At 42.3% G+C, this 144,179-nt stretch overlaps 1 protein-coding gene across 2 annotated transcripts; it reads right to left on the bottom strand.

The window, feature by feature from the left end:
* Positions 1-62,725: 62,725 nt before the first annotated feature.
* On the bottom strand, positions 62,726-123,121 carry LOC143297246 (spermine oxidase-like). Of its 2 annotated transcripts, XM_076609496.1 has the most exons (5): positions 122,739-123,121; positions 105,539-106,441; positions 74,167-74,293; positions 67,177-67,294; positions 62,726-64,525 (listed from the first exon to the last, which is right to left on the bottom strand). In XM_076609496.1, exons 1-5 carry the CDS (start codon positions 122,914-122,916, stop codon positions 64,340-64,342), a joined length of 1,512 nt encoding a protein of 503 aa, XP_076465611.1. In that variant the 5' UTR covers positions 122,917-123,121; the 3' UTR covers positions 62,726-64,339. The 2 variants fall into 2 exon arrangements, with proteins under 2 accessions (XP_076465611.1, XP_076465604.1); XM_076609489.1 differs by lacking the exons at positions 62,726-64,525; positions 67,177-67,294; positions 74,167-74,293 and adding an exon at positions 82,547-83,213.
* Positions 123,122-144,179: the final 21,058 nt, after the last annotated feature.

Below are 144,179 nucleotides of genomic sequence, written 5' to 3'. Positions count from 1 at the left end.
TTAGTGAATGACAGAGGGGGCCTATAAGCGGTGCAGCACCGGCTGGGAGCGCGCGCAGACCGACCGTTGCAGTTGTGTAATACTTGGCGGACCCACCACGAGAGAAGTGTGTGTGGGCAGTATTTGAAATTGTGTATAGGGCCGAAACGGCGGTCAAGTGTTAAAACCACTGGGGCCAGTATGTATGTATGTGAAAGACAGCCTACAAGCGTCAAAGCAAAGATAAGTGATTTTTTCTGTGAAGTTGATTAATAATTTGTTATCGCGTTATTGTTTAATGCTTGAATTATTAGTAAATTAGTGAGAGGGATCAAAACTTGTCATCCCATCGTTGTTTAGGTGTTGAATTGTTAGTGAATGACAGAGGGGGCCTATAAGCGGTGCAGCACCGGCTGGGAGCGCGCGCAGACCGACCGTTGCAGTTGTGTAATACTTGGCGGACCCACCACGAGAGAAGTGTGTGTGGGCAGTATTTGAAATTGTGTATAGGGCCGAAACGGCGGTCAAGTGTTAAAACCACTGGGGCCAGTATGTATGTATGTGAAAGACAGCCTACAAGCGTCAAAGCAAAGATAAGTGATTTTTTCTGTGAAGTTGATTAATAATTTGTTATCGCGTTATTGTTTAATGCTTGAATTATTAGTAAATTAGTGAGAGGGATCAAAACTTGTCATCCCATCGTTGTTTAGGTGTTGAATTGTTAGTGAATGACAGAGGGGGCCTATAAGCGGTGCAGCACCGGCTGGGAGCGCGCGCAGACCGACCGTTGCAGTTGTGTAATACTTGGCGGACCCACCACGAGAGAAGTGTGTGTGGGCAGTATTTGAAATTGTGTATAGGGCCGAAACGGCGGTCAAGTGTTAAAACCACTGGGGCCAGTATGTATGTATGTGAAAGACAGCCTACAAGCGTCAAAGCAAAGATAAGTGATTTTTTCTGTGAAGTTGATTAATAATTTGTTATCGCGTTATTGTTTAATGCTTGAATTATTAGTAAATTAGTGAGAGGGATCAAAACTTGTCATCCCATCGTTGTTTAGGTGTTGAATTGTTAGTGAATGACAGAGGGGGCCTATAAGCGGTGCAGCACCGGCTGGGAGCGCGCGCAGACCGACCGTTGCAGTTGTGTAATACTTGGCGGACCCACCACGAGAGAAGTGTGTGTGGGCAGTATTTGAAATTGTGTATAGGGCCGAAACGGCGGTCAAGTGTTAAAACCACTGGGGCCAGTATGTATGTATGTGAAAGACAGCCTACAAGCGTCAAAGCAAAGATAAGTGATTTTTTCTGTGAAGTTGATTAATAATTTGTTATCGCGTTATTGTTTAATGCTTGAATTATTAGTAAATTAGTGAGAGGGATCAAAACTTGTCATCCCATCGTTGTTTAGGTGTTGAATTGTTAGTGAATGACAGAGGGGGCCTATAAGCGGTGCAGCACCGGCTGGGAGCGCGCGCAGACTGACCGTTGCAGTTGTGTAATACTTGGCGGACCCACCACGAGAGAAGTGTGTGTGGGCAGTATTTGAAATTGTGTATAGGGCCGAAACGGCGGTCAAGTGTTAAAACCACTGGGGCCAGTATGTATGTATGTGAAAGACAGCCTACAAGCGTCAAAGCAAAGATAAGTGATTTTTTCTGTGAAGTTGATTAATAATTTGTTATCGCGTTATTGTTTAATGCTTGAATTATTAGTAAATTAGTGAGAGGGATCAAAACTTGTCATCCCATCGTTGTTTAGGTGTTGAATTGTTAGTGAATGACAGAGGGGGCCTATAAGCGGTGCAGCACCGGCTGGGAGCGCGCGCAGACTGACCGTTGCAGTTGTGTAATACTTGGCGGACCCACCACGAGAGAAGTGTGTGTGGGCAGTATTTGAAATTGTGTATAGGGCCGAAACGGCGGTCAAGTGTTAAAACCACTGGGGCCAGTATGTATGTATGTGAAAGACAGCCTACAAGCGTCAAAGCAAAGATAAGTGATTTTTTCTGTGAAGTTGATTAATAATTTGTTATCGCGTTATTGTTTAATGCTTGAATTATTAGTAAATTAGTGAGAGGGATCAAAACTTGTCATCCCATCGTTGTTTAGGTGTTGAATTGTTAGTGAATGACAGAGGGGGCCTATAAGCGGTGCAGCACCGGCTGGGAGCGCGCGCAGACTGACCGTTGCAGTTGTGTAATACTTGGCGGACCCACCACGAGAGAAGTGTGTGTGGGCAGTATTTGAAATTGTGTATAGGGCCGAAACGGCGGTCAAGTGTTAAAACCACTGTGGCCAGTATGTATGTATGTGAAAGACAGCCTACAAGCGTCAAAGCAAAGATAAGTGATTTTTTCTGTGAAGTTGATTAATAATTTGTTATCGCGTTATTGTTTAATGCTTGAATTATTAGTAAATTAGTGAGAGGGATCAAAACTTGTCATCCCATCGTTGTTTAGGTGTTGAATTGTTAGTGAATGACAGAGGGGGCCTATAAGCGGTGCAGCACCGGCTGGGAGCGCGCGCAGACTGACCGTTGCAGTTGTGTAATACTTGGCGGACCCACCACGAGAGAAGTGTGTGTGGGCAGTATTTGAAATTGTGTATAGGGCCGAAACGGCGGTCAAGTGTTAAAACCACTGTGGCCAGTATGTATGTATGTGAAAGACAGCCTACAAGCGTCAAAGCAAAGATAAGTGATTTTTTCTGTGAAGTTGATTAATAATTTGTTATCGCGTTATTGTTTAATGCTTGAATTATTAGTAAATTAGTGAGAGGGATCAAAACTTGTCATCCCATCGTTGTTTAGGTGTTGAATTGTTAGTGAATGACAGAGGGGGCCTATAAGCGGTGCAGCACCGGCTGGGAGCGCGCGCAGACTGACCGTTGCAGTTGTGTAATACTTGGCGGACCCACCACGAGAGAAGTGTGTGTGGGCAGTATTTGAAATTGTGTATAGGGCCGAAACGGCGGTCAAGTGTTAAAACCACTGTGGCCAGTATGTATGTATGTGAAAGACAGCCTACAAGCGTCAAAGCAAAGATAAGTGATTTTTTCTGTGAAGTTGATTAATAATTTGTTATCGCGTTATTGTTTAATGCTTGAATTATTAGTAAATTAGTGAGAGGGATCAAAACTTGTCATCCCATCGTTGTTTAGGTGTTGAATTGTTAGTGAATGACAGAGGGGGCCTATAAGCGGTGCAGCACCGGCTGGGAGCGCGCGCAGACTGACCGTTGCAGTTGTGTAATACTTGGCGGACCCACCACGAGAGAAGTGTGTGTGGGCAGTATTTGAAATTGTGTATAGGGCCGAAACGGCGGTCAAGTGTTAAAACCACTGTGGCCAGTATGTATGTATGTGAAAGACAGCCTACAAGCGTCAAAGCAAAGATAAGTGATTTTTTCTGTGAAGTTGATTAATAATTTGTTATCGCGTTATTGTTTAATGCTTGAATTATTAGTAAATTAGTGAGAGGGATCAAAACTTGTCATCCCATCGTTGTTTAGGTGTTGAATTGTTAGTGAATGACAGAGGGGGCCTATAAGCGGTGCAGCACCGGCTGGGAGCGCGCGCAGACTGACCGTTGCAGTTGTGTAATACTTGGCGGACCCACCACGAGAGAAGTGTGTGTGGGCAGTATTTGAAATTGTGTATAGGGCCGAAACGGCGGTCAAGTGTTAAAACCACTGTGGCCAGTATGTATGTATGTGAAAGACAGCCTACAAGCGTCAAAGCAAAGATAAGTGATTTTTTCTGTGAAGTTGATTAATAATTTGTTATCGCGTTATTGTTTAATGCTTGAATTATTAGTAAATTAGTGAGAGGGATCAAAACTTGTCATCCCATCGTTGTTTAGGTGTTGAATTGTTAGTGAATGACAGAGGGGGCCTATAAGCGGTGCAGCACCGGCTGGGAGCGCGCGCAGACTGACCGTTGCAGTTGTGTAATACTTGGCGGACCCACCACGAGAGAAGTGTGTGTGGGCAGTATTTGAAATTGTGTATAGGGCCGAAACGGCGGTCAAGTGTTAAAACCACTGTGGCCAGTATGTATGTATGTGAAAGACAGCCTACAAGCGTCAAAGCAAAGATAAGTGATTTTTTCTGTGAAGTTGATTAATAATTTGTTATCGCGTTATTGTTTAATGCTTGAATTATTAGTAAATTAGTGAGAGGGATCAAAACTTGTCATCCCATCGTTGTTTAGGTGTTGAATTGTTAGTGAATGACAGAGGGGGCCTATAAGCGGTGCAGCACCGGCTGGGAGCGCGCGCAGACTGACCGTTGCAGTTGTGTAATACTTGGCGGACCCACCACGAGAGAAGTGTGTGTGGGCAGTATTTGAAATTGTGTATAGGGCCGAAACGGCGGTCAAGTGTTAAAACCACTGTGGCCAGTATGTATGTATGTGAAAGACAGCCTACAAGCGTCAAAGCAAAGATAAGTGATTTTTTCTGTGAAGTTGATTAATAATTTGTTATCGCGTTATTGTTTAATGCTTGAATTATTAGTAAATTAGTGAGAGGGATCAAAACTTGTCATCCCATCGTTGTTTAGGTGTTGAATTGTTAGTGAATGACAGAGGGGGCCTATAAGCGGTGCAGCACCGGCTGGGAGCGCGCGCAGACTGACCGTTGCAGTTGTGTAATACTTGGCGGACCCACCACGAGAGAAGTGTGTGTGGGCAGTATTTGAAATTGTGTATAGGGCCGAAACGGCGGTCAAGTGTTAAAACCACTGTGGCCAGTATGTATGTATGTGAAAGACAGCCTACAAGCGTCAAAGCAAAGATAAGTGATTTTTTCTGTGAAGTTGATTAATAATTTGTTATCGCGTTATTGTTTAATGCTTGAATTATTAGTAAATTAGTGAGAGGGATCAAAACTTGTCATCCCATCGTTGTTTAGGTGTTGAATTGTTAGTGAATGACAGAGGGGGCCTATAAGCGGTGCAGCACCGGCTGGGAGCGCGCGCAGACTGACCGTTGCAGTTGTGTAATACTTGGCGGACCCACCACGAGAGAAGTGTGTGTGGGCAGTATTTGAAATTGTGTATAGGGCCGAAACGGCGGTCAAGTGTTAAAACCACTGTGGCCAGTATGTATGTATGTGAAAGACAGCCTACAAGCGTCAAAGCAAAGATAAGTGATTTTTTCTGTGAAGTTGATTAATAATTTGTTATCGCGTTATTGTTTAATGCTTGAATTATTAGTAAATTAGTGAGAGGGATCAAAACTTGTCATCCCATCGTTGTTTAGGTGTTGAATTGTTAGTGAATGACAGAGGGGGCCTATAAGCGGTGCAGCACCGGCTGGGAGCGCGCGCAGACTGACCGTTGCAGTTGTGTAATACTTGGCGGACCCACCACGAGAGAAGTGTGTGTGGGCAGTATTTGAAATTGTGTATAGGGCCGAAACGGCGGTCAAGTGTTAAAACCACTGTGGCCAGTATGTATGTATGTGAAAGACAGCCTACAAGCGTCAAAGCAAAGATAAGTGATTTTTTCTGTGAAGTTGATTAATAATTTGTTATCGCGTTATTGTTTAATGCTTGAATTATTAGTAAATTAGTGAGAGGGATCAAAACTTGTCATCCCATCGTTGTTTAGGTGTTGAATTGTTAGTGAATGACAGAGGGGGCCTATAAGCGGTGCAGCACCGGCTGGGAGCGCGCGCAGACTGACCGTTGCAGTTGTGTAATACTTGGCGGACCCACCACGAGAGAAGTGTGTGTGGGCAGTATTTGAAATTGTGTATAGGGCCGAAACGGCGGTCAAGTGTTAAAACCACTGTGGCCAGTATGTATGTATGTGAAAGACAGCCTACAAGCGTCAAAGCAAAGATAAGTGATTTTTTCTGTGAAGTTGATTAATAATTTGTTATCGCGTTATTGTTTAATGCTTGAATTATTAGTAAATTAGTGAGAGGGATCAAAACTTGTCATCCCATCGTTGTTTAGGTGTTGAATTGTTAGTGAATGACAGAGGGGGCCTATAAGCGGTGCAGCACCGGCTGGGAGCGCGCGCAGACTGACCGTTGCAGTTGTGTAATACTTGGCGGACCCACCACGAGAGAAGTGTGTGTGGGCAGTATTTGAAATTGTGTATAGGGCCGAAACGGCGGTCAAGTGTTAAAACCACTGTGGCCAGTATGTATGTATGTGAAAGACAGCCTACAAGCGTCAAAGCAAAGATAAGTGATTTTTTCTGTGAAGTTGATTAATAATTTGTTATCGCGTTATTGTTTAATGCTTGAATTATTAGTAAATTAGTGAGAGGGATCAAAACTTGTCATCCCATCGTTGTTTAGGTGTTGAATTGTTAGTGAATGACAGAGGGGGCCTATAAGCGGTGCAGCACCGGCTGGGAGCGCGCGCAGACTGACCGTTGCAGTTGTGTAATACTTGGCGGACCCACCACGAGAGAAGTGTGTGTGGGCAGTATTTGAAATTGTGTATAGGGCCGAAACGGCGGTCAAGTGTTAAAACCACTGTGGCCAGTATGTATGTATGTGAAAGACAGCCTACAAGCGTCAAAGCAAAGATAAGTGATTTTTTCTGTGAAGTTGATTAATAATTTGTTATCGCGTTATTGTTTAATGCTTGAATTATTAGTAAATTAGTGAGAGGGATCAAAACTTGTCATCCCATCGTTGTTTAGGTGTTGAATTGTTAGTGAATGACAGAGGGGGCCTATAAGCGGTGCAGCACCGGCTGGGAGCGCGCGCAGACTGACCGTTGCAGTTGTGTAATACTTGGCGGACCCACCACGAGAGAAGTGTGTGTGGGCAGTATTTGAAATTGTGTATAGGGCCGAAACGGCGGTCAAGTGTTAAAACCACTGTGGCCAGTATGTATGTATGTGAAAGACAGCCTACAAGCGTCAAAGCAAAGATAAGTGATTTTTTCTGTGAAGTTGATTAATAATTTGTTATCGCGTTATTGTTTAATGCTTGAATTATTAGTAAATTAGTGAGAGGGATCAAAACTTGTCATCCCATCGTTGTTTAGGTGTTGAATTGTTAGTGAATGACAGAGGGGGCCTATAAGCGGTGCAGCACCGGCTGGGAGCGCGCGCAGACTGACCGTTGCAGTTGTGTAATACTTGGCGGACCCACCACGAGAGAAGTGTGTGTGGGCAGTATTTGAAATTGTGTATAGGGCCGAAACGGCGGTCAAGTGTTAAAACCACTGTGGCCAGTATGTATGTATGTGAAAGACAGCCTACAAGCGTCAAAGCAAAGATAAGTGATTTTTTCTGTGAAGTTGATTAATAATTTGTTATCGCGTTATTGTTTAATGCTTGAATTATTAGTAAATTAGTGAGAGGGATCAAAACTTGTCATCCCATCGTTGTTTAGGTGTTGAATTGTTAGTGAATGACAGAGGGGGCCTATAAGCGGTGCAGCACCGGCTGGGAGCGCGCGCAGACTGACCGTTGCAGTTGTGTAATACTTGGCGGACCCACCACGAGAGAAGTGTGTGTGGGCAGTATTTGAAATTGTGTATAGGGCCGAAACGGCGGTCAAGTGTTAAAACCACTGTGGCCAGTATGTATGTATGTGAAAGACAGCCTACAAGCGTCAAAGCAAAGATAAGTGATTTTTTCTGTGAAGTTGATTAATAATTTGTTATCGCGTTATTGTTTAATGCTTGAATTATTAGTAAATTAGTGAGAGGGATCAAAACTTGTCATCCCATCGTTGTTTAGGTGTTGAATTGTTAGTGAATGACAGAGGGGGCCTATAAGCGGTGCAGCACCGGCTGGGAGCGCGCGCAGACTGACCGTTGCAGTTGTGTAATACTTGGCGGACCCACCACGAGAGAAGTGTGTGTGGGCAGTATTTGAAATTGTGTATAGGGCCGAAACGGCGGTCAAGTGTTAAAACCACTGTGGCCAGTATGTATGTATGTGAAAGACAGCCTACAAGCGTCAAAGCAAAGATAAGTGATTTTTTCTGTGAAGTTGATTAATAATTTGTTATCGCGTTATTGTTTAATGCTTGAATTATTAGTAAATTAGTGAGAGGGATCAAAACTTGTCATCCCATCGTTGTTTAGGTGTTGAATTGTTAGTGAATGACAGAGGGGGCCTATAAGCGGTGCAGCACCGGCTGGGAGCGCGCGCAGACTGACCGTTGCAGTTGTGTAATACTTGGCGGACCCACCACGAGAGAAGTGTGTGTGGGCAGTATTTGAAATTGTGTATAGGGCCGAAACGGCGGTCAAGTGTTAAAACCACTGTGGCCAGTATGTATGTATGTGAAAGACAGCCTACAAGCGTCAAAGCAAAGATAAGTGATTTTTTCTGTGAAGTTGATTAATAATTTGTTATCGCGTTATTGTTTAATGCTTGAATTATTAGTAAATTAGTGAGAGGGATCAAAACTTGTCATCCCATCGTTGTTTAGGTGTTGAATTGTTAGTGAATGACAGAGGGGGCCTATAAGCGGTGCAGCACCGGCTGGGAGCGCGCGCAGACTGACCGTTGCAGTTGTGTAATACTTGGCGGACCCACCACGAGAGAAGTGTGTGTGGGCAGTATTTGAAATTGTGTATAGGGCCGAAACGGCGGTCAAGTGTTAAAACCACTGTGGCCAGTATGTATGTATGTGAAAGACAGCCTACAAGCGTCAAAGCAAAGATAAGTGATTTTTTCTGTGAAGTTGATTAATAATTTGTTATCGCGTTATTGTTTAATGCTTGAATTATTAGTAAATTAGTGAGAGGGATCAAAACTTGTCATCCCATCGTTGTTTAGGTGTTGAATTGTTAGTGAATGACAGAGGGGGCCTATAAGCGGTGCAGCACCGGCTGGGAGCGCGCGCAGACTGACCGTTGCAGTTGTGTAATACTTGGCGGACCCACCACGAGAGAAGTGTGTGTGGGCAGTATTTGAAATTGTGTATAGGGCCGAAACGGCGGTCAAGTGTTAAAACCACTGTGGCCAGTATGTATGTATGTGAAAGACAGCCTACAAGCGTCAAAGCAAAGATAAGTGATTTTTTCTGTGAAGTTGATTAATAATTTGTTATCGCGTTATTGTTTAATGCTTGAATTATTAGTAAATTAGTGAGAGGGATCAAAACTTGTCATCCCATCGTTGTTTAGGTGTTGAATTGTTAGTGAATGACAGAGGGGGCCTATAAGCGGTGCAGCACCGGCTGGGAGCGCGCGCAGACTGACCGTTGCAGTTGTGTAATACTTGGCGGACCCACCACGAGAGAAGTGTGTGTGGGCAGTATTTGAAATTGTGTATAGGGCCGAAACGGCGGTCAAGTGTTAAAACCACTGTGGCCAGTATGTATGTATGTGAAAGACAGCCTACAAGCGTCAAAGCAAAGATAAGTGATTTTTTCTGTGAAGTTGATTAATAATTTGTTATCGCGTTATTGTTTAATGCTTGAATTATTAGTAAATTAGTGAGAGGGATCAAAACTTGTCATCCCATCGTTGTTTAGGTGTTGAATTGTTAGTGAATGACAGAGGGGGCCTATAAGCGGTGCAGCACCGGCTGGGAGCGCGCGCAGACTGACCGTTGCAGTTGTGTAATACTTGGCGGACCCACCACGAGAGAAGTGTGTGTGGGCAGTATTTGAAATTGTGTATAGGGCCGAAACGGCGGTCAAGTGTTAAAACCACTGTGGCCAGTATGTATGTATGTGAAAGACAGCCTACAAGCGTCAAAGCAAAGATAAGTGATTTTTTCTGTGAAGTTGATTAATAATTTGTTATCGCGTTATTGTTTAATGCTTGAATTATTAGTAAATTAGTGAGAGGGATCAAAACTTGTCATCCCATCGTTGTTTAGGTGTTGAATTGTTAGTGAATGACAGAGGGGGCCTATAAGCGGTGCAGCACCGGCTGGGAGCGCGCGCAGACTGACCGTTGCAGTTGTGTAATACTTGGCGGACCCACCACGAGAGAAGTGTGTGTGGGCAGTATTTGAAATTGTGTATAGGGCCGAAACGGCGGTCAAGTGTTAAAACCACTGTGGCCAGTATGTATGTATGTGAAAGACAGCCTACAAGCGTCAAAGCAAAGATAAGTGATTTTTTCTGTGAAGTTGATTAATAATTTGTTATCGCGTTATTGTTTAATGCTTGAATTATTAGTAAATTAGTGAGAGGGATCAAAACTTGTCATCCCATCGTTGTTTAGGTGTTGAATTGTTAGTGAATGACAGAGGGGGCCTATAAGCGGTGCAGCACCGGCTGGGAGCGCGCGCAGACTGACCGTTGCAGTTGTGTAATACTTGGCGGACCCACCACGAGAGAAGTGTGTGTGGGCAGTATTTGAAATTGTGTATAGGGCCGAAACGGCGGTCAAGTGTTAAAACCACTGTGGCCAGTATGTATGTATGTGAAAGACAGCCTACAAGCGTCAAAGCAAAGATAAGTGATTTTTTCTGTGAAGTTGATTAATAATTTGTTATCGCGTTATTGTTTAATGCTTGAATTATTAGTAAATTAGTGAGAGGGATCAAAACTTGTCATCCCATCGTTGTTTAGGTGTTGAATTGTTAGTGAATGACAGAGGGGGCCTATAAGCGGTGCAGCACCGGCTGGGAGCGCGCGCAGACTGACCGTTGCAGTTGTGTAATACTTGGCGGACCCACCACGAGAGAAGTGTGTGTGGGCAGTATTTGAAATTGTGTATAGGGCCGAAACGGCGGTCAAGTGTTAAAACCACTGTGGCCAGTATGTATGTATGTGAAAGACAGCCTACAAGCGTCAAAGCAAAGATAAGTGATTTTTTCTGTGAAGTTGATTAATAATTTGTTATCGCGTTATTGTTTAATGCTTGAATTATTAGTAAATTAGTGAGAGGGATCAAAACTTGTCATCCCATCGTTGTTTAGGTGTTGAATTGTTAGTGAATGACAGAGGGGGCCTATAAGCGGTGCAGCACCGGCTGGGAGCGCGCGCAGACTGACCGTTGCAGTTGTGTAATACTTGGCGGACCCACCACGAGAGAAGTGTGTGTGGGCAGTATTTGAAATTGTGTATAGGGCCGAAACGGCGGTCAAGTGTTAAAACCACTGTGGCCAGTATGTATGTATGTGAAAGACAGCCTACAAGCGTCAAAGCAAAGATAAGTGATTTTTTCTGTGAAGTTGATTAATAATTTGTTATCGCGTTATTGTTTAATGCTTGAATTATTAGTAAATTAGTGAGAGGGATCAAAACTTGTCATCCCATCGTTGTTTAGGTGTTGAATTGTTAGTGAATGACAGAGGGGGCCTATAAGCGGTGCAGCACCGGCTGGGAGCGCGCGCAGACTGACCGTTGCAGTTGTGTAATACTTGGCGGACCCACCACGAGAGAAGTGTGTGTGGGCAGTATTTGAAATTGTGTATAGGGCCGAAACGGCGGTCAAGTGTTAAAACCACTGTGGCCAGTATGTATGTATGTGAAAGACAGCCTACAAGCGTCAAAGCAAAGATAAGTGATTTTTTCTGTGAAGTTGATTAATAATTTGTTATCGCGTTATTGTTTAATGCTTGAATTATTAGTAAATTAGTGAGAGGGATCAAAACTTGTCATCCCATCGTTGTTTAGGTGTTGAATTGTTAGTGAATGACAGAGGGGGCCTATAAGCGGTGCAGCACCGGCTGGGAGCGCGCGCAGACTGACCGTTGCAGTTGTGTAATACTTGGCGGACCCACCACGAGAGAAGTGTGTGTGGGCAGTATTTGAAATTGTGTATAGGGCCGAAACGGCGGTCAAGTGTTAAAACCACTGTGGCCAGTATGTATGTATGTGAAAGACAGCCTACAAGCGTCAAAGCAAAGATAAGTGATTTTTTCTGTGAAGTTGATTAATAATTTGTTATCGCGTTATTGTTTAATGCTTGAATTATTAGTAAATTAGTGAGAGGGATCAAAACTTGTCATCCCATCGTTGTTTAGGTGTTGAATTGTTAGTGAATGACAGAGGGGGCCTATAAGCGGTGCAGCACCGGCTGGGAGCGCGCGCAGACTGACCGTTGCAGTTGTGTAATACTTGGCGGACCCACCACGAGAGAAGTGTGTGTGGGCAGTATTTGAAATTGTGTATAGGGCCGAAACGGCGGTCAAGTGTTAAAACCACTGTGGCCAGTATGTATGTATGTGAAAGACAGCCTACAAGCGTCAAAGCAAAGATAAGTGATTTTTTCTGTGAAGTTGATTAATAATTTGTTATCGCGTTATTGTTTAATGCTTGAATTATTAGTAAATTAGTGAGAGGGATCAAAACTTGTCATCCCATCGTTGTTTAGGTGTTGAATTGTTAGTGAATGACAGAGGGGGCCTATAAGCGGTGCAGCACCGGCTGGGAGCGCGCGCAGACTGACCGTTGCAGTTGTGTAATACTTGGCGGACCCACCACGAGAGAAGTGTGTGTGGGCAGTATTTGAAATTGTGTATAGGGCCGAAACGGCGGTCAAGTGTTAAAACCACTGTGGCCAGTATGTATGTATGTGAAAGACAGCCTACAAGCGTCAAAGCAAAGATAAGTGATTTTTTCTGTGAAGTTGATTAATAATTTGTTATCGCGTTATTGTTTAATGCTTGAATTATTAGTAAATTAGTGAGAGGGATCAAAACTTGTCATCCCATCGTTGTTTAGGTGTTGAATTGTTAGTGAATGACAGAGGGGGCCTATAAGCGGTGCAGCACCGGCTGGGAGCGCGCGCAGACTGACCGTTGCAGTTGTGTAATACTTGGCGGACCCACCACGAGAGAAGTGTGTGTGGGCAGTATTTGAAATTGTGTATAGGGCCGAAACGGCGGTCAAGTGTTAAAACCACTGTGGCCAGTATGTATGTATGTGAAAGACAGCCTACAAGCGTCAAAGCAAAGATAAGTGATTTTTTCTGTGAAGTTGATTAATAATTTGTTATCGCGTTATTGTTTAATGCTTGAATTATTAGTAAATTAGTGAGAGGGATCAAAACTTGTCATCCCATCGTTGTTTAGGTGTTGAATTGTTAGTGAATGACAGAGGGGGCCTATAAGCGGTGCAGCACCGGCTGGGAGCGCGCGCAGACTGACCGTTGCAGTTGTGTAATACTTGGCGGACCCACCACGAGAGAAGTGTGTGTGGGCAGTATTTGAAATTGTGTATAGGGCCGAAACGGCGGTCAAGTGTTAAAACCACTGTGGCCAGTATGTATGTATGTGAAAGACAGCCTACAAGCGTCAAAGCAAAGATAAGTGATTTTTTCTGTGAAGTTGATTAATAATTTGTTATCGCGTTATTGTTTAATGCTTGAATTATTAGTAAATTAGTGAGAGGGATCAAAACTTGTCATCCCATCGTTGTTTAGGTGTTGAATTGTTAGTGAATGACAGAGGGGGCCTATAAGCGGTGCAGCACCGGCTGGGAGCGCGCGCAGACTGACCGTTGCAGTTGTGTAATACTTGGCGGACCCACCACGAGAGAAGTGTGTGTGGGCAGTATTTGAAATTGTGTATAGGGCCGAAACGGCGGTCAAGTGTTAAAACCACTGTGGCCAGTATGTATGTATGTGAAAGACAGCCTACAAGCGTCAAAGCAAAGATAAGTGATTTTTTCTGTGAAGTTGATTAATAATTTGTTATCGCGTTATTGTTTAATGCTTGAATTATTAGTAAATTAGTGAGAGGGATCAAAACTTGTCATCCCATCGTTGTTTAGGTGTTGAATTGTTAGTGAATGACAGAGGGGGCCTATAAGCGGTGCAGCACCGGCTGGGAGCGCGCGCAGACTGACCGTTGCAGTTGTGTAATACTTGGCGGACCCACCACGAGAGAAGTGTGTGTGGGCAGTATTTGAAATTGTGTATAGGGCCGAAACGGCGGTCAAGTGTTAAAACCACTGTGGCCAGTATGTATGTATGTGAAAGACAGCCTACAAGCGTCAAAGCAAAGATAAGTGATTTTTTCTGTGAAGTTGATTAATAATTTGTTATCGCGTTATTGTTTAATGCTTGAATTATTAGTAAATTAGTGAGAGGGATCAAAACTTGTCATCCCATCGTTGTTTAGGTGTTGAATTGTTAGTGAATGACAGAGGGGGCCTATAAGCGGTGCAGCACCGGCTGGGAGCGCGCGCAGACTGACCGTTGCAGTTGTGTAATACTTGGCGGACCCACCACGAGAGAAGTGTGTGTGGGCAGTATTTGAAATTGTGTATAGGGCCGAAACGGCGGTCAAGTGTTAAAACCACTGTGGCCAGTATGTATGTATGTGAAAGACAGCCTACAAGCGTCAAAGCAAAGATAAGTGATTTTTTCTGTGAAGTTGATTAATAATTTGTTATCGCGTTATTGTTTAATGCTTGAATTATTAGTAAATTAGTGAGAGGGATCAAAACTTGTCATCCCATCGTTGTTTAGGTGTTGAATTGTTAGTGAATGACAGAGGGGGCCTATAAGCGGTGCAGCACCGGCTGGGAGCGCGCGCAGACTGACCGTTGCAGTTGTGTAATACTTGGCGGACCCACCACGAGAGAAGTGTGTGTGGGCAGTATTTGAAATTGTGTATAGGGCCGAAACGGCGGTCAAGTGTTAAAACCACTGTGGCCAGTATGTATGTATGTGAAAGACAGCCTACAAGCGTCAAAGCAAAGATAAGTGATTTTTTCTGTGAAGTTGATTAATAATTTGTTATCGCGTTATTGTTTAATGCTTGAATTATTAGTAAATTAGTGAGAGGGATCAAAACTTGTCATCCCATCGTTGTTTAGGTGTTGAATTGTTAGTGAATGACAGAGGGGGCCTATAAGCGGTGCAGCACCGGCTGGGAGCGCGCGCAGACTGACCGTTGCAGTTGTGTAATACTTGGCGGACCCACCACGAGAGAAGTGTGTGTGGGCAGTATTTGAAATTGTGTATAGGGCCGAAACGGCGGTCAAGTGTTAAAACCACTGTGGCCAGTATGTATGTATGTGAAAGACAGCCTACAAGCGTCAAAGCAAAGATAAGTGATTTTTTCTGTGAAGTTGATTAATAATTTGTTATCGCGTTATTGTTTAATGCTTGAATTATTAGTAAATTAGTGAGAGGGATCAAAACTTGTCATCCCATCGTTGTTTAGGTGTTGAATTGTTAGTGAATGACAGAGGGGGCCTATAAGCGGTGCAGCACCGGCTGGGAGCGCGCGCAGACTGACCGTTGCAGTTGTGTAATACTTGGCGGACCCACCACGAGAGAAGTGTGTGTGGGCAGTATTTGAAATTGTGTATAGGGCCGAAACGGCGGTCAAGTGTTAAAACCACTGTGGCCAGTATGTATGTATGTGAAAGACAGCCTACAAGCGTCAAAGCAAAGATAAGTGATTTTTTCTGTGAAGTTGATTAATAATTTGTTATCGCGTTATTGTTTAATGCTTGAATTATTAGTAAATTAGTGAGAGGGATCAAAACTTGTCATCCCATCGTTGTTTAGGTGTTGAATTGTTAGTGAATGACAGAGGGGGCCTATAAGCGGTGCAGCACCGGCTGGGAGCGCGCGCAGACTGACCGTTGCAGTTGTGTAATACTTGGCGGACCCACCACGAGAGAAGTGTGTGTGGGCAGTATTTGAAATTGTGTATAGGGCCGAAACGGCGGTCAAGTGTTAAAACCACTGTGGCCAGTATGTATGTATGTGAAAGACAGCCTACAAGCGTCAAAGCAAAGATAAGTGATTTTTTCTGTGAAGTTGATTAATAATTTGTTATCGCGTTATTGTTTAATGCTTGAATTATTAGTAAATTAGTGAGAGGGATCAAAACTTGTCATCCCATCGTTGTTTAGGTGTTGAATTGTTAGTGAATGACAGAGGGGGCCTATAAGCGGTGCAGCACCGGCTGGGAGCGCGCGCAGACTGACCGTTGCAGTTGTGTAATACTTGGCGGACCCACCACGAGAGAAGTGTGTGTGGGCAGTATTTGAAATTGTGTATAGGGCCGAAACGGCGGTCAAGTGTTAAAACCACTGTGGCCAGTATGTATGTATGTGAAAGACAGCCTACAAGCGTCAAAGCAAAGATAAGTGATTTTTTCTGTGAAGTTGATTAATAATTTGTTATCGCGTTATTGTTTAATGCTTGAATTATTAGTAAATTAGTGAGAGGGATCAAAACTTGTCATCCCATCGTTGTTTAGGTGTTGAATTGTTAGTGAATGACAGAGGGGGCCTATAAGCGGTGCAGCACCGGCTGGGAGCGCGCGCAGACTGACCGTTGCAGTTGTGTAATACTTGGCGGACCCACCACGAGAGAAGTGTGTGTGGGCAGTATTTGAAATTGTGTATAGGGCCGAAACGGCGGTCAAGTGTTAAAACCACTGTGGCCAGTATGTATGTATGTGAAAGACAGCCTACAAGCGTCAAAGCAAAGATAAGTGATTTTTTCTGTGAAGTTGATTAATAATTTGTTATCGCGTTATTGTTTAATGCTTGAATTATTAGTAAATTAGTGAGAGGGATCAAAACTTGTCATCCCATCGTTGTTTAGGTGTTGAATTGTTAGTGAATGACAGAGGGGGCCTATAAGCGGTGCAGCACCGGCTGGGAGCGCGCGCAGACTGACCGTTGCAGTTGTGTAATACTTGGCGGACCCACCACGAGAGAAGTGTGTGTGGGCAGTATTTGAAATTGTGTATAGGGCCGAAACGGCGGTCAAGTGTTAAAACCACTGTGGCCAGTATGTATGTATGTGAAAGACAGCCTACAAGCGTCAAAGCAAAGATAAGTGATTTTTTCTGTGAAGTTGATTAATAATTTGTTATCGCGTTATTGTTTAATGCTTGAATTATTAGTAAATTAGTGAGAGGGATCAAAACTTGTCATCCCATCGTTGTTTAGGTGTTGAATTGTTAGTGAATGACAGAGGGGGCCTATAAGCGGTGCAGCACCGGCTGGGAGCGCGCGCAGACTGACCGTTGCAGTTGTGTAATACTTGGCGGACCCACCACGAGAGAAGTGTGTGTGGGCAGTATTTGAAATTGTGTATAGGACCGAAAGGCTGACGGACTCACAGATGGAAAACCATTGCCCTGCCTGATAAGAGGCTCTGTCAGGAGACAACCTATTTTCCCTCACCACATAGAATGGGACCCTTCTATGGGTACCAACACTAACCCTGTCTCGCGTTACCTCGGGGATCAGCTGAAAGCCCAAACATTGCAGTGCCCCTCAACAACAAAACCGCGAGCAAATCACCACCTTCGTGCTTATGGGATTCAAATGAAAAACTGAGCGCCTGCACCTAGGAATCACTTCGACAGGAGCTACCTTCAGAAAACAATGAAAACATGTTCAACAAATGAAAAAGGGCCTTTCAGTCTTAAAAGCAATGGCTCCAAAGGAATTGAACAACAGCCACCTCTTCCTGCTATAGAATCACTCTCCAAAGTGTGATCGACTACGGACTCATACTAACAACACCGGACAAAGCAACCACCTAAAATTAGAAAGAGTCCAAAATGAAGCTATGAGGCTGATCCTTGAACAAAAAAGACAGTTCACAAAACCATGCGAAATGCTTGACCTTCCTTCAGTGCAGGCCAGAAACAAGTTAGAACAGGTCAAGACCTACTTCAAAGCATTAGAAAACCCTCAAAACCCACTGCATGACGCAGTCAAAGAACCAAAAGGCAGCCGTCTAGGACGAGGAAGATCATGGATGGGGCAAGCAGAAGACACAATCCAGCTAGTATGCCGACTTCAAGACCTGAAAGAAACAAAAGAATGGGAGAAAAACCCCGAAAACCTCAACCATCTATTCAACACAGTCATTTCACCCACTCTAGGAAGACATTGTCGGGAATGGCCAGAGGGCAAAACTGATGCGGAAGTGAAGCTGCTTATAGAAGAAAACAGTAAAGAAGAGGACATCATCATATACACAGATGGCTCAGTCACCAAAGACCAGTCTGGCTGGGGATTCACTGCGAAACAAAATGGAAAAACAATTTGGGAAGAGAATGCTGCCTACAAAGTCACAACCTCCAGCCTAACGATGGAAGTTGAAGCTGTGACACATGCCCTCCAGTGGCTATCGTCCTTCCATACGCCCGGAAACCAACATGCCATGATTCTAACCGACTCAATGAACCTCATACAGAAAATTGAAAACGGAATGGGAAGCCCAGAGTGGCATAACGCAATGCGCAACTTTCAGATTAAAAAACTCACATGGTCATACTGCCCGGGACATGCAGGTGTTAAGGGAAATGTGCGAGCTGACAGACTTGCTGGTAACGCAACACCAACGAGCGGCCTACATCTAGGAAAATCGGAAATCCTCAGAAAAGTCAAAGAATACCAAAAAGAACAGGTACAAGGCCATCACACCATCGATCGCCTCAAAGAAATAGAAGCAGAGAGAGGGAGCGGCCGCAAATCTAACATGAAAGGTAGAGCACGATGCTTTGCAAATCAAACAAATATCGGCATCATTTCCAAACCAACATTGCGCAAATTTCTTCAAAACGGAACAGAGTCTCTGTGGGCCTTTCCAAACACAATAGACCGAGCAACACACTAGACGCCACGTTCTTGGCATCAGAGATCTTTTCCCATCCCTCTTGCGGCCAGTCAGTGGCGGCTGTGTGTGTTTGTGTGTATGTGTGCTTTTGAGTGCGTTTGTGAATGCGCGAGAGTGAAACTGTACACAAGTGTCAGGAGAGATATGTGTACGTGTGTGTGTGTGTGTGTGTGTGTGTGTGTGTGTGTGTGTGAGGGGAGGTGGGAGTGCAGGGGGAGGTGGGGTAGAGGATGAGGTATGTGAGTGTATGCATGCCTACACTGTGGGAGCAACAGGATATTGGAACGTGTATATATATATATATATATATATATATATATATATATATATATATATATATATATATATCTTTGTATGTACGTGTGTGGAGTTGGGGGTGGGAGATATGGGCGTATGTGTGTGTGCTTGTACAAGTAAGTGTTCATCTCTGTGAGTGTGTGTTTGCGTGTGTGTGTGTGTGCCGTGGAAGCTGCGATACGTAGACTAGAAATGAGTGTGTGGAGGAGGGGGTAGAGGAGGTGCAAGGTAATGTGTGTGTGTGTGTGTGTGTGTTGGAGCTCATGTACGTTTATATGTATTTGACTGTGCTTTCATATGTGCTTGTACAAGTAAGTGTTCATCTCTGTGAGTGTGTGTTTGTGTTTGTGTGTGTGTGTGTGCCGTGGAAGCTGCGATACTTAGACTAGAAATGAGTGTGTGGAGGAGGGGGGTAGAGGAGGTGCACGGTAATGCGTGTGTGTGTGTGTGTGTTGGAGCTCATGTACGTTTATATGTATTTGACTGTGCTTTCATATATGTGAAACTGCATGTCTGGTGCATTTCTGTTATGCATGTGTGGGTGTATGTGTGAATGTGTGTCTTCATTTTTTACATTTATTTGCTTATTTATCACCATTGTTGTCTTATTTATTTATTTATTTATGTTTTATTATTATCATTTTATTAGTATTACTAATATTATTACTACTACCTTTTTCTATATTATAATTATTATTTATTTATTTATTCATTTATTTATTTATGCAAGCTTATCTATTATTTATTCCCCCGGTTTTTTTGTTTTTTTTTGTGTGTGTGTGTGTGTGGTTGTGTGTGTTGTTGTTGTTTTTTTTTGGTTTTTTTTTTTTTTTTTTTTTTTTTTTCCAAGGCCTGACTAAGCGCGTTGGGTTACGCTGCTGGTCAGGCATCTGCTTGGCAGATGTGGTGTAGCGTATATGGTTTTGTCCGAACGCAGTGACGCCTCCTTGAGCTACTGAAACTGAAACTGTGTCTTTCAGCAGGCTGATGTTGTACTTCTGCCTCGTTGTTGTTGCTTCCATCCAGTTCTTCTTCAGCTTTAGCTTCAGCCTGGCTACCAAAAGGTGGTGGTCAGATGCAACGTCTGCTCCTCTTTTCACCCTTACATCCTGTAGAGATCTCCTGAATTTCTTGGCCATGCAGATATGGTCGATCTGGTTCTCAGTCACATGATTTGGAGATACCCAGGTGGCCTTGTGTACTCTTTTGTGGGGAAAAATGCTGCCACCGATTACCAGATTGTTGATAGCACAGAAGTCTGCAAATCTCTCGCCATTCTCGTTCATCTCTCCTAATCCGTGTCTTCCCATCACTTCCTCGCATCCGGTGTTGTCTTGTCCGATTTTGGCATTGAAGTCACCCATGAGGATGTTTATATCTTTTTCTGGGTACTTGGCGATGACGTTCAGCAGTCTGTCGTAGAATTGATCTTTGGCTTCTTCATCGCCGTCATTGGTTGGCGCATAACACTGGATGATGTTCATCTTGATCTTCTTCTTCTTAGTCCTAAAGGATGCTGCGATGATTTTTGATCCGTGTGCTTCCCATCCTATCAGGGCTCGCTGCGCAGGTCTTGACAACATGAGCGCTACGCCTTCTGTGTGTGGAGCGTTGTCTTCTTCGTGGCCAGAATAAAGCAACATCTCTCCAGTGAGCAGTCTCCTTTGTCCTGACTGTGTCCAACGGGTCTCACTGATTCCAAGCAGTGTGAGGTTGTAGCTTTTCATCTCTGCTGCTACTTGTGTTGTTTTTCCCGTCTCATACATGGTCCTCACATTCCATGTTCCGACGTTGATGGTCCTGGTCGATAAAAGGGGGGTCGGCCTTGTGGCTTCCGTAGACTCACGGCTTTCACCACACGGCGTCATACATCCTCTTGGTGAGGACCCTTCCTCTGCACAGGGCAGTAATCTTTTGGTCTGTTGTTGGCGTTTCTGTAGCAAGCTTTGTTTTTAACGGGGTGGGGTTGCTAGCCCCACGCCCAACCCTCCTCCTTTCTCATCCGGGCTTGGGACCGGCCATGGCGGAGTTAAAGTCAGCATGGAAAACAATTAAAACTTTACAGACAATGGGAGAACAGAACGAATGTAAACATCAATTAAATGTTTCAAAATGGATTTATCATTTAGAAAATTTAATTGGAAAAGACGTGGAAATAAATGACGAGCAAAAAACAAAAGTTCAAGATGAACTTGAAAACACTGAAATGTTAGATGATGGTAATACTTTAAGTTTCAATAAAGAAATTACTGAAGAAGAAATACGAAAGGCATGCCTAAGTCAAAAAAACAAAAAATCGCCAGGAAGGGACGTAATAACAAATGAGATGATCAAAAGCAGTCTTCCGGTTCTGTTACCTGTCATGCATAAGCTATATGATATAATATATACAACAGGTACATATCCAGACAATTGGAAAACTGGTATCAGTATCCCTTTATATAAAAGCGGCAACCCAATGAACCCAAATAACTATCGGGGGATTACACTGACTAATACATTAGGTAAAGTATTCTGTACAATCCTGAATACAAGAATGAATGAATATCTGGAGACTAACGACGTTTTGATCAAAGAACAAGCCGGATTTCGAAAAAAAATATAGAACCACTGATCAAATCTTTGTTTTAAAAAATCTAGTAGATGAGATAATAAAAATAAAAAAACAGTCGACTATATGGTTGTTTTGTAGATTTTCAAAAAGCGTTCGACAGTGTTTGGCATGATGCAATGATGCTGAAGCTACACCGGATAGGAATAAAAGGTAAATGTTTTAATATCATAAAAAATATGTATACGAACGCTAAAATCTACGCAAAATCACAAGATCATTTCAGCAGAGAATTTATTATTCGAAAAGGGGTACATCAGGGAAATACACTCAGCCCAACTCTATTCAATATTTTCATAAATGATATCACCACAGATATGACAGATATGAACTCCACAACAATTCACAACACTTCATCTACTAGAATCCCATGTCTTTTATATGCAGATGATTTAGTTATTTTATCATTATCTAAAGACGGCTTACAACAAAAGCTTAGCATTTTACACTCTTACTGCAGTCAATGGGGCTTACGTTTGAATAGAGAAAAGACAAAAGTAATCGTTTTTTCAAAAACGGTCCCTAAAATACCCCTACATTTTAAATGTGGAGAGGACATAATTGAAACAGCAGAAGAATATAAATATTTAGGGGTTATATTTCATAGAAATGGCAACTTAAGTCGAACACAAGGTCATCTTAAAAATCAAGCAAATAAGGCTCTACATGTGCTACTCAGAACATTTCGTAATACAAATATGAATATAGATATCATGTGTCAGTTATATGATACTTTGATAACGCCTATTTCAACATATGGAGCAGAAATTTGGTTCCCATATGATGTTACAGGAAATGTATCGTTTAATTCATTCGAATTATTCAGTAATTGTCTTTTCAACAAATTTCCACATGAAAGACTTCATGTCAAGTTTTGTAAGCAGTTACTTGGTGTACATAAAAGAGCAATGGTTCTCCCCGTTTTAGGAGAATTAGGAAGATTTCCTATTAGCCTAAAAATAATATGTCAAGTTATTGGCTATTGTATACACATATTAGAGCTTCCTCAAAATTCACTTGTATACACAACATATAACTGCATGTATCGTCAAACAAATGAAAATGTTCAGTGGCTACTTTTCATAAGAAATGTATTAACTAGCACTGGATTAGATCATGTTTGGAAAAATCAGTTCACTTTTAGTGTTAAAAGGTTAAAGCATACTGTATCCAAGAAGCTTGAAAATGAATATATAAAATTTTGGAAACAGAAACATGACAGTTCATCTAAATTAGCATTTTACAAGAACGCTGTGACAAGTTATAAAATTGAACCGTATTTAAAGAATACAGCAAATACACAACACAGGAAAGCACTGACCATGTTACGAATCAGCGCCCATGACTTACAAATCGAACAGGGAAGATATAAAAATACACCGAAAGAACAAAGACTGTGTGATACTTGTAACAGTTTAGAAGATGAGATTCACCTTTTAGACAATTGTGTAAAGTACAATACTTACAGACACAGATTCCTAATCGATATATGTCGTCCAAATGCAAAGCCTAGTGAATTGATCCTTCTAACAGAAATACAGCCAAGGCTGGCGAAATTTGTTCATGAATGTTTCTCTTCTTAATATGCTCATGTTTATGTTTCATTGTGTCTTATAAACTTTAAGGTTTTATGACAATGAAAAGTATTCTATTCTATTCTATTCTATTCACACACCGGCACACACACACATACACATCTCGTAAACGTAAATATACCACGAGAATGAGAGGGGATGGAAATCTTTTCCACTTTTTTGTGTGAAAATAATATTAATATGATAGGATGAATCTTCTAAGAAACTGATGCATCGACTTTATGAAATCGCGCCTAAAATCAACGGCGTTGCAATGTGTGCAGACTAATACACGACTCATTCGTGAATAGTCTAAAAATATCTTCGGTCTGTTTCATAATACTTGAGACAGAAATAATATTCAGTATACTTTCCTTTAAAAAAAACAAAAAAAACAAAAAAAACCAAAAAACAACAACAAGATACGCACGTTACTGAAAAGATGGAGAGACAAATTAGGGCTGAATGGGGTTATGAATGTGTTTTTTCAACCAATAATCAGTCTAGGTCACGAGGAGTAGCTATCTTGCCCAATAATAACTTTAAAGTAAAAAAACAAAAAACAAAAACAACAACAACAACAACAACAACAACAAAACAAAAACAAAAACAAACAAACAAAACAAAAAAAACAAACAAAAAAACCCAGACCAACCCCCTTCCAACAAAGCCATCTTGACTTCTTAATCTCAGATAACCTTTTGTTACTAATGTTAAAAACGCTGATCTTTTGTATGATTACAGAATTGACCATTCTCTATAGTCAAAGTTGACCTGGTATTTCTTCTTCTTCGTTCGTGGGCTGCAACTCCCACGTTCACTCGTATGTACACGAGTGGGGTTTTACGCGTATGACCGTTTTTACCCCGCCATATAGGCAGCCATACTCCGTTTGCGGGGATGTGCATGCTGGGCATGTTCTTGTTTCCATGACCCAACGATCGCTGACGTGGAATACAGGATCTTTAACGTGCGTATTTGATTTTCTGCTTGCGTATACACACGAAGGGGGTTCAGGCACAATCAGGTCTGTGCATATATGTTGACCTGGGAGATCGGAAAAATCAACGGACCATCTCTCTGCCACCAGGCGCCGTACCAAGATTCGAACCCGGGATCCTCAGTCCAACGCTTAACCACTGGGCTGTTGCGCCCGTCAACCTGGTATTTAATAAAGAACCCAAGAGAACAACTTTCTGGAAATTTAACTCATCATTACTTAGACTGTTAGAGACAGTGAATGTATCAAATTAGTGAAAGAAACAGTTGAGAAAATGAACAGTATACAGTATTACCTTACTCACGAAAAATCATAGGTAGTACGCTGAATGATGAAATTCAGTTGACAATAAAGAACCAGCTCTTTTTAGATGTGTTAATAATAGAGATAAGAGCAAAACCAATACCTTTTGGAGAAAAAAGAGAGGAAACGCTGGAAAAGGAAATACGACTTGAAAAGGAAGTTCATTCGTTTTATGTAACTGGGGAATTGCAGGAGAAAACAGAAGAGCTCGTAAAGTTAAGGAATTTGATAATGGATGGGATAGCTTTAAGATCTAAAGCAAAATGGGCATCTCAGGGTGAAAAAGTAAGCAAATATTTTTGTCATCTTGAAAAACGTCATCTTATCAGTAAACACGTGTTAAAATTAGTTAAAGATCAAGGTAAAATACTGACAGAAAGAGACGACATACTCGAGGTGAAAGACATTATTATGATGACCTATACAAAGTACAGAATGTAAAAGACATAGATATTAGTCATAATGTTAATAACTTTCCCAAACTTGATGGGACCGAATCAAAAGAGTAAGAAGAATCAATTACAAGGCAAGAAGCCACAGACGCTATTAGGAGAATGCAAAACGACATGTGTCCAAGTACAAACAGAATGACTGTATTTTTTTTTCTTCCAAATAATTATTTTTCTGGAAAGACATCATTGACTTTGTTGTGAGGTTATTGAATGAATGGTTTTATACGGGGAGAAATGTCAACGACACAGAAAGGAGATAAACCAAGAGAATACTAACAAAACTGAAGGCCTACGTCCTTGTTAAACGTTGTTTATAAGATAAGACGGGCGCAACAGCCGAGTGGTTTAAGCGTTTGACTGAGGATCCCGGGTTCGAATCACGGTAACGGCGCCTGGTGGGAAAAGGATGGAGATTTTTCCGACCTCCCAGGTCAACATATGTGCAGACCTGCTAGTGCCTGAACCCCCTTCGTGTGTATACGCACGCAGAAGATCAAATACGCACGTTAAAAATCCTGTAACCAATGTCAGTGTTCGGTGGGTTATGGAGACACGAAAATATCCAACATGCATGAACCACGACACGTCATCGGCAAGTCGATGTTGGTCGTGTAACGGAAAGAAGAGAAGATCAGCATGTATAGCAAGTAGAATTCTCAGTTCTGACTAAATTAACAAATGAAGATCAGACAGGTTTTATTCCAGGTAGATACATTGGTGATAACCTGATACTATATGATATTATGATATATAATGTGCCAAGAGATTTGCCCTGATGTGGCACCAAAACTAGCAGAATTTAAGGTCATGCGTCTGGGAAGAAAGCCTGAGAAAAATTCTGCCAGGAAGCCCAGACCAGTCAAAATAATTTTCCCTGGTGTTAGTTCCAAAGAGATGGTCCTTAACAAATCAAAACACCTCAGAAACCATGAGAAACAGTCTTTCCGCAAAATGGTTATTGTACCAGATAAGACCAAAAAACAAAAAGAAGGTGACAAAAAATTGTACATGGAGATGAAAAGGCAGAGGGCAGAGGAAGGACTGGATGACATCATCAGAAATGGTAAAATCATTCCCAGACCCAATCCCGGCCAGGATGAAAATGACAGAGTTGGTAACACTGGGGTGCCAAACTCAGAGCACTGACTCGAGTATACCAAAAGAAATGCTGTAAATAATGTAAGTGGTGTAAATAAAAAAAAATCTGAAAGTTACAAATAACAAGAGTAATGGTAATGTAAGGGGTAATAGTTACAGTCCTGAAGGTCTGAAGTTTTTACTATTAAACGCTGATAGTATTGGAAACAAAAAAACAAGAACTGAATGCTTTGGCTTGGGATTTAAATCCTGACATTATTGCAGTTACTGAACTGAAGCCAAAGACCCTGAGACCTGACTGTGTATGGGAACCTGAAACTGATGGATATGTTTTATATACTAATGAGGTGGGTGGGGGGTAGGCTTGTTTGCAAAGACGAATCTGAATATGGTGCGTAATACACAGCTGGAAGAAGTCTTCAGTCCCTCTGTCTTCTGCTCCATTGCACTTGATAATGAGGAATTAAAAGTTGGAGTTGCATATAGATCTCCCAGTGGTTCATTAGAAGAAAATAAGATATTTTAAAAAATGTGTGTCGCTGTTTTTTGAAAGCACACGTAACAAAGTGTTGATGGGTGATTTTAATTATTCAGATATCGATTGGGAACAAGAAGTGTGTACCAAACACATAGACCATCTTGCTTCAAAATTTCTGAAAGTATTGCAAGATAATTTTGTGGTACAGTTTGTTACGGAACCAACACATTTTCGTGGTAATCAAACAGCAAATATTTTGGATTTGGTTTTTGCAAACAGAGATGACTTGGTTTATAACGTTTTATATCATCCCGCTATAGGTAAAAATCACCATTCTAGTATTACCTTTGAAGTTGATCTTGGTCTTTCACTACCTGATAAGTCGAAAGGCAGACTTTTTTTTTTGTTTCTTTTTTTTTTTTTTGTTTTGTTGATAAAGGTGATTATGAGACAATGAGGCATGCACTGGATGACATAAATTGGAAAGAGGCTTTGGAATTCAAATCTGTGGATGAGTATTGGTCTTGCATTACTGATAAATTGAAGGAATTTACAAGATCAGTATGAGCCATCTGAAGAGTTTTGGACTGGAAGCAAAAGTTACAAAAAGACTGTCCCACCTTCTGTTTTGGAAAAAGATAAGATTGAAAAGAAAGACTTTCAGATGGTATCAGAAGTACAGGACGACTGAAAATTATAATGCATATATCACATGCTCGAAATCAGGTTAAGAGGGCATTACGAAAGGCTACTAAGGAAGAAGAGATGTCTATTGCAAAGAACATTAAAAGTTACCCAAAGAGATTTTTTAATTATATTGCATCACAAACTAAACCAAAGGAGATTATTCCGAACTTAAGCACACCTGGTGGAATTTTAACTAACAATGACAAAGAAAAGGCTGAGGTCCTAAATTTGTTTTTCTCTAGTGTTTTCACAGTGGAAGATGTCACCAATATTCCTTCTTTTGAAACAGAATGCAAGGCTTCAACAGATTATGTTGAAGTTTCAGAAAAGATGATTAGTGACAAACTTTCACAGTTAAAGATGAATAAAGCCATTGGTCCTGATGGTATACACCCTTATTTGCTAAAAGAATTGCATAGTAGTTTAGCTATTCCCTTAAAGATTCTGTTCGTTAAAACTGTATCCCATGGTAAGATCCCACAGGCATGGAAAGTAGCAATAGTAAAACCAATATTTAAGAAAGGTAACAAACAAGACCCTGAAAACTATCGACCAGTAAGTTTGACATCGGTTGTTTGTAAAGTTTTTGAAGGTTTCATACGTAACACTTTGAATAAACATTTGGTTGATAACGACTTATTGACTGATTATCAGTTTGGCTTTACCAGTGGTAGATCCTGTGTGACTCAGTTGATGAATACTTTACATGACTGGATGCAGTCACTTGAAAACAATAAGCCAATGGATGCAACTTATCTGGACTTACAGAAGGCGTTCGATAAAGTTCCACATAATAGGTTAATTGTTAAATTGCAAGGGTACGGTATTTGCTGTAAATTGTTGGAATGGATAAAAGACTTCTTATATGAGAGAACACAGTATGTATCAGTAGGGACTGAGTCATCGTGTCCTGTTAAAGTGAGTAGTGGTGTTCCTCAAGGCAGTGTCTTGGGGCCCACACTCTTTGTATATTATATAGATGACAAGCCTGATATACTAGACTGTTTTGTGAAAATCTTTGCAGATGATACAAAGATCTATGAGGAAGTAGATTCTGATGTTGGCAGATTGAAGTTACAAGTTAGTATTGATAATTTAGTACACTGGACTGATAGATGGCAAATTAAATCTAATAGCAATAAATGTAAAGTTTTTACACGTAGGCAGAAATAATCCACATCATAAGTATTATATGGATGGTACGGACTTCCAGGAGACTTCGTCGGAGAGAGATCTTGGAATCATTGTTGACTCTGGTCTCTCTTTTGATGTTCATGTTAATAAAACCATTAAAAAGCCAATAGATTGACTGGAATGTTAGTTGGGAATATACAGTGTAAAAGTAAAGACATTATATATGGTGCCATAATTTAAATCATTAGTCAGGCCAGTCTTAGAATATGGGAATGTTGTTTAGAGTACGGGCTTAGTGAAACATATAGACAGTATTGAAAATGTTCAACGAAGATTTACTAAAAGAATCATTGGCTTTGCTGATATGGACTATGAAAATAGGTTGCAAGCACTTCAGTTACCTAGTTTAGAATATAGAAGACTGCGTGGTGATTTGATAGAGATGTATAAATGACTCATGGATTATATGACAGCAGAACTATAAACTCTTTGTTTACATTGAATGCCAGCCTCTGTCTTTTCCCAGTGTGTCTCACAGCTTCTCTCCACAATCACCAATATTGTCAACTCATCCCTATTCACTGGAACGTTTCCATCCACTTTCAAAACTGCAATCGTCCGGCCTCTTCTGAAGAAATCCAACCTTGACGCAAACATTTTGAAAAAAACTACCAGTTTCTAATCTTCCATTCCTGTCCAAACTCCTTGAAAAAGCTGTCCTGAAGCAGCTCAGCAATCATTTTGTTTCAACAATCTCATCCACCCATTTCAGTCTGCCCATCGTGCTGACCACAGCACCGAAACCACTCTCTTCCACATCCTGAATAACCTACTGCTAGCGTCCGACTCAGGACAAATCTCCCTTCTCACTCTTCTCGATTTGTCAGCCGCCTTTGACACGATAGACCATTCAGCCCTTCTTTCCCGTCTTCATTGACTCACTTGTGTAAACAAAGTGAGTCTATGTTTTAACCCGGTGTTCGGTTGTCTGTGTGTGTGTGTGTGTGTGTGTGTGTGTGTGTGTGTGTGTGTGGTAAACTTTAACATTGACATTTTCTCTGCAAATACTTTGTCAGTTGACACCAAATTTGGCATAAAAATAGGAAAAATTCAGTTCTTTCCAGTCATCTTGTTTAAAATAATATTGCACCTCTGGGATGGGCACAAAAAATAAAAAAGAAGCCTAATTATATGCAAACTGCATTTACTTTTATATTTATATTTTTTGTATTCTCTAAACTTGGCACTTTGACCTCTTATTCTGACACAACAACAAGAGGAGTCATTATTATCATTTTTGTTCAAACAGGAACTTCTTTTGCTAAGCATGGAATTTTTATTTATTTTGCAAACATTTTGGTGCAGATAGTAAAAAAGGGAAATTACTCTGTAATTAATGCTAGGGGACTTAATTTATCACAAGTGAGTCTTGAAGGCCTTGCCTCTCTTGTTTTACATTTGGTATCAATGGTACTGTTCTAAACTTGTTCAAATCTTATCTCACTGATCGATTCCAGTCTGTCATTGTTGACAATTTCCAGTCTGAACCCGTTAAAATTGAACATGGAGTCCCACGGGGATCTGTTTTAGGCCCAGTGCTCTTCACACTGTACACTGCTCCTCTCGCTGAAATCATCAACTGTCATGATGTCAGTCATCATTCTTATGCTGATGACACTTAACTCCAGAAGAGCGACACCTCCGAAAAACTGTCGTCGCTTTTGCAAGAAACATCCAACTGCTTCCTGGACATTCAAAATTGGATGACTCTAAATAAGTTACAATTGAACGCGGACAAAACTGAAGCAATGATCATAGGAACTAAACAAAAACTCTCTTCCATAACAACTGACACAATCAAACTTGGCAGTACATCCATCCCTCTTTCGAGTTCAGTCAGGAACCTCGGCGTTGTCCTTGACAACACACTGTCCATGCAAAAATTTATCAGTCAGACATGTCAATCCTGCTACTGTCAATTGCGGCGCATCAGTTCAATCCGGAAATATCTGTCCATTGACGCAACATCTAGATTTGTCGTTTCTCTCATTCTCCTTCGCCTTGACTACTGTAACTCTCTGTTGTTTGGTTTGCCTGCTTCATCCATTCAGTCCCTTCAGCGCATACAAAACTCTGCTGCCCGACTCGTCCTCAGAAATAAAAGATCTGAGCACATCACTCCTCTTTTGCAACATCTCCACTGGCTCCCTGTCTCACACAGAATAAAGTACAAGATCAGCATTCTATGTTATAAATGTATTCACAAATCAGCCCCTTCCTATCACTGTGGCTGCCTTCACCTCTACACTCCACCTCGCTCACTACGATCAGCTTCGGATCCACTCTGTTTACGCATACCCAGATTCAAGCTCTCGATTGTTGGCCACCGTTCTTTCTCTGTCTCTGGACCTTGCAACTGGAATGAACTTCCTCTTTTGCTTCGTCAAGTCTCCACACTCAGCTCTTTCAAGTCTGGCCTTAAAACCCACCTCTTCCCAAAATAGCCTCCCTTCCCTGCCTCTTCCTTGTCTTCAGTTTCTCCAGTTTTAGAGTTATGCATGCGTGTGAATGACTGGTGCGAAAGCGCTTTGATTTGTCTCTGCACAAGATTCAGCGCTATATAAGTACCATTATTATTATTATTATTATAGAACAGTGCTACAAGAGGCCATTCCTACAAACTATTAAAAGTTTCAGTAAAAACTTCCAGATTCGCACATTTCTTTACTAACAGAGTAACAAATGTTTGGAATAATTTGTCACAAGACAAGTTTCCGCAGGAACAGTGAATACATTTAAAAATTATCTTGATATTCATTTACAAGATTTTAAATACAAGCTCATTTACATATTTATTGATTTTTCAAGCATTGCGCACTCAATGTTGAAAAATGCACCAGACATATGTGGGGACTCTCTTTTCCTTCCCCACTTCAAGTGGGCTAAAGGTCTTGTCAGGCCTGCACGCCTTGATATTGATATGATATTGATATGATATTAGACAAAGAAGACCTTTCCGACTTTGAAGGCATTTGATTCGGTAAACTGGGTATGTATGAACAAGGTTTTAAATGCTTTTGGCTTTGGAGAAGATATGTGTTACTGGGTATGTACTTTACATAGAAATATATATAATAGCATATGTTACAGTAAATGGTAAGGTATCCTGAAGTTTTAAAATACAAGGGGGTGCTCTGAAATTGTGGCATGCAAGCTTAGGAAAGATGAAAGTTTTAGAGGCATTAACACATTGAACACTGTTTAAAATCAAGTCAGTTTGCCGACGATGGCACATTTAGGTTAGATGGAGATAAAGAATGGTATGAGAAACTGTTCGAAATACTAAATAAATTTGAAGAATTCTCAGGTCTAAAGTTAAACCAATTTATGACAAAACGCTGCATGTCTGGCGAGGGTGTATGAAAAATTCGAATACGCAGTATCTCCCTGAATAAAATATGAAACAGAACCCCCGAAAATTTAAGATTTTACATAGCCTATATATTTTTTCGACAATCTCAGTTCAGTTCAGTTACTCAAGGATCGAGGCGTCACTGCGTTCGGACAAATCCATATGCGCTATACCACATCAGCCAAGTAGATGCCTGACCAGCAGCGTAACCCAACGCGCTTAGTCAGGCCTTGACAAAAAAAAGTGCATCGATGATCTGTCAAAAATAAGGCAAGTGAATACAATAAGGGACAACTGAATTAACAGAAGTGAATATTGAACCTTATTCAAGATTTGGTAAATGCGTATAGGCACACCCCTCAGTAGAATTGCTGCTCTTAAATCTCTCATACTTTCAAAGGTTATCTACTTATGGATTCTTCTTCCAAACGCTCCAGACAAACAAGTAACATAAATACAGAGATTATGCTATGAGTTCGTATGGGATAAGAAAAAAGATATATTCTCGATACATAATATTGCAAATGAAGGAATACCCCTTCTCCAAAATCCAGTGATTGGTAACTACAGGATGTAAACTACCCCTTTTCCCGCTTTATCCAATCTGATGATAATATCCCTTTTACCCCTTTCCACACATCCCCTTAATTCAATCCGTATTAACAATAGGATGCAGACTATCCCTTTTCTTCCATCAAAACAGTCCGTGCTAAAAAGTTCATTTTTTATTAACTGTTCAATTTTCACACATAACTAGTACTATGTTTGCCTGTATGATAGGATATAAAATGTGCTTTTCTCCACTTTATCCAGACCATAGTAACAATTGGATGTAAAATTTGCTCTCTTTAGTTCAGCCTTTTTTCTTCCTTCACTATTGTCTCCTTTTTCTGGCTTCCCAGTCAATCCCTCTTTCTTTTTTTGAGCAAGCCTTCAACTATTTTTCTCTTTTCCGCAGTCTATGATGTACTATCTGTGCTATTTTGCTCTGGCGATTAGGTAGTGAGATTGTAAACACTGGAATGGGCACTAGCTGTCAATTTTGTGGTGTTATTTGCCTATGTCAGTATATGGCCTTTTCATGTATTGGCTTTGAAGTATTGTTGTTGTTTTTCCTTTTTTACAATTTTTTGTTATCTGGGGATGATAAATCAAGCGGAATGGCTGACATCCTCAGCACTACATAATTTTATTTGCCCTAAGGAGCAAAATAGTTAAGATAATGTGTCATGAACTGTGTTTTGTAGGTTTATCTTAATGTTTTTTATAATTTGTAAATATATGCTACAGTTTTGTTTGACATGGTTGGTCATGTGTGTAGTGGGGCAGTCCTGATATGACCCTGTGTGGTTTGGCTGGACTATATGTAATAATAAAACTTTTAAGAAAGGGTCTGTCATGCATGTGCCGTGGAAGAAATAATCTATTTTGAACAATAATTTTCAGGTGGACAATAAAGAACTTGAATCTTGAAATGAAAAACTATCTTCACAACCATGGCTTCTGGAACAAGTTGCACTGGTATTTTTCATCTTTTTTTTCATTTATTTTGTTCAATTATTTTTTATTTTGTTGGGCACAAATACTCTCTCTCTCTCTCTCTCTCTCTCTCTCTCTGTGTGTGTGTGTGTGTGTGTGTGTGTGTGTGTGTGTGTGTGTGTTTTCACATGAAAGAATCTGAAACTGATTTCAAACATTACTAAAAGCAGTCAACAAACCCACACATCACAAAGATTACAATGCTTTTTAATGGACTACACAACACAGACAAGTTCATTTTCAACAAAATTTCCCCAGACAGAAAGCGCAGAAATACACAAAGAGAAAAATATTCCTGGTCAGCAAGTTTGGCCAGCAAACTGCACAAGAGAGCTTTTTTGAACAGAGTTAAGATTTTTTTTTTTAAGTACTAAAATAATGGAAAAGGTGGTGGACTTGAGATGAATCATAATATTATAAAGTTGAGTTTGAAGAGAGGTATCAAACTGGGGCAAGCCTCATTAAGATTTGACTTGGTTGTCTGTGTTAGTGACTGGCCTTTTCAGTTCTCCTTCCCACTTCTAAAGATTGCCTCCAAAGACACTGAAGTCAACAGGTTTCCCCTGATCGGTACCCCCATCCCCACCCTTAAATCACTGCTCCACAACCTATACTACCTTTTCCAAGATTTGTTTTTTTATGATCACAACTTTTCTATCATTTAAATATGGTGGCTTTACTTTACGCATCCACAGTTTACATGTGGACTGACCTGATATTTTTTCTTTGTATTTTGGTGGTTTTTACAATTTCTGTCAAAAATATACTTGTTTGTACGGTGCTGTTGATTAAAAAGCTGGAGTTTATACTTTGTAGCGTGTTTGTTGAGTGTTAATCAGACAGAGACAAATCTTATAGAAACCAATATGCCAGCATATCACAAGTCAAAAGCTAATACAAAAGAATGGAAAAGAAGATACATCTTTTATTTGATTAAAAACAAAAATACATCATGTCAGACATGGTTTCCAAAGAATCGTCCAAAACCACACTCACAAAAACACACACTGGTGCAAATACATGAGAAATAATCTGGAAATCTTACTTAATTAGTTAGCCAAACACCTGCACAGTGATGTAAGTCCTTGCATTGCTGCAGGAACCTGCTCAATGCATCACCAGAAGTAAACAGATAATTGGGTAAACTTAGTAACAATGTGGTAGTTGCATAGTTTCTATCAGAGGTGACAACATTTGATCTGTGTCATGATAGTGACAGGATCAGCCTATGGCATGAGACTGATCATTAGATTAGTTACTGCTTTAAAGCTTTTTGTAAGCATAACACCAACAAGTTACTTATGCAACAACCATAGTCATTTTATTTCCAGCACCTCCCCACTCCCATCCTGATTGTGGGTGTTCTCCCTGGGACAGAACAGTCATCAAACACACTTTCTTCTGCCTTGCCACGGGTCAAATGTGAGGGAAACCCTGCTAAAATTATATTCTTTTCTTCTCACATTCAATCTTGTATGCCTGCTTCTGACAGCACATGGATATCAACACAATTATCTACACATTTGGCAGACACAATATATGAATATATCCAACAGATACAATGAAAAGAAGTTGAGACCGTCTCTGTCACTTGATATACCAGTAAATTACTTTCATGTTTTAAAGAAAAATGAACCAATGGTTATCTAAGTGCATAGATATATATATATATATATATGTGTGTGTGTGTGTGTGTGTGTGTGTGTGTGCGCGCGCGCGCGCGTGTGTGTGCATGTGCATGGGAAAGTAAAAGCAAGGACGAGTGACATTTCCTCCCAACCTATGACTCTCATTCAAATACAGAGGAAGATCATTTATGTGACTGTAGATCTTATCCTTTGGATAAAAGATGAGCGTGGTATTAGGACAGGAGCTAAGGATTACTGCAAGAGATCTGTTCAGAAAACAATGCCTACTGCATACCAGAATCAATAGAAATGTAGCTTAGTCTGTTCTTAGCCCAAACAAAGAATGAGATCCATGTACAGAATGATTTTGAAAAATCAAGTGAAAAGCCCAGATACTCATTTGGCATGGGCTGGGAGTCTTCATGGTAAAAGCAATCAAACTTTTGAGTTCACATATTTGAAACTGTTAGGACCAATAAATATGTCATACCATGTGATCACTGACAATTTAGTGCACAGAGTACCGGTAGAGTCTGACGAGCTGGTAAACGAAGAATGGCCAGTATTTACCTCACTAAGTTATCAACTAATATTGCCTGGCATGGCTGTGTGGGACTGTTCAGTTCTGTTCAGTTGCTCAAGGAAGCGTCACTGCATTCAGAGTAATCCATATATGCTACACTACATCTCCTAAGCAGATGCCTGACAAGCAGCGTATCCCAATGAATGTGCATAGGCCTTGAGGGGAAAAAACAACAAAACCTGTAACATTTACACTTCTGACAATGGTACCAAGTACTCAATTCAAATGGCCACACAGTGTTATTACACAGTAAAGCTCAAAGTATTCAACTTAAATCATACATATTCAGTAGTACATTTACTGCTCAAGTTAATTGTCAGGCAACCCACGAACCATTCAAAGCATAAATACCATTCTGCAACTGTTCAATGTCTTCTAATTTTCTGACATACCTTACATCATTGAACATGACCCGTTTTATTTTTCTGCAGCCAGTCTGTTTTACAGACAACCTTAATGCTGTTCTACAGCCAAACTGACTAATCCAAACACCCACACACTGATGTATTAAAACTAAAAAGATAAACTATCATAAAGACTGTCAATGCTCAATCACAGATGGTAATACAGCACTTAATATGACAACTTGCTCAGTCTAAGAATTGGGACAGGAAAGTGAGCAGTAGAGCTCTGTGTGTGTGTGTGTGTGTGTGCGTGTGTGTGTGAAGATAACAGAGCTCCCACAGCTCCTTAAGAATGTTCAGTGTGAACTGTGTCACTTATAAAAAAGTTACAACTATCATTATTTCACACACTCACACACAAATCTGTGTGTCTGACTGGTATCAAGCCATGCAAAACCTGAGAGAAAATGACATTAAACTCTTCTTTTTTTTCAAGTATCTCAATGTGACCAAGCGCTATGCTTGCTCCAAAACTTGCCTCACGCACAAACTGTATTAGCTTGCCTCACGCACAAGCTGTATTAGCAGACGACAGTTTTCACAACTAACCCACGCGCACAATGTGTGAAGTCACTCCACTTACATCATTTTGTCCTCTTCACCAGACAACCTACTCACAGCTCGACCAGTGTCGCATCGCGGTACGTCATTGGCTGGGTGGAAACTTGTGTTTCTGTTCCACCATAATTAATTAATAACTCTTTTGTCAGATCAGTAAACTACAAGTATTATATACTGGCAGAATCATCGCAATTCCATCTTTAAGTCTATTCCATTTATGTTCGCCTATGTTAAACTGACTTAACGCAGTTTGTAATTTTCAGCGATGAGCTTGTTAAAACTGACCCTGTTCAGGTGACTTAAATTAAGATTATAAATTCATCTTAAATAACCAACACTTCATTTTATACTCATTAGAAAGTAGGTGTTGAGCTCTTTCTTTTGCAACTTATCCGACATAAATCGGTTCAGGAAGCATTTAGAAATCTGTCACTGAACACCTTGTAAGAAACACAGTTGTTGTCAGATTTGGCCAGATTAGTTCGATCTGCTCGCAGCACACGTGATTGTCTTTGTAGTTCGCTTAACCTGCATACATTGGCACAGTGAGTGATGAGTGGTCATTTCATACCTGGTCAGTCATCTGACCAGAGCTGCTCTCTCTCTCTCTCTCTTGCTGCGTTGCGGGCAGTGTATGTCGTGTGTGTTCTCACAACGGCTGACACCTCGCTACGTATCACTGTAAGTACTAGTGTGTAGAATGTGTTGATTTGTAAATTGTATTGTTCGACACAGTACTTGTGTTCATATGAGTATGTTCAGTTATTGCTTTGTACAGTTATTGCTTTGACATGTTAGTCACAGCTCGGTTATGATTAGAAAATCGCCATGTCGTCATATGCTCATAGCAGTGTTCCATTTGATTCTTCTTTTGTGCTGGAAATGTAATTATTAACAGCCAACATCAACTGGCATTTCATTGTTTTGTATGCATGTTTTTCTATACAGATTATCAAAGTTTCAATCTTTCTCTGTCTTTATCAAGACTTTCTAGCTTCAATTATAAATTGTAATAAAAATTCCAAAAGCAATTTTGGGCATTATTACTTGAAACAAGTCCAGTTCTTTTAACAAAACTATGATTGGCAGATCAGGTCTATTCTGTCACTCTGAACATTTCGATCATAATGGCATCTTCTCTGTGACTCAAGTCACTTACTAATATCCAAGCCTGTTCTAACCTCTCTTAGCACTGTATCTCCAGCATGAACACAAAAATAAAAGCTACTCATTGTCTGAATCTGTGCAAAAACTAATAATCTCCAAATGGTTACATGGCAGAATTTTTCAGGCATATGCAGCACTTTAACTTCCATACAAAACATAAGTTTCTACTTCATCAACGCATGATAAAATGACTGCTATTAATGTGTAAATATTCACATGAAATTGTTTTCATTTTGTGAACAAGAAATAAAAATATAGTATTAAAATGACTGTGGAAACAACTTTTGCTGTTTTATGATTTTAAGACAAATTTGTTGCAAACAAAGTATTTCCAGAGAAAAACAAATCTGTTAAAACTTACCATAGACACATGCACATATATTCACACAGACAGGAAACAAAACACAGAATTGTTATCCACTCACATTGTTTACACGCAAGCCAAAAATGATCATTATATCTGAATCAATTAAAATAAAAAAAAGAACAACAGGCAAAGCCTTCATGGCTCATGTATATTTTTAAAAAAAAATTGTTTCAGAGGAGTGAGATTGGTTTCAAAATGAGGAGTTTGTATTATACTCCCAGTTTGGTTAAATATACTTACCATGTCAAACTGATTCAAAGTTTGTATTGTACTCCCAGTTTGGTTAAATATACTTACCATGTCAAACTGATGTGAATCAGGCCTATCTGTTGGCTCTTTTCAGCCAAACATTTTCGCGGCAACTCAGTGATACCATATCTCGCCATTAGCCATCTGCTAGCCAATAAAATGCTGTGTCTGGCAAGAGGTAAACAATCATTCCAATCCAGCAAAGAAAGGTCCCATGTGAAGCGCAGCAAGAACCATGGGGACAGACAGGCGGGCATTTGAGTTTGACATGGTAAGTATATTTAACCAAACTGGGAGTATAATATAAACTCCTCATTTTCGTGTCATATACTGTACCATGTTAAACTGATGCAGAATTCAAAGCAAATGGAGGAGGGCATTGCCTTCTGGTTCACCTGGGGGGCCCTTGTAACTGTGACAGCTGAGTTAGCTGCGACAATGGAAACCCCTAAGAACCATATGCCGGGAGCATACAGACTTCCAGGAGGAGGAAATCAATGAAGGAAATCTCTGAATGGCAGAAGGCCACCAGCAAATCCTGGCAGAGAAGCACAGAGTGCTGAAAGGTGGCTGGAGTGGCAATAGTGCGAGCCTCCTGAGCTCTCAGAATCCAGCATAAACGAAACTGAAAATGCCTTAGGTTCCGATGTGTAGGCGTTCCGACCCGGCTTCCCAACTAGGGCGGGATCAGGAAGTAACGAAAAGCATAAGCGGTCAGCTCGCTCCAGTCCAAAGAAAAAACATTCACTGCCCAAGTTTCAGTGTCTGAAAACAGTGTGACAGAAATCAGGGGTCTTCAACAGACTTGTGGTAAAGAGAACCCCCTTCTGTGGAGACCATAACGCCACACTCCTTGCAGGGTGTCCTTGTGTAGGGTCCACCAAATGGAGGACGCTCTTGAACCTGCTGCGAGCACCTGCCTATGTTGGTACTACTCCTATGTGTCTTGCTGAAAGCTCATTGCCTTGTAGCACCAGCAAAGGAGAGCCTTGGACCACTATGTGAGGATATCCAAGCCCACCCCCCCTCCCTCCCCTTTTTTTTGTTTTTTTGTTTGTGTGCGTGTGTGTGTGTGTGTGTGTGTGTGTGTGTGTGTCCACATTCACAACAGTAGTGTTGTCTGTGAACATGTGAGTATTCTTGATGGTTTCCTCCCATGTGAAGTGGAGGCAAACCCAGCAAACTGCTGCAAGTTCTAGAAGAGTGAAGTCTCACTTGGCTCCCGTGATGACCAAATCATGACTGCAAGGAGTGACCCCCAGTGGGCTCCTCATTCCTTGTGAGGATGCATCATGAAGAGTGCCACTTGAAGTATGGGGGCCAATGGGACCCCCTGACCCAGAAAGGGGAGGGGGGTAGATGAGCTATTGCTGATGTATTTCCAGGAACCAATCTTCCAGATGTGCATAACCCTGAGCCAAGCCCTCTGAGACCAGCTTTGTGTCTGTGTACCATCAACTGAACACTGAAACCCCTGACCGACTGTTATGGACAGTATGGCAAATGTCGTCCCTAAGAAGTCGGAGGACTGACTTGGGGAGAGAGTGCAATTCCCCTTTTGCTGTGACAATCCCTGTTGTGTGCACAGCTCCAAAAATCTGGATGTGTGAATTGTACACAGGGCCTGTGACTGCCAAGTGGAGTCAGTTGAGCAGGTACATACATAGAGGAACTGAACTCTGAACTGAGCCAAATGGTCTCTCAAATGTGTGCCTGTGAGTCCATAAGAATGTGGCCCTGTTGAGGGGGACAAATCCAGGATTGGTTGCCACCCTCTTGGGACCTTTGGAATCAGAAGCAGGCTTCTTCAAAACCCAGGGCCCCAGTTTGTGGTTTGATGTCATGCCTTCAAGAAGCCGTGTGATATCCCCATCGTCCAAATGCTATTATGCTCCTCTAACTTGGGTACGTAAAAAAAAAAAAAAAGATAAAGGTGGGTCACAGAAGAGGGGGAATCTTCTGCCCGAAACAGCATGCACCCCGATTCTAGTCCAACATAACCCAGTCATCAAGTCCTACCTCGTACAACTGTTGTGCGTGGGAGAGAAGACCTACTTATCCGACAAAGACCAAAGAGGGAGTGCTGCTGGGTGGGAATTGACTGCGAGGCAGCCTGTTCTTTTCCTGGGTTGTTAGAGAGATAGGTTATGGCGCCCCTTTCGGCAAGCACGGAGTTCATGTACAGGCTGGTAGTAGTGTCTGCTTTAACTGTCAGACGCGCAGCCACTCTGTCACCCAAAGCTGTCAGTCATGGATGGCTGAAGAGTTAATGAGGTTCAGGAGAAGACAACTCTGAACCTAGTGGGAGCCCACGCTCATCCCACACGTGACTGGCCCTGTACAGGAAAATGGCAAAGGCATAACACCAACGAAACCTGTAGCAGGCACTGACATGTCTCTCTGTCCCCCTCAGCCAGCCGTCATGTAAGAAAGAATGGCCGAGGTAAGGGAGGGAAGGCGTTGTGGGACAAACCCCCTGTCCCACCCAAGAAGGCATCACACACCATAGAGGCTGTGTGAACAGGGGTGTTTTAAGATCCAACCATACCCCTGGAAGAGTCCTTTTCATTTGTCTTGTCTTCTCTGTCTACAGAGGTACTTCCCCTGGGGGAAGGCCCCAGGGACAGACAAGGACTCCCTACTGGGCAGGGTTAGAGAATAATTACCCCTGTCCATGAGGGCACCCCCGTACCGTCTGTGGGACCTTACGGCAAGAAGTGGTCGTGGGAGTGGCACTGTGGTGCAAAAGAAGGGTTAATTGTGACAGTGTGGTGTGAAGGGCAGATTCAGAAGGCTGATGGTGGAGTGACCCATGTGGGGAGGGTCAGCCCCAGTGCTGCCAGGAATGAACTGGGTTCAGCCTGATCATAAGGTGAACATAGACTTGACTTGTCACCCAGGACAGGGTAAGAAAAATCGTCTGTATTCTCCCACTCTTCAGAACATCGGTTCGAAATGGGCCTCCCGGACCATATTGGGCAGGGTCCCCTCATACCTGGACATACTCAAGGAGGTCTCCAGATATGGGTGTGCGGCCCAGTGGGAAAAAGAGTGGGCCAATGAAAGTCATGCCTGCTGCAGGGCTAAGGTCTATGAACTGCAGGTCCAGCAATGCCCACAATTACAAGGGTTGTGCCAATCTTGACACTGTACGCCTCCTGAGATGGTTAGGAAGGGACCCATGCATGCATAGAGGGCATGAACACCCATCAATCTCCCCAATGCAGGAGTGAGTGGTAAAAAGAAGTCGCAAGCTTCACCAACCTTGTCTGAGTGACCCAGAAGTGGTCAGTCCCTAGAGGGAGGAGGTAGAGACCCTGGACCCAATGTAAGGGGACCCCAAGGGAAAGGGTCCCTGAAGGGGGGTTGGGGTGCAGGTGACCATGGAGACTGCCCTGACCAAAGAGTGGGTGTTCACAGCCAAATCCTTTGGTGCACACCACCCAGTAAGAGGTGCATGGAAGAGTCCAGGAGGAAGAGGATGAGGGGTTCTACCCAGGCCATGTAGCAGCCAAGCATGCACCTTAGGTGCATCTGCATCAAGTTTTAAAAGGAGAAATCACCCGTGGAGGGCGACTGACCCCGTGAGACCCTCCCCAAGGGTCCCTGGCACTGGAACCTCCAGCGAGGGAGAAGGTGGCCTCGTAGGAGTGAGGTCCTGTCCAAAGTAGGTGTTGGTACCATGGGCCGACCAAGAAGTGGACAGGCCAGAGCCACCTGACGCAAATGTGTGCTGTCACCCAACATACAGGCAAGGGTCCCGCCTGCAATATTCCCTCCCATGGTGGTACAGGTGCCTACATGGGAGGTGCTGGTAGCTGTAGTGGTAGCCCCAACGCAAAGTACCTCCATGCTGGGCTGCGACTGTGTCCTGGTGGAGAAAATACAGGGGGCAAAACGTACTGGGCTGAGACCTGGGAGGCAGGTCTGCAACTGATCCCAGAACATACCAGGGGTGAAATGAAATGAAATTATGGTGCTTAGAGCCTCGCCGACCACTAAGGCCATCTCAAGGCTGTTGCCACGTTAATACCTACTAGTAACAAGGGTAAAAGAACAAACAATAAAAACAAGTCACCACTTTAAGCTTTCCACTCAAAGTTTTAAAAAACCTTCCATAGTTTAAAACCTTCAAATCTGATTAAAAATGTTCACCTCTTTCAAGAAGTCCATCAGCGCACATGGAGGGACATCATGAAACAAGGTCTTCAAAGAAACCGCTGTGTAATGTCTGTGTCTAATGTCATGCAGTCAAGGAGCACGTGTTTCACAGTGAGAGGCTCATCACAGGGAATACATCGAGGGGCCTCTTCCCCTTTCAACAAGAAAGAATGAATAAAAAAAGTGTGTCCTGCATGCAGTCTGCAAAGCACAGACTCCTCCTTTCTGTTCTTCACCCCTGATGGGAGGGTCTCTTTTAGGTCTGGACGGATTTGGAACAGCTTGTTGTCCGTCTGGGTGTTCCACTCCTCTTGCCAAAGATCCTTAACATAAGTTTTCACCTTCTGCTTCATGTCTGTGTATGGTACGAAGGATCTCGATAATTCTTCCTTTACAGTGTTCTTGGCCAGCTGGTCTGCCCTTTCGTTACCACGAATGCCAACATGTCCAGGAACCCAGGCCAACACAACCTCCTTTCTTCGTTACGAGAGTAAAAACTTCATAGAATTCCAGCAGTTTGGGATGAGTCAGATTCCTGCAGGCGATCGCCTCCGGGGCTGACAAGGAGTCGGAAAAGATCATGAATCTCTTTTGTTTTGAAGAGAGAACCATTTTTACCGCCAGAACCAGTGCGGTCAGTTCCGCAGTGTACACCGAGCTGTCAGACAGGATGTGTTCTGTTGAGGGCTGGTCAGGAAAGGTGGGACAGATGCAGATGCATGCAGATGGAACCGTCAGTGAAGATTCTTTGGAAAGTGGGAAATTTGTGGCAGAGTTCTGAAAAGTAAGTTCTGTACGCCAGTGAGCTTGTGGAGTCTTTACGGTACGAGGCCAGATCGAATCGGACCTCAGGTGTTTTAAAGGTCCACGGTGGGCTGTTGGGGAACTTGGAGAAGTCTGAGATGCCGCCGACATCCAGATCGGCATTTTCTATGTGCGGCTGAATGCGGAGTCCAAGAGGAGGGATGCAGTTTGGGTTGTCTTTAAATTTCTTGTTGAAGGGGTTTCTGGGTTCAGAAAACAGTTTCAAGTAATAGTTTAGGGTCAGCTTCAATCTGTGGTTGGAGAGAGGCGGTTCCCCCGCCTCTGCATACAGGCTGTCCACAGGGGTGGTGCGGAATGCACCTAAGCTGAGACGGAGCCCTTGGTGGTGTATCGGGTCCAGCAGTTTCAGGTAAGACGGTCTGGCCGAGCCGTATACTACACATCTGTAATCCAGTTTGGACCGGACCAGGGCTCTGTAGAGGGGCAAGAGAGTTCTCTTATCAGCACCCCAGTCCATGTGTGCCACAACTCGGATGATGTTCAGGGCTTTTTGACAAGATATTTTCAGCTGTTTGATATGGCTGAGGAAGTTCAGCTTCTGATAAAAAACGACCCCTAAAAATTTGGCTTCCTTGGCCGCCTGGATGGTGGATTTTCCCAGACAGATTTCAGGGTCCGGATAGAACTGGCGAAAGTTATGAAAATGAATACACTCAGTTTTGGAGGACGAAAAGGTGAAACACTTCTCCTCTGCCCAACACTGAATTTTGTCCACGCAGAGCTGAAGCCGTCGCTGGATGCTGGCATACATGTTGCCAGTTGCATACAGGGTGAAATCATCCACAAACAGCGAGCTGTCCGATCCCTTCTGAACCGACTGGATGATGTCGTTTATTTTGATGCTGAAGAGAGCCGGTGACAGAATGCTCCCTTGCGGAACACCCAGCTCCTGCTCGTGAATGTTGGACAGGGTGGTGCCGACCCTCACCTGGAATTGTCTGTCTTGCAAGAAGTTGTGGCTAAACTGGGGCAGGTGTCCTCAGAAGCCGAGCTTGTGCAGGTCCAAGAGGATTCCAAATTTCCAGGTGGTATCTCTCTAAGTAAAAAAATATGGCCACCACATGCTGTTTGTTGACAAAGGCATTCCTTACAGTGGTTTCCAGACGAACCAGATGGTCAATGGTAGATCGATCCTTGCGGAAACCACACTGTTCTTTCGCCGGAAGGCTGTCGGTCTCTAGTTTCCACATCAGTCTTCCGTTGACCATCTTCTCCATCAGTTTGCAGATGCAGCTGGTTAGTGCTATTGGGCGGTAGTTGGAGGGGTTCGAGGGGTCTTTTCCCGGTTTTGGCACTCGGATTATGAGGGCTTTCCGCCAGGAGGGTGGAAAAAAGCCCGTGATCCAGATGTGGTTGTAAACTTTGAGCAGGGTGTCCAGACAGGTTTCGGGAAGATGTTTTAAAAGTTTATAATGGACCTCGTCCATTCCTGGAGAGGAATCCGTGCAGGTCTGAAGGGCAGATTTTAATTCATTCATAGTGAAAGGAAGGTTGTAGCTCTCTGTGTTGCCAGAAGAGAAGTTGCAGGGTGTTTTTTCTTTCAGGTTTTTGGTTTTGAGAAACACAGCAGATCTGTTGGCAGATCTAGAGTTCAGTTCGATTGTGGAGGCTAGCAAATTAGAAACGGCTTTCTTCTCTGTGATCAGAGCGTCTGAGAGTTTAAGATGGTGAAAAGTTGGGCAGACGTTTATGCCCTTAATTTTTTTTTAAAACACTCCACACTTTCTTCTTGGGTGTGTTGGAGGTTAAGGAAGAGCAAAAATCTCTCCATGATTTTCTCTGGCTCTTTTTAAAAACATATCTGGCTTTCGCCCTCAGCTGTTGATGGGTTCAAACGCTATCGGTCTCCGAAAGATGCGCCGTTGTGCTCTCTTCCGAGACTTACGGGCCTTCCAACATTCAGCGTCGAACCAGGGAGTTCTTGGCATCTGAGGCTTGGAGGTAGACGATGGGACTGCTGCTTTGGCGCATTCTAAAATGATCTGTGTCAGAGTGTCAGCAGGATCCTTGCTTTGTAAGATTGTTTCTTCCTGAAGCTCCGCTCTTAACTTTGTGGTAAAAATTCCCCAGTTGGCTTTGTCACAGTTCAGGCGGTCAGGCAGAGAGTCACCTTCCCCATCTGTGGGACGGAGAACGAGAGGAAAGTGGTCACTCCCGTGCAGATCGTCGTGCACTTTCCACTTGTAGTCCAGGACAATGGATCGCAGACCGACAGATCTGAACATGAGAGCTTCCCAGAAGACAGATGAAGGTAAGTGGGTGACTTGTCGTTAAGACAGCACAGGTCCATATCAGAAAGAAGGTTTCCCAAAAGAAGACATCGGGCTGATGTCACTTCACTTCCCCAGAGCAGGGAGTGGCCATTGAAGTCGCCCAACAGTAAAAACGGTCGTGGAAACTGGTCAACAAGGTTCATGAGGTCCTGCCTCAGAACACGGACGGAAGGAGGAAGATACAGAGAACAGACAGTGATGATTTTCTTAAGTGTGACTGCCACCGCCTGTAAAGGGGTGCTTAAAGGAACTGTACTGTATAAAAGGGACTTAAGTATAAAAAGAGCGACACCTCCCGTCAATCCCTCTTGCTTCGGATGAGTGGGTTTAAAAATGGAGTTAAAACCAGAGAGAGATAAAAACTTGCCATCTCTTTGCACAGTTTCTTGCAGCGCCAGCACTGAAGGTTTCAAAGCACGACAAAGCAGCTGGAGTTCCTGGAGATTGGCGTAAAACCCACGGATGTTCCAATGAATTACCGCCATTAAAAAGGTTAAGACCAGGGGTGAAAACACCCCGTCATCTCTCAAGGGGCAACAGAAACTCTTGACTTCCTTGATTTGGTGAGGGCCCGGGAGGTGCAAGGACCCAAAAGGGAGGTGCTGCGTGGATGTTGTCATGACCGAAAATACTCGGTCCCACCACAGTGCTGGGCTGAAATCAGGGTACGGAGAGGGCCTAGCCCTCCGCTGCACCCAGTGTGGTCCCAGGGCGAACCCCCACAGGAGAATCAACCCATGGGCGCCAGCCAGAGGGTGTCTGGAGAACATCTTCAGCCACACTTGAGAGTAAGGAAGCCAAGGTCCTTACATAGCACCTCATGAAAAGAGGTGGGGACACGTGTGCTGGGAGGCTTAGTAAGGCATACTGTTCTCCCGACCACCTAAGGCTGAGCTTTCCCCACCTGGGTAGGCTGACCCAGAGGTGCTATGTCCAGAGTGAGATGCATTGGTGACCATAAAAGTTACCCTGACCGACACCAGCTGGGCCAGCTGAGGTGGGCATCCACAGTACAGCACCAAATGTGTAGGGTAAGGGGTGATCGGCTGAGTCCGGGGAGGATAGGACCAGGGGTTATCCCTGGCCCTCCCGGCAGCCCACAGCGTGCCAGGGGCACACCCCTGTATGGGTAGAATGGGGGGATCTACCTGTGAGTGCCAACCATCCTGTCAGCCAATCCCTAAGGCTCACTGGCACATGGATTTCAAGGAAGGAAAAAATAAAGAAAATACTTGTCCAGGTTGGCAGATGTATGCATCAATATAACTTCAATACCAAGCAGAATCTTCCTATATGAACTAAATGAGATAAAAACGACTTATTATTCAGTGTGTCAGTACATCAGAAAGAAGTGCTAGGCTTTGTGAATACAAAAAAGTAACATGACTGTAGATACATATTTGGCTTCTTTATTATTTTTTGTGCCCTTGTGAAAAGAACATTATCATTATAATAAGAATATGTGGAAAGAATTCTTTTAAGAATTTCTACTGGCTATATTTGGAAAAGGGTTTTTATTTTTGAATTAATGTTTCTTAAAATACAGGTTAAATTATAACACATCTCTTTCTGTTCAATGTGATGCACTTAATACAGGAATTATCATTTAAGAATCTATGATGACAAATCTTTAGAGTGTTTCTCATTCGGAAATAGTGTCTTAAAATACATGTCATTTTACTGTGTGATAAAATCAATCTGCTGTGTTTTATTGCTTTCATGGTTTTATTCAGCTTAATATGTTTTATTTTTTTATCTTTTGGTTGGGCCATTGTCATGTTAAAGTCTGTGGCAGACTCAGCTGTGAGCTGGGGGATTGTGTTGTGTGAGTGACAAGCCTTTGGAAGCACACATAATTTCCATTTGAATTAAATAAAGATGTATTGTATTGTATTATATTGTATTGTCTTTCAGCGATATTTGATGTTGACAAGGTATTTTCAGAGAAAATGAATTTGTTAAAGTTTACCACAGACAAACACATACACACAGACAACTGAAACACAGGGTTATAACATATACTCACATTAAGTGTGAACACACATGTGAGCCAAAAACAAAGTAAAAGTGACTAGGCAAAGTGAAGTAGAGCACATGACAAACTGATTAAAAACTGTTCACAAACCACAATGAAACTATGGCAAACCAAGAGAGGCAATGCCTTCAAGAATCACTTGTGACACATGCTGTATCCACTAACGGAATCATGAGAAAAAAAGAGATTTAAAAAAAAAATGGTTAAAATGGGTCCTGAATGAAATATTAATAAGCTTTGAAAAAAAGCAACAACAGAACCCCAGGCCAGCTGGCGGGATTGAACCACAGATGTTGTGTTCAGAAACAAGTAGTCTAATCCCCGCTATGCTGCATCTGATGTCAGTCGACCAAATCTAATATTTAAAGCTATGGGTCTTTTTTAGCACGATAAAAATATCACTGCATTTGAGGTAATAACACTATCTAAATTATGTTTTCTTGTCTAGATTGTTTAAGAAATCTTTTTAATTCAGCTGTAAAGGAGACACTGACATCGCCTCAGGCACACTGCAACATATATAAATCTGCACAAATTAATCTGACAACAGGCTTAGTGACCGAAACTGAAAAAAACATTCGATTAATTTTTTCTTTTGTGTTCATTCCAGTTAATTTAGTATCCACTGTAGAATATTCATATGCAGTAAACACATCGATAAGTCACTGTATGTGTTCTGTCCAGAATTTGTATTTCTTTTCTTGAAATTGCGAACAAGTAAAACGTCATGCCATCTTCTTACCAAGCATAGCCGACATTCCTGCAACATGGAAGCAGCAAATGGTGTTTTCAGACTCTGGAACTAGCTTAAACGAACTAAACCATTAATGATCTGGAAATATGACTTAATTCGGGAGTTACAACATATTATTGGTATGACTGTGAAGATTTTTTCCTAATATATTTAAGCCAAATTTGGAACTGGCAAAGTATTTCCAGAGAAAATGGCAATGTTAAAGTTTACCACGGACAGACAGACACACACACACACACACACACACACACACACACGCACACACACACACACACACAGACAACTGAACACCGAGTTATAACATAGACTTACTTTGTTTACACAAGTGAGTCAATTATAAAAGATGGCATGAAGTTTGAAAAAGAATATAATGAAGACAAACATGTTGTACACATGGACAACTGAATAATTATGGACATCAACCAATAAATACAAATGAAAAAGATGAGATTCATTAAAAAGTTTTGTATTAAAATGATGCTCACAGACAAAATAACAATAAACATATATAAGATTGAACTGCTTACCTTTATCTTTTTTTCTTCTTTTTTCATTCTGAGCAACACTTTTTGAACAGTTCAGGTGCAGGTTAAAGACTATACTATTTGAACAATGATGTCATAGACTTTCAAGTTAGCTTCAAGCAACAAGAGTTATGAATGAAAAACAACTGCTGGCGTGAACACACTGCTAACAATGGAGCAAAAGAATGATGCATGTGAAATGGACCATTGTTACACCTGCATTTTACTGGTCATGACAAAAGGAAATTTTCTATCTAAAATTACGTTTAAATAACATACTTACCGTGACCCAACTAGTGCAGACTCCGGCAGGGGTCTGACATTCCTGTCCTGTGCAAACTACTATCCGCCTATGCGGAGAAAAAGAGAGCAACTACGGCCGATAACCTCCCGGAAGTAGGTAACCTCCCCTTTGTCCCGCTGGCTAGCACCCTCTTTTGACGGCAATATACCATCACCAGCGCAGCGAGCAGGGAGAACAGGAAGCGGGGAGGACGGGATGGTCTTAAATTTGGGTCACGGTAAGTATGTTATTTAAACGTAATTTTAGATAGAAAATTTCCTTTTAATTACAAATACTTAACCGTGACCCAACTAGTGCAGAATAGCGCGACAAGGTGGAGGGCTCGCCTGTTCTACTGTCTGTGTGCTGCGATGGCCTGTTGTGCAACTACCACCGAAGCGATGCCCCTTGAGCCATCATCCCGCAGGCGTGCGACATCCCTCAGGTAGAAGTCGATGAAGGTGGCAGGGTTTTTTCAGTAGGCCGCATCCATGATGTCTTGCAGGCGTGTTGAGTGCGCTAAGGCAAGAGAAGAGGACCATGCTCTGACTTCATGTGCTCTGGCTGAGGAGGCATCAAGTCTCAATCCTACGTCTGCATACACGCCTTTAATCGCATTGACTATCCATCGAGACAGGGATGTCTTGCTAATGTCACGCGGATGGTCCAGATTCCAGCTAATGGACGATCGGAAGGGACGCGACCTTTTAAGGTATATGCGCAGGGCCCTGACCGGGCAGAGGAATCTGTCCTCGTCGTCATGGGCCAGTATGGAGGAGAGCGGTTTGATGAAAAGAATGGGAGAGGGTGTACTGGGATTTTGATTTTTGGCAAGAAATTCAGGGAGGAATCTAAGCGAGACAGATCCATCCGGCTCAAAGGCTATATCTTGTGTGATGCCACCGAGGGCATGAACCTCACTACAGCGCCTGCCTGAGGCGAGTGAGATGAGAAAGAGTATCTTCATGGAGAGTAGCTTGAAAGGAGCTATAGCAAGGGGTTCGAAGGGGGCCTTGCGGAGGTATTGTAGGACCAGAAAAAGGTCCCAAGAAGGGGTCCGGAGGGATTTACGTGCGTGACAGAGGGAAGCCCCTCGGACCAGTGCTCTGAGCAGGGGGTCATCTGAGAAAGAGGACCCGCCCAGCTGCTGAAGAGTGGAGCTGATTGCAGCGCGGTGGACCCGTACTGCAGAGGCAGAGAGGCCTTTGGAGGAGGAGAGGAAGGCAAGAAAGTTGGTGAGATCCATATTGGATGGGTGTGTGGGATTGACTGAGTGGGTTGAGCACCAGGAGAGCCAGCGGTTCCAGTGTGCAGAGTAAACACCTTGAGTGCCTTTGCGATGTGACCTGCACACAAGGTCAGCTGTGTCATCGGAGGCGCCAAGTGCTGACAGATATTCCCACACAGTAGCCAGGCGTGAAGGTTGAGAACCTCTGGGTTTCCGTGGGGAATGGCCGAGCGGGGCTGGACTAGGGAGCGTCTGCCAATGTGAAGGCGGAGTGGGGGAACGTGAGTGAGGTGAAGGTCGGGGAACCACGGCTGTGCTGGCCAGTGTGGTGCGATGAGAATCAAGGTGGCACTCTCCAGCCTTGCCTTTCTGAGGACTTTTCCCATGATGGGAAGTGGGGGGAAGGCGTACCCCGAAAGGTTGGACCAGATGATCGATAGGGCGTCTATGGCCCAGGCCTGCGGGTCTGGGACTGGGGAGACGTATGTTGGGATGCGGAAGTTGAACCTTGTGGCGAAGAGATCCACCTGTGGTTTGTGCCAATGGTCCCAGATCAGCTGAAGCGTTGAGTGTGACAGGGTCCACTCCGTTTGGAGCATGGTGTGGAATCTGCTGAGGTAATCTGCTAGAATGTTGAGCTTGCCTGGGACATGTCATGCTGTCAGGTGGATGCTGTGCTCCTGGCACCAGAGGAGGACTGTCTCCGCGCGCAGGGACAGCTGGTGTGAGTGAGCTCCCCCCTGTTGGTTCAGATAACATGCTACAGTCGTGTTGTCCGTGCATAGCATGATCGACATGTGCGACACGTGGGGGAGAAGTGCTGGAGGGCAAGGAAGACCACTACTGTTGTGGGTTCCAAGTCCCTGAGGCTGGTGGTTGTCCATGTGGGCACCCCAGTCCATGTTGGAGGCATCTGTATACAATTCTGAATCCGGTGCTGGGTTCGAGATTGGAACCCCGGCCTTGAGCCATTGCATGTCCATCCAGCGTTGGGTCGACTGTGAGAACCATGTGCCCAGAGGTATACGGGTGTCCCATGCCTGTGAAGACTGGGACCACCTGTCCTGGAAGTGGCGCTGAAATGGGCGTTTGTGTAGTGTCCCTAGTGGAACTAGTGCAGCGAGGGACTCCATGAAGCCTAGCAGACAGGCAAGTTCCCTGGCAGACGCAGAGGTTGCCTGTGATAGCTGAGACAGGAGACTGTGTAGCCTGTGGAGGCGGGGCATGGCCGGACATATGGTCATTGATACTGAGTCGATGCCATACCCAGGAATTCGAACTGCTGAGAGGGCTCCAGTTCCGATTTTTCTGTATTCATGAGAAAGCCCAGTGATTGGCACTGGTTCCTGACAAGGTTCAGGTGATGCTGGCAGAGGGCCCTGCTCTCGGCAAGGATCAACCAGTCGTCTAGGTAGACCCTTAGGCGTATGCCCTTGCTCCTGAGAGCTAGGCATAGTTCCCTGACCACCCTGGTGAAGATCCAGGGGGCTGGCGCAAGGCCAAATGGAAGTGCTCTGAACTGGAAGGACTTGCTGTCCCATGAGAAGCGTAGCCATTTGCAGTCCCTGGGGTGAATCAAGATATGGAAGTATGCGTCTGTGAGGTCTATGGAGACTGCCCAGTCGCCTTGCCTGATGGAGTCCCTGATTGATGCGGGTGTTTCCATGCGGAATGGTTTGTACTGGAGGTACTCGTTTAGAAGGGAAAGGTCTAGGACCGGCCGCCATCCGCCGGAGGCTTTGGGGACGACGAAGATGTGGCCAAAGAAGCCTGGTGACAGAGGAGGAGCTTCTTCTATGGCTTCCTTGTGGAGGAGAGAAATGATTTCGTCCCGCAGGGCTGAGCGGGCTGAGTCGCCCTGTGGGGGGGGGGGGGGGGGGGGCGCGGGGGGGGGGTGAGGGAAGAGGAGAGAGGGTGAGAGGTGCCTTGGAGGACAGCCAAGGTAGGCGAAACCCCGACCCTATCACCCGGAGGACCCACTCGCATGCTGGGAGGGACAGCCACGCTGGCATGTGCCTGGAAAGGCTGCCTGCTGGCTGCTGGTGCGCAAGTGGGGGGTGAAGGGCGGGGGTGAGTCATTGGGGGTGGGCCGGTCTGGAGTTGGCTGTCGGCCTGTGTGGAGGCTGAGCTGCGTACTGCTGATGCCTGTATGCCCTGGGCTGCCCCCTGGCATTAGAGAGGGATGGCTGATGTGAACGTGGCCCGAAGGCGGCCACATTAGTCCGCCTGAAGGAATATGGCTGATGTCGCGGAGCATGCCGCGAGTGTGCTGAAGTGCGGAGAGGGCCGGCGCCAAGAGCAAGGTCCCTACGCAAGTCTGCGTGCTGTTTTATGGCCGTCATGGGAAATCCCTGACCAAAGTCGGTGGGGGTAAGCGCTCTGAGGGAAGCGTGTTCTGGTGGAGAATGCACGCATGTGGACTGGTCAAGCACAGCATCCCTCCTGGCCAAAATTATATTCATGTAGGCCCGTGCTTGTGTGCCCGCAGAACGCACGAGAAGCTGGCTGATCTGCTGGACGAACGGTGAGAAAACTAACATCAAGGCCTGCTGGTTGTTCAGTGGGGGCTTCCATGAGAGCCGCAGCAAGGCCTGCAAGAAAGCTTTCCATGGCAGAGGTCAATTCTAAAGAAGATCTGAGTGTTTCCTCCAGGTCCATGAGGAATTTGTCATGTACTGTAACTCTGCGACTGTCACGCAAGTTTTGCGGGAGAAGTAGGAGGTCCTCATGAGAAAGTGGAAGTGGTTTTTGAGGGATAGGGCCCGGAGCTAAAAGTAGAGGTTTTGAAGTGGATCGGGGCAGAGTTTTCAGATTTCCCCCGGCCCATTGCTGCTGGGAAGTTTGGAAGTGAGTCAGAGGGGACATTGGTGATGGGTTGGCCCCTGATGCGTGCCAATGTGTTCTGCAGTGCCTCGACTACCATGGTCGATTGAGTAAGAGCATATTGAGGGGCATGGGAGGATCTCTGGATGCCCATAACCTCCATAGCACCACATGTTATAGGCGAGTCCGGTGCGCGAATGGTCTGTACCCTATCTGGAGAGTAGGAAGCAAGGAGGGCAAGTGCTTCTTGAAAGGAAATCAGCTGATGATCTTCCCCAGGTGGTTCCTCTGTATCAGTGTCCCCTTCAGAGAATGTCTCTCCAATGGCATAGGGTGATGGGTCAGGCTGTGTGCTGGGCACGTGACCAGGCTGCTGGGAGGTGGTCATGGAGGGTGGGAGCGGATTTGCTGCAGCAGAAGAGTGAGCAGTGGTAGATGGTGTGGCACCAGGAAGCAGAGTGGTGCATAATTGATGCAGCAAGTTCACAATGAGTTGCTGGTTGTTTGGTTGAGCAGATTGCTGATCCGCCTTTAGTGAGTGGGAAACGGGAGCAAACGGTTGTATGGAAGATGGTGTCATCGCCGCAGAGCTTGTAGGGGCCGAGCATGCACCTGCACTGAAGGCGAAGGGTGGTGTCGGAGCAAGGGAAGTAACTGCGGCGGTGACCGGAAAGGGCGAAGCAGGAGTTGCCTCCCTTGGATCGGCTGCTCGAAACAAGGGCGAACGCACGCGTATGGGCGAGCGTGTCCCCTAGTGGTCCACCTTCCTCTCTGCACCTGGGGAGGGCATCCCTAAGCGCCTCGGTCGCTATAGGACCCGAGACGGAAGAGGCATGCCACGTGGGGGGCACATGAGCCGATGTCATGGCTGCCGCCACGGACGCATCGCACATAGGGCCCTGTCTAGCGTGCGGATCCAAAGCCAGTGTGTGTTGATTTCCCAAAGGGATTGGGGCACATAGGAGGAGTTTGTATTATACTCCATGTTTGGTGTTACATATACTTACCATGTCAAACTGATGCAAACTAGGCCTATTGGTTTGCTCTGCTTGGCCAAATTTCGCTCGGCTAACAGTGAAAAGACGGGCCCACCCGCTCTCAGCCAATCAAACGCCTCTAAAAACTATAAGCGCTTAATCATTCCGTGGCCATGAACAAAAATGCCCCATGAGAACCACGGCGGAGACGCGGGGACGGACGGGCGGGCATTCGAGTTTGACATGGTAAGTATATGTAACACCAAACATGGAGTATAATACAAACTCCTCCTTTTGGTGTCATATACTGTACCATGTCAAACTGATGCAGAATTTAAAGGAAATGGAGGAGGGCAACGCCTACTGGTTCATATGGGGAGCCCTTGTAACTGAGACGGCAGTGTTAGCCGCGACAAAGGAAATCCCCTTGGAACCGTCAGCCCTGGTCATACGGAAATTCCTGAGGTAGAAGTTGATGAAGGGATTCTCAGACCGCCAGAAGGCTGCCTCCAAGACATGCTGCTTTGGCACCGAGTGCTGGAAAGCAGCCGAAGTAGCTATGGCCCGCACTTCGTTTGCTCTGGGATGAAGACAGCTGATATCCCTGTGTGCATGAGAGTAGGCTCTACGAATGACTTGGGAAACCTGGCGGGAAATGGTGCCTGCAGCGATGTCTTTCTTGTAATTCTCATTGAGGGAGATGAGCAGACACCTCTGAGAAGAACGCCTATGGCGAGACCTATCCCAATATTTGAGACACGGAACAGGGCAGGTGCCTATCCTCATCATCTTGGGCAAGAATATCAGACAAAGGTCTGACCCTCAGAGAGGGGGAAGGAACCTCAGGGTCTTGGTTCTTAGCCAGAAACTCTGGAAGGAAACGAATAGTGATGGAACCATCTCTGTGGAAGGCCAGATCTTGTGGCATTCCACTAAGCCCACGCAGCTCACTTCTACGACTGCCTGTGGCCAGCCACAGAAGGAAAGTGGTCTTGAGGGTGAGGATGTCAAAAGGAATAGTCCCCAATGGTATGAAGGGCTGTTTTCGAATGAAATCCAGCACCAGGAACAAGTCCCAGAGGGGCACTCTTCTGGGGTCTCTAGCTTCCTTCAGAGGGGCACCCCCAGCCACCTCTCTGAGCAGGCAATCCGCTTCAAAGGCGGAACCACCTAGCTGTTTGCATTGTGGTACAGAAGGCAGACCTGTACCCTCGCACAGAACTAGCAGACAGGATGAGAACCGAGGAGCAGAGAGCCAGAAAGTTGGCCAGCTGCATGCTCGTAGGGTTCGTAGGGGTAATGCCCTGAGCTGTACACCACCACAACCATTTCTTCCAGCGAAAGTCATACAAAGTCTCCGTTCCCTGCCTCCTTGCTCTGGTGACTATGGAGAGGAGGTCAGAGGAGGCACACCCCTTGGTCAGCGCAGCCGACACAGAGGCCGACCGAGGGGTTGAGGACTTCAATGGTGATGCTGACAGTTCCGACCGCACCGCAGCCATGCGTGCTGGTGGAGCAGTTGAGGATTGGAATGTGGAGTGCCCGAGTGAGGCTGCCTCAGCAGATGAGATTTGGTTTCAAGTTCCAGGGGTGGGAACATGTGTCAGGGACTGAAGGTCCGGAAACCAGGTCTGGGCTGGCCATTTCGGCGCAATGAGGATCAGCTGCGGGTGTTCCAATCTGTCTTTCCGTATCACCTTGGACAGAATTGGAAAGGGAGGAAACGCGGAGGCAATCAGACTGCTCCAATCTAGAGAGAGAGCATCCACTGCCCACGCTTCTGGGTCGGCAACCGAAGAGACGGAAGTGGGAAGTCTCTTGTTGAACAAGGTCCACCATCGGCCGAAACCACTGTTCCCACACCCCCTGAAGGCTGTCCTTGTCCAGGGTGCACTCTGTGCGTATGACACTCTTGGACCTGCTAAGAGCATCTGCCAAGAAGTTGCTTTTTCCTGCTCAGTGTCTCGCTGAAAGTGCAATGCCCTTGCTGTGGCACCAACGGAGGAGAGCCTCAGTCCGCATGGAGAGGTCTGCCGAGTGCGCTCCCCCCATTTGTTCACATAACATGCGACCGTCGTCTTGTCCGTGAACAAGCGGATGGTCTTGCCAGTGGCCTCCCCCATGAAGTGCAGGAGAGTCCTGCGAACTGCCTCCAGTTCCAGAACATTGATGTGGCATAGGCGCTCCTCCGGGGACCAAGTCCCTGCTGCATAGAGTGAGTCCATGTGGGCTCCCCAGCCCAGGGAGGAGGCGTCTGTGAAGAGTGCCACCTGAAGAGTATGTGGGGCTAAGGGCACCCCCTGTGTCCGAAGGGGGGTGATTAACCACTCTGATGTCACCTCGAGGAACCACTCGCCCAGACATATCTGGGTATCCCATGGCTGAGTGCTCTGGGACCGGCGTAACCTCAGTGCCCTCTGGAGAGGGCGCTTGAGAACCCTGTCCAGGGGAATGAGAGGTGCCGTGGACTCCATCATGCCCAAGAGGGAAGAAAGTGTCTGCGCTGTATCTTGGGAGGAGTGGCGCCAGTGGCTGAGGAGGCCTGCCAGACGGTCCCAGTGATCTGGCGCCAGAGAGACTATCATAGACCGCGTGTCGAATCTCATCCCTAAGAAGTCGAAGGACTGACGTTGGGACAGATCGCATATCTGCTGGTCCATGAGGAAGCCCAGTTGGGAGCAAAGGTCTAGAAGTCTGGCCGTATGACTCAGGCACAGGGCCTGCGACTGGGCCAGGATAAGCCAGTCGTCCAGGTACACACAGAGACAAATGGATTCCGAGCGGATGATGGACACCAATTCCCGCACCACATTGGTAGACAGGAAAGGGGCAAGGGACAGACCAAATGGGAGGGCCGGGAACTGGAACCCCTTGTCCCTCCACACGAACCTCAGGTACCGACGGGATGCCGAATGGATGAGTATATGAAAATAAGCATCTTCCAGATCGATAGAGGTAGGCCTATCACCTTGTTGGATGGTCTCCCGAATCTGTGCCTGTGTGTCCATCTTGAATTTGATTTTGGGGAGGAATTTGTTGAGGGGGGACAAGTCCAAAACTGGTCTCCACCCTCCCGAGACCTTTGGAATCACCAACAACCAGCCGTAAAAACCGGGGCCCGGGTCCGAGAGTTGAGGTATACCCCCATGAGGAGTGGGTGCGATATCTCTTTTTCTAGGACGCTCTCCTGCTCCGTCGAGCTGGGCACCTAAGGAGGAGGAGTGGATCTTAGAGGGGGGAGGTCCTCCACCCAAGACAGCATGTACCCCGACTCTAGCACCGACATAATCCCGTCGTTGAGTCCCAGAGCACACCACTGATGTGCATGCCGGGACAAGTTTCGTACTTGGAGGGGCTGAACGACTGGCGGTGCTGAATCGGGGCCCAGTCATTGGGGGTGCTGCCTTCTGGCCTTGGGCATGGCCGGTCGGCTTGGACGGACATAAGGTGGTTTATTCCTCTGCCACTGATTCAGCACACGCTGCCTTGACAGGCGGCGTGGTATATGGAGGGCCCTGGTGGCCGGTCTCTTCAATGGCATAGAACCCTGGAGCCCATGAGAGGTGTGGGCCAAATATGAGGCCACCTCCCTGTTTGTCTCTGCCCTGTGGCTGACAAAATGGGGCGGGAACTGGCCGAAGAGGGAGTGCTGCTGTGCTGGGATGGACTGCAGGGCAGCCCTCTCCTCCACAGGAATGTTAGAGAGGCTGAAAATGGCATCACGCCGCGCTAGCACAGTATTGAAGTGAAGGCTGGTAGCTGTGTCTGCAGCTGCCGTGAGACCAGATGCTACCCTATTGCCAAAAGCGTGTAACCTCTGGTCGGTGAAGAGGCCCGGCGGGACAGAGGAAGGAGACCCCTTGTCCTGATTAACCGGACACTGTTCCCACAGCTCATTGGCCCTGTGAAGGAACGTGTCGAAGGTGTACGCCGTGGAAACCTCGAGGGGGCAGCGGCGGGCCAATTTGTCCCACTCTGCTAACGTTTTAAAGGATAGGTTAGCTGAAGTGGGGAAGGTGGTGCGCTGTGAGACCAACATCCTGTCCTGTGCGGAGGGCTCTGCTCCGCTGTAGGCAGGGTGGTCCTGTGTGTACCAGGACCACACCCCTCCCTTGGAGGAATCTTTAAGAAACTTTCCCGGGGAAAAGGCGCCCGGGGCAGAGAGGGACTCCCTGCCTGGAGGAGGGATGGAAGCAGCACCCCTGACAGTGCGGGCTGGCTTATTAAGCCATACCTGCACCATTTCTGGCACTCTGAGTTGCCTTGTGGTTCTGGAGTTAGAGTCACATGGCGTAAGGAGGGTCAAGGGTAACAAAGTAGCCTGAGGGACTGATTCGGCATACGTGACCCTATTGGGGAGGGTCAGTTCGAGCTCGGCAAAGTCCGAGTTTGGTTCAGGCTGGTCCCTAGGGAGGCACGGGCTCAATCTGTCCCCCCTGGGATGTGGGCGAAGAGTGCTCATCTGCTTGTTCGTCCTCATCCGAAGACAGGGGCTCCCACTCTTGTTCGCAGTCCATCCCCTGCTGGGTGCGATCCCGAGCCGGGACCATGGCCGCCACTGTTATGTCCTTGACACCTGAAGCAGGTGGGGAGCGTGTGGACCGTAGGTCCAACCATGCTTGGGATGGTGGGTGCCACACCTTTTCAGAGAGGGCGTCCCTGGATGCAAGAGTGACCCACGAGTGCTGTGTGGGGACAAACACCCACTCATCTCACTGTAGGACCGAGGGCTGGGCAGGTGGGGACTGCCGGCTCCGCCGGGCCGAGTAGGGCCCCTGAGCAGCCGTCGGTCCTGACAAGGCCGTTGTGACCGTGGAGGTCACCTGTGGGTTGACAGAGGCCCGATTTGTGGACAGAGTGGCAATATTGGTCGAGGAGCTCGACCTGACCGACAAGAAGTCGATCCCACTTGTCAGGGCTGTGTGTGTCACCCTGTGAGATGTGCTGGGTTGGGTCCGGTGGGGAGCGGACAAGGGGCTGGCCCTTGGTGCTCCCGGCAACCCAGTGTGCACCCTAGGTGCGGCCCAGTACGGGTAGAATGGGGGTAACCACCCGTGGGCACCAGCCATACTGTGACCCGAACCCCAAGGGTCACTGGTGCGTTGACCTCCATGAAGGGAACAACCTGGCCAAGTCGGAGGGAGGTCAGGTCCGACTTGGGTGTCAGTCCCGCCCGAAGACGAGCGGGCTGACTGCCCGGAACCGCCTGACACGCACGGGCCTCCCCCAGCAGGGGAGACCGGCCGGATAGCGGGAAGACCTGCAGAGCAGGTTGCCACGCGCCCCGAATCCCCTCCCGTGGGGAGACTGGGGTGGCTTGGCCCGGGGTGGGCAAAGTAGAGATCCCCCCCCGGAACCAAATTTTTCTCCCCCCCCAAAAGGAGGTGGGGGAGGGGGGTCGACAGAGAAGGGAGGAGGGGGAACAACAATGGGGCACGTGAGGGCCGTCTCCGAGTGGGGACCCGGGTAATGGCCGGGTGCGGCCTCCCCTTGGGAGTCCGCGCCTAGTTGCGAGTCCCCACAGCATGGAGATGACTTGCCATTCACCCTTCTCCCTGCCTCGCGCTGGGACACCTCGGGAGGCGACGCTCGTACCTCTTTCCCTCCAGTCCCCTTCATGACCGTTTTACTGGTACGAGAGTCGCCTCCGCGATCAGCGTCTAATGACGCATCGCCGCGGTCCGTATCGGGAGGAATCATGAGCTCCGGGCCTGGGAGAGTCTCTTACCGAGTCTCAATCCCAGCATCATGATCCCCTGCCTTCGTGGTATGGCACACGAGGCATGGAACCCGCGCTTAGGCACCCAGCGAAAATCCTACCCCCAACAGAGAAAGGAAAGACAGGATCGACTTAGAGGCAGAAAAAATCGAACGAATCGAGGGTGCCGAGTCGAATCGAGTACACAGAATGTAAGAATACAATAAACACAAGCCGCATGCAACAAAATAAGGCCAAAAGGATACGCTGAATAGCCGAAAAAAGCGTAAGACGAGACAGAGCGTAAACCTGACAAGATGGCGTGGAGAGCCTTGGCCAAAGGAATGATTAAGCGCTTATAGTTTTTAGAGGCGTTTGATTGGCTGAGAGCGGGTGGGCCCGTCTTTTCACTGTTAGCCGCGCGAAATTTGGCCAAGCAGAGCAAATCAATAGGCCTAGTTTGCATCAGTTTGACATGGTACAGTATATGACACCAAATCCATTGTTGATATAGTGGGAGTTGGCAAAGAGACAGAGGAGATCGACTCGGGCACTGCTGACTGGCAGGACCGAGAAAACGTGGATCGCGTCGAGTCCGTTCATGGATGAAAAAGAATATTGTCAATGGCACCACTGACCTGAGTATGGGGTAACGAACCCCTAGAAGTCGGCGGAGGAGACGTCGGAGGCAGTGGGGGCCTGGAGTCGACCGGAGATAGAGGAGGAAGAGGAGGCTGCAGGTCGGTGTTGTTGTTTACCGGGCCCAAAGTAGAGGGCCCAGAGTGTCCGTGAATCGGCTGCGATCGTGCCTTAATTTTAGCCTGATTGCCCAGTCAAGCTACATAATCATGCGACCTGTTGGAAGGTATAATTAGACAAACAACAAGGACGCCAAGGAGTCGATAGAAAGAAATACGAAAAAACTTAGCCGTATGCAGAGCACAGGAACAGGTGTCGAGACGGCTGCCGGAAAAAGAGGACGCTAGCTAGCGGGACAAAGGGGAGGTTACCTACTTCCAGGAGGTTATCGGCCGTAGTTGCTCTCTTTTTCTCCGCATAGGCGGATAGTAGTTTGCACAGGACAGGAATGTCAGACCCCTGCCGGAGTCTGCACTAGTTGGGTCATGGTTAAGTATGTGTAATTAAATGTACAATTAAAAGAACAACTCACTTCAAATACAAGTGGGAAAGTTCATCTGATACAGGTAAGCAATTGTTCAAAATATACTGTGCTGCAGAATCACAATGTGTACCAGGCAAACCGGAAAATGTGTAATTCTCTCTTAGCTGGCCTTCCCAATGATAAACTCTACAAGCTCCAGAAAATACAGAATAGTGCAGCTCAACTCGTCCTTAGAAAGTCGAGGAGAGAGAGAGTGCTACTGCTCTCCTGCGGACACTTCATTGGTTGCCTGTTCAGGCAAGAATTGAATATAAAGTTGCCTGTCTCTGCTTTCAGTGCCTGAATTCTGATACCACACCCTCTTATCTTTCTGAGCTTGTTAACCCATACTTGCCAAACAGAACATTGAGATCTCTTGATTCCTCCCAGCTAACTGTTCCCCGATTCTTCCTTAACTCCTGTGGAAAGAGGTCATTTTCCGTCTTCGGCCCAACAACTTGGAATTCTCTGCCTATTGCTCTCAAACAAACAACTCATCTATCTGCCTTTAAAGCAAATCTTAAAACTTATCTCTTTAAAAAATACTTGTCATAACTCAAATAGTGCTGTTGTCCCAGGCACATGGCAATGCGAGTGTGTGTGATGGGAGAGTGGAGAGAATGGGGATGGGTAGATGGATGGTGGTGGTGTGGTTCGAAAGGGAGAATGACCCGATTTTTACCCCTTTTACCTTTTCTATACAAAATTTTATTTTACAATTTTTACAAAATCTATGGCATGCAGATTACAATTATGTTCCTTTTTACATGTATGTATTTTAAGTGAAAATTGTTGTCATCTCAGCCGTTTAATCATGTGTGTGTCTGTGCGTGTGTGTTAGTATGAGTGTTGGAGTTTAACAGTTGTAGTATTGATAGAGTGTTACTTTGTGAGTTTTATGCATTGTGTTTTTATAATATTAATGATTCTGTTTTATGTTTCTACTATTTTTTATATGCTTTCACTTTAGGTACTGGATTGTAAAGCACTTAGAGCTTGCTTATGCTTGCATTATAGCACTATATAAAAATAAAATATCATTATTAAAAAATAAAATATTATTATTAATCACATCCAGCTTTTGGGATTTTCGATATGCTCCCCTCAGGTCATCATTACAGAAGTATTAGGACCAGAACCAATCACTTTGTCAATAGCTTTTCCTCAAAGCATTCAATGTTCTGTCTCTCAAACAAATTCAGTAGGTTTAAAGGAAATTGTGCAATCAACAACCATTTCACCTGAAGGTCTAGTCATCGGCGCCGTTTGTATGTAATGTGTGGCTTATGTTCAAACGTGTGTGGGTGTTAGTGTGTGTACGAGCCAAATTTTCTACTGTATCTGTGTTTATAAATGATTTTCGATTTCTGTTTTTACCTTTTTTTGTACTATCCCCCCTGCACCCCCCAATATTCCTTGTGACCCTGGTACACTTGGTAATAAAGACATATTCTATTCTATTTTCTAATACCTGGCCTAAAACATGATGTATAAATAGGCATGACAACACAAGAAAACACAATGAACTAATTACAATGGATGTTACTGAGAGAAATTAATAAAACAGCATATCTTTTTATCATGCATCACCAAACATCTGCAACTCTTGAAAAAGTGAAACACAAAAATCTGAAAAATGGAAAAGCCAACATACAACAATCTTCACAGTAATGTTAGTCAGTTGGTAAAATAGTGAGAATGTAGTCAGTAGCTCTTTAATGTTTATTAGTGTCCCATGTAGTGACCCAAATGTGTTTCTCAAATGTGTGTGTGTGTGAGTGTGTGTGTGTGAGAGAGAGAGAGAGAGGGCAAGGGTAGCAGAGGCTAGGCAGGGAAGTGAGGCAACATGACCAATCAGAAAGACACTGCCACCCCTCCCGCCACCACCCCTGCTACCACTTCTCTCACAGGTGAGCCAATAAAAACAATATTACAAACATCACTTCATGTATTACTATAACAAAATTGTCAAGAAAGTTCACATCATTTGGCATTTATTGTGCAAACTATGTTTTGACAAGAGTATTAAAACTGTATCAATAATCAACAACCCGGAGAAATCCAGACGTGAAAAGAACTGATGAAAAAATATTGGAATAAAATATATGTTTCTGACTATAAACCAAAATACCTAAATGATCACAGATTCAAAATATGTGTGCTTGTGGAAAAATATTCAAATTTTGTGTTTTTGTGACTGCTGGCTGAAATAAATCAGAAGTAACAGTTTCATTGCAGGAGTTGGCAAGAAAAAAAGAAAAAAATAACCAAAGAAAGAAAATCTTTTATGTGTTTAGAATGACACATGACTGAATCTTTAAAAACCCTAATTTAATATCCTGATTAGTGTTGTTGAAATATTTTAAAAGACAAGAAACTTCAGCAAAAAAGAAAAAAATGTTAGCATGTCAACTTCTAAAAAGGAAACATTCCAGCACAGCATTAAAGTCTGTTAACTTCACTGCAGACAGTCCCCCCTCCTCCTCCCTGCCTGTATCTTTCTCATGTATTTGCAAAGAAGCTCAAAACCGCACACAAGCTTAACTGAATTACATGCTACAAATTGAGTACCAATCACACACATCAAGATTACCCCAAATCATAAAAAAGTACTGACTTTTCATATAATAAACATAAACATTCACTCAGCTCTCAGTCTCATCATCCACAAGCATACCATATAAATGAGAATACAATATAAAGCTCAGTCTCTCCCTTTTGGATTTAATAAAGACATAATCAAATCACACATCTGAAAACAAAATAAAAATAACACCACTGCATAAAGCAATCATAAACCAAACCAAATCAACAGCATCCAAAATAGTATGAATTCAACAGGGGAAATTCAAGTATCCTCTCTGACACTGCATGGCACTTTTTCCACTCTGATACAATGCAATCAAAAACCAAACCAAATCAACAGCATCCAAAATAGTATGCATTCAACAGGGGAAATTCAAGTATCTTCTCTGACATTGCATGGCACTTTTTCCACTCTGATTCAATGAACATGATGACATCATTCAAAAACTGAGCCAATGGCGAAAGATTATCTTGCATGCATAAAAATACAAATTTGTTAATGTTATCATAAAACAAGTAAAATTTCCATCTTAGAGCTAGATCAACATTTCTCACGATTACAATTCTCCTTTCTTCCCCATAATATGAACTTTTCCCCCCTACACATGTGTGTCTGTTTATTAAAGAATTTGCCCAGCATTAATGTCAAATACATCTGGTGTCTTGTGTACCCAAAAGAAAATTATGTGAATACACAATAAATTCTTTATATCGCATTTACCACAACTGATACCATTATAACAGACACTTGGGAAAAAGGAAGGAAAAAAAAAAGGAAACTTGAACACCGCCGCCAACAGTGTTCACTTAAAAATGCTATGCCCATACCACTACTTCACCTTGCTACAGGTGGAATTAGAGAGTGGGGCCAAGCTGCAAGTCCTGAACAAAGACCAGTCCAGCAGAAACTGTAGCAACCTCCCTCTCACACTTGTTCACAGTCAGGTATTAAAACAGCGCTAACTTGCATCAAGAACATGAAGGCAGACTGCATCAGAAGGACATCTTCAGTCCATTGTCCTCGTTGTCATCGCTCTCTTCATATGTGTGGTCTTCACTGGGATTGGGACTGTACAACTTGATCAGACGACTGGCTTCACGGTAACCAGTCAGTAGTGCTCCATGAGTTGTGGAGTAGAACTTGGGGTGAGTAGCCTCCCCTCCAAACAGCACACTAGGCTGAAATAAATTGACAAGTCATGCAAATGTTTCACCCTTAAATAAATACTTTAGAAATGAAAACAAAACAAGCTCTAGCAGTCTGTTCTAGAAATGCTTAACAGCTATCAACTCCATCTCAGTCTTTCTATCTGCCATCTTAAACCAAGGAACAAAGTATACGAGAGCCTGTGGAGACAGGGGAGGGAGTGAAGACAGCAAGAGAGGGAGTGAGGTTTTGCCCAGTCAGAAGGTACCACGGGATTGACTATCCCATCATCAGAGAGAGGGACATAGGAGGATGAGGAAATTGCACCCTGCAGTGCCCTGCCCTTAACTGGTTGAAACTGAAAACCGCTATGGCACACATAATACAGAGGAAAATGAGTGACTAATTATTATTATGACTTCTTCTGTCCTGTGCTGCAACTCCCATGTATGTACACGAGTGGGCTTTTACGTGTATGACCATTTTTACACAGCCATGCAGGCAGCCTCAGTCTGTTTTCAGGAGGTGCATGCTGGGTATGTTCTTGTTTCCATAACCTATAAAATGCTATAAAAAATCACTTAATATGTCAAAAATATCAATAATCTGCACTTTACGTCAATGCAACAACAAAAACAGAATATCAACTTTATAATGCAGACAAAGAGAAAAGGATTACTTTATGTGAACTGAGGGGATTGAAGTAGGAATGTATTGCTAGAGCGACCACGCTCTTCAAAATGGCAGTTGCACTTGAGGTCTAAAAAGACAAACTGGAACTAAACATGACAAATTAATTATCTGGAGATAGAACAGTTCATGTGTGTACATCCATATCTCTGGGTGAAATCATGTATATGTGTGTGTGTGCGACCACATGCGCCTTCCTCCATATGCATGCAAATACCACATTTAACTCATTCTACTCCAGTACTTGGACCACAATTATTTCCTCTGTGGACCAGGTGTACTTGTAGCACCAAAACAAAAACAACAACAAAAAAACAAACAAACAAAAAAGTCACCCAAGATGCTGCAGAAGCTTTGTAAATCATATATAATGATAAGCATAGCAGTAGCTGTGATAAACATGTCAGATGGTTTGTTTGACAAGAAGGAAAGCTAAGGTGATGATCCCCACAGAGGGGAGGGGCAGCTGTAGAGCTAGATGTAGCAAGTGAAGGAGAGAAAGCAGTGCTGGAAGGCATTATAGCTCTGTGGCTTACACAGAGTTGATCTCAAAGACAAACTGTCCATTTATTCATGGTAGGGATGGGTGGAGAGTGAAGAAGAGAGTAGAACAATTTCATGCACCACATCAAACACTGGGCTAGTGTGATTTAGAAAAGCATGCACACATCAAAGAAGGTGTTCAGCTATTGTATGCAGGTGAGGCATGAACACCACTTATCACACTGCACTGTGTGCCAATTGGGTCACTGTTGACATCTTTGATATTGTCTACTGTGAGCATGTAGTGAGTGGGTGTAGCACAAGCAGGAGTGGTAGCTGAAGGACATGTGCGTGTATGTGACTGGATGGTGTGTGTCTGTACGCACGCACAAACATACGTAAAAGAATGCGTATGAGAGAAAGTTTGTGTAGAATACCAGAAGTTTGGATTATAATTCAGGCCTCTACAGTTGGAGACAAATTTATTATTCATCTATTCTATTGGTTTATCTCAGTTGCTTTTATTAACAATTGATGACATATATTCAGAAGTTATCTAAAATTTGTCTCATATCTATTGTTCACTTGTTGTTAACCCATGTGTTAAATGAACTTCAGAAGCTGATAAATCTGATAATTTTCCTTTCAGAAAAGTATGGGTTATGTATACATTCTTGCAGTAGTTTGCAAGCTGGATTATTTTGTTACTTAATTATTACCCTCTGCAACCAAAAATCACCTGGCCAATAGGAAGCACAAACCAGAATAATGCGTGGCACTGAAGGGGTTAACATAACGAATAATGAAAAAAAACAGTTTGTGTCTGTCCCCCCATATTTTATTTTCTGCAACATTAATATCATTTTTGTCACCGTTTTTGAGTTGTAGAAATGTACAGGAGGAAAGAATGTGACAAAACTTCAACCATTCAACACTGGGGAATTTATATCCTTGGCAGACTTCTATGCCATTCTGATGTGGAAAAAAACACACAGAAAATATAATGTTTTTCCTCCAAATTACATGTGGACACATCTGGAAATACTGTAGAAGTTAGTTCCCATTATTTGTGGTTTATGCATATGTAGGATTCTATACACCATTTTTATCAAGTTAATGAGATGAATTTTTGACACCAGAGCAATGCTAGGGTGCAGGGCTCAATGAGATAAATAAGCATGAAAACTGGACATTGTGGGAATTGGCTCTTCCATTATGATTCCAACCATCTATAACTCGAAACATTTTTACAAACCATCAAGAAACAAAATTACAGAAAGCAAACAAATGTACAATTCTTTGAAACCATTTCATTTCCTCTATTTTTTTCAGGTGAGAAGTACGTAACGCACCTTCCAGAAATGGTCGGGAAAGTTCACTCCCATGTACACCACCGTGTCTTTCAACAAATGGTGTCTGGCAAGGGATACTTCCAGGGGCGTTCACACTAAACACAGTCTAGAATTTGCACTGCAGAAAAAATTTGCACTACAGAAAAAATGTAACTCACCATAGAGTGTCCTTTGGATTTGAGGGGTTTAGCTAGCTCCATGATGTCCTGCTGGCTTGACCCCACCTTTATGAAGGAATAGGAGCCAAGACTCAAGGGATTTGTGCCCCAACGGGTCCTGCAAACATATCATCCATTAAGTTCTTTACTGCTATTTTGCAGCTAAGCAAGTTTGGTACAAATTCTGTTTTGAGGAATCAAGTGGATGACTAAATCCATTTTCTTTCATGTTTGACAAATCCACTGATGTAAACCCTCCAAAAGTTCCAACAAAAATACTCATTTCCACCCATTCCTCACCCTGTGCCCCCACCTGAGATTGTTTAACCCTCTAATTACTATATTCTAAAAACATTCCCTAGATTTTGAATTTGTTTTGTTATTTTTGGATAAAACTCAGTTACTTTAACACATTCAGTGCCAGCTATTTTTGTGAAAGAAATGCTCTCCTCTGGGAATTTTGAGAAATCTGGGGTAATAAATGAAATAAATTCTGGCACAAAACCTACAGGAGCTACTGAAAAAAAAAAATGTTTTATGAAAATGAACGAGGATCCTGAATCTGGACTATTTTCCAAATTATTTTGAATGTATATAACCATTTAGGCATTTCAAAGTGAAGATAATGATTTTTGTGCAACAAAAAATGTTTCCACATCCACAGAATGACATCCAAAACGAAAACAAACAGAATACAGCTGGGAATGGCATGCATGTTGTCAGGTTATACCTGCAGATGAAAATAAAACAATGTTTGTGATAAAAACCACAACTTTTGCAGACATGTAAGTGAATAACTGTCCCAACAATGACAAATGTGGGTTCTGTCAACACAAAGGGTCAATCATATCTGTAGAAATTGAGCAGTCAAGTTTTGTAACACCAAAGAACTTTCCCCTTCTGAGGAAGAAGCTCTCTGATGACACTCACTGAGTCCATGCTGTATGTGGGCCAACAAAAATCATCTGCTCTTCATGCCATTTGCTTCCTCTGCGACCTGGTCTGTCTTTTGACCAGTGATAAAAAGCGTGATAAAAACATGTTCATCCCATCTGCTCCCCTTCAAACCTGGTTTCATGAATATCATTAATCATTGGCTTTTGTCAAAACTGCAGCAGTAAACAGTGACAACAGTTCTCTGATGTACATAGCGACAGCCACTTCCACACCCTCCAACTGGCCCAGGACCTGTCATCTCATTTTTCCACTTCTTTCCCTGCCCCCAAACCCCCTCAAACCTACCCATTTCACTGTCACTGCTAAAAACTGATGTCTGTTATGACAGATGATATTGACCAGTCATTGAATGTTGATGTCAAATCAAATCAAATTATGGTGCTTAGAGCCTCGCCGACCGCTAAGGCCATCTCAAGGCTATTGCCAGTTTATACCTACTACAAGTCAAGGGTAAAAAAAAAAAATTACAATAAAAACAAGTCACCACTTTAAGCTTTCCACTAAGTTTAAAAAAACCTTCCACAGTTTAAAACCTTCAAATTTGATTTAAAATGTTCACTTCTTTCAAGAAGTCCATCAGTGTCCACAGAAGAACATCACGAAGCACACAGAAGAACATCACGAAGCAGTCTTCAGAGGAACCGCTGTGTAATGTCTGTGTCTAACGTCATGCAGATCCCAACAGTCAAGGAGCTTGTGTTTCACGGTGAGAGGCTCATCACAGGGAATACATCGAGGGGCCTCCTCCCCCTTCAGCAAGTAAGAATGAGTAAAAAAAAAAAAAGTGTGTCCCGCATGCAGTCTGCAAAGCACAGACTCCTCCTTTCTGTTCTTCACCCCCGATGGGAGGGTCTCTTTTAGGTCTGGACGGATTTGGAACAGCTTGTTGTCCATCTGGGTGTTCCACTCCTCTTGCCAAAGATCCTTAACATAAGTGTTCACCTTCTGCTTCATCTGTGTGTGGTATGAAGGATCTCGATAATTCTTCCTTTACAGTGTTCTTGGCCAGCTGGTCTGCCCATTTGTTACCACGAATGCCAACATGGCCAAGAACCAAGGCCAACACAACATCATATCCTTTCTCCGTTACGAGAGCAAAAGCATCGTAGAATTCCAGCAGTTTGGGATGAGTCAGATTCCTGCAGGCGATCGCCTCCAGGGCTGACAAGGAGCCGGAAAAGATCATGTATCTCTTTTGTTTTGAAGAGAGAACCATTTTTACCACCAGAACCAGTGCGGTCAGTTCCGCAGTGTACGCTGAGCTGTCAGATAGGATGTGTTCTGTTGAGGGCTGGTCAGGAAAGGCGGGACAGAACGCAGATGCAGCAACTCCGTCCTCTGACTTGGAACTCTCAGTGAAGAATTTTTTGAAAGTGGGAAATTTGTGGCAAAGTTCCAAAAAGTAAGTTCTGTAGGCCAGTGAACTGGCGGAGTCTTTATGGTATGAGGCCAGATTGAATTGGACCTCAGGTGTTTTAAAGGTCCACAGTGGGCTGTTGGGGAACTTGGAGAAGTCTGAGATGCCGCTGACATCCAGATCGGCATTTTCTATGTGTGGCTGAATGCGGAGTCCAAGAGGAGGGATGCTGTTTGGGTTATCTTCAAATTTCTTGTTGAAGGGGTTGTTGAAGACACTATCGAAAACAGGGTTTTTTGGTTCAGAAAACAGTTTCAAGTAGTAGCTTAGGGTCAGCTTCAATCTGCGGTTGGAGAGAGGCAGTTCCCCCGCCTCTGCGTACAAGCTGTGCACAGGGGTGGTGCGGAATGCACCTAAGCTGAGACGGAGCCCTTGGTGGTGTATCGGGTCCAGCAGTTTCAGGTAAGACAGTCTGGCCAAGCCGTACACTACACACCCGTAATCCAGTTTGGACCGGACCAGAGCTCTGTATAGGTGCAAGAGAGTTCTCTTATCAGCGCCCCAGTCCGTGTGTGCCAAGACTCGGATGATGTTCAGAGCTTTTTGGCAGGATGTTTTCAGCTGTTTGATGTGGGTGAGGAAGTTCAGCTTCTGATCGAAAACGACCCCAAGAAATTTGGCTTCCTTAACCACCGGGATGGTGGATTTTCCCAGATGGATTTCAGGGTCAGACAGAATTGACAAAGCTGTGAAAATGAATACACTGAGTTTTAGAGGACAAAAAGGTGAAACCGTTCTCCTCTGCCCAACACTGAATTTTATCTACACAGAGCTGGAGCCGTCGCTGGATGCTGGCATACGTGCTGCCAGTTGCATACAGGGCGAAATCGTCCTTAAAAAGAGAGCTGTCCGATCCCTTCTGAACTGACTGGACGATGTCGTTTACCTTGTGGATAAACTGGGACAGATGACCTCAGAAGCCGAGCTTGTGCAGGTCTGATAGATTCCAAATTTCCAGGTGGTATCGTAGGCTTTCTCTATATAAAAAAATATGGCCACCACATGCAGTTTGTTGACAAAAGCGTTCCTCACTGTGATTTCCAGACGAACCAGATGGTCAACGGTAGACCGATGCTTGTGGAAAACGCACTGTTCTTTCGCCAGAAGGCCGTCGGTTTCTAGTTTCCACATCAGTCTACCATTGACCACCCTCTCCATCAGTTTGCAGATGCAGCTGGTCAGTGCTACTGGGCAGTAGTTGGAGGGGTACGAGGAGTCCTAACTTACGCACGGCACTGAAACAACTGAGGCAGCTAGTCACCAGCAGAAAAATCAGAATCAGTTCAGCTGACATGGGCAGCGCTGTGGTTGTACAAAACACGGAAAACTACATCAAAAAAGCACATCACCAACTATACAACCCATTGCACTACAAGAGGCTTACAAAAGACCCCACAGAAAAGATAGCTAAGGAGTCCAATAGATTGGCTGAACAACTTCATGAGAAAGAGCTCACTGATGATCAAACCTTACGCTGGGCCAAACTGGATCCAGGAAGCACGAGATGCCATCAGTTCCATATGCTACCAAAGGTGCACAAAACTTTGCAGAATCCCCCTGGTCGCCCAATAGTGTCGGGGGTAAATGGACTAACCGAACACCTATCAAAATTAGTTGACCACTGGCTTCAGCCATACAACTGCCAACTCCCAAGCTGCATCAAGGACACCACTGACATGCTCCGCCACATTCAACAGTGGAACTATGAGTACGGACCATTTTCAGAAAGCACTCGTCTTGTAACCATTGATGTGGTAGGTCTGTACAGCAATATCCCACATATTGAAATGCAGGAAGCAGTGGGATACTACTTACGGAACCAGCCAAAAGGAGACATACCACCAACGGAACTGCTTCTGAAGATAATGTCACATGTCTTAGAAAACAACGCCTTCCACTCTGACGGCCAGTATTTTCTCCAAACATTTGGAACAGCCATGGGCACCCCCATGGCCCCCACTGTGGCATGTCTGTTTATGGGATGGTTGGAGCGACGTCTACTTGCAGACAGCCCTGTGCCCGTTTCTGAGGAGATGTGGAGACATTTCATTGATGATATATTTGTGTTGTGGACCGGCACTGAGGAAGATCTGCAGAAGTTCACAGATCACTTGAACAGCTACCACAACACCATCAAATTCACTGTCAACAGCTCCTTGGACAGCTTCTCCTTTCTGGATATTCTGATACGTCTTGAGAATGGCTACCTGCAAACAGACCTCTTCACCAAACCAACAGATGCTTGTGCGTATCTTCATAAGTCATCCTGCCACCCACGCCACATCACCAAGAACATTCCATATGCACAGTTCCTTCGTCTCCGCCACCTATGTTCCAACAACTCTACCTTCCAAACCAGGTGTGATGAGATGGAGGGTCAGTTCTTACAGAGAGGTTACAAGCCAGACAACATCAAAGAAGCAAGAGCTAGGGCCAGCAAGACACCAAGGCAACAGACACTGACCAACCACAACAGACCAAAGCACAACAGGACGCCTATGGTCATAACATACAATCCAGCGAACCCACCACTACAGGCATGGTTTCATGAACTACAACCAAAACTCCACACCAGTGAGCGCATGCAGAAAGCCATGCCCACACCTCCTACTCTGGCGGAAAGAGCCTGCCGGTCGATAAGAACGCTATTGATGCCTTCAAAACTACCTGCTGCTGAACCTGAGGCTGACCCTGGCTGCTTTAGGTGCAACAGAGGCACAGCGCGATGTGCTGCTTGTAGACACCACCTGGTGGAATCCCGCACCTTCAGAAGCTCACAAACAGAAGAGTCATTTAACATCAGGCAGAGACTCACCTGTGACAGCAGGAACATAATATATGTCCTGTTCTGCGATATCTGTGCACACAAGCAATACGTGGGTCAGTCCCAGAATTCTCTCCGGGAAAGAATATACCAGCATAGGTCTGATATAGGTTTGAACAATTCAGCAAAGCGAACGTGGGTCACAATGCACTTCCACGAGCCTGGCCACATGCAGGACAACATAAAGGTCATGGCCATTGAAGAAGTACATCTGAAGAATAAACAAGCAAGGCTCAAGAGGAACAGTTCTGGATGGCGAAACTGAGGACAGTCCACCCTTTTGGTCTCAACACGCTACAACTGGATATCTGAATTTATTTCGACCTGAAAGCTGTGTTTGACAATGACAATGGATCAGTTCCAGAGACAGAATGGTGTGAATGCTAACCTGTGTGAAAACAACAACTACTGCTACTACAACAACAACGACAATGACTACGACTACTACTACTACCACCGCAACTACCACAACTACTACCACTTCCATGACTATTATAGCAACTGCAATCACTACTGCGACGACGACAATGACAACGACAACGATAACCATGACCGCTACAAATACTACTGATTGTGGGTGTGGAGGCGACGCTGGTGCTGATTATGGTTAGATGTCCTACTATTCTAGTTCATTCAGTTGTTTATTTTCTTTTCTTTTATCTCATTTATTTATTCATTTTTACATTTTTTCATCAATTAATCATAGATGTAAAATTCAACCCTTTCCCTTTCTTTCCCCTCATCAGTACTTTTCTTACATGCCTCTTTTTGTAATACAGCCCATTGTTCTCAACGATTTGATTGTTTATAATTGTAACCCCCCCACACCCTTCCCTTTTTTTCCTTTAAAAAAAAAAAAAATCGTTCTTATTTATCTATCTATTAGTTTATTTATTTATTTTATTCATTCATTTTTTTGTTATTTTTTAATTAATTAATTAATTTTTTTTATCGTTTTATTTTTGTAAATTCTATTATTATTATTATTAATATTATCATTCTTAATCTTCTTTTGATTACCCCCCCCCCCCCCTTTAAAAAAAGAATTTTCTTTTCTTTATTTATTTATCAGTGATTTTTATTTCATTTTTCTTATTATTGGTATTATTTATTATTTTATTTCTCTACTGTTGATTGAGTTATTCAGTAAGTTAGGTTTTAAGGAACTTATTTTTTGACAGTAGAAGAAAACAGACAATTGCAATTCTTTAGGCTCTGGGCGAAACCTGGCATAGTGAAATTGCATCACACCATGTATGTCATGGCATGCTTATGTCATAACAGCTATGTAAGAGTGACCTTGGTAAACATGTAAACAACTTATCCCTTGAGGAAGGAATGTGATCATTCCGAAAATTTGGAATATTTGACAGATTGATGTGTTTGTTTTTACTTTTTTCTCTTTATGATATATATATATATATATATATATATATATATATATAATATATTTGTGGTTGGTCCGTCAGGATCGACAAGGACCATCTATTCATCCTAGGGGTGGGTGGGTTGGGCTCTGTGGGTGCGCAGATGACTGGTCAGGCTAATCTGTGCCCAGAAGATTCTGACACAGTGTGGACAGGGGATGGTGGCGGCTGTCGGGGACTTGCTGGCACTGCTTTTCCTGGCAATATCATTCCAATACACTATCTTCCCCATATGCTGGATTGGTTAGTGACTCAAATTACGCTGTTTATCATGTCTTCTCTCATTGTGCACACTGAATCAAACCAAGAATCCCATTCATGCTATATTGTTACAGATCAATAAAAAGCATGGATTGGCAGTGTACCTGAGAATCCGGACAGGGACAGGGACATGTTTCTTCAACACCTTCTTAAGGACCTCTGCACAGTCGTGGCCAATCTTCTCCTCGGTGAGGGATTCCATGTACAGGGCTTCCTTCCCTGAGAGCCAGCCTGAAATAGTCACACTGATCAATCCTCTCTGGCAACAGCAGGACTAAGTATATCAATCAAATAACTTCACTTATAAAGTTAGTTCACTTACTCAAGGAGGCATCACAGCATTCAGACAAATCCATATATATATATACGAAACACCACATCTGCTAAGCAGATGCCTGACCAGCAGTGTAACCCAATGCGCTTAGGCCTTGAACAGAAGGGAAAAAAAGGATAATAATAATAATGGGTATTTATGGCACTTAATCTTACCAAAGCCCTAAGCGCTTACAAAAACAAAAATACATATAGGACAAGTATACTAGGATGAAACAGCACAGGCATCAAGGGACAGTCACCACTTTCACCACAATTTTGCCATTCTCTTATCACGCACACAACAGACACACATGCAGAAGGGACACACAAACTGGAGAGGAATGAAATAGAGATGCCAATGAGGATGTGAAAAGAGTAGTTTTATGAGAAGATTTGAAGGATGACAGAGAAACCGAACTGCGGAGGGAAAGTGGGAGCTTATTCCATGAGAACGGGGCCTGGAAAGAGAATGAGCGTTGCCCACGGTCTTGGTATTAAAGCGCGGGATACGGAGAAGGTGAGTGTCAGATGAAGAGTGCAACTGTCACGAAGGAGTATACAGATGATACCATCAAATGAATGAATAAAAAAATTATAAAAAAGGAAATTTATAAATAAAACTAACAATAAAATATGTAACTTTGTAAGCAAACAAATAAATAAAATGAAATGTAGAAAAAATATTAATAACAATGACAACAATAATTAATAATTAATAAATAAGCAAATAAATGAAATTTATAGACACAGACAAGCACACACACACACACACACACACACACACACACACACACACACACACGCACATATGCAAAACACATATGCAACAGTATGCTGTCTCACAGATCTATATGAAAGCACAAACAAATGTACACATAAAAGCACACGAACCCTGACACATACACACAATTCCCCATCTCCATTACCCCCTCCATACACATTCCTACATATCGCAGCTTCCACAGCACACACACACACACACACATGCATGCGCACACCCATACCCCGCCACCCCCTCCCTCCCCACACACATACGTTCCTAAATTCTAATGTAAAACTACTAACTTGTTTGAAAAAAAACCTCAACAACTCCCAATTGTCAAAACAGTATAATATCTTCTTTAAAACAAAAAAATTAAAATCACACCATACATTATATGTACATGTTATGTGTATGTCTGTATGATCAGATTTACAAAATATATTTATAATCTTTTATAATCATGTTTTAAGTACAGCAAATGACTTATATTAATCTGACAAATAATTTCATAAAATCATTTGAGAATTTAACTGACCTCAACAATCCACTACTATTACTCTGGTCACTTTGTCATTTATGACTTATTTTAAACCATAATATCAATAATAACAATTCTCAAAAAAAAAAAAAGGAAAAAAAAAGTGCAGATAAGTGGATGCTTTACCAGTCAGATAAAATTTATTATTCACTGACTGATGTATGATTTCATGTTCAATCAAAAATGACATGACAATCTTCATTGCTTAATTTCAAGGCTTTTTCGTTCCTTTTAATTCTCCCTTAAATCAACAATCATCACTCTCTTGTCTCTGAGTCTGAGTGCTTGTGCAATTTTTTGTGTGTGATTAAGAACTGACATGTGAGAGATATATTCTTTGCTGGGGAATTATAGAATGCATAGTAAAGCGCTTTGATTTGTTTATGCACAAGATTTAGCGCTATATAAGTACCATTATTATTATTATTATTAATACAGTAGTGCTGGAAGGAATCCTGTGAAGAACCCTGCTGTTGTGTTATGATGATGATGATTTGGATACTGACAATGTGACATAGTGCCTACCCTCTATAAATACCCCACCACATAGGCAGCCATACCTGTCCCCTGTTTTCAGGGGTGGTCATGCTGTGTATGATCTTGTTTCCATAACCCACTGAACACTGTATATATATATATATATATATATATATATATGATATACTGCATGTACATGTAAATTATATATACACAGAAGCCTGAGGGGCTTCAGGCACTATGAGGTTTGCACACGTTGACCTTGGAGACCGGAAAAATCTCCATCCTGTATCCACCAGGTGCGTCGAAACCGATGATCAAACTATAGAAAAGAAATGGTTAGAATCCAGCGCTCTAACCATTTGACTACCACACCCGTTACTTAAGTGTCTATGTAAACTATAACAGTTTCTCTCTTACTAGTCTTAGTCTTAGTGCTTTAGGAAGCACTGATAATTACACTATCTACTGATTCATTTCATTTTTTCTTGACAAACAATTTCTCCTCTGAAATATCATTTGTAATATCTTAATACAAAAACAATATTTTACATAATCAATATGAGTATACTTTCTTTTTTGTTTTTACAGTAAAAGAAACATAAATAACCATATCATTATTCATTTATTCATTGTCATCATTCATATTTTCTTTTCTGGTCTTTCCTCAGAAAGGACAATAACCTTTCACCACTTAGGCACTTTGATGTTCAAAGGATTTGTTCTTTTTTTTTTCTCCTTTTAATATCAAAAGGATTAAAGTGGCATAACTTATAAATGTACGATGTGTGTCCTCATTTCTCCATTAACTGCTTTTTTGTTAAACAGTTTTTTAGGCAGACAGATTTGCTCTTTTTTCTTTGTTTTTACTTCAATATAATTAGAAGGAACATTACATCATATGGTTGTTTAAAGGAGAAAAACAAGAGAGGCAAGGCCTTCAAGACTCACTTGTGATATGTAGTTTCATCAAACAAAGGAATTATGAAAGAGAGAGAGAGAGAGCAGCAGCAGCAGTGACCCCGTCAAGAGGCCTCGTTAAACGTCACTAATCTATGACATACATAGTACGACGTTTTTTTCCAGGACCTAATTCTAAATTATCTCACACTGTGTACAATCTGCTACTTCCTGAAAAATTACTACTTGAGAGAATGTACATTGTGAAAGGTCTTCACACTGAGTGTAAAACACAAAAGCCTTTCTATGTACTGAATAACTTTTTCAAAATGTAATGTTTTAGATGAGAAAGATCAGTTTAAAAACAATTTAATGCCATGCTTCAAAAATGATTAATCTCCCATCCAATTAGCTGCCCCAAAGAGATTTATTCATCAATGTAACTTTCAGACTAAACGAAAGAAGTTCCTATTTGAAGAAAAATGGTAAAAGTGACTTCTGTTGATCAATGTTTCAGTGTATCAAATCAAAGTGTCAAGTTTTATTAAGAGAAGAATTAGAAATAAAAAATGTAACAGTAAATTCATTGTGCAAATAATTTGGCTTTTTCTATTTTTTGTGCCCACCCTAAAGGTACGTACATTGTCATAAAAAACAGTATGAGCCAAAAGAAGAAAAATTTCCCAACTTTTGTGCTAAATTTGGTGTTAAATCATAGAGTATTTCCAGAAAAAAAGACAATATTAAAGTTTACCACACACACACACACACACAACCGAAACTGGGTTATAACATAGACTCACTTGTATAAACAAAGTGAGTCAAAAAAGGAAAAGAAAAACTAAAACTAAAAACAATACCAAGAACAAAAGAGGAATGAAAAAGTAAACAAACAAACTGCCAAGCAAAATCAACGTAAAATAAATGATAAAGAAAAAAGCAAAGGAAAAAAACAAACAAACGTTATAAGGCTGTTTCATATATTATTTGAGGAAGAAATTGTACAAAAAAAACACAAACAATAAAAACAACAACAACAACAAAACACACACACACACACACGCACACACACAAAACCAAACAATTCCACATTCAGTTTGGAGTCTAGTTCAGTTCAGAATGAAATTGTGAACTCTTTCAGATAAGGAATAAATGAAATACATTATACAAGCAAAAGAGGAAGTACCTTTTTTGACAACACACAGAGACACACAAAAACACACATCTATCTATCTCTCTCTCTATATATATGATGTATATGAAATACACACACACACACACACACACACACACACACACACACACACATATATTATATATATATTTGTAGCCAAGCACTCTGCTGGCTACGAGCATACAGATTTCCCTGAGGAGGAAATTGATGAAGGAAATCTCTGAACGGCAGAAGGCCACCTGCAAATCCTGGCGAAGAGGCACAGAATGCTGAAAGGTGGCTGAAGTGGCAACAGTGCAAGCCTCCACAGCTATCAGAATTCTGCATTAACGGAACTGAAGATGCCTAAGGTTCCGATGTGTAGGCGTTCCGACCCAGCTTCCCCCTCCCCCCCCCCCCCCCCCCCCCCCCCCGGCCCCCCCACCTCCCCCTTTTTTTGTGTTTACATACACAACAGTAGTGTTGTCTGTGAACGCACGAATGTTCTGGATGGCTTCCTCCCATGTGGAGTGGAAACAAGCCCAGCGAACTGCTGCAAGTTCCAGAAGAGTGAAGTTTCACTTGGCTCCCGTGACGACCCAATCATGGCTGCAAGGAGAGTGCATCGTGAAGAGTGCCACTTGAAGTATGGGGTCACTGGAAACCCCTGAGCCAGAAATGGGAGGGGAGGGGGGGTTGGGGGTGGGGGGTAGATAAGCTATTGCTGATTGTCTCAGCTCTTAGCTCATCTGGAGCAGAATGGTTTACTTAATTCCCACCAGTCAGCTTATAGACGTGGTCATAGTTGCGAAACAGCCCTTCTTAGAATAGTGAATGATTTGCTTTCGGGATTTGATGAGGATCAGATATCTGTTCTCGCTCTCTTTGATTTGTCAGCAGCTTTTGACACTATCGACCACTCTATCCTCTTGAACAGACTTAAAACTTCCTTTGGTATTCGTGACACTGCACTAGCATGGATCACGTCTTACCCGTCAGATCGTACACAGAAAGTGTGTGTAAATGGTACATACTCTAGAGTATCTGCCTTGAAATATGGTGTCCCACAAGGGTCCGTCCTAGGTCCTGTTCTTTTCGTGCTGTATGCGGCTCCTGTGTCGGATGTCATCAGTCATCATGCGATGTCGCATGAGAGCTTTGCTGATGACACACAACTTTATCAGTCGGCTTCCATAGCTGAATTTGATGCACTGGTGACTCAAACACAGGAGTGCATTGCTGGCCTAAAGGACTGGATGACTCTCAATCAGCTGCAACTAAATGATGATAGGACTGAATTCATGATAGCCTGTCCAAAGAAGTTTCGTCACATTCCTTCCTTTCCTTACTCTGTCCTGATCAACAGCACACCTATTTCACTTTCTCCTGTTCGCAGTCTTGGTGTAATCCCTGACCAGTCTCTTTCCTTCCAACAGCACATTTCGAATATCTGAAAAGGTGCCTATTTGGAACTGCACAGAATCAGTTCTATCCACCACTATCTCTCAACCAATGCAACCAAGACACTTGTATGCGCTCTGGTTCTCTCAAGATTGGATTACTGCAACTCTCTTTTGGTCAACCTTCCCAAATATCTATTAGACAGACTCCAACGAATTCAGAATAACACTACCAGACTCATTTGCAGAGCTTCTAAATTTGACCTCCTTCAGTCTCTCCACTGGTTGCCTGTTTCTGATTGAATAGACTATAAGCTATCCACTCTGACCTTTTCTGCAGTCAACGGATCTGGCCCCAAGTATCTTTCTGAACTCATCCATATCTATACCCCGTCTCGCCAGCTCCGTTCTTCCTCTGATACTCGACTTCTCAGGATACCTCACGTCAGAAGTAAGACCTATGGACACAGATCGTTTTCTTTTCAATCGCCAAAGACGTGGAACAAGCTCCCTGATAACCTCCGTCATTCTGATTCCCTCGCATCTTTTAAATCTCGTCTCAAAACTCACCTTTTCCCTCAGCAATAAGTTCAATTGTAGCAGGTCCACTTCCTTTTCGTTAGGTGTGCTTGACTATGTGTGTATACATATGTATGTGTACATAACTACATGCATGTATATGAATGTGTATTGTGTGTGCGTGTTTATGTAAGTTTGTGCCTGCCTATGTGTGTGTATGTGTTAGGGTAGCTGTTAGATACACATGTATGTTAAAATGTATGTATGCAGTGTGCGTGCGTGCGTGTGTGCGTGCGTGCGTGTGTGTGTGTGGTCACATTTTGGTGTGTATATGTAACATAGATATAAGGTTTTATGTTATCAAAAGCGTTTTTGTAAAGCACCTAGAGCAGATTTCTGGATAGTGTGCTGTATAAGTATCCATTATTATTATTATTATGTATTTCCAGGAGCCAATCTCCGAGATGTGCATGATCCTGGGCTAAGCCCTCTGAGACCAGCCTGGTCTCTGTGCAGCGTGACCTGAACATTGAAACCTCTGTGTCCAACCATTATGGACCGTATGGTAAATTTCGTTCCTAAGAAGTCAGAGGACTGGCTTTGGGAGAGAGAGCAATTTCCCTTTTGTTGCGACAATCCCTGTTGTGTGCACCGCTCCAGAAATCTGGATGTGTGAATTGTACACAGGGCCTGTGACTGCGAAGTGGAGTCAGGTGAGTAGGTACCTACCTAAAGGAACTGAACTCTGAACTGAACCTGGAAACCCTTGCCAGCCCCACCTTCGGCAGAGGACGGGGAGCAATGAAACGACCACAGGGGAGGGCAGAGAACTGGGTTACCCTGTCCCTCCACATGAACCTCAGGTACCAGTAGGATGCCGGATGAATGAGGATCTGGACACGCACAACCTGCAGGTTTAAAGCAGTGGCACAATGCACTGTTGAATGGTCTCTCAAATGAGTCCATAAGAATGTGGCCCTGTTGAGGGGGACAAATCCAGGATTTGTCACCACCCTCTCGGGACCTTTGGAATCACCAGCAGGTGTCTCTAAAACCCCGGGGCCCCAGTTTGGGGTCTGATGTCATGCCTTCAAGAAGCCATGAGATATCCCAGTCATCAAAATGCTGTCATGCTCCTCTGACTTGGGTACAGAAGAAAGAGGAGTGGGTCACAGAGGAGGGGGAAACATCTGCCCGAAACAGCATGCACCCCAATTGCAGCCCCAAAACAACAAAGTCCCACTTCATGCAACTGTTGTACATGGGAGAGAAACCCTACTTGCCGGGGCTAAGCGACTGGAAGGTCTGAAAATGAAATGTGTCCGAGTCATCAGGGGTGTAAATAGGCCCCTATCTGTGCAGGGGACAAAGACCCAAGAGGGAGTGCTGCTGGGTGGGAACTGACAATGAGGCAGCCTTTTCTTCTCCTGGGTTGTTAGAGAGATAGATGACAGCGCCCCTTCTGGCATGCACAGAGTGGATGTGCTGACTGGTAGTAGTGTCTGCCTTAACCGTCAGGCACGCAGCCACTCTGTCACCCAAAGTAGTCAGCCGTGGATGGCTGAAGAGTTAATGAGGTTCAGGAGAAGACAATTCTGAACCTTGCAGGAGTCCACGCTCATCACCCACATGACTGGCCCTGTGAGGGAAAGCAGCCAAGGCATAACACTGAGGAAACATGTAGCAGGCACCGACCAGCCTATGTGTCCCCCTCAGTCAGCCATCATGAACAAAAGGATGGCCGAGGTTGTCAAGGAAAGGCTTTGTGTCCCTGTCCCACCCAAGAGGACATCACACTATAGAGGCTGTGTGAACGGGGGTGAACAAGGACCAAACCACACCCATGGAAGAATCCTTTTCATTTGTCTGTCTTCTCTGTCTAATGAGATACTTCCCCAGGGGGACAGACCCCAGGGACAGACAGACAAGGACTCCCTAGTGGGCAGGGGTAGAGAAAAATTACCCCTGTCACTGTGGGCGGATTTAATTAGCCACCCCAGTGCCATCTATGGGAACTTACGGCAATAAATGGTCCTGGGGGTGGTGCTGTGTTGCCACAGAAGGGTTAACCCTTTCACTGCCAGCGAGTTCAGAGTGCGACACTCCCTGGCACCAGCTGATTTTCAAGAAAGAGCAAGAAATTACAACTACTGATTTCAAATTACTATAACTTTTTTGTTTTTGAACCAAATGACTTCCTGGGGTTTTTTTAAGTAAGAGGAATGATGGAATTTTTGTGTTTTGGAGCAATAAATGATGTGGTACAAGTGAAATATTTTTATTTTTGTGTTAATTATTATGTTGTTGTTTTTTTCAATAGAAATTTTGCACTTCGACACATTACAGACATAAACAAAGACAGGTACAACACAAACATCACTGCAATTCAGTTAAAAACAAAGCAAACTCACCAACTGAAGTCTTCAGTACAACTGTATTTCCCATGTAATGGTGTAATCCAGAATATAATCCATGGGAAACACACAAAATGAACTTGCGTTTTTGCAGAAAAATGATGATTTCTGTCACTTCACTAGAAAGGTTTCATCTGAAATATCTTACTGTGGTGGAACTATATATACACTTTACAACTTTGATGAAATGATGAAACTGAAATACTACTAAAGTCAGAAAATAAATGAATGGAGGTAAAATATATATGTATACAAATATGTACACAGGTCTGAACTGTTCACTGTTGGAGACCATGAATTTTGGCTGCTGCTGCTTTCCTGTAGTCCTCCACACTATGATACAGTTCAAAGCAAAAGTGGGACACATTGGCTTCTTGCATATTATGGTTCCAAATGGCAGGATGAGCAACCAGTATGTCTGCCAGTAGTCCTTGTTTTCAGGCTTACAACACAGCCCCATCGCGATCTGAAGTGCTGTGTCTGCCTTCATCTCAGGGACAGTGACATCTTTGGCAACATTTAGCCTTGAATGTTGACTGAGTTCAGTGATGCCTGACAGCAGCTCCTCTGCATATGGATTAGACTGGTCAGCCATGAGTTGGAATGCTGATTCTGGGAAGAAAAGCATAAAGAAGTCCACTGGATGGAAGTAGTCAGTGTTGACAAGGAGACCTGAAACACATGAGCAAAAAAAAAAAAAAAAGAAAAAAAAGAAAAAAAAAGAAAAAAAAAAGAGGAAAATACAATCAGTAATAATGATATAACAGCTGATTCATTATCAACCAATGATAAATACTGCAAATATAAGATATCATACTCATAAACAAGTGCACAAATAGCAAAAACATAGATTTTTACACAGGCATTGTTTTACACAGTGTATCTCCATAATCTTCACAAGAAAAAACCCTGACATGAAATATCTGTGTGGTAAATAAACATACTGCTCTTGCTCTTCAATGTCTTCCACTTGTCTGATACAATGCACACATAATTTTATATGGGCTACAAGTGAATGAACAGTGCACCTCTGTCCATATAAAAAATAAGTGCAACCTCATCTTAGCCACACACACTCTCAGTGACATACATGTGCGAGGACACACACACACACACACACCACACACACACACACACACACAGAGCTCTTACCCGTTTTCTTTGTAAAACTTAGAAGCCATTCTGCTGGACAGTATGGATCATCCATGTGGTAAAACACACCCACTGAAACAAATCAAGGTTTGGCACAGCTGTTCTACCATGCCCCCTCCATCCTGGTTGTTGGCATGTAGTCGAGCTTGACCCACGGCCATGCTGTGTTGTTGGTCTCCGACATGACACAGATGCTGCGGCTTGAGCAACACACTCTTCCCCTTCATTATCACGGTCACTTTCAGCTGCCGATGTGGTGGCCATGGCAGGAACACATGCTCCACTCATCTGGCCATGCCCCGTATGCTCGCGACTTGGTACTTGGCTTGGTGCCCAGTCACCACCACTATCACTCTTCCCCTCAGACAATGAAACTTCTTCATTATCACACAACAATTCTTTGCCCGAATCTTCATTTGCTGGCCTGGCTGCAGTCTCAGTTGCTCAATAACTTGCTCAGCTGTGAAGTGGCATTATCTGCTTGTTGATACAGCCATTTTGGAAAATGAAAAGATTGAAGTTGCGGATAAAACTATAATAAATTCACTCAAAAATTTGCATAAGTACTGAAAAGATGGCGTCAATCGATAGAAGGGGATTCCCCTAGTCACATGCACAAAATATGGCCTTTCAAACCTCCACAAAATAAGAATGGTAGGTTTGTGAATGACCTACCCTGATCTGGTCACCTTTTGGCGACATTGGCGGTCTCCCTAGTGGGTGCTGAAAGGTGACAACGGCGGCCAAAGTGTTAATGGTGACAGTGTGGTGTGAAGGGCAGATACAGAAGGCTGATGGCAGAGTGACCCAAGTGGGCAGGGTCAGCCCCAGTGCCGCCAGGAAGGAACTGGGTTCAGCCTGGACTTGACCTGTCACCCAGGAGAGGGCAGGAAAAATCGTCAATATTCTCCCACTCTTCAGAACATTGTTTAAAAATGGATCTCCCAGACCATATTGGGCAGGGTCGCCTCACACCTGGATATACCCAAGGGGGTCTCCAGATTTGGGTTTGCAGTCCCTTGGGAAGAAGAGTGTGCCAATCAAAGTTACCTGCTGATTATCCCATTCATGCCTGCTGCAGGGCTAGAGCCCATGGGCCGCAGGTCCAGCAACGCCCACAAGGGTTGTGCTAATCTCGACACTGTGCGCCTCCTCAGATGGTTAGGAAGGGACCCATGCATGCCCAGAGGGCATGAACACCCATCAATCTCCCCAATACAGGAGCGAGTGGTAATAAGAAGCCACAAGCTTCACTGACCTTGTCTGGGTGACCCATAAGCGGTCAGTCCCTAGAGGGAGGCGCTAGAGACCCTCGACCCCATGTAAGGGGACCCCAAGGGAAAGAGTCCCTGAGAGGGGTGCAGGTGACCATGGAGACTGCCCTGACCAAAGGGTGGGTGTTCACAACCAAACCCTTTGGTGCGCAGCACCCGGTAAGAGGTGCATGGCAGAGTTCAGGAGGGAGAGGATGAGGGGTTCTACCCAGGCCATGTAGCAGCCAAGCATGCACCTTAGGTGCATCTGCATCAGGTTTGAAAAGGAGAAATCACCCGTGGAGGGTGACTGACCCCGTGAGACCCTCCTCAAGGGTTCCTGGAACTGGGACCTCCAGTGGGGGAGACAGTGGCCCCGTAGGAGTGAGGTCCCATCCAAATTAGGTGTTGGGGCCGTGGGCCGACCAGACGTGGACAAGCCGGAGCCACCCAACGCACATGTGCGCTGTGGCCTGATGCACAACCAAGGGTCCTGCCTGCAGTATGCCCTCCCATGGTGGTACAGATGACCACAAGGGAGGTGCTGGCAGTTGTAGAGGTAGTCCCGACCCACAAGTGCTCGGTACTTCCACGATGAGCTGCGATCAAGTCCTGGTGGAGAAAAATACTTGGGGCAAAACGTGCTGGGCTGAGTGACCAGGGAGGCAGGTCCGCAACTGAGCCCAGAACATACCAGGAGTGAAAATGCCCTGTCATCTCCCATGGGGCAGCAGAATATCTTGGCTTCCTAGATTTGATGAGGTAGTGGTGCAAGTACACAAAATGAAGGTGATGATGAGCTGGATGTTGTCATGACTGAGAAATACTCAGTCCCTCCACAGTGCTGGGCTGAAATCAGGGTAGGGAGAGGGCCTAGCACTCTGCTGTGCCCGGTGTGGCCACAGGGCGAACCCCCTTTGGGGAATCAACCCATGGCCGCCAGCCAGAGGGTGTCGGGAGAACATCTTCAGCCAAGCTTAAAAGTGAAGGAACCAAGGTCCTCACATAGCACCTCATGAAAAGAGGTGGGGATACATGCATGCTGGGAGGCAGTAAGGCCTACTGTTCTCCTGACTACCTAAGACTGAGTTAGGGGAAAGTGCAAGCTTTCCCCACCTGGGTAGGCTGACCCAGAGGTGCTCTGTCCCAAGTGGGATGCGTTGGTGACCAGAAAGGTTACCCTGACACCAACTGGGCCACTCCAGGTGATGCGGTATCGGTAGGCATCCGCAGTAGAGCACCAAATGTGTAGGGTAATGGGTGCTGGGCTGAATCCGGGGAGGATAGGACCTGGGGTCATCCCGGGCCCTCCCAGCAGCCCAGAGTGTGCTGGTGGCGCACCCCTGTATGGGTAGAACGGGGGGATCTACCCGTGAGTGGCAACCATCCTGTGAGCCCATCCCCAGGGCTCACTTGGACATGAACATGGAATGAAAAAAATAAAGAAAAAACTTGTCCAGGTCCGCAGGAAGTCCAGTAACCTGTCCCGACCTGGGTTTCCCGAGACCGCCTCACACGTGCGTGCCTCCCCCAGCATGGGAGACTCAATGGACAGCAGCTTCACCTGACAAGCTGGTGGGTGCCACACGCCCCACATCCCCTCCCTTAGGGATACTGGGGTGACTCGACCTGGGGAGAGCACGAGAGTGTGGCCCTCCCAAAGGCCATAGGTGTCCGCCCCTACTGAGGGAGGTGGGGGAGGGGACTCCACATGGGAGGGATGGAGAGAGAGAGAGCAGTGCCACCACTGAGACCCTGTCCATGAACAGAGAATCTAGGGCTGAATTACGCCCCATTGTGACATCATGTCTGGCTTAAGTTATAACATGAGTATACCATAAGACTGGCTGTGACAGAGAGTGAAATATATATATATATATATATATATGTATGAATATGTATCTGTATATATATATATGTATATGTAGATATACTTTCTTTTTTTCAAAAAAGGCCATCTCATGTGCTTGCTGCTGTATTTCTGATGCAGGGAAGTAACTGTGTTCAGGGTAGTCGATGTCGTGTTTGTGGAGTATCCTTATGTTTACAAGCTGCTTCACTTGGAAGGTAAAGCTTTTGTTTTATTGAGCATTCTTCATCAAACCGACCGACTGCTTCATATGATTTTTGTCGCGACTTTTGTCTTTCGTGTGGTGATGTGGTGCCAAAAAGTAGATTTCAGTGCACAAAGAATCACTGACGTCAAATCACTGGTAATTGCATGAATATTGATGTCATCCATGGAGTTTGTCGTATGGGAGTGGCAATGTTTTTTTGTTGTAGTTTTTTTTGTTCAATGTCGTGTTCATGTGTTGCTGTTAGTCTTCATTCTCATTTTTCTTTTTGTTTAGCTGAAGGGTCAGGGTCATCAACTAGTGAGTCCAGTAGTTTTTTTTAATCTTTTTATTTTATTTTTTTCCTTCTTTCCCGAATAGTTATTCCCATGGACCAACTGTCCTTAATGACAGATTTCGGGTAGCTGAGTGCCTAGCTATCTGGTCAACCTACTGTCCATAACATTGGCAAGCTTGTGTTGACGCTGGTTCTGTGTGCTGGTTTGATCAGCGGGTCAAGTCCAGGTTTTCTTTTTTCTTTTGTTTTGAAGTGTCTCCTGCCTCTCTCCATGAGGTAGCTGCTGTGGCCGTTGCTGTCGTCACTTGTGGTTTGTTTAGCTGAGGCGAGGAACAAGACGTCACCTACTTGTGCACCCTCCTTGTGAACACAGAGCGTGTGTGTTGTGTTGTGTGCACATTGTCTGGGCGTGCTTTAAAACCGTGTTTCACCATCTTTTGCTGCTGTCATCCTAGCCTGCGTCCCTGTTGCCGTCGTCATCGTCTTCACTTCAGTCTAAACTGACATCGTCAACGATTCTACCATCGTTGGTGTCAACGCCATGGCTGACTTTATTTCATGATTTGTGTGTGTGTGTGTGTGTGAGGGCATGCGTGTGTGTGTGCGGATCAATTGTTTATATATATATATATATATATATTTTCTTTGCTTTCATTATAATTGGTTGTTTGAAAATAAAAATATTGTTTTCCTTTATCTGTGGCTCTGTATTATCTTGTTTTTGTTAGTGTCATAGTGTGGGGGTGTCATTAGTTAGGAAGGGTTGGGGAAGAAGAAATAAGTTTTGGCTTAGCAACCATGATAAATGGTGGAGATGCTGGGGATTTGTTTAGCTGGGTTAGGATTTAGGTTTGGGGGGCAGGAGGGAGGGGTGTCCTTGTCTTGATCATTAGTGTTACAGCAGTGGGTGGTTGGCAGGCGTGTACGATAGTTCCGGGTGGCTGTACATAGTATCATCCCCTAGCTATATACTTCCGGGCAGGGCTTGTCAACTTGTGTTGTTGAGTGTTGTGTATGTATTGTGTCTGGTGCCATGTTTACATGTATATATCATATGATATGATCTGTGTATGCACATACGTGCTCTTGGGTGTGTGTGTCAATTACTTCATGCATTTCTTCACTTTGTGGTAATGAATTCAATTTCGATTTGGAGTTGCTCTTTGGTGGTTGATGTTGATTCTTGATTGGTTAGTTACATATCACGCCTCAGTGAGGTGGATACATGATATGACAGATTTTGCATTTGCATTCATGTTGGGGAGATGGGACAGTGACACCAGTTTGTGTTGGGTTGTTTGCAGTCAATTGTAGTTTGTTAATTGTAGTCGATTGTGGCTGGGCATTCATGCTGACTCAATTCAGGGCAAGGTAGTGACGAATGAGGATATATATATTCGGTTGGTTTATATTTGATTCCCTTGTGAAGAATATCGTTACCCAGGGAATGTGTGAGTATACTGTATAGTCACATGTGTGGCAATAGCCCCACTGGTTGGCTGGGCTTTGGGTGGTAGATGTGGCTTCATTTGATTTGAATCTGGGGTTGACAAACTGCTCAATTATTGAAGCTTCAGCTGGATGTTTACTTTTTTCCCCGTCAGTTGTGTAAAAACTAGAAACACGTCGGCTTGCTTAAGTTTACGCCTCGTCATACCCGTGCAAACCCTCAATATAATCCAGATGACATTATGGCTACTGAGAAGACTGAAAAAATTAAACCAGTGGGTTCTGCTCCCACTCGAGAGGACATGTATGTAAACCTAGGTCAGCTGGGAGCAAAAATGGGACTTCAGGGCGAGGCACTGGCCAAGTTCATAACCGAGTCTATGAGAAATGAGGAAGAGAGAGTCACCAAACAGGAAGAACTTGTTCAGCAGAGAGAGGAAGAAGAGAGAGAAGAAGCCCGCCTTAGAGAGAAAGAAGAAATAGAAGAAGCCCGCCTTAGAGAGAAAGAAAAAATCAAAGAAGCCCGTCTTAGAAAGACGAGGAAGAGAAGGCTCTTAAGCAGGCCAAGCTAGAGATTAAAAATCAAGGAGTTACAGCTCAAAGAAAAGGAAATTCAGGCCCAGTCAGAACATTGAGGCAAACGGTTGGAAGTAGATGAAACAAAATACATCCACTTGGATCCTTTGGGAGATGATGATGTCGAGACATTCATCACCCACTTTGAGCGTATTGCTGGTCTCTGCCACTGGAATGATTCATCTCTGCCCACTTGATTATTTCCCCTTCTGCGGGGCAAGGCAAGTGAGGCAATGATGAGATTATCCCCTACGGAACTGACTGACTACCATACGGTCAAGACCACACTGTTTCGGCATTCAGTTTGGACGCTGAAGCCTACCAAAAAAAAAAAAAAAAATTGAAATATTAAAAAGGAACCGGCTGAGACATTCACCCAGCTACTTGAGAAGATGAGGCAGTGGTTTTCCTTATGGTGCATGACAGCAGGGAAGGACGAAAACAACGTGGAGGACGTCAAAGACCTTTTGATGCAGGAACAGTTCTTCCAGATGCTGAGTTCTGATGTCATAGTTGAGGTAAAGAGATCATGTTCATCTACTGTTAATAATGCCGCAAGAGAAGCCACTGTTCTGGCAGAAGCTAAAAGAATGGACAAAGACGCTAAGCGAGATAGCCAAGGGTCAAATGGACAGGAACAGTCTCTTGGCGATAAAAATTGTCAAGCAGAAATAGTCCAGGGAAATGGTAGTCCTGAAAACAGTAACCTGAACAATGGGAGGGCGGGAAGGGGGGGGGGGGGTGATTGTGTCTATTCCAGGATGCCAAGATCATCAGGATCGAGTGCACCTGAAGTGTGCTACAACTGCAAAAAGAAAAGACATTTGGCTCGTCATTGTCCAGAGCCTGCACCCATTCAATTGGTCCGCAACAGATTTAAAGCCTCAAGCCAAGTAGTAAGGTCTACTCTCTGTGGCACCTGTACTAACAAACAGTACAATCCTCAGTGCATGGTCAACGTAAATGGCACGTTAGTGGAAGGGCTATGGGACACTGGAGCTGGATACACGGTAGTGGCAAAAGGGCTGGTCTCAGCTTCAGCTTTTACAGGTGAATTGGTGCCAGTGGTGTTGGCTTCGTTGCAGTGCCAAAGTCTTTTGCCCATCGCTGTGACAGATCGACTAGCCTTTCATAAACAGAAAGGTGGGGGTCCTGGTGATGGCCAGTCCTGTGGAGGATGTCCTCATCGGCAACTTCACACGTAGGCCTGGAGAGGCTGTGTGGACGAGTGTCCCTGTGTATGCTGACCCGGCGTTGGTCAGTGCAGTGCAATCCCGCGCTCAGAAGAGGCAGGAGGGTCAGGTACGAGAGGTTTTGCCTGTCCAAGAATGTGTTTTGGAAACCATCCCTGACAAGTTGGCTCTGATGCAAGAAGGGGATGAGTCTTTGTGATGAGTCAGGGAAGGTTGTGACTCTGGTGCAAAGACGGCCACTGGATACGGACATGCATCATTTTTTAGGAAAGGTGGGGTGTTGATGTGACAATATCAGGGTCCCAAAGGAGAGTCGATGCAAGTGTGCGTTCCCAAGGAGCTGCGTCACGCTGTACTGACTCTGGGACATGACATTCCTATGTCCGGGCATCTCAGGATCAGCAAAACCCGTGAGAGAATAAGGGAAAGTTTTTACTTGCCTGACATGTGTGACGACATTCGTCGACATTGTCAGTCCTGCTTACAGTGTCAGAGGACTGTTGACAAGGGAAGAGTGCCCAAGGTGCCTTTGGTTAGGATGCCCTTGTTTAAGGAACCTTTCGAACGTGTAGCTTTAGACATCATTGGACCAGTTGTTCCAGCATCAAGAAATGGCTACGGTACGTTTTAGTCAAGGTGGATTTTGCAACACGTTACCCTGAAGCTGTTCCTCTTTGCTAGATCATGGCAGAGGCTGTTGCTGAAGCTGCTTTCAACATGTGGACGCCGACAGGGATTCCCGAGACAGTCTTGACCGAACGTGGCTCACAGTTTGTTGGACAAGTGATAAAGGAGGTCTACAGGCTGCTGTCCATCAGAGGGCTGTGTACAACCCCATACCATGCGCAATATAATGGACTCGTCGAACGTTTCAATGGGACTCTAAAGAGGATGCTGCATCGCCTGGCCCAGGAGAAACCACTGGAGTGGGATAGATGGATACCTGCACTGTTGTTCGCCTATCGCAAGGTGCCACAAGAGAGTACTGGTTTTTCTCCTTTTAAGCTGCTGTATGGGCGGAAGGTGCGTGGACCTATGAAAGTGCTGAAGGACCTGTTTGTTCAGTCAGAGCGCCAGGAGCTACGGACGGCTGCGGAATATGTTGTTACATTAAGGAACAAAATCACTGAATCCTGTGCAGTTGCCCAAGTAAGTTTGGAAACTGCATTGGCAAGGTACAAACGTCATTTGGACATGAAAGCCAAGACAAGGATCATGGAGCCTGGATAAGGAGTTCTGGTACTCCAACCTACCAAGGCAAACAAGCTGGAGATGTCATGGCAGGGGCCATACACTGTGTTGGAGCGTATTGGATAGGCCGACTACAAACTGAATGTTAAGGGAAAAGAGAAGCTTTACCATGCGAACCTGTTGAAGAAGTTCATGGAAAGGGACCCTCAAATGCAACCAAAGAAACCAGTAGGTTTGTGTTCACTGGTCATTCAGGAAAGATCAAAGGAGGAGGTCACCCGTTTAATGAGGAAAGATATGCCCACCATTCCCCTTGAGCCCTCGGAGGGCCTGAAAATGTAAAGATCCTGACAATGGATTCCCAGTTTGTGGGCCTGTGTGTCAACTGACTAAACAGTATGCGCCAGTTCTGATGGATGTCCCTTCCTGTGCCAACCTAGAGTCATGCAGCCTGAAGTTGACAATCAAGTACCCGTGAGGGTACGTCCTTATCCGGTGCCTTTTGCACAGTGAGAGACCATATGGGAGCAGGTGAAGTTGATGGTTCAGATGGGCGTCATTGACCATCAGTCTCGCCTTACTACTCACCCATTGTGCTTGTCAAGAAGAAAGATGGGAAAATCAGATTTTGGGTTGATTTCAGATGCCTTAATAAGATCACTAAGTTTGATGCAGAGCCCATGCCAGATGTTGAGTACCTGTTTGCCAAGCTGCGGGAGAAGAAAATTTTCAGCAAGATTGACATGGTGAAGGGAGTACTGGCAAATACCTATGGCTGAAAACGATCGACCCAAGACGGCATTCTCTACGCCAGAGGGCCACTTCCAGTGGAAAGTAATGCCATTTGGCTCGTGCACTTCTGGGGCTGTGTTCACAAGAATGATGAGGAAACTTCTCCAGCCTCTTCAAACTGACGATGTGGACAACTTCACCATTGACGAGCAGCAACATTTGAGAGTGCTGGAAAGAGTTCTTTGACGACTACAGGAGTGCTCCTTGTCTGCAACCCCTGCTAAGTGTGAACTTGGAGGACGTGAAGTCATTTACCTTGGCTATCGCATAGGGGAAGGACAAATCAAACCACAACAAGATGGAACGAATCAGGGAAGCTCCCAGACCATCAACCAAGAAGAAGATTCGCAGCTTTCTGGGCTTGGTAGGCTACTACAGCGATTTATGCCTCGATTTTCCGACATTGCCAAACCTTTGACTGACCTCACCAAGGCCTCCGTGCCATCTCGGGTACCATGGGATGAAAGGTTTGAGAAGGCTTTCCAGACCTTGAAACATCAGTTTTGTAATGCCCCTATCTGTCGCCTGCCCGTGTCAGGGAAGATGTTTGTGCTGCAAACTGATGCATCTGATGTGGGTCTAGGTGCGGTGCTGTGGCAGCAGCATGAAGATGGAGTACACCCTGTGACTTGTGCCAGTAGGAAGCTGAGCTCAGCTGAAAAGAACTATCCGACTGATTGTTTGGCAGTGGTATGGGGGATTCAGAAGTTTCAGTCCTACTTTTATGAGACCCCATTCATTGTTCAGACAGACCATTCACCCCTACAATTTCTGGACAAGATGAAGTCGGCAAGTGGAAGAGTCACTCGCTGGGCTCTTCAGCTGCAACCTTTTCAGTTCAAGGTCCAGGCTATTCCCAGCAGGGAAAATGTGGTGGCCAATTATCTGAGTTGTGAGATCCTGATTGGTGTTGGTGCAGGTCGCTGATTATCTGAGTCGGTTGTGAGATCCTGATTGGTGCTGGTGCAAGTCCTGGTTTGTTTGCAATTCCTGCTCAGTGTGAGGTTTTGTTTGTTGGTTTAAAACATACTGTTTTAAATCTTGAGGTGGGTGAATTGCCACACTGAGCAAAAGATGTGTTTGTTCTGTTATTTTTCTTTTTCTGATTCTAGAAATTTTATACAGCTAGGCCATTCTGCTTCTCGACACTGGGAAGATGAATTGTCATCTTGCCTTTAAAAAAAAAAATTAAAAAAAAAAAGAGAAGAAAAAAAAAAGAATGTAGTCATAATTTGTGTATTCCGCACGTGTGCTTGCTGCTGTATTTGTGATGCAGGGAAGTAACTGTGTTCAGGGTAATCAATGTCATGATTGTGGAGTATCAAGGTTACATTTACAAGCTGCTTTACTCAGAAGGTAAAGCTTTTGTTTTACTGAGCATTCTGCATCAAACTGACCCGACTGCTTTGTATGCTTTTTGTCTGCAACTTTTGTCTTTCACGTGGTGATGTGGTGCCAAAAAGTAGACTTCAGTGCACAAAGAATTATTAACGTCAAACCATTGGTAACTGCATGAATATCAACGTCATCCATGTGGAGTTTGTCATGTGAGATTGGCGATGTTTTTTTTCTTTTTGTTCGATGTCGTGTTCATGTGTTGCTGTTTGTCTTCATTCTGACTTTTCTTTTTGTTCAGTTGAAGGGTCAGGTTTCAGTTTCAGTTTCAGTAGCTCAAGGAGGCGTCACTGCGTTCGGACAAAAGCCATATACGCTACACCACATCTGCCAAGCAGATGCCTGACCAGCAGCGTAACCCAACGCGCTTAGTCAGGCCTTGAGAAGGGTCAGGGTCATCGACTAGTGAGTCCAGTAGTTTTTTAAAAAATTTTATTTTATTTTTTCCTTCTTTCTGGAATAGTTATTCTCATGGACCTACTATCCTTAAGTTAATGACAAATTTCGGGTAGCTGAGTGCCTAGCCATCTGGTCGACCTACTGTCCATGACATTGGCAAGCTTGTCTTGGCGCTGGTTCTGTGTGCTGGTTTGATCAGTGGGTCAAGTCCAGGTTTTCTTTTGTTCTGAAGTGTCTCCTGCCTCTCTCTATGAGGTAGCTGCTGCGGCCGTTGCTGTCATCGCTTGTAGTTGTGTTTAGCTGAGGCGAGGAACAAGACGTCACCTACTTGTGCATCCTCCTTGTGAACACAGAGCGTGTATGTTGTGTCTGGGCATGCTTTGCAGGCATATTTCATCATCTGTTGCTGCTATCATCCTAGCCTGCGCCCCTGTCGCCGCCGTCATCGATGTCTTCACTCCGTCGTCACTGTCTGTGGTTGTCATCATCGTTGCCTTCACTTCATCATCGTCGTCGTCTTCGCTGCATCTTCGTCGTCATTGTTTTCACTGACATCGTCAGTGATTCTACCATCATTGGTGTCAATGCCTGGCTGACTTTATTTCGTGATTTGTGTGTGTGCAAGGGCATGTGTGTGCGTGTGTGTGTGGATCAACTGTTTATATGTATTTTCTTTCCTTTCATTATAATTGGTTGTTTGAGTATAAACATATTTGTTTTCCTTTATCTGTGGCTCCGTATTATCTTGTTTTTGTTAGTGTCATAGTGTGGTGGTGTCATTAGTTAGGAAGGGTTGGGAAAGGGGAAATAAGTTTTGGCTTAGCGACCGTGACAAATTTTTCGCAATTCCTTCTTGAAATCTATACCATTAGTGTTCACCTATGTTAAACTGATTAACGCAGTTTGGTATTTCCAGCTATGAACTCGTTAAAACAATCACTTCCAGGTAACTTAAATTAAAATGATGAATTCATCTTAAATAATCAACACTTCATTCCATACTCATTAGAAAGGTAGTGTTGCAGTCTTTGTTTTGCATACAATCTGACGTAAATTGGTTCAGGAATCAATTAGAAATCTATCACTGAACATCTGACAACAAACAAAATTTTGGTCAATTTTGGCCATACTCGACCAGTTTACTTACTGACCCACCTGGGTGTCTTTGCAGTTCACATGACTTGCATAAATAGGCGAAGCATGTGAACACTGGTCACTTTTTACCGGAGCCTCCTTGTGGCCTGCTCTCTCTCTCTCATTGTGTAGCCCCAAAGGCTAGTGTCGTACATTGCTGCCCTCTTATCTTCTCTTCTTCTTTACTTCTCATAATATTGTAATAAAACAATTTTTAAAAATGTAAAAGGCCTCTTTCTGCCCCTGGCCCGTGTGAGGATCTTTCTATCCTTCCCCCTTTTTATCCTGTAAATTCAGTAATTCTTTTTGTAACCCCTTTACATACCACTCAGGCAGGGTTCATGACAAAAGTGGCTTTGCTAACAGGATAGATCCATAACAGGATTGATTCAAATGAATATTTCTTATATTGTATCAATTCTTTAAACCCTTTTACCAAAATTCATAAATTAAGACCTCCTCACCACTCATTTGTCCATCTTCGAAATCCACTCAGTTCAAACATACAAAATACCTTCGTTTTCTATAAATTGATATAATTGCCGTGGAATTTAGATTGTGCATTAAAATGTAAATGATTAAGCTTTCTTTTCGTGTACTGCTTTCCGTGTACACCTAAGTTACAGGCATGCGATAGTACGAAATGTCTGACAGCATTTCGGCCCCACAAAACTCTCTTCTTCAAGCCATTGGAATTCGTCAGTGTCGATTTGAGAAAAATACGTTTTTACAATACGCAGACATTTTTATAGCGTGTCTTGCAGATTTTTGCATTTCTGTTATCAATCTGATTCATATCATACATGTATAGTTGTGTTGTAGATGGTTTAAACGAAGTATTTCATTGTCGATCGCAAGTGCCAAAAACACCAAGCGGTGCCGACACGGGAGCTGTCCGTTGAGTTTTCTCTTGAATTTTGACATAAACAATCTTTACTCTAGAAGCAGATTCTATAGATGATTTTTATACAGTTGGAAATTCAGGATTTTCAGTTACTTAACTGTTGCAATTACATATCGCGACGTATTAATTGTTGTAATGTACAAAAATGATACATGAACTCGTTAAAAGCTCGTTCATTCAATGACTCTTTTTGTTTATAGTTTTTAACTACATTATTTTTGTAGAAAATGGTTTAGCTTAAGAAAATGCTCGTCTCTTGTAGTTTTTTGTGATATATAATATGTCTATGTTACTTCCCCGAGCCGTAAGTCAGAAGCCGCTAAATTTGGTCAAACACACACCTCGAGGCTCGCGGAGGGCGGTTTCGCGAGTCGCTTCACGGCGCTGGCTTTGCGGTTCGGCGGAACTGAATATAAGGAGTGAGCGAGTGCCAGACAAATAGAGAACTCTCCTGGTCTGGAAGAATGAGAGAATAAAAGAAGAAAAACCAGCGCACCGCCTTCCCGAGTCTACCTTGCCTGGCTGCGGCTCTCTTCTGCAAACACCTTCTACCTGTCTTCACCTTCTCTAACACCACCTTACCACCCCGTCACACACACACACACACACATATATATATATATATATATATAACACAACACACACAAAAAAGGTAGGTAACAGCACTGAACAAGGGACCTGTTTATTCACGTTGCATATTTCTTTCAGTTCGTAATAAAACCAGCCTCCCAGAAATAATTCACTTTGGGTGTGCAGTTGTAGTATTTGGTTGCATCTCACTGTTGTTTTTGTGTTGTTGTACACTTTTGTGCTTGAAAACATGACCTATTTCATTAACAAAGATGAAAGAAGGATAAAACTTGTTTTTTCTGGAAATAGAAAATTTAATGGGGGAAAGTTGTGTTAACTTAATCTAAATCAATTTGAATGATTTGGAAATACCAAAAAATTTTGTGTCTTTTTTAAATATGTGACAGAACAAACTTACGAAGATCTTTTTTTTTTTTTTCGTTTAAAATGAAAAAAGCCAGGACTTCTTTAGTGTCTTTGGAACTGTTATAACAGTGTAGGATTACTAGGAATATAATGATACATTGTATACTTCCAAGGTCCACATGTTGATCAAAAATTACCAGTGACATCATTTTGCATTCTTCTTGTCAAAGGTAAGATTTTGAGAGAAGATGTATACATGTGTATGTTTTTGCAACTTGTAAAATAAAAAGCATAATGAAACTACTTCAAATATTCTAATCTTATTTCTTTCAATAACAATTTTAAAATAATCAGTTGCAAAACTGTGGGGGAGGAGGGGGATGGGGGCTTGCGATCACAGAGCTTCATACAATTTGAGGCAGGAGAGAGGTGGGCAGCACAAGCTATTCTAAATCACTCTGGATTTTGAAAGGACCCAGTCGGGACCCTACTGTTTACAACAGTTTCAGAAGAAGGGCCCCAATTGGGGCCTTAGATAATTTTGAATTTTTGGAGTGGCACCCAATTTCCACAATGACGTTATGTTTCAGTTTCAGTAGCTCAAGGAGGCGTCACTGCGTTCGGACAAAACCATATACGCTACACCACATCTGCCAAGCAGATGCCTGACCAGCAGCGTAACCCAACGCGCTTAGTCAGGCCTTGAGAAAAAAAAGGGGAATAAATAATAGATAAGCTTACATAAATAAATAATAATTATAATATAGAAAAAGGTAGTAGTAATAATAATAATACTAATAAAATAATAATAATAAAAAATAAATAAGACAACAATGATGATAAATAAGCAAATAAATGTAAAACATGAAGACACACATTCACACATACACCCACACATGCATAACAGATATGCACCAAACATGCAGTTTCACAGATATGAAAGCACAGTCAAATACATATAAACGTACATTAGCTCCAACACACACACACACACACATTACCCTGCATCTCCTCTACCCCCCTCCTCCACACACTCATTTCTAGTCTACATATCGCAGCTTCCACAGCACACACACACACTCACAGAGATGAACACTTACTTGTACAGGCACACACACATACGCCCATATCTCCCACCCCCAACCCCACACACATATATACAAAGATATATATATATATATATATATATATATATATATATGTTCCAATATCCTGTTGCTCCCACAGTGTAGGCATGCATACACTCACATACCTCATACTCTACCCCCCCCCCCCCCTCCCCTCACACACACACACACACACACACACACGCGCGCGCACAGAACTCTCCTGACACTTGTGTACACTTACACTCTCGCGCATGCACAAACGCACTCAAAAGCACAGACCCACACATACACACACATGCACAGAGGCTGCCACTGATTGGCCGCAAGAGGGATGGGAAAAGATCTCTGATGCCAAGAACGTGGCGTCTAGTGTGTTGCTCAGTCTATTGTATTTGGAAAAGCCCACAGAGACTCTGTTCCGTTTTGAAGAAATTTGCGCAACGTTGGTTTGGAAATGATGCCGATATTTGTTTGATTTGCTAAGCATCATGCTCTACCTTTCATGTTAGTCTTGCGGCCGCTCCCTCTCTCTGCTTTTATTTCTTTGAGACGATCGATGGTGTGATGGCCTTGCACCTGTTCTTTTTGATATTCTTTGACTTTTCTGAGGATTTCCGATTTTCCTAGATGTAGGCCGCTCGTTGGTGTTGCGTTACCAGCAAGTCTGTCAGCTCGCTCATTTCCCTTAACACCTGCATGTCCCGGGCAGTATGACCATGTGAGTTTTTTAATCTGAAAGTTGTGCATCGCCTTATGCCACTCTGGGCTTCCCATTCCGTTTTCAATTTTCTGTATGAGGTTCATTGAGTCGATTAGAATCATGGCATGTTGGTTTCCGGGCGTATGGATGGACGATAGCCACTGGAGGGCATGTGTCGCAGCTTCAACTTCCATCATTAGGCTGGAGGTTGTGACTTTGTAGGCAGCATTCTCTTCCCAAATTGTTTTTCCATTTTGTTTCGCAGTGAATCCCCAACCAGATTGGTCTTTGGTGACTGAGCCATCTGTGTATATGATGATGTCCTCTTCTTTACTGTTTTCTTCTATGAGTAGCTTCACTTCCGCATCAGTTTTGCCCTCTGGCCATTCCCGATAATGTCTTCCTAGAGTGGGTGAAATGGCTGTGTTGAATAGATGGTTGAGGTTTTCGGGTTTTTCTCCCATTCTTTTGTTTCTTTCAGGTCTTGTAGTTGGCATACTAGCTGGATTGTGTCTTCTGCTTGCCCCATCCATGATCTTCCTCGTCCTAGACGGCTGCCTTTTGGTTCTTTGACTGCGTCATGCAGTGGGTTTTGAGGGTTTTCTAATGCTTTGAAGTAGGTCTTGACCTGATCTAACTTGTTTCTGGCCTGCACTGAAGGAAGGTCAAGCAGGTATCGCATGGTTTCTGTGGGCGTGTCTTTTGTTGTTCCAAGGATCAGCCTCATTGCTTCATTTTGTACTCTTTCTAATTTTAGGAGGTTGCTTTGAGACAGTGTTGTTAGCCCAAGTCTGTAGTCGATCACACTGAGGACGAGTGATTGGTATAGCAGGAAGAGGTGGCGTTGTTCAATACCTTTGGTTGCCATTGCTTTTAAGACTGAAAGGCCTTTTTGCATTTGAGAACAGTATTTTCCGTATGTTTTCTGAAGGTCAGCATCCTGTCGAAGTGTATTCCCAGGTAGCGTAGGCATTCAGTTTTCTCGATTTGAATCCCATCGAATGACACAGAAGGTGGTGATTTGCTCGCGGTTTTGTTGTTGAGGGTGCACAGCAACGTTTGGGCTTTCGCTGGATTGATGGAAGATCCTGTGTCTTTGCACCATTGAGCAATATTGTTTAGTTGTTTCTGGACGGCTTTAGTTCTTTCCTGAGCATCTTTCGAAGTTTTGAAGACCAGGCCATCATCCGCAAGAGTAAGCACCCGAGCTTATGAGCTAATATATCTTAACTGACCTTTCCACTCTCCACTGCAACCAATAAAAGCAGTGTGTGTTGCTGTACTTGCGAGCAGGTGAGTTATTTTTGTGGTGACTGGTTCACGTTAACAGTGTGTGTTAATGATGGCGTTTGACCCAGTTCCGTCTCAGTCACAAGGCAGACAACAGAATTAGACAAAGGGGCCCTATTGTGGTTATATAACATTCTGAAGTTAATCTGTTTCAAACACTTCGTGCTTTCCTTGATATAATGTTTACAAGTCATCAGTGTGAGCAAATTAAAAAAAAAAAAAAAAAAAAAGGGATACTTCCATCATCTCACCATATGACAGCATAAGAACTAAAGAATTCAAGAAGGGAGAAAATTTTATATGTTGTCCCCAACTAATTTGTTATCTTACAGATCAGTTTTGAAGTTTTCAGTTCATAAATTCTAACATTTGTTTTTTGCCGATTTTATCTTTTACCCACATCTGTTTGATTTGGTTATGATCATTTGGTTCATTATGAAAATCAGGTTAATCATGTACAAATCAATTGTTTTTAAATGGCAGTCACTTGTAACAACTAAACAAGATCTATGCCAGTTGTAGCCAGATGTTTATCGATTTGCACCAGTCTTGTTGTGGTGAACAACACATAGTACAAAGTATGGAAACAATCTTTTTATGGCATCATTTTCATTGAAGCTTTATATATATATATATATATATATATATATATATATATATATGTATATGTATATATATATATATATATATGAATGTAAAAAAAACCCATACTTTTCGACTCACTTGTGCGAACAAAGTGTGTGTGTGTGTGTGTGTGTGTGTGTGTGTGTGTGTGTGTGGTAAACTTTGACATTGCCATTTTCTCTAAAAATACTTTGTCTGACAAAACCAAATTTGGCTTTTAAACATAGTACTTAGTAAACTTAGTGGGGAAAAAATCTTCACAGTGATGACAATAATAGGTTTAAGACTTCTGAATAAAACCTGTTTCTGGATTATTAATGGATTAGTTCACTGAGGCTCATTCCGAACCTGAAAACAAATTACAGCTTCCCAGTTGCCAGAACGTACACTCTGTTTGTTATGAAGACAGTATGAGTCTATGACCTTGTTTTTTTGTTCCCAAATTAAAAGAAATACAAATTCTGGATAGAAAACATACAGTGACACTAACTACACTAACAGCATCAACATGTTTACTGCATATAAATATTCTAAAGTGGACACAGAAATAACTAGAATGAACATAAAAGAAAAATTGCATCAACCATTTCACTGTGTTTTGGTCAGCCTTGTCTAGGCTTGTCTGTGCAGATCTTGAGAAAACAGCTAAATGTTGCAGTGTGCCTGAGGCGATGGCAACGTCTCCTTTACCGTTAAGAATTAAAGAATTTCTTAAATCGAAACATTAAAAAAAAACACAAAACATGATTTAAACGGTGTTACTACCTCCAATACAATAACATCTTTATTGTGCTTAAAAAAAAACAACAACAAAAAAACACCACCATAATATTAAATTTGGTCATATGATGTCAGAAGCACCACAGTGGCGGGGATAAGTCTACTAGCTTCTCTTCACTTAAGTCTACTTGCTGTAAACTTATGTTTATTATCATTATCATTATTATCATTATCATCAACAACATCATATGTGTGCAAGCATACATGTATGCCATGTATGTTTTTAATGTACATTGTATGCCATATCAACGCTGGGCTAAGTACACATCTACTTTTGATGCAATGTCATGTCATTGTTCATCATGTTTGCTCACTTGGACCAACCTGCATGTTTTTTGATGGATGATTTTCATTGGGACTACTGCATTTTTGCAGACAGAGCAAAATCATTTAGTGCTATATAAATAAACTTATAAACTTATCATAATTATCTTATTTTATTTTCATTTAGAAGTTCAGTGCCAGAGAATTTTGAAAAAAAAGAAAAAGAAAAAAAAAAGTACTCTCCCCTTGCCAGTGAATTTTGAGGATTCAGTTGTTGTTTTTTTCATTTTTTTCTTGATCAGTAAATGTTTTTGTGAAAGAAAATGAACATGAATTTGAAATCCGGGCTTTTTTCCCAATTATTTTTGATCCAGATAACTATTCAGACATTCCAAAGCGAGGATGATAATTCTTATGCATTGAATTCAAATTAAGTCTATTTCCATCTCCACAGAATGATACGCAGAGAAAAACAAACAAAATAAAGCTGGAAATGGCATGATTAGTGTCTGATTATACCTGTAACTTGTGTAAGTGTGTGTAAATGGTTGAAACTCTAGAGAATCTGCCTTAAAATATGGTGTCCCACAGGGGTCCATCCTAGATCCTGTTCTTTTTGTGCTGTATGCAGCTCCTGTGTCGGATGTCATCAGTCATTATGCGATGTCCCATGACAGCTTTGCTGATGACACTCAACTTTATCAGTCAGCTTCCATAGCTAAATTTGATGTGATGATGATGATGGAGTCTCCCGTTGGATGAGTAGACAGGCAGGCTTATCTGTCGGTGTGTGTCCTCATATGGGAGAAGAGGTCGATTCTGGATGCGCAGCACTTTCCACAGGTGTTGCAAGGGAAAACATCTCCAGAAGTTGAGCCCTGCTTCCTTCACTCACGCTTCTCATTAATGGCCAGCATTCTCTTGTTTTCAAACATCTTTATGCCACTAGAGCACAGCATCCTCCAGTGAGAGCGGTCAGGGCATCAGTTTCCCAGGAAGCGATGTCTATGTCACAGGTTTTGAGGTTTGTCTTCAAGGTGTCCTTGAAGCGCTTGCAGGGTCTTCCAAGTTCACGCGTTCTTTCAGCTGGCCATACATGTACTGGTGACTCAAACATGGGAGTGCATTGCTGGCCTAAAGGACTGGATGACTCTCAATCAGCTGCATCTAAATGATGATAGGACTGAATTCATGATAGCCTGTCCAAAGAAGTTTCGTCACATTCCTTCCTTTCCTTACTCTGTCCTGATCAACAACACACCTATTTCACTTTCTCCTGTTCGCAGTCTTGGTGTAATCCCTGACCAGTCTCTTTCCTTCCAACAGTACATTTCGAATATCTGAAAAGGTGCCTATTTGGAACTGCACAGAATCAGTTCTATCCACCACTATCTCTCAACCAATGCAACCAAGACACTTGTATGCGCTCTGGTTCTCTCAAGACTGGATTACTGCAACTCTCTTTTGGTCAACCTTCCCAAATATCTATTAGACAGACTCCAACGAATTCAGAATAACACTACCAGACTCATTTGCAGAGCTTCTAAATTTGACCTCCTTCAGTCTCTCCACTGGTTGCCTGTCTCTGATTGAACAGACTATAAGTATAAGCTATCCACTCTGACCTTTTCTGCAGTCAACGGATCTGGCCCCAAGTATCTTTCTGAACTCCTCCATATCTATACTCCGTCTTGCCAGCTCTGTTCTTCCTCTGATACTCGACTTCTCAGGATACCTCATGTCAGAAGTAAGACCTATGGACACAGATCTTTTTTTTTTCAATTGCCAAAGACGTGGAACAAGCACCCTGATAACCTCCGTCATTCTGATTGATTCCCTTGCATCTTTTAAATCTCGTCTCAGAACTCACCTTTTCCCTCAGCAATAAGTTTGATTGTGGCAGGTCCACTTCCTTTGCGTTAGCTGTGCTTGACTATGTGTGTATACATATGTATGTGTACATAACTTCATGCATGTATTTATATGAATGTATATTGTGTATGTGTGTGTGTGCACACGCGCGTACATGTGTTTATGTACGTTTGTGCGTGCCTATGTGTTAGGTACACATGCATGTTAAAATGTACATGTAGGAGTGTGGTGCATGGTGTGTGCATGTGTGTGTGTGTAGTCACATTCTGGTGTGTGTATGTAACATTGATGTAATGTGTTATGTTAACAAAAGTGTTTTTGTAAAGCACAGAAAGCAGATTTCTGGATAGTGTGCTATATATATAAGTATCCCCTCTTTTTTTTTTAATTAAAAGAAAATGGCTTTTCAGTTTATGATATCAGTCACAACACTTGAAGACATGCAACTTGCAAATTTTGTGTAAGTGAAAAACTGTCCCAGCAATGACATACATGAGTTTGGTCAAGATCAAAAGTCAATCATGTTCTTAGAGAGTCAGCCATCAAGCTTTTCATACACCTAAGGGTGTCCCCCTTTACAGGAGACAGTACTTTGATGATATTCCCTTGTAACTGATCAGAGAAAGTGTCTGCTGTGCATCCGGTTTGTCTCTTCTTTCTCAACTGGTCCACTAATCAGTGATAAAAAATGAGATAAAGTGAAAAACATGTGATTCCAGTCTATCATCTGTTAACCCTGGGTTTCGAGAAAATCACTAATGACTAGCTGTTGCCATTCCTGGCAGTTAATCATTGTGAAAAGACATGAACACTGACAGCTGCACCACTTACCCAGCCCTTTGTCTGGCCATCAAAAACTTCCATGTATCATCTTACAGCACTCCTCTATCTCTCCTACCCCTCTTCTTAAATTATGTGAAAGTACCGCACCTTCCGTGTTAGTCAGGGTCACTCACTCAGAAATGATGTCTGATTGGACAGATGAACTGAAGAAAGTGTCAGATGTTGTCAGTTTAGTCACTGTTGTTGTCATCACCTTTGAGTACAAATGAATCATACGACAAGACAGATCCAACTCTCATCGTTATACTCTTACATAACCATCAGCGCAGCTTGCAAAGTTGATTCAGCCCGGTGACTGGGACCACTGCCTTCACTTGACAAAGTGTGATAGTGTCCAATGCCTGTTTGGCATACCAGACAAAGCCTTTTTTCACATGTGCTCCAAGTGGCCCAGTTAACAAATCATTATGGAGAAAAAAAGCGGTCTTCTACCTGACAAATGCTCACTTAAATTGTATGTTTATAATCCAAACATATTAATAAAAAAAAATTATTATTAAACTAATCATTCAGTCTGTTTATGTTCAGTGTACCAAACTCCGATGAAGGAAAAATCAAACTACATGCAGGACGTTAGTGGACATCTTTTAACACTTTTCACAGGACATCAGCTGTCGTGTTATAGGCACTCAACTGGTTCATAATATTAATATTATCATTATTAATACTATCATATTTATCATTATTACTATATAATATACAAACATACACTATACACAAAGTCATACAACATTTCTATCAAGTTGGACCTTTTTCCCAAAGAAGTCATAAAAAAGGTTCCATACTTACCAACAAGAATGTGTTCATGTACCACCTCAAAAGAGTAAATCTTTCGTGTCCAAGACTGACATAATTCAGATTCATGTGGCAGGTCATCATCCCAGAGAATGTTGAGACGAAACACATCTGAATCCACAACCGGCTGGTCAAACTCCAGAAATACTTTGTCCACAACTCCATAGCCTAATCCATTTATGGCCTGTACTTTTTCTGAAGGCAGACCAGGTTGGAACATTCGATCGCAGGCTACTTTCAGGATACCAAGAGGTACAGTCACAATCACATGGTCTGCATAGTGTTTTTCACCATTCTTCAGTTCCACACAGACTGGGTACTTGGATTCAGGCCCCAAGTCCCAGTTCACACAGGTCACTGAGGAGTTGAATGCAATGTTGTCCTTGGGGATCTCTTTACACAGAATGTCAAGAATGGTATCAAACCCAGGTGGAATGGTGTAGTGAATGCCAGGCAAGTTCTCATAGCTGCCAAAGTCTTGTAATGCGACCTCATCCAAGCTGTCACAACCACTAATACAACACTCTAACAGTTTTCTGTGGCCAAAGATCAACTCACGTACATGACGTTCCCCATTTGCATAATGACCAATCTTTTCATCAAAGTTCCTCTGCAAAAAGCCTCCCACCGAGTCATCATTTTCTGGTACTGGTAGCCCATCAGTGAAAAAACTCTCACACTGAGTGAGAAGTAAGCCATACAGAAGATCCACTTCTTTCACCAGCCTGTCATTTATGACATTGCCATTCTCTTCCACAAAAACATTCTTGCTGCGTAAACTCTTATCTTTGTGACGCAACTGCAGTAAGCGGTTTTCATCAGCAATCTGGTAGATGGGGTTGTTCTCCACTCCATGAATCCAGTTTGCTCCCATTTCTGCTTTGTTGCCTTCTTCATCTGCACATCATATATGTGTGCAATAAAAATTCTGCAATTAGTAATTTATGTACAATAAAACTATTGAAAGTTACTGTCATAAAATAAAGCTTTGGTTGATGTCATTGATAGTGCTGCCTGCTGGCGAAGGGAAGAATTTTTGAAAGGCTTGGCTATATTACTTTGACTTAAAGTTTAAGTTAGTCTGAACTTGATTTTTGGTAAAAGACAATGTGTTGGGAAGTGCATTTCAAGTACTGTCATTCCACTCTGGGCACATGGAGCTGTAGGTCACAGGAGTGACCTGTTAAATAGACCTTGGGGTCTTAAGTGTCATGGGACACTTTACATTCTTGTCACAGATAATCTAAGACCTGGATGTTGGACTCTCAAGCTGTAGGGAAGCTTGTTTTTAAGTTGTGGCGAGTTCAGTGTTCACCTTCAGTGTGATAATGTTATATTTAATGCAATCTTTTCACCAAATTTAACAAAGTTTGAATTTTTCATCTTCATTTACTTTTGAGAACATTGGTTAGGTAAGATGAGAATTTGACATGGTTAAAGTACATTTAATATAATACTCTTTTTTCTATTGTTTGCCAGTAAGCTAAAGCTCCATTCTGATAATGTTACAGGATCCTCAGCACCAGTTTTGGGACCAAGTTATTTGGCCTGTATGGTTGCACAAGAAGTCCACTTGTAAGATGCCCAATGAGGAGTAGTCTTCTGATCTATTGAATGAACACAAAGCCAAATCATCATGAACTGAATTTTTATATATGCAAAAATTTACTTGTAAGCCTAACCTAAACTAGTGAAATCAAAGTATAATGGAGAATGAAAAAATTCTGATTGTTTCCCTGAATTGATTAGTTCAGTAAGAATGGAAATTTGTCCTGTAAACTAACCCCTTTCTAAGTTGTTTTCTTTTGCGTGATTAAGGTTTTTTGTATATATATATGTATAATGCCACTATATAAAGTCTACCAATTTACGATGGGGGAAAAAAACTGAAAATTAATTTTGAAAAATTGCGTTTTTGTTGACGTACTACTTCTGACACAAAATGACCATACAAGCAGTGCGAACACATGCCAGTTAGGTACGTGACGTGCGTTTGTTCTTACTCATTTGCGCGAGTTGTAGGTCACTGAAAAGGAAGAGATCTTCTAATGTGTATGGTGGCCATTTCTGTCAGAAGAAAGAACATTCGTGCATAAGAATTCTCTCTCTCTCTCAGTCTGTGTGTGTGTGTGTGCAACGTTTGGACAAAAAGAGCAAGTGAAAGAAAATAATTCTGGAATACTTGTCAGAGTCAGATGATCTTTTTATATTTAACTCAAAATAATATGCCCTCATTCCTGATGTACTCTTTTGTTCTCTCAAGCTTCTTTTCTTCCTCCTGCCTTCCTCCAATAGCCATTCGCCATCCCCTCTTTTTTTCCAGTTTCTTTTAATCTCCTCTGACTCAGAGATGGAGTCTTGCCACTTTCATAGTGCAAAAAAAATTTTTTTTTTAATAAAATAAAATAAAATAAATAAATAAATAAAAGTTTCTGTATACAGAAAAATCTCCCCATTTTCACATTCTCCATACCCTGAACAATCACATTACAGAAAAAGCCAACAAAATAACAAAGGCTACCAAAAAAGAAAGGGGAAACAGTTATGTTTTTTCGTCTCATGTAGAGACAACTTTCCAGCTGTCGGAAACAGTAGTCATATCAAGAATCAAAAATCATACTGCAGACGCCAGACATATATAGATACATGTATGCACAAATAAGTCTTTATCTCCGGCTGTAGTTTACACCATAGGACAAACCTGTACATTTTGCTGTTGTTTTTGTTTGTTTGTTTTTGTTTTCTTTCAAGTCTGTTTTCAAGGAGAGTTTAATTTGATTATAAATATCCATCCGAAATGGTTTGATTGACAAGACTGTTCATCTTCCTATGTTAATACAGCTCTGCCTCTTAGTCTTACATTCCACACATCCAACATGCACAATTTCTGCACAACAGTTGCATGAAGACGACAGGAGCATTTAGAGGACTGACATTCTGTTTTACAATTGCGCTTGAAGAAGCTCTTCAGGTGCAGCTGCAATGTTTGTCAGAGCAGGAAACATATCAGAAATATCCTGACCCCAAGCTGTTGGATTCATATGGATGGAATCCTCCTCACGTGTACTCATCCATTCTTGGAAACCTGGTAGTAGGGGAATGGAACTTTGCTGCTGATTATGTTGGTGGTTGCTTGGTTGCAAGTTTGCAAGTTTCTGGGTGTATCTTAATTGTCACAGTGTCTTCAAGCTGTCATGTCCTACCACCACACAGACCAACCAGGGCTTCTTCTCCTGTTTAGATTATTTTGGTTTGTTGCTGTCTGCACAGGAGAACACTTCAGCACTCTTCTGGAAGATAACTGAGTCTTTGTGTTTTCTGAGTTGAAGTGATTTGCCAATTCGCATAAAAAGCAAATCTTCGCAAACAGGGACTCCCAGTAGTCTGCTTTGTTTTCCAATGCTGTTTTTTTCTATCTGGGAAAGAGCATCACCAACTGCTTAAAATGCTTCAAAGCCTTTTTTTTTTTTTTTAGTGTGCCTGTTACAGGTTTGATTAAGTGCTCTTTGCTTGTAGAGCTGGCAAGAAACTGTTCCTTTGTTTCACAAACTATCATGTTGCTGTCAAAGCTGCAGTTCATGTTGACCCAACCCTCAGTTTCAGAGACTGGTCAAGACTGCAGAGGCTAGTCCACAAATGATGACATCAGGAAATCAGCTTTCAGCTATGAATTGAGCAATACTCGAACATCCCTTTTTGACATGTCAGGTTTAGCAAGGCAAGCAAACAAAGCAGTGCTGGCACAGCACATCTGGTCCACAACCAAGCAGTCCGATTCAAAACTTCCAGAAAATGTATACCATGTCATAGATGGTGGTTCTTTACTCTATCATTTGACTTGGCCACTATGATCCACATATAATGAACTGGCTCAGATGGACATCAACTTTTTCATTCAGGTGTACAGCAGAGGAACTGTTGTCTTTGATGGGTACAGCAGTGGGCCATCAACCGAAGATGTGACTTACCTTCGAAGAACAGGTTGCAGTGGCGGACCTGACATCAGCTTTGATGAAGACATGGTACTTTGCAAAACAAAGCAATGGTTTCTAGTGAGCTCTGTAAACAAGAGCGTTTCATCAAACTTTTAGCAGACATGCTGAGAGAAAATGGCTTTGAAACAGTTCAAGCAGCTGGTGATGTTGATTGCCTTACAGTAAAAATGGCATTGAAAAAAGGCAGGAACAATGCAGACTGTAGCGGTTGATGAAGACACAGACATGTTACTTGTTAGTTCTCCTTCTCTACCATGTAAACCTCAAACATCAGAATGTGTTTTTCACCTCAAGATCCAGGAAAAGCGCCAAGGTGTGGAACATCAAATCTGCATAAGGTGTTCAGGGAGTCTGTGTTTGCCAAAACATACTTTTTGTGCATGTTATCAGAGGCTGTGATACAACCAGGAGCCTCTTCACAACTGGAAAGCCTCTTCCAGTTCCACTCAGACAACTTCAAGACTCAGTCATCTTCCAGGAGAGTGCTGAAATATATTCTTTTGCAAATAGCAGCAAGACCGAAATCATTGAAGCAGCAGAAATAGCCCTGGATGTTCTGTATGGTGACAAGGCAGATGACAGTTTGAACAAACTGCAACATGTATAATACACCCAGAAACTGTCACATTGCACATCCACTTTGCTGCCAAACAAACTACCACCAACATCATTAGCAACTTAGTTCCATTCCCTGTGCACCTACTGCCAGGTGCACGAATGGGTGAGTACACTCGAGGAGGATTCCTTCCATTTGAGTCCAACAGCCTGGGGATGGGAGATTTCTGACATGTTTCCTGTTCTGGCAGACATTGCAGCTGCACCTGAGATGGCTGAAGAGCTTCTCCATGTCATCAAGTGCTACTCTAAAACAGAATGTCAGTCCTCTAAATGCTCCTGCTGTTGTCATGGACTTGTCTGCACTGTTGGAAGTGCAGAGCTAGTGTCTGCAGTACGAATTTTGGTTCTTGGTCTGAATACTGTTTCCAACAGGTTCAAAGTCGTGAGCTAAAAAAAACCCATTTATAACTGTTTTTCCCTTCTTTTTTGGTAGTATTTGTTATTTTGTTGGCTTTTCTCTACTGTGATTGTCCTGGGTATGGAGAATGTGAAAATGGGTGTATTTTTATGTGTACATTTTTTTTTTTTTTTTTTTTTTTTTTTGGTTTGTGCTATGAAATTGGCTAAACTCCGTCTCAGAGGAGCTTTAAAGAAACTGGAAAAAAGGGGAAGGCAAATCACTATTGGAGGCAAGCATAACTTCCATAAGAAAAGAGGCTTGAGAGAACAAAAGAACACAACACAAAGAGGGCATGTTGTTTTGAGTTAAATGTAAAAAGATCATCTGACACTGACAGGTATTCCAAGAATAAGTTTCTTTCAGATTCACTCGCTCTTTTTGTCCAAATGCTGTGATGCCTTCTTGAGAAACTGAAATCCGACAGCTGTCACACACACACACACACACACACACACCGTGAGAGAGAGAGATACGGATCCATATGGATAATTTATTCATGTACAGGCCATTGCGCCCTTCATGAAGGGGTACATACACATGATCATGTAAGAAAAAACAAGAAATAAGCAGTCATATCAAGAACAAACTTCAGTATTCTAAGACATCGAGTTGATCACAGTCTGAATGCTTTAAACAAATAAACTGACAAATTGCGAATGGTCTGTTCATGCCGAGAAGTCATGAGTAATGCTAATCTATGCTGATTGGGAAATTTACAGAATTTGGATGATATATACCTTGTTCTTAAGTCATGCTGGACAGGACAAGTTTGGATGAAATGTACTTCATTTTCTTCCTCCTTGTTGCAAAGTTTGCACCTTAGATCAGTTGCGTTATGTATTCTATATCGGTAATAATGTACTGCAATTTCAGAAATACCAAGCCTAAATCTTGCCATTGAATACTTTAAGTGTCATTCTATGTTTAAAAGTAAATACATTTTGACATCCGGTACGGTGCAGAATGTTCTATAAACATCAAATCTCTCGCTATTAGTATTACTAACATGAAAATCCCATTCCTGCCATCTGCATGCAACTACCCTTTCTTTAAACACTCTAAGAAATTTGTCAATACTCTCTAGTCTCTACACCATGGTTTAACCAAACGTAACCAAATCCAAACATACACAATTTACAGCGGATGTTCGAAACCCAGTTTCTTTTGTCATGTGCATCCATACTGAGCAAGGTTCAGTATGATTTGTGTGGTAATCTAGACTCATGCATTCTTGTTAACTTAAGCCAATAACTAATACACCTTATACATGAATTTATATAAATAGGGTACCTGTTTGTTTCTACATATACAAAATCATTAGGTGTTCGCATTTCTACCCCTAAAAATCTCTTGAGCGCAAACAAATGTACTTTTTCACAAAGAAATGCCCCATATCTCAGTACCATATTGTAACATGGGTTGAACTTGTGAATCAAATAACTTTAAAAGCGTATTCAGGGAATTATTTTTCAGCTTGTATAATTTCTGTAGAATACACAACAATGCGTTTTTGGCTCTACTAAGTCACCACATGCTGTCACAAAACTCAGTCTATGCATTCACTACAGGCACAGATACTCCATTATAAATCCATCTTTCTCTGGCAGCTAAGTACCCCCCTTTTCTGAATACAATGATATTACTTTTATCCATGTTCGCTTTTAAATGTAGTGCAGAGGCTGCACGAGACAAACTGTTCAGCTGCGCTTGTAAGCCGATAATGGTTTCAGACAATGAGGCAACATCATCAGCCAATAACAATAAAAACAACTCTAAATAGCCATGTGTGAATGTTGCACCATGCTTTCCCTCTCTAATAATTTCTAATGCTAACTCGTTAATGAATAAAGAAAACAACACAGGACTACAGGCATCTCCTTGCTTCACGCCTCAGGTACAGTTAATGTAATCAGTCAATTTAGCCCTACATCTAGTTCTTGCTTTGACACTGACATATATGCTATGAATACATTTATAAAGTTTACCTTTGACACCATTCTTTGAGAGTATAGACCACAGTAATTTTCTATCTACAGAATGAAAAGCCTTTTTGAAATCGATGAATGCAACATAAAATTTACGATTCAGATAGAACTGTTTCTGTATCAGTGCTAACAACGTAAACATATGGTCAACAGTAGACTAGCCCTTTTTAAACCCTGCTTAGTGCTCTCCTGTCAAATCAAAATTCTTTTACCCATTCTTGAAGTCTGTTGTTGATAACTAAATATTTTACTACTCACATCACACAGCGATATTCCTCTATAATTATTTACCTGATTGACATCACCCTTTCTGAATAAAGGAAGAACAATAGAGTCACACCAACTGTCTGGGTAAGCACCCTTGTCAAATAATGCATTGAAAAATTTTACAAAAAAGTCAAACACTTTCTCCCCTGCAAATTTTATTATTTCCTCAATTATAGCATCTGGACCGGCGGCTTTACCACTATTTATCCCTCTTGCAACAAGCAACACTTCTTCTTTTGATATCGGACGGTTCATGGGACTATACACATCTAGATCATCATCTTTGTTATTTATAGCATTACTATCTTAGGCTGTACTTTCTACTTCTGCCTCTAATTCAAGCAGGCCTTCAAAGTGATTAAACCAGTCATCAACTGTTAGTCTATTATAAACTTGTTTCTTTTAAAAGATAACTTACCCACAGTTTTCCAAAACACTCTTTGATTATTTACTGAAGAGGTAAGTTTTTCTAACATTAAATCATTATATGTTGTTCCTTTCTTATTAAAATCAACAAATTCTTGTATTCTCTCCTTGCAACACAATAAGCATCGCTGTCATCTTTATTCCACGTTCTCTAAATACTGAAAGTAATTTTTTTTGCCTAAGCCTTACTTGATTTACATTCTTTATCACACCAATCATTTTCTTCACATTTAGTCAAATAAATTTTCTTTTTCATACAATCAGCAGGTCTTCTAAGACAATCATTAAGCACGTGCAATCAAAATCAATTAAACAAACAGTACGTCAAGTAATGACAATGTTTCTTCTGAGTGTAATGCATTAATATAGTCATATTCAAACTCACAATTCCATACATATTTCTCTTTGAATTGATCCTCTGCCATAGACCTTGTTTGTTAGTAATTTGCCCTTGATAGCCAGAAAGAGAATTCGTGGGAAATCTCTGAAAGTGAAAGTTGCGAGTTCGTCGATTGTACTTGTGTAAATGCTTCACAATGGGTCTGGGGAAAACGGGCGGAAAGAACCACTTAAGAAGTACTGTGTGTGCTGTTCGAACTTCAAAGGAAAAAAGGTGACATCGCAACGAATACCAGCCACGAACCGACTGCAAAGAGCGTGGCGAGTTCAAAATCACTTTGTGAACTGAAAAGGACCGCACCTTCAGTGGCGATGATATTTCTTCACTTTTTAAGAACAATGTCTTCAAAACAAGCACGGTATGTGACATTGTGAATCGAATATTCATCATCTTCTTCCGTAGGGCGACCACAATCAACACTCTGATTCTCATGTCGCTGTTATGAAAGGGGGGCCCTACCAGTCAGCGCTAAAAAAAAAAAAAAAAAAAAAAGCATTGCCAGTCTTGCTGCCACCAAGACACACCAGGTAGAGGTACAGGTACAGGATTGGGGACTTCCTATAAGCCTTCTGGCTTTTTAACGTCCCTTCACTATTGTCTTAATCAAGTGTTGCACATACGCCAGGAAAAAGTTTCTTGTTCACTGATCAAAATCAAATGGTTTTATTGGAGATTTTTCATCATTGTCGATAAGATTTTTGAACTGGTTAATAGTGTTAGCTGTTTTTGTTGAGTTAGTCAGTGCATTCCAGCCTTTCACTGCTCTAAAACTAAAAGACGATTTACGAACATTTGTTCTACAATATTTTATGTAAAGATTAGTATCTGAGTTTCTGGTAACTTGGGATTTGCTAGTAGAGAAAAAGGTGCTATGATCAATGTCGACCATTCCGTTCATTATCTTAAAAACTAGTATCATGTCTCCTCTATATCTTCTATATTTTTGGGAGTGCAAATTCAACTGTCTCAAACGACTTTGATAGTCAAGATCTCTAAGTTCTGGAATTATTTTAGTTGCTCTCCTTTGTACTTGTTCAATTGCTTTGGACTGTCTTATTAATCTGGGATACCAAATTGTATTGCCATATTCTAGGATAGGCCTGACAATTGTTTTATAAAGGTTGACAAAGATATCCTTATCCAAGAATGTAAATGTTCTCTTGATAATACCCAGTACTTTGTTGGCTTTATTTATCACTGCTTGGATATGTGTATCAAAAGAGAAGTTTTTATCAAATATTACTCCCAAGTCTTTTTCTTCATTACATTCCGAAATAACCATAAAATTCATGTTATCAATTTTCATTTTATATTCATTTTTAGGGTTATTTTTTCCTAGGTGTAGCACTTTTACATTTTGTTGCATTAAAATATAGATTCCACTTGTCAGACCAGTCATATAGGTTGTCTAAGTCATTTTGCAATTTTAAAGAATTCTTAGCTATATCATAAAGTTTAGTGTCATCAGCAAATATCCTGCAACAACTACTAACACAATCTGGAAGGTCATTTACACAGTCTTTTTGGGTCTTCTCTCACAAGATCCCTCCACATACATTGCCAATTGCCAGTCTTGCTGCCACCAAGACACACCATTCGGTCATAACTCAGTCAGGTCCCCTCTCACAGGATCCACTCATTTTTTATCTTTCTTCCTTTCTTTTTTATCTTATGAATTATAAGAAGATTTAAAGGTTTGCTCCGCCAATTCATCCGTCCCCCCCCAGCGCTAATCCCCAGAGCGACCCAGTTGAGCCAGGCTGAGCTTTTTGAACTAAGTTTCAGTTCTAATTTACCATCCCAACCCTTTCCCTCCCCCACCCTCCCCTCCCTCCATCTGCTTATGGATCAGTATCGTGTCTGCTGGAGGCTCCTTGCAAGCACATCCAGCACAGTGTCTTTCAGGTGGTGGTTTATTCTGGTCCTGAATGTCTCCACAGTCTCAGCATCCACAATGAACTGTGGGAGCTGGTCCCATTCCCGAATGGTGCGAGGCAGGAACGAAAAGTGCCTGTATCTATTGGCGCACTGGGATGAGATACGTTGGAACTGCTGGTTGTCTCTTCGACTACGCTCTGGAAGGGGTTTCAGCTTAGTTTTCTCGACTCGAGCCCGGTCATAGTGTATTTTGTACAGCATGACGAGTCGTGCTGCCTGTCTTCATTGCTGCAGAGATGACCATCCCAGCCTTTCCAGCATCTGTGTCACACTGGCTGTTCTGTGGTATCGATTTGTGACAAACCTGGCTGCTCTTCTTTGGATGGCTTCTATCTGAGTTATGTCACTCTCAAGATAGGGGTCCGAGACTGAGCTAACATACTCCAGGAGTGGTCACACAAATACCGGGTAGGCTTTCTCTCTGAGCCTAGAAGAGGCTATCTTGAGATTTCGACGTAGAAATCCTACGGTACGTCCTGCTTTTGCCACTATGTTGTTCACGTGTTTGTCCCATTCCATGTTTGCCTGGAGGGTGACTCCTAGGTACTTTGCTGTTTGTACAGTTGCTAGGGTGTGGCCATGGAGTTTGTAATCACGTAGAATGGGGTTTTCGTTTCTTGTGACTGCGAGTGTGGTGCATTTGTCAGGGTGGAAGACCATGTCCCATTTCTTTTCCCATATCTCGAGGTTTTGCAGGTCTTGCTGAAACTGTTGCATGTCGACAGCTGCTTTTATGGTGGAGTAGATCACTGTATCATCAGCAAAGATTCTTACTTTGGAGCTCAGATTTACAGGTCGTTTATGTACTCCACGAATAGACATGGTCCTAAGACTGAGCCCTGTGGTGCTCCAGACTTGACATTGGAAAACTCTGCTTTATCTCCGTCAACAACAACTGCTTGGCGTCTGTTAGTAAGGAAACTCCTGATCCATCTGTGGGCATTGCCATTGATGCCGTAGTCATAGATTTTGTGGATTAGGAGGCTGTGATTCACCTTATCGAATGCTTTCGCAAAGTCAAGGATAAGCATGTTGGTCTGAAGCCCGTCTGGCAAGTTTGAAGTTAACTCTTCGACTAGTTCTAGCAGCTGTTTTTTTTATATTTCAAACTATATTTGATTCTATTCAACAGCCAAGCCTAAGATTGTTTTGGGTCTGATTTCTCAGCCTAAGATTGTTTTGGGTCTGATTTCTCAAAGAGGGATGATTATACTGTCTTCATTTCTCACACACTTATCTGCCTCATGTTTGAATCCAAAAAGCACAATTTAACCTTTAAAACGGAGAATTACAGTACACCAGCTGGCCAGTCATTTTCAACTTCCAGTCACCAATGTTGTATCATTCAACTGGATTTTTTGTGTGTGTGTGTGTTGTTTGTTTGTTTGTTTTTTTTGGTCACATTCTTAGCTGTGAATATAGAGTGATATTTATTCAGCACATATATATGCATCTCTGACACATAGTACAAAACTGACTAGTGTACCCCTGAAACAAACACAGCAAAGCATTTGCACTATACAACATTTGTCAGCGCATACTTCTTTCAAGTGGAAATGCTTGCACATTTTCAGAAAGTGCTGTAACAATGATACTGAGACAGTGAGATCCTTGCTACTTCCACAGGCAATGTGAATGTTTACACACACACACACACACACACACACACACACACACACACACAGATAGGTAGACAGGTAGATAGACAGGTAGACATATAGATAGATAGAACACACACACACACACATAGATAGATAGATAGACATATAGACAGATAGATATGACATAGTTATTGTTGTAAATTTAAATAACTCATTGGCTTGAGATTCTGCACATGCATAATGCAGTGAATAGATCTGACAAATTTTGGGGGTTGTATGGAGTTTGACTGAAAATGTGTAACTAAAACAAATGTAATAACATTCAAGCTATAATTATATATTCTTTTTTTTTCTTTTTTTGTTGTTGTCACATCTGTCAGATGTACAAGTCCAAGAAGACACCGCTGCTACTTCTGCATCAGCAGTGGAAACCAATGCTGATGATAGTAAATTGAGTAATTTTACAAAATTTAACAAATTTGGAAGTGAAAGTATGTAATGATCTGACAGCTTTGCTTCCCCCTTTACACCAATTTGACACTGATGACACAGTGAAAGATGACTTATTAGGGCTTTGAAGACTGTTTTGTCATAAAATTTAGACTGAAGGGGGGTTACAGTAGTGGGTGTCAATTTGTAGAGTGTGTGTGTGTGTTGGTTGAGAGCGGATTGATTCAGGAGGATCATTAATTGGTACTGACAAATTGTGTAACATAGTCAGATTATCATCTGTGTATGAAGGCTTTAAAAAAACAAACAAAAAAACCCTTTCTTCTTGGGAATTGTGGAGTTTGAATGCTCCTGATTTTTTTTTTTCGTACTGATGTAAACAAATATTGCAGCTGTTTATATACTGTTTATATTTATCTGATATAATGTTGATTCATATACAATATATACATCACTTGTATACAAGAGATAATTTGATTTCAACAGCCAAAGCTTAAACCCACTGCTTGCTAATGATATTGATCATATGGTGCATTTAAATATGACTTCAGAAACTGTAGCTGTGATTTTTCTTCTTCTTCTCTTTGAGGGAGAAAGGGGGTGGGGGGTGCAGTGTGGTTCAAACCAGTTAAGATTCACTGCAGAGGGTTTTTTTTTCTGATCATGGAAAAGAAAAATCAAAACTTTGTGAATGTAGCCATTGCACTTCAATACAGATCACGTCAGATGTTTATCACACACACACACACACACACATGCACAAAATCTAAAACTAAATGGTGCTCACATCATAAATAACTCAAATTGTTTAGACAATTGTTCATTGTTTAGCATTTAGGTATGAATAAATGATACAAAAAAATAAAAGAAAATATCTTATCAAAGTTGTTTTCTTCAACTGTTCAAGTCTATGTTTGACTCAGACCTGTTTACACTACATTTTGTAAACAGTCCAAATTTGAATGTACAGATATGACAACAAGCAGTAAACAAATGAAATATATATATAGATATACATTTATAATTTTTTAAAAATACATGAAATAAAAAAAATAGGAGGTGGGGCATGCAAATGTAAATAAATGCAAATATGTGCACTAAGAATTTACAGCACTACCAGTTTCTAAAAAATGACATCAAAGAGAAAACTGGTATGTATGCACTAATCCTTTGGCCAGTTGTTAGATACAATGAACTTACAGGTTTCCATAAAAGAAATACATATTTTAATCTGGTGAAAGTACAGACATATCCATTTTGGGTAAACAGGCCAGCTGATTGTACCAGACTGGTGTGTCTGAATGTCTGGCAGTCTTGAGAAGACTTATCAATGCATGTCACTTGTAATGATGTATGAGTGAGTACTGTATGCACACATGCATGAATGCTACACCATAAGATGAAATCATTCTTTACTTGCAGTTTATCATCAATGCAGATGTGATGAAACACACATGAATCAGTCTTGATGATTATTATCTTTAATCAAATTCCATGCACAGCTCCACCACTCTTCTCCCCACAATTTCCATGCTAAACTGCACCACTCATTTCCCCAACAGATTTCCATGCTCAACTCCAACACTCTCATCCCCACAATATGTATTAAAGCTACTCCAATAAAAAAATAAAAATTAAAAAAGAAGAAAAAGTAATGTGATAGAAAAGCCAGAAAAAGATCAAATTCATTGGAACAGCAATGGTCATTTTCTCAAGTCTGAAATCTGAAGGCGCGCATGTGCGCACACACACACACACACACACACACACTCACTCACTCACTCATACTATGTAGCAACAATATGAAATGCTAGAATGTATATAGATTCTAAATGAATGGGTCACACACAGGAGCGATACTTTTTTCTTCAGTTGATAAAAATCTGCGGGAGGTTGATGTCGCTGTGACAGCAGAAATGTCTCTGTGACAGCAGAAACTGACTTGGCTTCGCCTTCTTGTTTCTGGTTCCGCGACAATTGAAAATCTTTGCACAATGAACAAGTTCAACTTTCGTGCCACTTATCAGCTGTCCGTTCTGTTTTTTAAATGCTCTTTCGGTTCTTTAACTTTCCTGGATTCTAGCGCACTTTCAGTTTCAGCGGACAGTGTCGCCATGTTGCCTTATCCAGACGTCCCAGGATGAAGGGGCTCAACTTTTCACTGACTTCCGGTTTCCTAACGAACAAGGTCTATAGGAACAGACAAAAGTGAATCATTTCTTTTCTGCTCAAAACTCAAGTACAGCTCAACAGGTGAATGATCGGACTCCACTCTGTCTGATACAATCAGTTTACATGATGAGAAAACAACCACAAACAAGTCCTTAGAAAGCAAAAAATAATCATTAACACTGTTACCCGTTTCTGATATAAACGTGTAATTACCTTCTGTGTCCCCAATGCATATGCCATTGAGAATGCACAAATCAAGTGTAATACACATGTTTAACAAACATTTTCCATAGTTATTTTGTATATTATCTGCTGATTTCCTTTGAAGAAAAAAACAAACTTTTATCAAACCGTTTACTGTACACATCATTGTCATCAAATATATCTTGAAATATGTTGGAGGTTCTGCTGTTTAAGTCCCCAGACAAAATCACATGCACATCATTTAACTCCACTATGCATTCAAAAAGACATTCCTCAAGCGCCCATATACCATTGTCAATATCAAAGTGTGTGTAATATGGTGATCCCTCAGGCGGAACATAAGTACACACATACATAACATCCAGTGATAAGCAAAAAAGACTTTTATCAATCAGTAATAGAAGAACATTTGGAAAATTTGTCCTTATTTCATGGAAAAAAGCCATCAATTCATTTTTAATACTGCATATCAATCCACCTGTTTTGTAAATTTAACAGTTTGTTTATATAAAACAGTATACCCTGGAATTGAAAAACATTTTGTGTCTTCTAAGAAAGTTTCAAGAAGACATATGAAATCAAATTTACACAGAAAAGTAAAAAATCCGTGAGAGAGAGAGAGAGAGAGAGAGAGAGAGAGAGAGAGAGAGAGAGATTTCTTATGCAAAAGTGTTCTTTTTTCTGACAGAAATGGCCACCAAACACATTGGATCTCTTCCTTTTCAGCGACCTACAACCCACTCAAGTCTGAAGTGAGTAAGAACAAACAACAAAGGCACATCACGTCGCCTAACAGTAACAGGCATGTGTGCACACTGCTTGTATGGTAGTCCCTTCATGTCAGAAGTAGTGCACGGACAAAAACACAATTTTTCAACATTAATTTACAGTCATTTTCCCTCATCATAAATCAGTAGACTTTATACAGCATATATATATACACACACACACATATATATATATATATATATATATATATATACACACAAAAATTTATTTAATCATGCAAAAAAAACTTAGGAAGGAATTAGTTTGCACACCAGCCAATTTTTTCAATAATATCACTGGACAAGATGCACTGATGTGAAGTAATCTGGAGGGGGATTGTTCTTTGAATTATTATGTAATAATAAGAATGAACATGTCTTTTTTTTAGTCCTGTTGTTCATCTCTGGGTTGGAGTAAAGTCAGTTTGTGTGCAGTAAGTGTCGTGTGAGCTTGAGTTGAGTGAATACGGCATGTGACAATTGCCCATCACAACCAATGACTTTGAACACATACATTATTAGATAGGTTTGGCCTGTAGTGAATATGTGTGTGTGTGTGTGTGTGTGTGTGTGTGTGTGTGTGTGTGTGTGTGTGTGTGTGTGTGCGTGCCCGCATACATGTGTGTGTATGTAAGCACGCTTGTCAACAGCACATTCTGGAGTACTAATACATACACTTTTACTCTTCAGTCTTCATGCTGAAAATAAAAATGCACATTATATTTTCTTTATTGAATTGTTTTAATATCATGACTCAGAGCTAGAACTGTTTATTTAAGTCTAAATTTATGTCAAGGATGCTGCACTGTTTCCTTTTTTTTTCCCCCAAAGAAACATGTGCATTGTCCACGAGTATGAGCAGGCAGGTTTGCAGTGTGTGTGTGTGTGTGTGTGTGTGTGTGTGTGTGTGTGTGTGTATGTGTGTGAGTATGTGTTTGTGTGTGTGTTTGTATGTTTGTGTGTGTGTGTCACACACACATACACACACACGCACACACACACTCACACACACACACACAAACACAGATCTCTTTTTAATGGCAGCATGTTATTAATTTAGTGACTGATTCAGCATCAAACCTGAGTAAAATAATGTTGAAAATACAGTCGAAAACCAGTTAAAATGGATTACAATACCTCCAAATGCAGTAATGGTTTCATCTGTTCACAAAAATTCAGCATTGTATATTCAGGATCCTATTTTACCCGCAATTTTTGTGCATGTATGAAACAATATTACCATTCGCAGCTTTGTAACCCATTTTCAGTGGATTTTGACTTATTTTGTATGTTATTTTACTAAATTTGATGTGGATTCAGTCACAAAACTAACAAGCCACCAACTTGCTTTTTCTGTTTTTGGTCCCACAAACCATGAAAATGTAATCAATAGGTGCAAAAAATTCAGGCGCTAAAACAGGACATGATCCTGTCTCTCACTGTCTCAGTTGTTCAACTTGAACCACTTTAGTGGGACTGAACAGCTGGAGAGATTTCACAATTCAGAAGTGAAAAAGCATTTAGATAAAAGTATTTAGAAAAAGTTAATAATATCACTCTCAACATTTCATTAATAAGGGAGTGGAGGAGACTGCCAGGTTTTTTTGTTTTGTTTTTTTAATAAAAAAAAAGGACGGTGCTGCGTTACATGGGAATACCCAGTTAACCTTTGTCTATTTTTAGTTCACTTTTCAACCCGTCCTTTCGTGACCTTCACCTGAGTAGGTCCATCACGTTTATATTGACACGCATTGCAGACCAGTCTCTGGAATTTAAATCAATAACAACCCATGGACCATGTTAACAGCCCAAATTATCCTGGAACGGTTCATTTCCAATCGTTCCTATTTCTGGATGTACTGAGATGCTGGGAAAACGGGAAATCATTCAACATACCAACAAACTGTTCTCATTTTGTCCCTTGGCTTTCCCCCATCAAGCCCATCCCTGTGAACACGTAGCGCAACTTACCCGTAACAACCGTCCATATTCGACCGCCAATGCGCTCAGAAGCTTCAAAAATCTTGAAATTTGTAAACCCCTCTTTTGCTAACATTCTTCCAGCTGCTATTCCGGCGATCCCTGCGCCAATAATCACAATTTTCGGATCGGCCGTCGACCCGTGCTGTTTCACACTGTCTTCCATCATGAAACGTTCAGCTGTTTACGCAGATTTACACCAGCAGAAAGAAGAAATCACATCAAGGAATAATGAATTCCAGAAACCACAAAACGTATTTTCGAGTTCACACTAACTTCTACACATTAATTGAAAATCTTTCAACAAGAAACGATTTTGGGTCATATTTTCAGTAGCGTCTACCACCATAATGCAGTCACTCGAAGCAGCGCAGTTTGCTGTCTGCTGACGTCAGAGAAGCGCCGCGTCGTGAACTTCATCGTTCGGTTCACAGACAGCGGAACCTGTTATGAACGTTTTAAGCACTAGAATTATAGTGATTTTGTTGACGTGGGTTTTGTAGCTCTCTCTCTCTCTCTCTCTCTCTCTCTCTCTCGGAAGAACGGAAGAGATACTTCCAAGACTTACTGTCTGACAAAAATAATTCTAAAAATATCTGGACAGCAATAAATCAAATTACCAATATTTGCCAATCTTTGCCAAAATCCATTAGTATAAAAGGCATATCTGCGGACGAACTTAACATCCATTTTTCAACGATAGCTGATAAAATAATTTCTACAAACCGGCCACACAAAATCTAATAACCCGGAATTACTGAAAGCATTCAGTTTACGGAAAGAAACATAACTGCTGATCGGCACCGGTTTTCATCACGGTATTTTATGTTTACGGTTACTTCTTAGCACACTGTAAGCAGTCGAAATTCCGATATCTTGATGGACGTGACAGCAAAATTCTTAAAATGTCAGCACCAGTGATAGCAGACACATTGACTAACGTCAAGTTCATATTCAATTTATGCCTCGAAAAACATCATACTGACGATTTTCCAAACGCTCAGAAAAGGCCAAAGTTATCTCAATTCATAAATCTGGAAATACCAACGATCAATGTAATTACAGACCAATATCGATACTGTCCATTCTATCTAAACCGCTAGAAAAACATATAAACAAATATATTCTCAAATATATGGAGAGCAATAAACTCTTTCACCGGCCCGCCGCCTAACCAGTCTGGTCAGTTTAGAGAAGGTCACTCCTGTCATACTGCACTGATTAATCTTGTTGATCAATAGCTTAACAAAGTCAGTAACATTCAATACTGTGGTGTCCTATTATCTTTATTATTTTTTTTAGAATTATTATTATTTTTAGATTTCAAGAAAGCATTTGACGTAATTGACCATGACCTTCTTATCAGAAAGCTATGGCTGTACCGTCTCTCCACCAGTACCTTGAATCTCCTTCATTCATATATTACAGACAACAATGTGTAATTGTTACTACATCTTCCTCGTCCTTACGTACTACAAACTCTAAAGTATGGAGTTCCACAGGGTTCTGTCTTGGGTCCTTTGCTTTTCACATTCACAGTCCAGTTCCATGCTCAGATCTGCAGTCAGTGGGAGAAAGCGACGGCCGTTTCGATTGGGCGCCGGAGATTTCTACACAGTAGGCCCATCCCTGCAGTGCTTGTGCCTACAAGACATCGAGTTCTCTGCTCCCTCAGTCCAGTTGATGACCGATCGCCAATCAAACTTCTTCCTTCTGTGAACTTCAACAACCTGATCTCCATTCCCCTCCACCCCCACTCGTCCAACAATCGTAAGCTCCCTGGTCTTAAAATTGCATCTTTTAACGCACAGTCTGTTGGTCCCAACTGCAGAGAGAAAAGAACCACTATTTCTTCTTTTATTGTTGACAACAACATTGATCTACTGTTTACTGTGGAGACATGGCTCAAGCCCCGTGGAGAGGAAGCAGTATGTGCTGATCTTGCCCCCAGTGGTTATGCCATCAAGTCACTCCCTCGTGCCTCTGGTCGTGGCGGCGGTATTGCAATCATTTACAGAAACATCTCACTCCCCACCTTACCTTCACCTCCACATTTTCCTTCACACACTCATCCTTCGAATTGCTTCAAGTGTCCCTCACTTCCCAGCATAGCGTGCTGCACTTCATGTGTGTGTATCGCACCTGGCCCACCTCTGTTTATTTACTAAGTTAACGGAGACCATGTTCTTTGAACAATTTCCTAATCTTTTGGACTATTTTAACTGTCTTCATGGAAATCTGTGTCTTTTAGGGGATTTTAACTGTCATGTTGACAGTTCCTCTGATCGTAGTGCTGTAAAATTCTTGGAACTTCTAAATATATACAACCTTTCTCAGACTGTGCGTGGACCTCCCCACAAGCATGGTCATACTCTTGATTTGGTGATTGAGAGGCCCAGTGATGGAGTTCATCGATCGTCTGATGTGAATCATGAATTAGAGTCTGACCATTTGTGTGTAGTTAGTGTCCTCGACATAGACATCCCCTCCTCTGTAACAGTGTATCGCAGCGTGTGCAGCATTCGTGCTATAGACAGGGCAGTTTTCGTGACGACCTGAAATCAGGACTTGAGTGCTTTTTGGACTGTTCAGCTGACCAGTACAACACTGCCCTTCAGACAGCACTGGACAAGCATGCCCCTGCATCTCGTTGCAGGGTGTCGTCCAGGAAGGTGTCGTGTCCATGGTTTGGGCTTCCTGGTGAGGAACTGCTAGCAGCGAAGAGAGAGAGGCGACATGCAGAAGCACAGTGGAAGGTATCTGGTTTAACTGTCTACAAACAAATCTACCAGAAAGCCAAAAACTTTGTTACCTTTCTTGTGCACTGAGCGAAGACTCTGTTTTTCAACACCAAGATCTGCGAAGCTAAATCAAGCAAAGAACTATATTGCATTACAAATAAGCTTTTCTGGCAGAACAAAATCTTCTTTGCTTCCTTCTATCTATCCATTTTCATTACTGCCCAGTATCTTTTCAGATTTTTTCTGCTAAAAAATTGTTAACCTCAGGGGAGAACTGGATTCACAGTCACTTGTGTTACATCCCTTGGGAAAAGAATTTCAAGGTGTTCCTTTTGTTGTTTTCACACCTGTTTCAGAGACATATGTACTGAGTGTGTCGAAAAAAAGTCTGCTTCAAAAAAATGTGACCTGGACCCCCTTCCCACACCACTACTTTATGAGTGTTTGGATATTGTTTTGCCTGCACTTACAAAAATTATAAATGATTCTTTAATTTCCGGCGTCTTCCTAGATGAAAAACAAACAAACAAAAAAACTGCACTTGTTAAGCCCCTGCTAAAGAAAGCCACTCTGGATCACAATGACCTCAAAAGTTTTCGTCCTGTATACAACCTTGCTTTTGTGTCCAGAATTATTGAAAAAATTGTTCTCTCCCAACTTTCAGACCATTTAGCATTAAACAGCCTGTTCTCTTCTTTTCAGTCAGCATATAGATCTGCCCATAGCACTGAAACTGCTTTGTTGAAAGTAGTTAATGACCTGTTACTGTCTGTTGATAAAGGTAAACTATCTGTGTTAACTTTGCTCGATTTGTCGACTGCGTTTGGCACAATAGACCACAGCATACTCCTTTCCAGACTTGTTTTTGGGATTCACTCCACAGTTCTGGGTTGGTTTTCTTCATACCTATCCAACCGCTTCCAGATTGTCTCTGTTAGTAACTTTAAGTCTGATCCAGCCCTGATCTCCTATGGTGTGCCACAAGGCTCTGTCCTGGGCCCTGCTGTGTTCGGTCTGTACACTGCTCCTCTTTCTGGTGTCATTTCTGGCCATTGTGTTCTTCACCACTCTTTTGCTGATGATACTCAGCTACAAAAGTCTGCAGAACAAAACCAAGTACAATGTCTGATTCTGTCAATGCAGAATTGTATTCTCGATGTTAAATCCTGGATGACATTCAACAAACTAAAGCTGAATGATGACAAAACTGAAGCTATGATTATTTCCTCTGCAAGAATGTCCACATCTACTTCTTTTCCTGCCTCTATTGTAGTTGGTGATGCCACAGTTCAGTTTTCTAAGTCAGCAAGGAACCTTGGAGTCATTCTTGACTCAAACCTCAGCATGCATGCTCAGGTAGTAAATCTGAAACGCATAGTCAATTGTGAACTTCGTCGCATCAACTCTATCCGCCAGTAACTTTCTGTTGAAACTACTAAAACTCTTATTTCTGCTTTTGTGCTGTCACGAATTGACTACTGTAATTCTCTTCTCATAGGCTGTCCACATAATATTCTTCAGCGAATTCAAAAACTTCAAAACAATGCTGCCCGTCTGACTCTCAGAGTCCCACGTACTGATCACATTTCTCCTCACCTCCGCACTCTACATTGGCTCCCCATTGAAGCGAGAATTAAATACAAAGTTGCGTGTTTCTGCTATTCTGCTTTCCACTCCGCAGGATCTACTTTTCTTTCTGACCTTATCAGTGTTTACACTCCCACAAAAAATCTCCGGTCTTCCTCTGACTGTTACCTTTTGAAACTTCCTCATGTCAATACAAGAACCTATGGTGAACGTTCTTTCTTCTTTGCTGTTCCTCACATCTGGAACAACCTTCCTCGTCATATTCGTGCATCTGATTCTATTTCTGCTTTTCGCTCATCACTAAAGACTCATCTTTTTAAAGCCTATCTATAAGTACCCTCAGCTTCCTTTTCTCCAACACCACCCATGTCAGCTCACTTTGGATGTATGTAGAGTGGAAAAGGGAGAGTGTGAGTAGGGGGAGGGTTTTTTGAGAAAGAGTGGTCATGTATGTTTTATGTTACTTGTAATATTTTTCTTTCATGTAAAGCGCCATGAGTTCTTAGTGAGAAAGGGCGCTATATAAATGTACATCATTATTATTATTATTTATTAATGATCTCCCCCTTCATATTCAAACATCCTGTGAACTTTCTGCAGATGACACAACATTACACACGAGCCATAGTTGCATAAAACAGCTTATGCTGTCTCTGCAACATAGCGTAAACAACCTAATAGAATGGACTGATCATAACCAAATGGTAATCCACCCTCACAAAACTAAGTTTATGTTGACAACGACCAGACAAAAAAGACAAAGCCTCACACATACGTTTCCACCCATTCAAATAAATAACCAAGCCATTAATGAAGTTGACAGCCACAGGGTCCTTGGAATGACAATTGACAACAACCTTTCTTGGACTCATCATATAACTAACATATGCAAGCAGATTTCCATGAAGACATACCAACTATCAAAAATCAAACACTTAAGATTGATTACCACTCAGGAAATTTGTTTTTTCAGGCCTTTATCCAGTCCACTGTTGATTATGCATCAACCCTATGGGATACTGCAAGCGCCAACACCTTTAAGCCACTTATCAGCCTTCAGAAACGTGCGCTTAAAATTGTTCCAAACAAAACCTCATCCTTGATAAAAATCTGACTACAGAAAACTTAACATTCTACCGCTACATCAAAGACTGACTTACAATAAAGGAGTACAGATGCACAAAATAGTGACAGGTCGTGCTCATGACTACCTATTGAATTTTATGTTCTGTAAATGACAGCCGAAATCAAATAAAACGAAATGTCCCAATTCCCAGAGTAGATCTGTTTAAATCCAGCCTTGCCTATTCCAGTTCACGACTCTGGAACTCAGTCCCAGTATCCATCAAACAACACGAAACCATCTCGACTTTCAAAAAACATTATTTTCCCCATCAAAAAACAAAACATTATTTTCCCCATTTTTTCCAGTAAATATAGAACAATTTCCATCGTTGCAAATCAGACTCAAATGAAAAAAAAAAAAAAAAAAAAAAAAAAAAAAAAGAATTACTTTTGTTTCACATGTGCATGCCTTTCACTTTACTCTCATATTCCTTATTTTAATCCAGAATTGTTTCCGTGGCGTTATTTCTCTTTACTTCTTGCTTAATGGAGAAAAAAAAAAGAAAAGAAAAAAAGAAAAAAAAAAGAATAGAGATAACTTTTGTTCTACATGTGCATGCCTTTCACTTTAGTTTTAGTTTTGCATGATCATTATCTATACATGGATTGATATCGTCTCTTTCTCTCCTTCTCACTTTGTCGTTCTATCTACTTGCCCTTCCCCCCGCCCGCCTCTCTCTTTCTCTGTCTCGCTCTTTGTCTATCTTCCCCTCTCTCTTCACACACACACACACACACACACACACACACACACACACACACACACACATCTCTTCCTCCTGCCTCTCTTTTATTCCTCTAATGATGATAATCTTATATTGATTGCCTCATGCTTTGACGGATGTGCGCAAGCACATGTTCTTGTGATGTATATTTCTTTATAAATCTTATATAACGTCATCTCTGTCTTTGTATCTCTATCTCTGTGTCGCTGTCTCTCTCCGTCTCTCTTTCAAACTCTTTTTTTGCTCCCACAACTAATTAAATGGCGTTATTTCTATTACTGTTTTTTTGTAACATGTGCATGCTTATTTTAGTTTATTTGTGTGTGTGTGTTTTTTTTTCTTTTTTGGGGGTGTGGGGGTGGGGTGGAAGGGGGCCGGGGGTCGGAGGGAGTGGAGTGCGGGAGGGGGGGGGGGGGTTGTGTGTGTGGTTTTTGTTTGTTTGTTTGTTTTTGGGGGGAGTGGGGGTGGGGGGGAGGGGGGGTGTCTTTTTTATTTTCATTTTATTTATTTTATTTATTTATTTATTTTTAATTATTGTTGATTAATCATTATCTTGACCTATATTAATTTTCACTTATTGTACTCTCTCTCTCTCTCTCTGTCCTCTTTTTTGTGTTGTAAATGTCAAATTACCATTCATGTATTCGTGACTATAATATGCATACTGTTCTGATATAATAATTCCCCCTTTGTTTATGTTACTGTTTCCCCTTCGATGGCTGGATGAAAAAACAACATTATTTTGCTTACTCTATTACCTTCAGAAAATGAAATTTATTCAATTCAGTTCAGTTCAACTCTCTCTCTCTCTCTCTCTCTCTTGTTGCTCCCAGAACTATCTAAATGGCGTTATTTCTATTACTGCTTTTTTGTAACATGTGCATGTTTGTTTTAGACTCATTTTTTGTGTTTATTTATTTATTTATTTTTTGTTATTATTATTTTATGTGGTTTTTTTTTCATTTCATTTTATTCATTGATTGATTATTGTTAATGTTAATTCTTTTTGTACTCTCTCTATCTGTCCCCTTGTATCTCTCTCCTCTTATTCTCCTGTCTTTAGTGTTGTAAATGTCAAATTACCATTCATGTATTCATTACTATAATATGCACACTGTACTGATATAATGATTCCCCCTTTGTTTATGTTACTGTTTCCCCTTCGAGAGCTGCATGAAAAAAAGCATTATTTTGCTTACTGTATTACCCTAAGAAAATAAAATGTATTCAATTCAGTTCAATTTATTCTCTAACAACACTTGATTATAGTATTCATCAGGGGTCTATTCAAGGCCCTTTACTATTCTCAATATTTATATAAAAACGGCCTGCCGCTCCATATGAAATCCGTCTGCGAACTATTTGCGGATGATACAACAATCCACACTTCTCATACTGACATTGACGCTCTTGTAAAACACTTACAAGAAAGTACTGATGAACTCGTTAGATGGACCGAGCTAAACCACATGTCTCTTCACCCACAAAAACAAAATGCATGTTGATCACAACCAGACAAAAGAGGCCAAACACTACAGATAACTTTCCTTTCATCCAACTTAAAGGTGAACCTGTTCAACAGGTCAGTGATCATAAAGTTCTTGGAATCATAATCGACGACAACCTCACTTGGAATCCTCACATAAATCCCCTTTCAGTGCAAAAAGACAGCCCAGAAAAAAACATCAACTATTTAAAATCAAGCATTTCCTTGTCCGTCACTCATGGATTTTTTTTCCAAGCACATATCCAGTCTACAATAGATTATGCATCAAGACTATGAGACTCCGCTAGTCCAAACACCATGAAGCCATTACTGAATCTTCACAAACGCCGGGGGACTCAATCTGGTACTCAGCCTTCTTAAAAAGACTTCCCTTGAGTGAGGACTTAGACTATAATCAAGCGAATACATTCTCCCACTAATCCGTAGATTAAAGTACAACAAAGGAATCACAATGCACAAGGTTATGACAGGTAATACACCACCAAAATTAACAAACAAATTTTCTGTAAATTCATCAAGGAACCCCACAAAAGTCCACACCCAAATCCCATGAATTGACGTGTTCAAATCCAGTCTGTTTTACTAACGCTCCACCCTATAGAATCACTCCCAGAAACAATTAAGCAACACCATTGCCCAACCATCTTTAAAAAAAAAACACATTACCTTTCCCACCTCATGCCATAATGTGCTATGCAAATTGCTCATTTTATTGATACTGTTTGTCACTTGTATACGGTTGACTGAGAACCTCCCTCACCCTCCATCCCCCATTCTAGTCTGTGGTGCGGTGTGTGCTGTGTGTGTATGTTTCTTTCGTTTTGTTCATTTTTGCTATGTATTTTGTTAACATCATGCTTGTGCCTGCATGTGCATGTTTGTTTGTGCATGTGTGTGTGTGTGTGTGTGTGTGTGTGTGTGTGTGTGTGTGTGTGTGTGTGTGTGTGTGTGTGTGTGAGACAGTGTTTAATTTTTCAGTTCCTTCTCTTATGTATTTCTAGTAACATCACGCTTTAGTTTGTATTTAGTATTGTGTAGTGTAGACCCTGTTCAGGGCGTGGACTGGATGTAAAAAACAACAACAACAAACAAACAACAACAAAAAACAAACAAAAAACAGCCCAGTCCTTATCTATTATCCTCGAAATAAAGAATTTTGTCTCGTCTTCTCTCTCCGTGTAATAGATGACTGGCTTGGTGTGTGTGTGTGTGTGTGTGTGTGTGTGTGTGTGTGTGTGTGTGTGTGTGTGAAAGAGAGAGTGCATGCACAAGTTCTTATATTGATATGTACATTTATGTGTCCAAAATTCAACTGTATCTGTGTTTGTACGAGGGTCATTCAATAAATAAGGTGAATTTTTCGGTATAAGGACTTCTAATACAGATAGAAGCTTACTTTTTTTTTCTTTTTTTTTGTTGTTTTACTTCTTTTTCACATGGATTTAATTTGTTTTGCAGATTAAAAAAAACTTTGAGAGTTTTGGTGATTAACAAAGATGGCCGACCAAGAAGCAAGCTCCAGGATTGAACAGCGGTCAGTTATCAAGTTTTTGGTTGCTGAAGGGTGCAGACCAGTTGAAATTCATAGGAGAATGTCAACTGTGTATGGTGCCACATGTTTCAGCCGAAAAAATGTCTACAAGTGGGCTAAATTGTTTAAAGAAGGACGGAGCAGTGTTGAGGATGAAGACAGGCCTGGAAGGCCTACAGAAGTGAGGTCTCCTGAGGTGATCGAATCAGTCAATGACCTCATTCAGTCTGACAGAAGGGTGACAGTGGATGACATTGCAAGGACTTTGAGCTTATCTGTTCGGACAGCACACAAAATTGTCCATGATGACCTTGGCTACTCGAAGGTCAGCTGCCGGTGGGTGCCAAAGATGCTTACTCCAGAGCACAAACAGAGGAGGGTCGAGTTGTCCCAGCAGTGTCTCTGCCGCTATGAGAAGGATGGTGATGAGTTTCTGAAGAAGGTGGTCACATGTGACGAGACATGGGTTTGGCACTATGAGCCTGAGTCCAAACGGCAGTCCATGGAGTGGAAGCACGTAGGCTCTCCAGTGAAGAAGAAGTTCAAGTCCCAGCGGTCCACGAGAAAGGTGATGCTCACCGTTTTTTGGGATATGCAAGGCCCATTCACCATTTCATTCCTTGAGAAAGGAAGCACTGTGAACAGTGCCAACTACTGTGAACTGCTGAGGCAGGTCAAGAAAGACATGAAGAACAAACGCAGGGGTCATCAGTCAGAAGGAGTCATCTTGCATCATGACAACGCAAGACCTCACACAGCAGCCCGAACGGTGCAGACCATCAACGAGCTGGGCTGGGAACTGCTCCCTCATCCCCCTTACAGCCCAGACCTTGCCCCTTCAGACTTTCACCTGTTTGGTCCCTTGAAAGCGTTCACGAGAGGCACGAAGTTTGAAAGTGACGATGAAGTCAAAAGTGTTGTGAGCGACTGGCTGAGACATCAGTCCAAAGATTTTTACGCTGAGGGAATACGGAAGCTTGTGCACAGATGGGAAAAGTGTGTGACAGTGCTGGGAGACTACGTTGAAAAATATAAAAAAATAAGCTTCTATCTGTATTAGAAGTCCTTATACCGAAAAATTCACCTTATTTATTGAATGACCCTCGTAGATGATTTTCCGTGTATGTTTCTTACCTGTTATGCACTATTCCCCCCCCCCCCACCTCCACCCCCACGCCCCAGTATTCCTTGTGACCCTGGTATACTTGGTAATAAAGATATATTCTTTATGTTTGGAGCACTGCAGCGCTGTGTATTCAACTCTTCATGGGAACCAAGAATAGTTTCAGATATTTAAAACAACATCATCAACCAACAGTAGAATAAATCGTTCCAAGGTATCAGATGAAGAAAATGTAGCAGCATGCCTGCCATTTCTGATAACTTCAAGGGCTATTCGTATATATATATATATATATATATATATATATATATATATATATATATATATATATATATATATATATATATATATATATATATATAATCAAAAGATATATATAAACAAAAGCCGGGCTGCAGACATAGCCGTGCTTGACACCAGACCAGCAGTACAATCTATAACTTCAGTTAGCGTGTTTCCGTTTTTCACCAGGCCTCTTTCGTTATTGTACATGCTTTTGATACATTTGAAATGTTTTCCTTTAATGCTATTTTTCACTGAACAAGATGGGCTCTAATAAATTTCGATTGATTGAATCAACAGCTTCAGTTTTCAGTCGGAGTCTATGAAATCATGATAAAACTTTCGGCTTGGTGCAAAATGCTTCTGTACTAAAGCCATTATGGTAAACATGTGATGGATAGTGCAATTTTAACTCCTGTTTGTACATCTCCTATAATCGAAACTTGCATTCTAAAAGGTCTACTGCTGGTGTCACACAGGGCAGTGCCTCAAAGATTATCAGAGTTATTTACACCCGCTTTTTATATAATGGTAGAATAATGGATTCTGTCCATTTGAGAGAGAGAGAGAGAGACAGAGACAGAGAGAGAGAGCAGTTACTTTCTCCATTAAGACGTTGTCTCGTGAATATATGTGAGTGTGTCAGAGTGTTAGTGTGTGTGTTAATGCGTTAGTGTGTGTGTGCGTATGCCGGTGTGTATGTGTGTGTGTGGTGTGTGTGTGTGTGTGTGTGTGTGTGTGTGTGTGTGTGTGTGTGTGTGTGTGTGTGTGATTTAGCGTGTGTATCTCTCTCTCTCTCTCTCTCTCTCTGTGTGTGTGTGTGTGTGTGTGTGTGTGTGTGTGTGTGTGTGTGTGTGTGTGTGAAACTGAACTGAACTGAAGAAAATTAAACAAATAAATTGGAAAAAAGAAACAATAGAAATGCAACCAAGAAGATGGGTAGATCAATAGAAATATAATAGAATAAAAAATATAAATTAAACAGAATAAAAAGAAGCACACGTGGAAAGCAAGTGATTAGTAAAATAAGAATGAAAACGGGCCGCGTACAGCCCTGGCGGCAACACAGTGTGTGCCTACTGACTGACTGAAACCAATTATTGTCAAATTAACTTTTTGTTGTACTGACATTTTAGCAATCATTTGAATTACAATTAACTGAGTAACACAAAGAAAATCAAATGAATAAAACAAAAACAACAACTAAACCCAATGATATGAATTGTAAAAAGCAACACAAATAACAAATCAATTTACCAACTTTCAATAACATCAGTATCTCAAAAAAATGTTTTAACACACACACATACTCACAGACGTGTATCCCCGACCCACCCCCTACATACATCCATGCATGCACACAAACGCCCATTCAGATTCTTCCACCTCATTCCCCTACCCCAAGTACACTTGTATAGTCACATTTTGATCTTTTCTCCCGCTCCAGAGACGTGTAAGTGTTCACACCCACGTGCACAAGCTCTCTCTCTCCCTCTCTCTCATACACACACACACACACACACTCTCTCTCTCTCTCTCTCTCTCTCTCTTTCTCTCACCTACACTCCCCACCCCCTCATCCACAGACATACACTGAAACTGACATACTTTTAAAAAGATCTCTCTCTCTCTCTCTCTCTCTCTATATATATATATATATATATATAATTAACTGATTGATTAGCATCATTATAAAAAGAAGAAAAAAAAAGTTGTGTACTTCACTGCACGCATACAGTATGCAATCATTAGATTAAGGTTTCATAATGTAATTAAGACGACATATACAAGTATAGACGTTAAAGACTAAAAGAACGAACGAACACACATATTTTTGTTTACACGCACACACGCACTCTTTTTTTCTAGCAGTCAAACACGTGACAAGCCTTGTGTACGTGACAAGGGAGGAATAATTACAGAGCAAATTTGACATACTTCAAATCAGTCCAACAGCATCAAATTTTGCACATGATTAAATAGCTGATGAAATGAAAACCGTTACATTATCATTTCGGTACTTCCAGCTGCTGCACACTATTTCATAATCTTGCGGCGAGTTGTCCTGTAAACAGGCGATATTGCCGGGGTTGTTTTGTTTCACTTGGGCTGTATTTGTTTTTTGGCAAAATAAGACTGAACCAGCGCATGAACGTATGCGGTTCCACATATTTTGTTATATAACATTCAAATAACGCTTAATTTCGCATTTCAAAGCGATTTGGCAAGAATCTGCAAAGTTTAAAACGGTGTTTGGGGGGCATTTAAAGACAATGCAATTTTAAAAAGCGTTTTTCACATCACCGAATAAATGACTGAAGGTAGCAATACTAACATGATGAAGCAATATATGTGCACTGCTTAGACTCTTTATAAAGTTGGATGTGAAAGAACCATACAAGCAGATGAGTATGACTCCAGATCGCTATAGAAAATGTGCATTGACAAAATCTGGATTCGGTATTCTGAAAAGATTTTAATATATAGTCTCGTAAGATGATACGTGTATACCTGTCGATTATTCAATACGGGTTCAGGATATGAATTACATTTGTTATTGTGTTGTTCTGCCATCATGATCAAGTGACTTCAGAAACAAATCCAACGCAAATAGATAGCAAAATAAATAAATAATGCATTTTCATATAACGCTGTCATATATCATTAAGTAGCAGTAAAATCTAAGCGCTTTAGAAATCCAGTACTTGAAATGAATCAGATACACACATAAGATGAAACTGAAACATAAAAGAGTCATGAAAACAACAAAGCAATCATTTATGTACAAGCACAATTTACAAAACCAATAAAGTATATATATATGTACACTGACTGACTGAAAACAATTTATTGTCAGATTAACTTTTTGTTGTACTGACATTTTAGCAACCATCTGAATCAATATGAACTGAGCAACACAAAGAAAATCAAATTTGAAAAAACCCAATGATATGAACTTTTTTCTTTTTTTTTAAAACCAACATATTTAACAAGTCAATTTACCAAATTTCAATAACATCAATATCTCAAAAATGTTTTAACACACACATATACTCACAGACGTATATCCCCCACCCATCCCCTACATATATCCATGCATGCACACAAACGCCCATTCAGATTCCTCCACCTCATCCCCCTGCCCCAAGTACACTTGTATTGTTACATTTTGATCTCATTCCCCACTCCAAAGACGTGTACGTTTTCACACCCACGCGCACAAGCTCTCTCCCTCTCCCTCCCTCTCTCTCTCACACACACATACACACACGCGCGCGCGCTCACACACACACACACTCTCTCTCACACATACACTTGCACCATTATACACACACACACACACACACACACACACACACACACACACACACACACACATATATATATATATATATATATATATATATGTGTATATTTATATATATGTGTGTGTATGTACATATATATATATATATGATTAACAAGACAAAAAAGTAGTGTACTTCACTGCACACTTACAGTATGCAATCATTAAATTAAGGTTTTATAATGTAATAAAGACGACATATTACATGTTAGAGTCGAACAGTTCCACTAATTAGAATAATGAGAACTTTGCTCTACAAGTAAATCTGACGCTATCACCCAAAACGAAACGCTGATTTGGATTAAATAAAACAGGGGGTAAACTCTGCAGTATATAATACATAGAAAGAAAAAAAGGACGAAACATATTGGAAAAACCGACCAATTGGATGGCTTTTGATTAAGTCAATTGCAGTTTTTGTCAGACCAACCATTTCCCTTGTTGGGGTGAAAGACGCTGGACATATATGGTAACTGGAAGATTACAGGATGTAATCATATCATAAAGGGGTTTGAAATATGATTGTGTGTCTGAACATTCGAGCAAAAAATGTGGGATGTCAATGGTCTCACCACAAACACATTGTGGTGACGGTGTGGAAGAGAGAGGTCCCACCAGTGCTTCTTATTTGAGTTTGAACTGTTTCTATCTGAAACTCCAGATGAAAAGAGAATAGTACAGGCTAAACACACACACACACACACACACACACACACACACACACACACACACACACTCTTGTACAGACAAAGGTACCTTTATGTATCTTTGTCTGTACAAGAGGGGTGCCGCTTACTAGAAAAAGCATCATGGAGCAAAGTCAGGGAAATATACCAGCAAAGTGGCAAAGTTTTAAATAAAAGTATAAATAATATTCAACAACCGGAATCTATCAATCAATCAATCAAATACATTCAGTAATTTATTCAGATTAAGGCAAATTCAGGCATTATGAAACAGGATAAAGCTGAACGCTTTTATAACAAAGTTCAGCAGAGATGTTAAATTCATATGTGGAGAATCTATTTCTAGAAAACACATACTCTTTTAATGTCAGAGTCTGAAATCGTTTTTACCAAACTTCTCGGAAAATTCTTTTGAATGTATTTTTGACAATGTCAAGATGCTATCTGCTATTGCAGGTTTGCTGCATAGTCCAATTGGACATTTGTTATAGTTGTTACAGTTGTTTGATGTTAGCGTTTCGTTCTATATTGTGCCTATGTCTCCCGTTTTAATGCTTTATTTTTTCCAATGCTCTGTATCTTTCCCCACCACACACACACACACGCATGCGCACACACACACATACACACACATCATTTTTCACCTTCTGCCCAATTCCGTTTCCTCCACCACGTCCCGCCCTCCACCCCCACCCCCCCTTTTTTCCGTCTAATATCACTTAAAGTGGAAGACGTTAAACTGAAGACTACTACTACTACATACACACACACACACACACACACACACACACACACACACAGAAAGAGAAAGAGAGTTTGATGCAGCAACCCCAGCCCATATAACAAATATTCAAAGCATGTATGAAAATGCCAGAGTTTGCACAAGAACTGATACGGGATATATTAAAGGGGGTACTGCAAGGAAACACACTCTGTCCTACTTTATTCAACATCTCTATAGATGATCTCCCGAAATGTTTGGGAGTTACTGACTCACCATCCATAGGCCATGACAAAAATGACATTGTTTCGTGCTTATTGTATTGATGACCTCGTAATTCTGTCCACGACAAAGACAGGACTACAAAACAAACTAGATAAACTCAATCTATATTGTGAAAACTGGGATCTGGACTTCAACTTAGAGAAAACTAAAGTAATAGTTTTCACGCACACCGATCCCAAAGCGCTTGTTATTTTCACATCAGGTAATGATATAATCCAGACACCTGACCGTTACAAGTACTTGGGTATTTTACTTCACGAAACTGAAACATTCTCTTACGCCCAAGAACACCATGGCAAAAAGGCATCAAAAGCAGCACATTCCTTTCGACGAATCATTAAAAAGCAATATATTCTGTACTGCAGATTTTTTATTCGCTTGTTTTACCTATATTAACATATGGAGCCGAGATTTGGTTCCCTTGGGTTTAAACTAAAACTACGAGTTCATTCAATACAGGAATTATATATATTTCTTTAGAAACTATAAATTATTCGAAACATCCCAATGAACAAATGCATATAAAATTCTGCAATCTCCTTCCTTGGGTACATATTAAAAAAAAAAAAAAAAAAAAAAAAAAAGAAGAAGAAGAAAGAATCTGCCAACTCTAGCAGAATTGGGCAGATTCCCAATTATATTTCATATCGCATGCAGTGTTCTTAGCCACTGAATTCATATTCTGGATGAACAGTATGATAGCCATATCAAAAATGTGTATGATGAACCAACCAGATACAAATGAAACCCCCTGGATACTATTTGTAAAAAAATATTCTTCACAGTGTAGGGTTAGGTCATGTTTGGATTAATCGGTCTACATTTAGTATCAGCAGACTTAAATTTACTTTACGTCAACAACTAAGAAAAAGACGTATACAATTTTGGAAAAAGAGAAAAACTGAATACAACAGATTTGATTTCTACAAACGTTTATCGAAATGAGAATTGTTTAACTGATAAAATCGATTCTGCTTACAAACGAGCTCTATGTTAAGTCAGAATAAGCGCACACGATTTAAAAATTGAACGAGGGAGATTCCAAGAGAAGATAGATTGTGTAATATGTGTAAAGTTGTTGAATATAAAATCCATTTCTTAGATATGTGTATTTCATTTAATAATTTGCTAAACCACCCAATGTCGACCATACAGCAATATAATCATCTATCGGATGTGATCAATAGAAAGATATAAGACAATATCCGGAACCCAAGTGATTCATTCAATGGTCGACTTTCGTGAAATTATCGTTCGTGGCTTAAGCGTGGTGGCGCTGTAATCATGTGGGGTCAATGTTTCTCTTTCGCTTCAGTTATTCTACTTGTTTTGTGAGTGCTACGTCGATCATAACATTCCTTTGCTTGTCCCATTCCCTTTTTCGGCATCTGCATCATGCCTGATGGTTGTTGCTGTGTGTATGGGTGCTCCAATCGAAGAAGTTCCCAAAAGACCTTTTCGGCGCATACAATGGGAAATCGCCATACGACGTGAGTCCTTCAAGGCGACCGACAACAGCATCGCTTGCAGACAACGCTTTTTAGAATCTGACTGCCAAATGTCAGAGTACACGATTGAAGGTACGTAGTCTTACATTTTCTGTCCATTTTAAGTAAAACGGAGTAAAATGCAATGCAACACTACGCTGTAGTGCTACTGTTGGGTGTAGATCAGCAAGCAGATCAAAACAGACTATTGATCTGCCTACGGCCTAGATCTAGTCTCGAGTGTATATTCTAGAAGCTCTGTACGGGAAACAAAAATTATATATATATATATATATATGTGTGTGTGTGTGTGTGTGTGTGTGTGTAAAGAGAAAAAAGAAAAGAAAACAAACACATCAATCTGTCAAATATTCCAAGTTGTTTACATGTTACCAGAGTCACTCTTACGCAGCTATATATATATATATATATATATATATATATATATATATATATATATATCTATCTCTCTGTGTGTGTGTGTGTGTGTGTGTGTGTGTGTGTGTGTGTGTGTTTCGAAGGTGTGTGTGTGGTTAGTACATATGGGTGTGAGAGGGCTGATACAGTGAAGGAAACAAACTGAAATAGTATATATATAAATATGCATACATATATATATATATATATATATATATATATATATATATGTGTGTGTGTGTGTGTGTGTGTGTGTGTGGTTTGTCTGTCGGGATCGATGAGGACCATCTAGTCATCCTGGGGGTGGGTGGGTTGGGCTCTGTGGGTGCGCAGATGTCTGGTCAGGCCAATCCGCGCCCGGAAGGTTCTGACGCAGTGTGGACAGGGGATGGTGGCGGCTGTCGGGGACTTGCTGGCACTGCTTTTCCTGGCCTGTCTGCGTTGCTCTGCTGCAGCGATTCTGTTGGCCTCACAGGATTTGGCGCCTTTGTGGACAGCTGAACGCCACTTTGGTCTGTCCATTGCATTCAGCTCCCATGTGTCGTGGCTGATGTTGAAGGCCTTCAGAGAAGCTTTCAGAGTGTCTTTGAAGCGCTTCTTTTGGCCTCCATGGGAGCGCTTGCCATGTACAGCAGTTTCTTGGGGAGCCGGTGGTCTGGCATGCGAACTACATGGCCTGCCCAGCGCAGCTGGGCCTGCATCAAGATGGTGTAGATGCTGGGCAAGTTTGCACGAGTGGGCACCTCTGTGTCAGGGATCTTCTCTTGCCACTTTATGCCGAGAAGTTTTCTGAGGCTGGTGGTGTGGAAGTGGTTCAGGTTTTTGGCGTGGCGTTTGTAGACCGTCCATGATTCACATCCATATAGCAGTGTGGTGAGAACTATGGCCTTGTATACTTTGAGCTTCGTCTCCAGGGTGATGCCTCTCCTGTTCCAAACATTCTTATGGAGTCTGCCGAAGGCAGCGCTGGCTTTGGCGAGTCTGGCATTCACCTCGTCGTCTATGACAACTGTGCCAGAGAGTGTACTGCCCAGGTATGTGAACTTGTCCACCGCGTTCAGTCATTGCCCGTTGATGAAGATATTTGGTTCAACGTAAGGCTTTCCTGGAGCTGGCTGGTGCATCACCTCAGTCTTCTTTGTGCTGATTGTAAGGCCAAAGTTGTCACAGGCAGCAGAGAAATTGTCGACACTGTGTTGCATGTCAGCTTCGGAGGCAGCGTTGAGAGCGCAGTCATCAGCAAACAGGAAGTCGTTGACGGTGTCTGTCCTCACCTTGGTTTTTTGCTTGAAGCCTCCTGAGGTTAAAGAGTGAGCCATATGTGCGGTACCTGATGCCAATGCCTACATCAGCGTCTCTGAAGGCATCTGTCAGCATGGCTGAAAACATGAGACTGAACAGGGTGGGGGCAAGAACACACCCTTGCTTGACTCCGTTGGAGACAGGGAATGGTAGAACTTGTCCTTGATCTCATCCGGGTTGGTTATGGTGGGCGCGTAGGCCCTGACAATGGTGATAAACTTCTTCCCGTTGCATATAGGGAGTTTCATCGTCATCAGGCGATCGTTCACTCCTTTCGGGGGGCCAGCCAGCTTGCCAACGAGGGTTTGTCTTCACTGCAAAGCCAACTCCAGCCTCAATAGTGAGGAGGAGTTACGCACCGTCGACCTCACTCTCTTGTCCGAAACCGTCTGTATCCAGTGGCAAGACGAGGTCAAGACGACTGGAGATGGAAATAGATGCAGTGGATGACCAGGATGTCCTATGTGCCTCATCCTGCCCTCAGCACTCCACAGTGCTCTGCTGCTACCGCCTTCCTCTCCGTTGAACCATGAAGGTTTCTTCCGCAGAGTCCGCCGGATCCAGTCTTCACATGCTTGGGTAGACAAGCCCTGACTCACCGAGGGTTTGAGACCCGTCGGCTACCCTCACCTAGTTTAGCCAACCTGTCAAAGCCACTTGTCATGTCATACATTGTTGATTGATTTATTGATGTATACTTCAGTTTTGTACTTTGTTGTTTTGTTTGATCTTCATGATTATCTCTGTGTATTAGGTTGCTTTTTTGTGTGTGTTTTTTTATTTTATAAATGTGCTGAATATATATATATATATATATATATATATATATATATATATATATATAAAACCTTTATCCTGTTATAATCTGTGTTTGTGTTGTCAGGGTGTTAGTGCTGGGTTGGGTGGGGGGGTTCTAGTCTGCTCTCTTATAGAGTGATCCCATGGACGACAGTGGCAGACGTTATGTCATGTGACAGTTATGTAGTACAAGTTTATTAATACTCTTAATCTGACTCATCAGCAAGACAATTAGTTTGACTCATTAGCAAGGTCATGTTTGACTTAATACCATCTCAGCAGTTAAAAGGTTGCTCGTGAAGAAAATTCCTTACTTGCTCATTTGCTTATTTATTTGTATAATCAACATGCACGTGCTGAGAACACAGATATCTGGAAAGAACAGTAGTGCCGAGTGTTTTTTGCATGGACAGTGAAAAATACTCCGGCACCACTGAACTGAGAAAACAGATAGCGGCAACGAGAAAAAAGTGAAACAGTGAAAGCTGCTGATCAGTGGGCAGATGAGCAGGCTGGAATGGCTGGGGAAGAAAAACAAGGTATATTTCGAATCAGATATCCATATTGCTGCAGAGGAGGTTTTCATGACTGCTGTGGAGGATGAAGTGACACAGACTTCATATTCAGGTGCAGATCTTCTGCCAACTGAAGAAGTAGCTGTGGCTGGAGAATGCAGAGGTGACCAGAGTGCTTTAATACTACCTGTTCTGCCTCCAACAGTTCTAACACTGAAACTGACATAACTGTGAAAGAACCATATTTGTGTGTGAATGCCATCAAACACCCTGACAAACTGGTGAATTTTTATACAGGGATGAAAAATTCGTTGTGTTTTCACATGCTTTTTGGTCTCTTGGTGAAAATGTCGATCATTTACAGTATGCATATACAGAAACTGTTAGCCTAATAGATAATGTGTCGACATAGGAAGTGAAAAAATCTGAGCGCACTAGTTTGAATCACACAGTCGCCAGTATTTTCTCCCCTTCCACTAGACCTTGAGTGGCGGTCTGAACGCTAGTCATTCGGATGAAACGATGAACCGAAGTCATGTGTGCAGCATGCAGTCAGCACATGTAAATGAACCCACAGCAATAAAAGGGTTATCCCTGGCAAATTCTGTAGAAAAATTCACTTTGATTCATAGGAAAACAGATAAAACTGCAGATCTACAGACAAAATACTAAATATATATATATATATATATATTTTTTTTTTTTAATTATTTTTTTTAAAAGGGTGGAGCTCTCAGTGTAGCGACACTCTCTCCCTGGGTAGGGCAGCCTGAACTTCACACAGAGAAATCTGCTGTGACAAAACAAAGTAGTACAATACAAATGCATGCATACTGATCGTGCGACATGTTCATTCCACCTTTTGAAAGAGTAGGCCATCATGTACTACTGGGTCGGATGAAACATATAACACAACGCATGCATCCTCTGCACTAATAATGGTCTACGTGAAGACCATTGATTGTGGGACAGGATAAAAATCCCCAACTGGAAGAAATCCAGAAATACGGCTAACGAAAACTTGGCTGACATTTGTTTATCTGTGTCTCTCATACAAAAACTTGGAAATATTCTACACTTACTATACAAGTAAAACAGTTCATTCAATGTGAACACACATCTTAATCGCCTTTTTCATTTGCTAGTTATGTGGGTATGTTTACAAGCATGTGCATGAGAGTGTGTGGGACAGAGGATGGTAGGGGGGAGACAGACTGAGAATATGAAATAAGACAAGAGCAATGCTACTTATTT

This window comes from Babylonia areolata, chromosome 2, assembly GCF_041734735.1.
Source record: "Babylonia areolata isolate BAREFJ2019XMU chromosome 2, ASM4173473v1, whole genome shotgun sequence".
Taxonomy (NCBI): domain Eukaryota; kingdom Metazoa; phylum Mollusca; class Gastropoda; order Neogastropoda; family Buccinidae; genus Babylonia; species Babylonia areolata.
Note: the sequence above shows the minus strand (reverse complement) of the source record. Positions and strands in the feature narration are given on the sequence as shown.

Excerpts from the sequence above, each read along its gene's own strand:
- LOC143297246 (XM_076609489.1), bottom strand. The coding sequence starts at position 122,916 with ATGATGGAAGACAGTGTGAAACAGCACGGGTCGACGGCCGATCCGAAA. Across the intron at positions 106,442-122,738 it reads AATATGGACGGTTGTTACGG|ATGAAGAAGGCAACAAAGCA; the intron begins GTAAGTTGCGCT and ends TATGATGTGCAG. Across the intron at positions 83,214-105,538 it reads ACATGAACACATTCTTGTTG|GTCTCCTTGTCAACACTGAC; the intron begins GTAAGTATGGAA and ends CATGTGTTTCAG.